Source organism: Talpa europaea (assembly GCF_964194135.1).
Source record: "Talpa europaea genome assembly, chromosome: 14".
Taxonomy (NCBI): domain Eukaryota; kingdom Metazoa; phylum Chordata; class Mammalia; order Eulipotyphla; family Talpidae; genus Talpa; species Talpa europaea.
In genome coordinates this window covers 45,235,439-45,353,570 of record NC_140082.1, presented here as the reverse complement: position 1 = coordinate 45,353,570, position 118,132 = coordinate 45,235,439, and the positions used below count along the sequence as shown (strand labels likewise).

The following is a 118,132-nucleotide window of genomic DNA, read 5'->3' as shown; positions in this document are numbered from 1 at the left end:
AGTTACAATGTTTGATGACCATTAACATTTTTCTTAAAACACTAAGAATCTCTGATGTCAGTTATAAGTGTAGAGCAAAGTGAGAAAAAATAGTAAAACAAATGTTTCTTTAGTACACTGTAATTTAAAAATTAGAAACATGGAAAAATCAAGTGTTATTTCTTTGCAAAAAAATCAATCAAGAGTAGTTTGACTGGTGCTTGCCTTCTCATTGTATAAATTTTCAGCTGTGATGGGCGTCTTTTCTGACACTTGTCAGATTGTCATAGTCCTTTTAAAGTTTGGATTAACTTTCAACCCTTTATCCTTTAAGCTTTCAATAAGGTAAAATGTCTCTTAGAGTTCTTTTAATGTGAAGTTATTTTACCAGCACCAATTCCCCAGGACATCTTCATCCTTCTGGACACCATTACTTTCTTCATTTATGTTGATAAGATTGCTTTCACTAGCTACTGATGGCTACAAATCTAGTTTCTCAAGTGGCTGTGGTGTCACCATTCCCGTGGTGAATGAATTCTTGTAACTTGCACTTATGTGAGATTTGGATTTCATTTCCAGTGTAATCACTTTTCTTCCTCGGTTGTACTTTTATCCTCACTGGACAATTTCCTTTTTGAATTATCCATTTTATAAAATATCATATGGGTTTAACATTGGGAAACAGGAGCAACACAACTACACACTTTGCAGTCTGTACCTGAAAAGAATAACAGAGCCACATTGAATAAGAATCTGAACAGTCCCCAACTCACTTTGAAAGAAGTGACATGATTGGCCACTGATAGTAATGTGCCTTTGTTTTTTTGTTTTGTTTTGTTTTGTTTTTGTGGGATCGAACTGGCGCTGCAGAGGCTCGGGCAGCCTCGCAACCCAGCGCTCAACTGCTGTGCCACCAGGGGAGGCCCAATGTGCCTTTTTTTTTTTTTAATTTATTTTTTTAAATAGAGGCATGTTTTATTTATTTATTCATTTATTTGTTTGTTTGTTTTTGTTTATACATGCACTGGATACAGTCAGAAGCGCGGGAGGGTGAGAGAATTCACCAGAGCCAGAGCGGGGAGCAGAGCAGGCAGAAGGACCGAAGTACACTGCTGAGGGGAGCAGCGAGCGGCAGGAGAGGTCTGCGCGTCATGTGGGACCCTCCTCCGGTGGCCAGGGAGCAGCTGGGGATCAAACTGGCGCCGGAGAGGCCGCGGGCAGCTTCGCAACCCAGCGCTCAACCGCTGCGCCACCGGGGAGGCCCCCCAATGTGCTTTTGTTATTTACTTACTAATGTGAAAACTGAAGATGTAGCAACAAAGTTGGTATTTCATGTGATTAATCAGTTAATCTATTGAATGTTACTGTAACTGAAATTTTTTAAGGATTTATTTATGCATGCATACAAGAGCTGGGGTACAGGCCAGAGATGCAGGAGGTGAGAGGATTCACCAGAGATAGTAGGGAGCAGAACAGGCAGATCTACTGAAATATACTGCTGAGGGGAGCAGCAGGCTAGACAGGAGAGGTCTGCTGCACCATGTGGGTCACCTCCCTGGCCAGGGATCCAACTCATGTGCAGTGGCTGTGGACAGCCTTACTGTGCTGTCTTAACCCCTTCTGCCACCAGGGAGGCCCCTGTAACTGAAATTTGAACCAGGTTGTTGAAGAACTGATGTCATTGAACTAAACTCCATTAACTGAAATTTGGGTATATTGAAATGAGGCAAGGTGAGGACTATCTGTAGTTTAATGAATAAATGAATTAATTAATAACTTATTGATTATAGGGAAATATTTGGTTTATATACAGTAGGACCATTTTACAAAATTTATATTTGCAATGTAGCTGTTCGAATAATATGGTGAGCAAAAGGGACATGATTTTGACTTTTTGGAGGTTACATTTTATGGGAGGATACAGGCAAATAAGTCACCAATCACAAAACAGAATGATAAGCACTACAGTGGGAAAAATATTGAAAATGATGAAGGCACACAATAGGAACACTTAACGTTTCTTGTAATGATCTGAGAAAAAAATCCCAGAGGTAGTAATATTGTCACCGGGGTATGAGAGGAAGCTGAATGAAGAGCAGAGTGAGATGAGAGAGACCTTGGTAATTTCAAGGAACTGAAAGATATTCCTTATGCTTTGGGTGTTGAGGGAGAAGAAGAGGGAGAAAGAGGGGGGAAGGGAGAGAGAGAAGACTATAACAAACACTTCTAGGTGGGAGGATAGGACTTTGATGAAAACTAAGAAATAATCAAGTGCTTAGAATGAATGGAGGTGCTTTACAAATGATGAATCTTATTTCCTCTTACAGAGGTCAGGGCACATGTATTATCTCCAAAATTTCCATTATAACATATAATAGTGAATGACCAATTAATAATTATCCCAGTGGGACTTTACTTATTTGACCTGTAATAGAAAGTGAGTCGCATCTATTGACTGATGTAAACTTAGCAAAAATAATTTACACAGAAAATTGTGGGGTTTTTTTTTCCTATTAGATTTAGAGGTAGAAAGAAACTCTTTTGAGGTCCTCCCTGGTGGCACAGGCGGTTGAGCACAGCGCTGTGAAGCTGTCCACAACCTTTGCAATACCGGTTTGATCCCTGCCGGCCACAGAGCAACCCACATGGTGCGGCAGACCTCTCCTGTCTCACCTGCTGCTCCCCTCAGTAGTGTATTTCTGCCAGTTCTGTTCCCCGCTCTGTCTCTGGTGAATCCCCTCACCTTGCCACACATCTGGCCTGTACCGCGGTTCTTGTATAAATAAATAAATCTTAAAAAAAAAAAAAAAGAGGGCCTCCCTGGTGGCGCAAGCGGTTGAACACAGCTGTAAAGCTGTCTGCAGCCTCTGCAGTGCCAGTTCGATCCTGGTTGGCCGGCAAGAATCCCACATGGCGCAGCAGACCTCTCTGTCTCTCCCGCTGCTCCCCTCAGCAGTGCATTTCAGTCAATCTACCTGTTCTGTTCCCCACTCTTTCTCTGGTGAATCCTCTCACCCTCCCACGCATCTGGCCTGTACCCCAGTTCTTGTGTAAATAAATAAATCTTTTTAAAAAAAAGAGAGAGAAAGAGAGAAAGAAACTCTTTGTGCTAAGACATAAAGTTTTGCAAATAATTTGGCCTTGAGGAAATCAACTAAATGTTCTGGTCATTATTGAAACATAGGAATAGTGATTGCACTTTTGCTATATCATTGCCATCTCATGATTTAAATTCCTTTAATGAAACATGAACTTAATTTTCATTCATGTACAGCTTTACCATAATAATCATCCACTGTTAATAATTACTACATATTTTTATTTCCTCTCCCTCCTTAGTCTCCACAAAAATAAATGTAATAAAATAATTAGTAAATCTATAAGTTCATAGGAATAAAAGGTATAGGAAAGGAGAGGTAGCAGATAACATTTCAAGAACTTTTTGGAGTCTTCAGATTGAATGTAAGAGAGGTATGGTAGAAAAGACACAACTTAAGAGTGTGTGCAGAGGAGGTAGTGAAAAAGCTAAGAGCTGAACCATTCTGCTATTCCACGAAAAGGCTCAGGTTGTAAAAGCAAAAGTAAAAATGAGGTACAGGACTGAAAACAGGAAGATGGCATGAAATGTGTGTGAGAGCTCAGTCAATTCTCTCCTTTTGCTACCTCATGACATGTGTACCAATGTGTAGAATCTCTGGTAGGAACCCAGAAGGTTTAATCCCTGAGGAATTTGAATAGGAATGAATCAAGCCACAGAGAAACCAGATAAAGCAGACAGTAAAATTGCAGTAATTATAGCCTGGATTTCATTCTAGCCAGATTAGATCATGGCGTAGAGTCGGGTTGAATGGAATATAGAGCATGTGCCTACAGTTGTTTCTCTTGTCTAATGGCATTGGCCATTGCCCATGGCTATTGCCAATGGCCAATGTGTCAAAGAGTAATGGAGAGAGTGGGTTTCCAGCTTTGTTACTCACCTTAGTGGAAACATCTCTAGCATTTCCCCATTAAATAAGACACTAACTTATGAATTAGACCATCTGGGGCCTGCCTGATGGTGCATGGGGTGAAGTCTCAGCACTATGAAGCTATCCACAGCCACTGCAACATGAGTTCCTTCCCTGGCCAGGGAGGTGACCCACATGGCGCAGCAGACCTCTCCTGTCTCACCCGCTCCTCCCCTCAGCAGTGTATCTCCGTAGATCTGCCTGTTCTGCTCCCCACTCTGTCTCTAGTGAATCCTCTCACCCTCCGCATCTCTGGCCTGTATCCCAGTTCTTATGTGCATAAATAAATAAATCTTTAAAAAAAAAGAGACCACCTATTATATTTGTGGTAAGAAAGTACCCTCAATTCCTATTTTCTTGAGTGTTTTTATCTTGAATGTCTGTTAAATTTTGTAAAAGTGGTTTTTTTTTAATTAGTAGAGATCATGATGGTTTTTTCCCTTAGATTTATTAACAGAATGTGTAGTACACTAATGTGTTGCTTAACAAGGGAGATATGTTCCGAGCATTACATTGTTAGGTGATTTTGTCATATGTGAACATCATAGAGTGTAATTATACAAACCTAGATGGTATGGCCTATTACATACCTAGGCTGAAAGGAAAGCTTGTTGAGACCAGGATTGTATACGTGGTGGATCATGGACCAATGTGTTAAGTGATTGATCTAGTGGATTTCCTAATGTTGAACCAAATTTGCATTTCTGGAATAAATTTCACTTGACATGATACATTATTTTCATAGAGTGGTGTTAGATTCTATTGCTAATAATTTGTTGAGAATTTTCCACTGATACACATGAGTGATATAGAGCTGTATTTTTCTTTCTTTGTGCTATAGTTATCTGGTTTAGGTATCAGTGCTATTGAAAGAATGAAGGCAGCTTTATGAATGGAGATGTAAAGAAAGGTTGTGGTTACTGATTTATGGAGACAAAGTAAAAATGCACAAACATCAGGGAAAGCAATGAGATAAGCAATTTCATAACAACATGTGGTAGGATTAAGCCCTGAGGAACCATGTGGGGTGAAAGTGATTGCTGACTCAGCTGTGTTTGTGGATTTTCATGCAGCTGCTGTTATGTGATGGCACAGTGTTAAAATTCATGTGGGCCTACATGAATTCTGTACTCACAGATAGCATTTCCTTGTTTACCCATTGTATATGGTTACTTAGCCTTACACAGACATATAGCAAAAAAAAGAGACTGTTTTCAATCCCCTTTTACAGATCCCAAAACAGGGCTTAGAAAGGACACAAAACTTAGCGAAGACCAATTAGTTGATAAGCAGGCAAGGTGACTGGAAGAGAGGATAAGTCGGTCATCAAATATCCTTGCTTCTTTTTCATACTGTAGAACCATTAATTGAGAATTGGCTGCTCGTCCACAAACTGCCTATGCCAGATTCCTTTGTATCTTTCTGGGTCCATGTGACAAGTTCTGAGATAGAGAATGTAGAAGTAATTCACGACTCTGCCAACTTTCATCCGTAAAATAACTCCTTCACCATCCCCCACTCCCCACCCCACGCTCTCTCTTTCATAATCCACTGGCTGAATGGAAATAACACCAAGGATCTGGAAGAGGATGGGACCCATGAAGGTAGGAGTTTGGGACCTGACAACCATGCGGAAAGCAGCCTAGCTGGGAACATGAACTGTGAAATGAGCAAGAAAAAATTTTTACTGTTGTAAAGACTCTGAAAAATTCCAATTCATCTAGAATGGCATCTTAATGTCACTTAAACTAATGTATAGATAGTAGTGAGGGTGGCAAATGGACTTTTACTTTTGTACTGATGGAAGTAGGAAAAATTTTGTGTGCTTAGGCACCTGAATGGAAGCACAAAGACATGAGCGAGGGTTTGGGAGAGACTGTGTGAGATACCCTCAAATGCACAGCAGAGAGCAAACTTAGAGCAGGGCTGTGCACTGTTCTCATGGGCAGGGCTAAAGTAGGACAGCCAAGAGGCAGCTGGAGCTAGCAGAGAGGCCCAGCTAGGCTTGTCTGTGAGCACATGTCAGATATACTTGGATGCAGCCTCTAGAGGTGGGGTGAATGAGTCAGCAAATGTGGATATTATTGTCAATATTGTCTTAGTAAAACCCACAAGACTAGTGAAAGAAGGCTTCTGAGAAGATGATATTTAAACAAAAACCTAAAGGAGGTGAAGGAGCTAGATGGGTATCTGGGAGGAACATTACAGACAGAGCCTAGAGTAAGCAGAAGGCTCTGGTGGTGGAGGGTGGGGAGCATGCGCAGGACAGTTGCCCATTGATCAACATGGGTTTGAACTTCAAGGAATCAGTGTGACCCGGTGAGACTAGGGAAGGTAAGAGCATTAGGAAATGAGATTGAGCAGAGTGAGTTTGGAATGCAGATCACGGTGAGCCTGAGAGATTATGGTAAGTGTTCAGATTTTATTTTTGAATGACATGGGGGTCCACGCATGGATTTCAAGCAATGAAGTCACAAGATCTAACAACATTTCAGAATGGATCATTTTGGCTGTTTTACAGAGCACAGACAATAGAGGGTTAGGGTGGAAATAGAAGGACCAATTAGGATACTATTGTAATGGTCTCAGCAAGAAGTTTAGATGCCGAGCACTATTCTCTTAGGAGTGGAGAGAGTGTTAGATTTGATATACAATTCAAAAGTAAGCTTGACAGAATATAGTTATTGAGTGTAAGTTATGACACCCAGGTTACTAATCTAAACCATTAGAAGAATAAAGCTACATTTTACAAGATGGGCAAGAAAGGAGAGGGTTAAATTTGAGGGAAATGGAATGAAAAATCTTATTTTGAATATGTTCAACATGAAGTGCATACTGGATAGCTATCTGGAAATGAGGAATGAGATATTGGATAAAGGAGGCTGAAGATTTCTAGATTAAAGATACGATTCTGCGAGCTGTCATAGATAGTATTTAAAGTCCAGGACTAGAGGAGATTATAGAGGTATTAAATGTTTGTATAAAAGAGAAGGAATTCCCTTTTAGCCAGAACTGCCATATCCCAGAAAATTGCTAAAATGACCCACACAAAGGGAATGAGGAGAGGCGACCACTGTATGTACTCCAGGCTTTTTAGAAAATGTGGAGTTTGGACCTCCCCGTGGCGCAGCGGTGGAGCGCTGGGCTGCGAAGCCGCCCGCAGCCTCTGCAGCGCCGGTTTGATCCCCGGCCACTAGGTGAGGGTCCCACATGGCGCGGGGACCTCTCCTGCCACCCGCTGCTCCCCTCAGCAGTGTATTTCGTCAGTCTGCCTGTTCTGTTCCCCGCTCTGGCTCTGGTGAATTTTCTCACCCTCCCGTGCTTCTGACTGTACCCAGTGCTTGTATAAATAAATAAAATCTTTAAAAAAAAAATGTGGAGTTTTCCTTTGGCCACAGAAATGAGAATTTACAAGAAAGGTGTTGCTGTAGACATCAAGGGGATGAACACTGTTCAGGAAGGAATGCCCCACACATTACCATGGCAACACTGGAGGTCTCTAATGTTACCAGCATGCACTGTTGTAAACAAGTAAAGGGCAAGATTTCCACCAAGAGAATTCATGTTTGTAGTGAGCATATTAAGCACTGTAAGAGCCAGCAGAGCTTCCTGAAATGCATGGAAGAAAAATGATCAAGTGGAGCAAAAAGGAAGCTAAGAGAAAGCTACCTGAGCTCAACTGTAGCGCCAACCTGCTCCACCTAGAGAAACTCACTGAGCTGCTGGAACCCATTCTGTATGAATTCATGACATGGTTGATGTAGGAAAGAAAAAAAGACCTCTGAGCTATAAAAAATCTTTCTTTTAATTGAGTAGAAGTTGCTTAAAAATATTTATTTATTTATTTTAAAGATTTATTTATTTATTTATACAAGAACCGGGGTATAGGCCAGAGATGCGGGGGGTAAGAGGCTTCATCAGAGACAGTGGGGAACAGAACAGGCAGACTGACTGAAATATACTGCTGAGGAGAGCAGCTGGTGAGTCAGGAGAGATCTACTGCACCATGTGGGTTGCTCCCTGGCTGGCCAGGGATTGAACTCATGCTGCAGAGGCTGCAGATTGCTTCATAGTGTGGTGCTTAACCCCTTGCGCCACCAGGGAGGCCTTCTAAAAAATATTTAAAGGAAAAAAATAAAATAGAGTCAGGCAGTGTGGCTGATGGTTCTTGGTCTAGTAGGCAACTCTCTGTTACAGACACAGATTTCTGTATTTTGAATTTTGTATATATACCAAGCCCCATTCATATATATGGAGAATCATTAAGTTGTTTGTTCCCAAGTCTGTTATACTAGATGATATATTTCTATAACTGTTACATTTAAATGAACATTTAAAAAATTAATACTCATAAAATTTTTAAAAATACCAGTTTCTTGTGCCTCCCTGGTGGTGCAGGGGTTAAGTCTCAGCACTATGAAGCTTTCAGCAGCCACTGAAGCATGAGTTCGATCCCTGGCCAGGAAGCTAACCCACATGGCACAGCAGACCTCTCCTGTCCCGTCCAACACCCCAGCTCTTGTATGCATAAATAAATAAATCTTAAAAAAAAAAAAACTGTTTCTTTGAATACAAATCAGAAAGTTTGAATATACTCAGGAATAGGAGATTACTAAACAATTTTCAAAATTCTTTAAAATTTAGTATGGGTGGGACAAGTATGGGAAAAATTTAAATCTGGATAAATTGTTCACTCAAAATGCTTCACTTCTTTTTTTTTTATTTTATGTTTATATTCCCCATACAATTGCAAACCCCTTATTTTGACCACAATCCCTCCTTTCCCTGCCCCCCACACCCCATAGTGTGTCTCTGGTTCATAATTGTTTGTTGATTTTTATTTTTTCTTTCTTATAGTTATTCTTTTTCCTGGTCCCTTATTTAGGTTTTCTAGATTCCTGCTATGAGTGAGACCATCCGGTATTTTTCTTTTTCTTTCTGGCTTATTTCGCTGAGCATGATCCCTTCCAGCTCCATCCATGTTGCTGCAAACTGCATGTGTTTATCTTTTTTGAATGCTGAGTAATATTCCATGGTGTATATGTACCACATCTTCTTGATCCAGTCATCTATTTTTGGGCATTTGGGTTGTTTCCAAAGCTTAAAATGCTTCACTTCTTAATGTTTTTTGTCTCTTGCTGTATAGTAAGTCCTTAATGGCATCAATAGGTTCTTGGAAGCTGGTTTTATTTTTTTTTTTAAGCAAAATGACACATAATGAAACCAATTTCACCATAGACTAATCACATAAACCAGAATTACATTCCCTGTATAAATTTCTTTTTTAAAAAAAAGATTTATTTATGCATACAAGAGCTGGGGTGCTGGCCAGAGGTGCAGGGGTGAGAGGATTCACCAGAGACAGAGTGGGGAGCAGAACAGGCAGATCCACTGAAATACACTGCTGAGGGGAGCAGTGAGCGAGACAGGAGAGGTCTGCTGGGCCATGTGGGTCAGTTCCCTGGCCGGCTGGGGATCGAACTTGTGCTGCAGTGGCTGGTGATAGCTTGATAGCACTGTCTTTAACCCCTGTACCACAAGGGAGGCCCCCTGTATATATTTCTGATCACAAAATTGTCACCAAACTTCTAAATAAACACCCAAAATACTTCTAATATAAAACTATCATTAGCATTCATGCATTCATTTTCTAACCCAGCTTTTCCAGTTCAGCGTGGGGTGTGTTGAGCCCATCCTAGCACCTCAGGATGCAAGGTAGGACCCAACCTTGAGCAGTACCCTGTTCCATTACACACATGCACACGCGCACACACACACTCACTTAGACTGGGAAATTTAGACATGCCAATAAAACTAACCTGTACATCTTTGGGATGTGGAAGGAAATAGAGAAAACCTGTGCAGACATGGGGAAAACATGCAAAGTACACAAAAATAATTGGATATTTTCTCATTGATCTTACAATGAAATGCTAAGTAAAATGTAGACCTGCTGCAGTTTAAAGACCCAAAATTGGAAATTAAAGATGATGAATTATCTATGTAGTTTGTACAACAAAGATGAGATGAAACTTCAGTCAGTGGACCTATAGTGAAAGACCTTCACCTTTCACCACATCTTAAGTGTTAGTGTAACCTCTGCTTTTCTTGGAAAACAGTGAACTCTTGGTAATTGTCACCCACTCACCTTTACTAATTGTATCAGTTTACAAAACAAGGAAGCATACAATGTTAATTCTGCTTACAAATCCGAAGCTGCAGATACTATTGAACCTGCACTTGAGCACTTATAAAAGAGATATTGCAGCAGATACAAGCTTTGTCATTTACAGTTGGATTTTTTTATCTTTTACTTCGTCTTGCCTTTGAACACGTTCTTTAGTATAATGTAATCACAGGGGATGGGCTTTTTTTTTTTTTTAAATCTAGTTAATCTTGATCTTAGCATTTCTGCAATGTAATTTTAAAAATTCAGAATACTGTATTTAATCATCAGATATAAACAATTTTTCTTAACTTCACTGGAAATCCCCAAGATGTGAATTCACACTCAGGACTTTAATATGAAATCTTACCTATTAGGGGCTATTTGAAGTCAAACTAGTTCAGGTTAATTCCATTCTGAAGCTCCCTGATGTTGTCAGAAACTCAGCTACAGGGAATCCCTGTTCCATCCAAAGTACTTTTATCATTGTTCTTTAGACATGACCTGTGCTGCTTCTACCCCTTAAAATATACCTCTTACCTTACTTATGAGCTCCTTACTCATTTTCATATCCAAATCCTTTCTCCCTTTCAAATTAACATTATCCATAGAGGTTTGTCTCCTCACAGGTGAGGCTCATTTATTCATTCAATAAAATATTCTTTGAGTCTCTACTAACCTAGAGATGCATTTCCTTCTCAGAACCTTATCCTTTTTTTCAATCCATCACATTCCTTTAACAATCATTATATGATGCCTTATAAGTATCTATTTTATTGTTTTATTTTAAAATAGAAATTATTATTGGGTCCTGTATACTATTACATGGAGGTGCCCTACATGTAATACATTCTTGACTTGATGTGAAATAGAAATTCTGGTCCTATTTAATCTCGTCCTCACCCAAAGAATGTCTACAAACCCATTAGTAACGTAAAGAAGTCATAAAACTTCCAAAATTAAAAAATATTTTGCTGTATCTCTGTCTTGTTTTGACAGTTCAGCGATTATTTGTAATGTCTATGGAAATAACTGATGTCTGCTCTTTTCCCAAAGTGAGCAATACATCTTTAGTGTGAAAAAGTCTATCCTTGTCTTTACAGTGCCAGTTTGAAATCCTTGAAGCATGAGTTTTTAGTAACCTACTTTAATTTGTTCCTCTCATGTCTTCTGAGCCCTGTGTTCTAGAAGTCATGTTAAAAAATATTTTGGTTTATTTATTTCAGAGTTTACCTGCTTGCTTAGAAGAAAAGCATGTAAAATTGGGCCTCCCCGGTGGTGCAGTGGTTGAGCGCTGGGTTGTGAAGCTGCCTGCAGCCTCTGCAGCGCCGGTTCGATCCCTGGCCACCAGTGAGAGTCCCACATGGCGCGCAGACCTCTCCTGCTGCCTGCTGCTCCCCTCAGCAGTGTACTTCCTTGTTCTGTTCCCCGCTCTGACTCTGGTGAAATCTCTCACCCTCCCACGCTTCTGACTGTACCCAGTGCTTGTATACATAAATACATAAATACATAAATAAATAAATAAATAAAGCTTAAAAAAAAAAATGTAAAATTTTGCAAGTGTTACTATGCATGTGTAATGCAGGCCTGTACATTTCATTCAAGTGACAACTCAGAAAAAAATTTATTTTTCTCTCTAACTGATTTGGTCTTCCTGACAAACCCCTATTGTTTGTGTAATATGAAATAAAAATTTATTTTTTCCTAATAAGGTCATCTTTGCCTGATGCAGGAACTGAAAGAGTTCCTTTTCATATTCATCTCTTTAACATAAAAATACCAGTCTCAGATTCCCTCTCTACTTTATCCTTGCTTCCCAAGAAAGGAAAAGGAGGAACTTGCTGTGGTCTCAAGGTCATAAGGGAAAAGCTTCCTTAGAAATCAGCGTCCTTTATTGTGTTCTTTCCTCTGGCCTCTGCAGTCTGACCATATCATCCTCATCACATTTGTCTACACAGCACCCTGGGGTGAAGTCTGCAGTCAGCTAAGGGGGAAATGAAGGAATTTGAAAAATCCTCTAGTTTGACAAAGCCTGTCTTGTGTGAAATCTCATCTTAATATTACAGCTGAATATTAACTCAGTTTTCTGTTTACATTCTTTTGTAGCTGTCCTAATTATCACTCCCTGTTTCTACGGTCACCATCTCAGACTAAGGAGAGACCCATGAATGTAGAAACATAGGAGGAAAAAAACACATTAATATATACTCAGTGGTATTGTTCCTACTAGTCAATGGCTGGGGCAGGATAGAAGTGAGAGAGATCAATTTTCAGGTATGCAGGACCTTTCTTAAGTGTAAGGCAGCTTGGGAATGAGGGGTCAGAGAATAAGGGGAATTGACAGAAGTTCAAATTCTGGGAGAGAAGAAAAAGAACTGAGAGATACTTTGCTCAAGCAATCTTGGTCTCCACAGAGTGGGGTGGGGGTGGGGGAGCAGTGTCCTGCAAAAACTAATAGCAAAGAAACTAGAAAAAGATCTCTTCAAGTAGAGAACGCTGAGGCTAGTATTGGAGAATAAAGAGAACTCCTCAATAATTCCAAAGGTTAGCAGCAAAGCTATGAACCAGAAAGAGATCACCCATGGTATAAACAACTGGTAGTCCAGCTGTAAAGTACATGGAGATCTCAGGAAATTTGCCATTGCTCAGATCTTAAAACCTGCATTATAGAAAATACTGATTCCACCATGAGAAAATTTAAAGACAATGGTGAACTAAATCCAAAGATGCAATAAAGCCCAGACCTAGGTCAGTTATTGAACTAAATGGCTCATCTCCTAACTCCAATGCCCAGACACAAAAGGGGCATGCACTTTTCTTGAGGAAAGTGTCACTTATTTCATTCTTACTATATATATTCCAGTATGTAATCAAAAATTACAAGACACATTCAGAAGCCAATGTGACTTATGGAGTGGATTGAAAGGAAACAGTCAATAGAAATGGACCCAGTGATATCCCTGACACTGGAATGTTCAGACAAGAACTTTAAAAATAACTGTTGAAATGCTAAAAGGTCTAATAGAAAAGGTGTCCAATATGCATATAAATATAGAAAACATTAGCATAGACATGGAATCTCTTGCAAAAATGCCAAGGGAAATGTTAGAAATAAAATATATATCAGAAAAGGAAAAATTCTTAGGTAGGCTTAATAGCAACCAGAGATAGCAGAAAAAAAGATCAATGAACTTGAATACAGGACAATAGAAAGTGTCTAAACTAAGAAAAAATCATGGGAAACAGAATATCCAAAGTCCATGAACAATAGCAAATGGTTTAATAAATGTGTAATTGAAGTCTCAGAAGAGGAGTATGAGAGAATGGAGAAGAATTATATGATGAGATAATGACTGAGTATGTTCTGAAATTTTATGAAAACCATCAACTCGTAAACCCCAAGAAGTTGAGCAAACATCCCCACCCTTACATCTAGGCACATCATAATTCAAAAAATAAAAATCAAAAATAAGTAACAAATATAAGAAGGGGGGGAGTATGGTGTGTTAAATAGAAGGAACAATGGTTAACTTTTCACAGAAACAATGGCAAATAGAAGATAAAATGATGACAGAGGAAACTTAATCTACAGTCCTTTATCAAGTGAAAGTATCCTTTAAAAACACAAGATAACAAAGACATTTTCTATTGGCAACAGAGGAAAGATTTTATCTTCAGTAGACCTGTGTTACAAGTTTTTCAGGCTGAAGGGAAATGATGCCAGATGAAACTCAGTATATATGCAAGCATGGAATAGAGTACTAGAAGTGGTAAATATATGGTTTTAAAAATGTTTTTAAATACCTTTATCTTTCAGATGTTTTATTTTTTCCTTAAAAATATTGTTGAGGCTTTAAAACAAAAATTAATATACTGTAGGGTTCATGGTATATATAGAAGGAAAGTATAAGACAATAAAATTGCAAAGGGTAGCCGTGGGTAAATGAGAGTATACAGGGCCTCCCCAGTGGCGCAGTGGTTGAGCGCTGGGTTGCGATGCTGCCCGCAACCTCTGCAGTGCCAGTTCGATCCCCAGCCACCAGGCGAGGGTCCCACATAGCAAGGGTCCCACATGGCACTCAGACCTCTCCTGCCGCCTGCTGCTCCTCTCAGCAGTGTACTTTGTCAGTCTGCCTGCTCTGCTCCCCGCTCTGGCTCTAGTGAATTCTCTCACCCTCCCGTGCTTCTGACTGTACCCAGTGCTTGTATAAATAAATAAATAAAAATCTTAAAAAAAAAAAGAGTATACAATTATAAGGTTCATATACTATCAATAAAATCAGATATTATTTGAAGATAGACTGTGGTAACTGAAATATACTTAATAAAATTTCTTTAGCAACCTCTTTTAAAAATAACATATATAGGATATAACTAAATTTTTTTGGTGAATAGAGGAGGTAAAAGAAAATGCTAAAAATAATACATGAATCACACAAAAGAAAGAAGAATGAAGAAACAAGAAATGGAAAAATAAAACCAAATAACAAGAAAAGATCCTTAAACCCAATCTATCAATAATTACATTAAAGTAAATGGAATAAGCACTTCATTCAAAGGCAGTGGTTATTGGACAAAAAGTAAGACTTAATGATATGTTGTTTCCAAGAAATACACCAAGGATAAAATTACAGAGATTGAAAAGATATGCTATGCAAAACATTAAGTCAAATTTGGTCTATAGTTTAGTCAATATCCTTGTATAAATGTCTTTTTTGTTGTTGTTTTGGTAATTATGCTTCTTTTTACATAATATATCATCAACTGTAGTGATAGATCATGGCTTCTATGGTGGTGGGAGTACTACAGGGAGGACACCTGAGAGGAGAAATCAAATATGGTCCAAAATTAACAATGTAAGAAAATAAATATAAAAATTTTTTTAAGATATGTTATCACTGGGCCTCCCCGGTGGCGCAGCGGTTGAGCGCTGGGTTGTGAAGCTGCCCGCAGCCTCTGCAGCACCGGTTCGATCCCCAGCTGCTCCCCGGCCACCAGAGGAGGGTCCCACATGGCGCGCAGACCTCTCCTGCCGCCCGCTGCTCCCCTCAGCAGTGTACTTTGGTCCTTGTGCCTGCTCTGTTCCCTGCTCTGGCTCTGGTGGATTCTCTCACCCTCCCGCGCTTCTGACTGTACCCAGTGCTTGTATAAATAAATAAATAAATCTTAAAAAAAAAAAATGTTATCACTGAGGAAAGCTGGGTAAGGAACTCTCAGTACTATTTTGCAAATTCTATGTGGATCAGCCTTTCTTTTCTGATAAGAAATAGTTGTTTGCAATGTTTGCAACTGAGTAGGGGGTTTTGTTTTTTGTTTTTTAGATGCTTCCTGCTCTTAGTAGTCAGAGATCCAAAGTTCTTTCATTTAGTTATGTCTCTGTCACTCTTTTTTTTTTTTTAAAGATTTATTTATTTATTCAAGAACTGGGATACAGGCCAGATGTGCAGGAGGGTGAGAGGATTCACCAGAGACAGAGTGGGGAACAGAATAGGCAGACTGATTGAAATACACAGTTGAGGGGAGCAGCGGGTGAGTCAGGAGAGGTCTGCCCGCCATGTGGATATCTCCCCAACCAGCAGGGATTGAACCCACATTGCAGAGGAGGTAGCTACAATAATTTAGGGAGGGCTAGGGCAGGCTGGCTCTGTCCCCAGTCAACCACATCTTTGAAACACTAAAGAGGAAAGGTCCAGTGATGTACATAAGAGTGGCCCAACCTAGAGTGGTAATGAGAAGTAGGGGGAGGCATTGAAAAGAACTGGAAATAGATTCAATTTTTGGAAGCCTGAATATTGACTGACTACCATTCAAGACACCATCTTGCCCAAATTGTCTCTTCCTGACCTTTCTGACTAAGATGGAATCCAACCACCCCCCTCCCCCAATCTCTTGTTTCCAGTTATCAATACTTTTCTGCACTCAATTTCTCCCTCTCTCTCTTTCTGGATTTTGCTTTTTTCCAAACACTTGGCTTTCTGCTTTTGACTTCATTATTCTTTCAGTATCTGTTTTCGTGGGCAGCTTGACCCTCATCCAGCACACATAGGTCCTGAAAAAGTCCTGGCTCTCCAGCATTGGAACCTAGGTTGTTCCCTTTGACTGCACCTGTCTGTCAGTGCTGCAGCTCTGCCTCAGCCCTGTGCCCCACTGAGATGTCCTTAGGCCAGGAACGCCAAGCAGCCTCTATGTTCCATGTTCCATGCCAACTCTGAACAAATAACAGGGGGAGGGGAGAAGTGTCCTGCTTGGAGCCAAGGGTTGAGGGTAGTGAGGCAGGTTGTGTCCAGCTTCCATCATAGAGAATATTATACTCGGTAGCACAAAGGGTTAAGTCTCAGCACTATGAAGCAATCTGCAGTCACTGCAGCACGAGTTTGATCCCCGGCCAGGGAGCTACCCACATGGTGTAGCAGACCTCTCCTGTCTTATTTACTGCTCCCCTCAGCAGTGTATTTCAGTCAATCTGCCTGTTCTACTCCCCATTCTGTCTCTGGTGAATCCTCTCACCCTTCTCCCGCACCTCTGGCCTACATCCCAGTTCTTGTGTGCACAAATAAATAAATCTTTAACAAAAGTTGGACTTAAAAAAAGAATGCTATGCTCAACTGGCAATGTCTAACCATGGCAATACCCACCAGACAATCCCAGGAATGAAAATACTGAGAAACAGGCTGTATGGATTCAGAGAGGAAAAAGACCTACATTCCTTAGGCAGGTTTATTCTTTCTCAGGAGGTGTTTTCTTACTGTCCAGATTATTGAGGTAGCCATTAGACAGCAAGTAGCTTCCCCAGGCCCTGGATGAACAACATATTACTCAAGCTAGAGAGAATTTGGAAGATCTAGCAAGGCTCCTTGGGGTCTGCATGCTTCAGCCCAGCAGAGCAGAGCTCCTTATCTTCAGGAGTCAGCTTGAGCCAGGCAAAGATAGCTGCTTGGGTGTCAGAGTTAGAATTAACTGGGCGGTAAGAAAGTTTTCTATAATAATTACACAGAAATGATCTAAATTTCTAGATAAGCATTCAGAAAATTCCAATCTAAACGACAAAATTTTATCTTCTATGTGCTACTGAGAAACCAAAGTAGAGTGAAGAACAGCCTTACTTTAATTGAGTATTGGAATGAGGGCACACGCTTGCAAAGCACTGTTTCAGCAGAAGATGAAAGGATGTGTGTAAAAAGATATTTACCAAAGGCACCAAGCATAACCCCAGTTTTGCCTTCTACTCCCCCTCAATAGCTATAGTGGATATACTATATATATATTTACATATATATATATATTTACATACATATATGTCTCTATATACACAGAGATAGTTATGCCATATTGAATGTTGCTATGTGTTCAAAACATGTATATGTGTGTGTGTATGTGTATGTGTATGGCACCCACCATAGTAATGTATAATGGCCTCCAATGTAGATGAAGTATAATCCTGTTCTGCTTTGCCTTATATAAGTTATAGTAGTAATAACAGAAGATTAAGCATTATGTAGTGTCCTGGAGCTCTTTAACAAATGGACCGTGATTAATTGTAAGGGAAATCTTAATCACCAACCACAACCACAACCACAGCTTCTTTGTAGTACAAATTGTGGCTACCCTCAGGAGATGACTTGCACTTTAATTCCCTCCCCCTGCTGCTATTGCCATCCTAACATTTCAAGGAAAATCACAGATCAGCATTAAACACTCTTTATAAGAATTCCCTAGATCTTTCCTCTCAGCAAACATGTTTTTTTCTCATCTTTCAAACGCGTCCTTGCTCAAATTCCACTGCCCTATTTCTGTTTGCTATACTCATATTATCTCTAATCCTCTCTTTCCTTTCTTCAGGAAGGTGTGCACGCCCCCACTTCTAAACTGCTCACCTTGGGTCATCAACTATCTCTACTTTTTTCAAAACCACATTCCTCCGTCTTCATCTAAACTCATCAGCACTCTTTGTCATAGTTGGTCACATTCTTCTCCTGGAGTCATTTCATTTCTTGGCTTGCAGGACATTACTCTCTCCTGTTCTTTTCCCTATTTTCCTGTCTGCTCTTCTTCAGTATCTTTTTTCAGATTCCTCTTCATCGCTCTGAAGTGTAGGTGTCAGAGCGTCCCTACCATGCCCCTCAGCCTTCTTCTCTTTCTCACTGTTGATCCTTTTTGAGTCTCATGGCTTTATGTACCATCCCCTTGGAGGTGACTCCCAAATTTATATCCCTAGTATGGGCATCTCCCCCAAATTCCAGACCTGTGTATCCACTCTCTGTTTGACACCACCATTTAGGTAGGTCAAATACATTTCAAATTTACAAGTCTAAAGTTGTTATCTTGATAGGTATCTTCTTCAAACAGCATCTCTACAGTTCTCCCCATCACAGTTAGTGGTAATTCCATTCTGGTAGCTGCCCAGGTATAAATAAATACATACATAAATCAAAATATTGGTGTCTCCTCTCTCTCCTTCTCCCCACAGCTGCTCTGTTCACAAATTCTCCTTCAAAAGCACTGGGCTACCTCTCATTGACACCACTGCACCACCCTGATCCAGACTACCACTGTCTTGCCCAGATGACAGCACTAGCCTTCTGGATCTTTCCTCTGGGTCTTCACCTGCTTCTTCGAAAAGTTAAACATAATTACACAGTTAGCAGGCCAGAAAGCAATTCTTTTTCAGTTTTGGATTCACTTAATAAAACTGCGGTAATTATATTTTATCCTGTTAAAATGTAAGTCCAATTATGTCACGCCTCCCATTGAAAACCCTCTAATGATCTCTCCTGGCTTTAAGAGTGAAAGTCAAAGTTCAGCAGCCACCATGTCCTTTGTGCTCTGTCTGTTACTTACTTCCATGACCTGGTCTCCTGCTACTCTAACCCTTGTTTTCTCTATTCCAGCTACACTGGCTTCCTTGTTATCGTTTGGAACATCAGTCGTTATTTCACCAAAGAACAGGCTTTGGTGTCAGTTTTTCCTTCTACTCACAGATTTGTATGGCAAGCTCCTCTCTGCTTTCCTTTCCATTCAGCAAAGCCTCCTGTAGTCAGTTTATTTTATTCCTTTGCATGCCTTTAAAAAAAAATTTTTTTAATATTTATTTTTATTTATATAGAACTGGGGTACAGGCCAGAGGTGTGGGAGGGTGAGAGGATTCACCAGAGACAGAGCAGGGAGCAGAACAGGTAGATGGACCAAAGATACTGCAGAGGGGAGCAGCGGGTGAGGCAGGAGAAGTCTGCTGCGCCATGTGGGTATCTCCCTGGTTGGCCAGGAATCAAACCCATGCTGCAGAGGCTGCGGACAGCTTCACAGCACTGCGCTCAACCCTCTGCGACACTGGGGAGGCCCATGCATACCTTTTTTAAAAAAAAAAAAAACTGAGGTAACATTGGTCTACAACACTGTCTATCATTTAAGGGAATGAGTTCACACCTCCTCAGATGTAGGTGACCACACCATGTCTACCATCAAAGCACCTATTGTCTTTTACCATGGACCATTGGCTCCCTTCCCCCCAGTCATTCTATTTAGAACATGATGCCATGTCATTATTTTTCTTGCTTAGTATGATAATTTTCTAAGTGATGTAATTATATTTTTCTTTTTGAGTGTCTTTCTCACTCTATGTTACATGCAAGTAAGGATTATTTTTGTTTTGTTCATATTGTATCCCTAGCAACTAGAACAGCATATCACACAAGGTAGGCCCTCAAAAGTATTTGTTGATTAAGTGAAAGAAGGAACTTTTAAAAAATATTTCATGTTTATTCAAAACACATATCCATTACCACATAGTCCCACAAAAGAATGATAAAAATCACTCCAAGCTGTTTGTAAATATATTTATCAAAATAATGACTAGACATAACACTATTTCAGATCTAACTATATTTAAAGAATAAAGTTAAATTATAATTAATGGCTTTATGTCCTGCTTAGAAAGTTTTCAAAATTGGGGTCTCCCCAGTGGCACAGTGGGTTGAGCACAGCGCTGTGAAGCTGTCTGCAGCCTCTGCAGCGCTGGTTCAATTCCCAGCAGGCCAGGGCGATACCCAAATGGCGCAGCAGACCTCTCCTGTCACACCCTCTGCTCCCCTCAGCAGTGCTTTTGGTCTGTCTGCCTGTTCTGCTCCCCACTCTGTCTCTAGTGAATCCTCTCACCCTCCTTGTGCCTCTGGCCTGTGCCCCAGTTCTTGTATAAATAAAAAATAAATCTTTAAAAAAATTTTTTTTCAAAATTATAGCAATAGGATATTAATATTATATTCTAAGCTGTAAAATGATATTTTATTTGCTTCTTCAAAAAGTTAAACATAGGGGGCTTCCTTGGTGGCACAGGGGTTAAAGTTTCAGCACTATCAAGCTATAGCCAGCCACTGTGGCATGAGTTCGGTCCCCAGCCAGGGAGCTGACCCACATGTGGTGCAGCAGACCTCTCCTCTCTCACCCACTGCTCCCCTCAGCAGTGTATTTCTGTAAATCCGCCTTGTCTGTTCCCCACTCTGTCTCTGGCGAATCCTCTTACCACCCTTCACCTAAGGCCTACACACCAGCTCTTGTATGCAAAATTAATTAATCAATTAATTAATTAATTAATTTAATAAATGTCAAACAAATGTGTTACCAAAAAAAGGTAAACATAATTACATAGTTAGCAAGGCCAAAAAGCAATTTTTTAAAAAATATTTAGTTATTTATTTATACAAGAACCAGGGTACAGGCCAGATTCGCGGGAGGGTAAGAGGATTCACCAGAGAAAAAGCGGGGAGCAAAACAGGCAGACTGATGAAATACACTGCTGAGGGGATCAGCGGGCATGACAGGAGACGTCTGTCGCACCATGCGGGACCCTCGCCCGGCCGGCCGGGATCCAACCGGCGCTGCAGAGGCTGCAGACAGCTTCACAGCGCTGTGCTCAATCTCCTGCACCATCAGGGGAGACCCAGAAAGCAATTTTTTTTTTGATGAAGCTGGTCTTTCTCTTTCAATTTTGGATTCACTTAATATAAAATGGCATTGTATTTATGAATCATTTAAATATTATACAGATTATTCTCACAAAATATTTCCAAAACATTTTGTAAATATTTATAAAATATTTATTAAAAATGCTTCTGAAACTCCTTATTTCATTGTTATAGTGTTATTCATGGATTAGTTAAAATTTGCTTGTGGAAGTGGTATGTTTCCACTTCCCTATGAAATATTGAAAGTGTTCATAAAACAACTTAATCAGAGTGCATGGAAAATTTCATACAGAGCTCAACGACAAAAAATATTCCCGAAGAGTATTGGAATATTTTGATGATTTTGAAAATAATTTTCCAAATGCAGTTGATAAAGAATTGATTTTCTAAGATGTGTGCAACATAAGTGGCAAAGGAAACATTTTAGAAATTTCATTTTAAACAGCTTTGGTCAAGAAATAAATCTTCTCTTTAGCAATTAATAATTCATCCAGTGCTATTAGTCATTTATTTAATCCTATCCATAATACTGCTGTGATTTCTACAATACTAATAACTAATATACACATTCAAAATGGTAATGGTGATTGTAGTAAGCACACAAAGAGTAGTTTCTAAAAGGGTGCTGGATTTCACTTTGTAGTCTTTGATTGTACAGCCTTGAGATTACACATTAGCAGACTTCTCACATGATTATAAAAAAATGCAAAAATGAGTGGAAATTCAGCTCAACACAAATTTTTGAAAGTGGTTTTATGGAATTAGTTTGGAAAGCTAGTAGAGCATAAATGTGCTTTGAATTAGTCACCTAAATTATCTTTTAGATAATTTGAGGCAGGTAATATTATTTCCTCTTTACAGATGGATAAACTGAGATTCAAGAAGGTATCTAACTTTCAAATATCACATAAACACTATGGAAGTTTGTATTTCAACATAGTTTTCTCCAAAATCCATCCTCTTTCTATTGGAACATATTGTGTCCAGTAATTGTGTCACGTTTTTTCTGTGGCCAACTACTAAAATTTCTTTTGTTTTTAAGTCTTTTAATTTCTATATCACTAACATTTGTTCTATTATACATAATTCTTTTGTTGTTTGATTCTTTTAAGCCCAAATAAATATATTTAATATTTTACACATTTAATGTAGAGTAATTGCAGAATAAGAGAAAATTGAAGAAAGAAACAAATATTACACGTGCCATGCCATTTAAAGTAATCACTGTTAACATTTTGGAAAATATCTCATACCTGTGAGAATAGAACATATTAAAAGATCCCCAACAAAAAGTGGTGGAGAAGATGCAGAGAAAAAAAACCACATTTGTACTATTGGTGGGAAAACAAACTAGTGTAAGCATCATGCAAAGCAATCTGGATTTACCTTAAAAAACAAAAACTGGGCCTCCCTGGTGGTGCAGCGGGTTGAGTGCAGTGCTGTGAAACTGTCTGCAGCCTCTGTGGCACCAGTTCGATTCCCGGCTGACCAGGGAGATACCCCCATGGCACCGCAGACCTCTCCTGTCTTGCCAGCTGCTCCCCTCACCAGTGCTTTCAGTCCATCTGCCTGTTCTGCTCCCTGCTTTGTCTCTGGTGGATTCTCTCACCCTCCCACACCTCTGAATTATACCCCAGTTCTTGCATAAATAAATAAATCTTAAAAAAAAAACAAACTGGAAATGCCATAATAAAAATATGAACCAGCAATCCCACTCTTGGGCATATGTCCACACAATATGAAACCATCAAGACAAAGCCCCATGCATTTCACAATTATTTACAACAGCTTGGACATGGAAGCAGCCTAAAGTCCCCTTGATGGATGGTTGGATCAATAAGATGTGGTATATCCATACCATGGAGTATTATATAGCTATAAGAAAGGATGAATTGCTGCCATTTTCAACAAAATGGAGAGAACTATGTGCAGCGAAGTAAGTCAGAAGAATAAAAACAAATAATGGATGTTTGCATAGCATACACTTTGATAATATAAAACACTCTTAAAACCCATTTTAAAAGCCAGTGGACATTAAGAAACATCCTGAGGGCTCTGAGCTCAAGAGGGAAGGAAGGAGGAAAAGGACAAGGGGATACAGGGGATGGTGATGGGGAAAAATATCATAAAGATAGTTGCAAAGCTGCCCGCAGCCTACACAGCACTGGTTTGATCCCTGGCCGCCTGGTGAGGGTCCCACATGGCGCGCGGACCTCTCCCGCCGGCCGCTGCGCCCCTCAGCAGTGTGCTTCGGTCCTTCTGCCTGCTCTGCTCCCCCCTCTGGCTCTGGTGAATTCTCTCACCCTCCGGCGCTTCTGACTGTACCCAGTGCTTTTATAAATAAATAAATAAATAAATCTTTAAAAAAAAAAAAAGAAAAATCATTTCAGTAAATATCCCTTCAGTCTCTTCAAGATCACATTACATTACTGTTTTGTAATCAGTTTTTAAAACTTACTCATTCAACAAGACAATTAAATGCTGAATGGTGTTATTATATAACAATATGGCATTTTGCCATCATTAAATATCTTCTATGGTCATACTTGTTGCATCACAACATTCTAAGATAGATCTTTATCTTTTTGCTTTTTAAATGGAGGATACAGGCTTCTATTTTTGTATTAAATGAGAAACTCCACAAAACTTAAATTACTATTTTACCAATAGTGCCTCTGAATTTTCTGCAGACCCACTTGTCATAACATTTTGTAATTACTTTTATCTGCTCTGAAGCCATTTCCTAGGAACTGGTATCTACCAGGGATTGGCAAACTATGGCCTCTGAGCCAAATGTGACCTACTGTCTGTTTTTGCTATAAGATCTATAGGAGCATAGCCATACTTATTTACTTGTCTTTGATTATTTTTGTGCTCCTGCAGCAGAATGGCTGGACCACAGAGGTAGGATGGCCCCAAAGCCTAAAATATTTAAATTTTTTTACAGAAAAAATTTAAAAACCCTTGCTACATGCTGCAATGTTAATTCCTGCTCTAAATGTTCTTGTTGTGAAGCTTCCATAAACTCATTAAATTGGCATATTTTGGTATTAGAGAGGCGATTCCAAATACAGCTTCCAGATCTGGAACATAAAGTCTGAATCAGAACCTGTCTATAAGGCCGCCACCAAATCCATAAAATCAGCAAAGAATACCAATAAAACTATACACCATCCAGGTTTCAGTATTAGTAGGAGACAGGGAATAACTGAAACTTCAAATATAAACTTTAAGCAAGGAAATAAACTCCAAATTCCAAACGCCAGCTACTACAAACCTGTGGGTGCTAGGAGCAGGGGAAGTGTGACTTCAGCTGCTTCACTTGAGAGAAAAGATTGCAGTCAAGGACGTAGGCCAACACAGACAAAAAATCATCCCAGTAAGAAACTGTCAAACACTATGTGTTAAAACACAGGTCTGCGGGAATGGTTTCTGGTACGTAACATGGAAAGGGCTTAAAGATAATTGGGACTGGAGGAAACAGCCTCAAACAAATAAAACAAAACAAAAAGTCCATACATATCTTCTGAGAGAGACTTAGATGAATAAAGAAGGAAGAGTGATCCTTGGAGTCACCACAGAGCTGTGGGAGGAGGGGGGAGGAGGAGGTTAAATTAAGATAAAGTTGGGCCTCCCCTGGTGGCTCAGCAGTTGAGCGCTGGGCTGCAAAGCTGCCTGTAGCCTCTGCAGCACCGGTTTGATCCTTGGCGGCCGGCCAAGGGCACCACATGGCGCAAAGACCTCTCCCCTGCTGCTCCCTCAGCAGTGTATTTCAGTCAGTCTGCCTGTTCTGCTCCCACTCTGGCTCTGGTGAATTCTCTCACCCTCTTGCGCCTCTGAGTACCTAGTGCTTGTCCATATAAATAAATAAATCTTTAAAAAAAATTAAGATAAAGTTATGAAATAAAGATAAGTTAAAGGTATGTTATGAGGTAAAGTTATAAGATAAGGAATCTCCACTTGAGCATGTTGTCTATAGTTAACAATACTTTATTACATATTTGAAAGTTACTAAGAGAGTAGATCTTAGAAGTTACCACACACAAAAATTATAACTATATGTGGTGATGTAACTTAAACCAGGTTTAAGTTAAATAAACTTATTGTGATCATTTCGCAGTACACATATATATCAAATCATTATGTTATACTCTTTTTTTAAATTTTTATTTATTTTTTTAAAGAGGCATGTATTATTTGTTTGTTTGTTTGTTTTGTTTATACATGCACTGGGTACAGTCAGAAGCGCAGGAGGGTGAGAGAATTCACCAGAGCCAGAGCGGGGAGCAGAGCAGGCAGATGGACCGAAGTACACTGCTGAGGGGAGCAGCGGGCGGCAGGAGAGGTCTGCGCGCCATGTGGGACCCTCCTCTGGTGGCCGGGGAGCAGCCAGGGATCGAACCGGCAGCACAGAGCCGCGGGCAGCTTCACAACCCAGTGCTCAACCGCTGCGCCACCAGGGAGGCCTCCATTATGTTATACTCTTAAAGCTCATGCAATGTATTATATCTCAAAAAAATGAAGGTAAAATGTGGGGGGGAAGGAATACTGTGAAAATGTTGATAGTTATTGAAATTGATAATTGTCAAACTAATAAGGGTTAAAGTTAATTATATTACTATCCCTATTTTGTGTAAGTTTATCACAAAAAAAAGGTTACAGAAAAAATTATTTCACTGTCTCCAATCTGAGTTGGTATTAAGTTACTGATTTGGACTGCACTAAAAGTTGGTTCAATGTTAAGGCAAGGCTTATTAGGAAAAAAAGCTTTGTGGAATAATTACATTAATATAATCTAAGTTTATGAGTAAATTTTTTAAACTACTCACGAACCTGGGACATTATGTGTTAATGTAATTATATTTGACTGTAATGTAATAATGTTAATGTGTTATTGTAAATAACACCATGAGAAATGTTCATAGTGTATAGTTCTTAAGCTGAGATGATTAACTTTTAATTGAATTGGTGGGCAAGTTTAAATCCTAAGCTGATAAAGTTGGGTGATATATTTTCCTGAGTATATAGCAGTCATTTAAAAAAATTTTTTTTAAGAATTATTTCTTTATTGTAAGATTTTTATTTTATTTATTTTTGCATAAAAGAACTAGGGTGTAGGCCAGAGACAGAGTGGAGAATACAACAGGCAGATCTACTGAAATACGCTGCTGAGGAGGGCAACGGGTGAGACAGGTGAGGTGTGCTGTGACATGTGGGTCAGCTCCCTCACCTGGGATCTAACTAATGCTGCTTTGCAGCAGGAGGGCCCCTGCGGTGGTACTGTGCTAAGACTTAACCCCTGGGTCACCCATGAGGCCCTAAAAAATCTTTTAAAGGCAACAACTTTAGTAAACAGTAAGGCTGGCTCCACACATGTAGGGAAGCACACAGATCATGCATGCATCTGGCAGAACCCCCAGCAGAGAAGAGCAGGTCTTGTTTCCCGATGACACCTACTTCTGTACGTCCTCACTATGGTTAGAAAAGGACTCAGACTTTTAGTTACTTTTCCCAGAACTCAAAGATCATCTTCCTGTTTATCTTGGTAGAATGCCTGTTATACTTGTGATTTTTTGTTCTCTGTAACATGTTAAAACAAGATAGTCACAGATGGGGAAACAAGAGGTCATTAGTTAAGTATCGTATATTTGATTTCCTGAGCAGAAATGATACCGTCATGTGGATTTTTCACGTATTTGTTTAGAGGAGGAAGAGGATTAGTCCCTTAAAGTAAACTCTGTCCACTGGGCTTGTCTCAAGAGTCATTTAACTTGTCCTGTGAATTTTATCTCAGCTTTGCCTCTGTCACTTAATAAGTCTCTTGTCTCAGCACTATCAAGCTATCACCAGCCACTGCAACATGAGTTCTATCCCTAGGCCAGCGAGCTGACCCACATGGCACAGCAGACCTCTCCTGTTTGGCCCCCTGCTCCCCTCAGCAGTGTATTTCAGTGATTTTGCCTGTTCTGCTCCTCACTCTGTCTCTGGTGAATCCTCTCATCCCCCGCACCTCTGGCCTACACCCCAGTTCTTGTATGCCTAAATAAATAAAAATAAATCTTAAAAAAAATTGTTAAAAAAAAATACTTTGTGGCTCCAGGAGACACAAGCATTTGCTCAACTCAGAGTATCAGGTAACCCACCTAATGCTGCTAATCATATCATCTTAGACTTGGGACACTGTTTTGTTTCACCTTCTGTAAATGGGCATAATAGTGTTGTTGTGAGGATTACATGAGGTTAATATTTGTAAAATGTTTAGGACAGAGATTGGTACATACATAATAGTGAGTATTGCATCAGTGTTTATAAATTCTTGCATGAGAATATGAATCTTCTCCATAATATCTGAATAAGGGATGACTGCTATACTGCCAATAGAGTTCCAAAAACTTGTTGATGAACTATTGGCTATTGCACATACACCAGATGGTTTCATCTGTTCACTAATTTGGTATTCCTTCACAGATTATTGAGTCTGAATAAGGTTAATTCTGAAAACTTGGAGCCTCAGAAATATCTTAAATAGCATTTTATATTTGACTGTTCTATTTATGAAAATTTTGTGTCTTGACTGATTAAGTACGTGTGATTTTATACATTTAAGTTTGTAATTTTGTACATGCAAGTGGAACAAAATGAAAGCTAACAAAGGTTTTATTATAGCTATCTGCTATAGATATCAGTGATAATATATGAAAAGAGCAGATACAGACATAAATACACTTGTTTGCATGCACCAGACTTAACTAGTAATTCTTAAAGAAATTGATGGACTACTTTCAATACCTATAAATAAATCTGTAAGAATTAAGTGTTCATGGAGTGTTCCCTAGCAAAGTTCCTGCCCTTGAATATCAACAGTCTAAGAAGTATTAAGTTTTACTGGTAATTAAATTATATTTTACATAACTTACATATATAAACACTTTTAATTTTTTTTCTGAAGTCATTAAATAGCTCTTTCACACTTTCAAGAATTTCTAAATTAATTTGCTTGGAATCTTGATTAGTGCAAAGGACAGAGCTAGCAATCCTTGCTTGTTTCTTTGTTCCCAATCTTATTCCTCTCTAGGGGAACTGACTCCAAGCTCCCTTTATTTGTTTACCTGCCTGGCCCTGCCCTCGACTGTACATCTCCTGAGTGTGTGCAGTATAATATTCATTTGTGTGCCAAGGGTAGGTAGTATGGCATTTAACATGCTCTTAATACATTTATTGACTAGGCTAGTTAGTAGTATCTAAAACAATGACGTTTTATTGTGTTTCATTAAGCTCTGGGTAAGTTGGATACAAAAGAGATACACCTGATCTGATTCTTTAAAGAATATTGGATTTTTAATTTGGTTTGGTATTTGAAGCTGAGTTTAATACTTATATCAGGCTTCCAAAAGCCAGACCAATTGGAATTGCTGTGTTCCTTCACCAGACTGGATATGCAGGATACTGTTTATCTGTGTGGCAGAATTTAGTTAACAGTTTTAAGTTGTGTACAGTAGATGAAGAACTTTTATGTTTTGGGATTTGGTTAGTGTTTTAAAAATATTCTGCAAAGTTATGTATAACTCCTTATTCTTTTTTTTTTTTTTTTTGGCCTTTGTCCCACACATTTCAGCTCTTATAAGTCTAGAAGGCTTTTTAGTTCAGACTCCTGACGTTACTTGCAGTCTGAGCCAAAGATACACAAACCCACCACAGCATTTACCACATTATGAGGTGTTGAATAAAGATTGTAAAAATCTAAATCCCAGCCATTTTTATTTTTTTAAAGTAAATGTCAGGTAGAAACACCTTGCCTTATTTATGGCAAGGTTTTTACCTTCTAGAGCATTGTATTCATCAGTGCAGCAGTCTATTAAAAAAGAGATTTCTTTCTAAAAGTCGTTAATGTGGTAACGGTTCTTTACCACCAAAATCCCATATTCAGGGGTTCCATCACTTCGCCTGAACGTGAACATTGGAATGAGTGTTGATCACCTTCTTTAACCGGGTGTCCCAAAATTTCTTCACTAAATTTTGCACCTGGCAAGATTTCACAAAGTTTTAAAGTGCTAAAAACACATCAAAATTTCAGCATCATTAATTTCGACTCAAAAGGGGGCTCGGGTGAAAGCTGCCCTAACCCTTTTGGCTTTTAACCATTCCAGGCTTTTTTTAAATAGACGCCGTGTTGGGGGGGCTAGAAAGAGCATCCTGGGAAGCTGACGGAGTCTGATTTCTGGATTCAGTCCCAGGGCTGGGTGATCTCGGACAAGTTACTTCTCTCCATTTCCGTTTTGTCTCGTGCAAAACGAGGCTCTCCAGGACCGACCACCTCGTCTAGAGCGCGCCTAGAGCACACCCGGCCGGCCCCCAACAAACAGCAGCCATATTAAAACACCCCAGCTCCGCGCGGATCTGGCGGGCGGCGCTCGCTCTCCCGAGCAGGTGTAGGCACCGTCCGGGCCCCCCCCCCCTCCGCGGCCGCCGAGCGGCCCCCGCCCCGCCCCCGCTCGCCGGCCGGCCCCCCGGCGTCCCCTCGCCGGCCGAGGCAGGAGGCGGCCGCGCGCCAGCCGCCGGCGTCCGGGGTCCTCCCTGGGCGGAGCCGGCCGGCTGCGGGGGTGGAGGGCGCGGGGGCCCCGGCTCCGAGGCCCAGCCCCGCCCCGAGCAGGCGCGCGGAGGCGGCCCCGCCGCCGCCCTTGCCCGAGCGCGTGTGCGCGCCCCCCGCCCCCTCGGCCCTCCCCTCGGCCCTCCCCCCGCCCCTCCGCCCTTGCGCGCCGCCCGCCAGGGTCGTCGCGGGGCCGTGGCGTACGTGCCGAGCGCGCAGAGCGAGTGGCGCCCGCACGCCCTACGCTCCTCCACAGGCCGGGCCCGGCCGCCCTGGACGCTGAGGCGGCGGCGGCCGAGACGGCGGGGCTCGTCGGCCGCGGCCCTGCGCCCGAGCGGAGGTCGCCGGCGGCCGCGCGGGCCGCTCTCCCTCAGCCCGCGGCGGCGATGAGGCGCTGAGGCGGCCGCCGGCGCGAGCGGCCGGACGCGGAGGACGAGGAAGCCGCCGGGCCGAGGGCGCCGGCCTCCCGGAGGCGAGGGGCGACGTGTGCATGGCGCAGTGACGGCCCCTGCAGCTCCGCCCGCTTCCCGGCCCCGGGCGAGGCCGACAGGCCGCCTCAGCTGCTCGGCCGCTCCGCCGCCGCCGCCATGGCCAATGACAGCGGCGGGCCCGGCGGGCCGAGCCCGAGCGAGCGAGACCGGCAGTACTGCGAGCTGTGCGGGAAGATGGAGAACCTGCTGCGCTGCAGCCGCTGCCGCAGCTCCTTCTACTGCAGCAAGGAGCACCAGCGCCAGGACTGGAAGAAGCACAAGCTCGTGTGCCAGGGCGGCGAGGGCGCCCCCGGCCAGGGAATAGTAGGCCAGCACCCGCCCTCGGGCCCCGCGCCGCCGGCCGCCGCGCCGCCGCCCAGGGGTGGCGGGGCCCGGGAAGCCAGGAAGGCACCGCCGCGCCGGGACGGTGCTGCCGCCGAGGCCGCGGGCCCGCGGGCCGTCGGAGACGCGAGCAAGGCCAAGCCCAAGCCTAAGACCAAGCCCGAGGTCGCGTCCCCGCCGAGCTCGGCTCCCGGCGCTCCGGGGCTGGGGGCGGCGGCCGAGACGGAGCCCGCGAAGGAGGAGCCGCTGGCCCGCCCGTCGCTGTACCAGGAAAAGGCCAACCTGTACCCTCCGAGCAACACGCCGGGCGAGGGTCTGAGCCACGGCGGCGGTCTGCGGCCCAATGGGCAGACGAAGCCGCTGCCCGCGCTGAAGCTGGCGCTGGAGTACATCGTGCCCTGCATGAACAAGCACGGCATCTGCGTGGTGGACGACTTCCTGGGCAAGGAGACCGGCCAGCAGATCGGCGACGAGGTGCGCGCCCTGCACGACACCGGCAAGTTCACCGACGGGCAGCTGGTCAGCCAGAAGAGCGACTCGTCCAAGGACATCCGAGGCGATAAGATCACCTGGATCGAGGGCAAGGAGCCCGGCTGCGAAACCATTGGGCTGCTCATGAGCAGCATGGACGACCTGATCCGCCACTGTAACGGGAAGCTGGGCAACTACAGAATCAATGGCCGGACGAAAGTAAGTGTGCGCTCAGTGAAGGTTTGCGCTGGACATCCCTTTCTGGGCGGGCAGCTCCCCCTTGCCGCGACGGCAGCCTCTTGGGTAGCACCCCGTGAAGGAGTTGGTGGGTGTTGATCTACTTAGCCCGGTTCTCTGAGCCCACTGTTTTCCCATCTACTGCTCTTCCACCAGCTTGTCCGATCTGCTTGGTTTTTCAGGCTCTGCTGAAACTTTCCCTTTAACTCGGCTGTTTTCTCTCTCCCATGGCATCTATTAGCCAATTTGAACCATACTGGAATGGTAGCCGCTCCCGTGGGGTATGTTAGGGTACTATCCAAGAGCAAGTGCCAGTTCTGCCTCTGCCTTGTGTTTGCACACTGGGAAATTCTCTGTGGTGTCTGAGCCAGTCACCAGATCCTAACTTACACAGTCCACTGTTGTGTTTAGTTAAGAGTGTGCCCGTCTTTACAAAAAAAAAAAAGGGGGGGGTAAATTTAAAATGAGCATTTAGTCAAAGCACTCCTTACATTCACGAAGCGCTGGGCTGCTCCCCTCCCCCTCCCCTTTTACTGCTCTCGCCCTCTCCCCGGCCCTTCTGTTTGGAAACCCACTCCCAAATGAGGAAAGAAGTATTTCCGTTTTCAAACCTTTCAGTGTAGGTAGGTTACATTTTTAGCATAGGTTTCCTTTATTTGCTTTGTTAATATAATCCCTCAGTTGAAAAAGAACCGGTTTGTAGCTTCCTGGAAAAAAAAAAAGGCAAGGAATTGAAGCAGAAGGGAAGACTCATTCTGATGTCTCAATTTGGTGAAATCTCTTTGTTTTCTCTTTACTGCTGTAGTTTTTCTCCAGCAGATTCTTCCGTTCTACCTAGTCTAATCCCTAGGCCCTCCTCAGTATAGTAAACAGTACTCTTTTCTCCTTAATACGCTCTTGTAGTTCTTTTTCATTTTACTTCCCAGATCTTAATCTTTTCTTTGTATCCAGCTCCACCCCAAGACACCCTTTTCCTCCCTCTTCCACCATCAGTGTGCCTGATTTTGTGGATTTTGAGGGATTTTCTTAGGAGATGATCACATGTGCGTGTTCTTACACACACTGACTCTTCCCAGTATTTCTTTCATGTATATCAGATCATTTATGTTAACAGTCATTACATGTGACTCTCAGACTGTCTGAATTTTGGGGGGTGAAATGCAATAAAGTCTGATTTACCCAGTTACCATTTCAGAGTTGGATGAAGGCACATGTCCTCATATTATATAGTCTCAAAAATGTGAATGGCTGCTTAATATTAAGCTGGAAGCAAAAGGACCCTGATTAAACCTCAACCTTGATCTTTAAAGAGATTTTCATTTTATGTATTTTTAAAACCTTGTCATGGATCAAATCTGAAATAAAGTCTTGTGCCCTGCAGCAGGAAAGGAACGAGCTGAGTGGCTATTTCTCTAGCACTGTGAAAACTCAGTAAAGTCTATAGTTTGGGCATAAACTTAAGTCATGAAGAGGATAATGTCCTAAATCTTCCTTCATCTGCTTTCCTTAGTTAATTTAACTTCCCAAGTTGTAAGTCATCCTGTCTCTGATCTGCCTGTCTTCACTTGTTCTTCTCAGCGAAGGAAGAGCAGTCAGCCTATTTTTTTTTTTTTAGAGCAGTTGCTGCTTTTTTTTTTTAATAGAGGCATGTTTTATTTATTCATCTATTTATTTATTTATTTGTTTGTTTGTTTGTTTATACATGCACTGGGTACAGTCAGAAGCGCGGGAGGGTGAGAGAATTCACCAGAGCCAGAGCAGGGAGCAGAGCAGGCAGAAGGACCCAAGTACACTGCTGAGGGGAGCAGCGGGCGGCAGGAGAGGTCTGCGCACAATGTGGGACCCTCCTCCGGTGGCCGGGGAGCAGCCGGGGATCGAACCGGCGCCGCAGAGGCCGCGGGCAGCTTCGCAACCCAGCACTCAACCGCTGCGCCACCGGGGAGGCCCTAGAGCAGTTGCTTCTTATGAAGAGGCTCTTGGAAAATAGCCATCTCCTTGTTCAGGTGTTAGTGGCTGAAGGGAACAGTAGTGGAGATTTTACATCACTGAACTACAGTTATCATGTGATAAGGGACTAGCTGAAGCAAGGATGTATTTTAAACTTTTCAGATTTGATCTTAAGTTTGTTATTTTTAGGGAAATAATTTCAGGATCTATGAATGATCTTAGGGAATCCTTTTCATTGTACGTCTTGACTCATAGAGTTACTGGTAATTGTATTTGATCATGTAATTTCAATCAAACAAGCTGGCTTTGGGGCCTCCCTGGTGGTGCAAGGGATTAAGTCTCATCACTATCAAGCCATCCCCAGCCATTGCAGCCAGCGAGCTAATCCACTTGGCTCAGCAGACCTCTCCTGTCTTGCCCCCTGCTCCCCTCAGCAGTATTTCAGTAGATCTGCCTGTTCTGCACCCTACTCTGTCCCTGGTGAATCCTCTCACCATCACCCCCACCTCTGGCCTACACCCCAGTTCTTCTATGCATAAATAAATGAAAATAAATCTTTAAAAATAATAATAAAAGGGCCTCCCCAGTGGCGCAGCGGTTGAGTGCTGGGTTGCGAAGCTGCCCGCGGCCTCTGCGGCGCCGGTTCGATCCCCGGCTGCTCCCCGGCCACCGGAGGAGGGTCCCACATTGTGCGCAGACCTCTCCTGCCGCCCGCTGCTCCCCTCAGCAGTGTACTTGGGTCCTTCTGCCTGCTCTGCTCCCTGCTCTGGCTCTGGTGAATTCTCTCACCCTCCCGCGCTTCTGACTATACCCAGTGCATGTATAAACAAAACAAACAAACAAACCAGCAAACAAATAAAGCATGTCTCTATAAAAAAAAAATAATAATAATAATCAAAAAGTTAACCAAAAAAAAAAAAAAGAAAAAGCTGGCTTCGGGGGACTGGGAAAGCAGTCAAATTACCAGCCACCACATTTTCAGCAACCACAGTGTGCTAGACACTAGATTAGGCTCTGTACCGATACCATCATAATAATCTTAAACCTGTGAGGTAGGTGGTTTGCCTAATTTACATTTCAGGTTTGAGGACTCCCGCAGCTCAGAGTTGGCCAGGACCTAGTGATAACCAAGCTGGGATTCAAATTTAGGTCATCCAGATACCAATCCCCATGCTTTTTCTTATGCATTGGATATAGGTAAGATACTAGCTGAGGAGCTGTAGATTACTTAGTACACTACTGGAACTAAAATTTGATTTACATGTTTTGTTGGTAATGAGGAATAGGATTAGCCGTAATGTAATTGCACTTTATGGTTGGGCTATATTGCTAGTGAGTATTCAATGTTTATTTCAGATAGTGACGGAAAAGCCACTTTACTTATCCACCTGAATCATGCTCATTTCAGTATAACTCTTGAGAGTCTAGTACCCATATTCTATCTGTCTGGAGGATTCTGTTGAAGTGAGCATGATTTGTGATTGCAGAGAAGTTTCTTCAGTTAAGAGTTTTATTATCCTTTGCAACATTAAAGTGATTTGCAAAGTTGTGTGCCTCCAATTGTAACATAGAAACCATAGAAAGGGGAGGTTCCAGAGCCTCCAGGGTGGCTCAGGGGTTAAACTCTCCCTGCTGTCAAGCTGTAGCCTAGCACTGCAGCATGAATTCCATCCCTGACTCACATGGTATGGCAGATCTTTCCTGTCGCCTGCTCCTCCCCTCAGCAGTGTATTTAGGTAGATCTGCCAGTTCTGCTCTCCGCTCTGTCTCTGGTGAATCCTCTCATTCCCCTCCACTCCCCGCACCTCTGGCCTATACCCCAGTTCTTGTGTGCATAGATAAATAAAAAATAAATCTTTTTTAAAAAGGTGGGGGGGGGGAGGTTCCAGGTTCCTTGTCACAACCACCTAAGAAAAGGTGATGCTGAGCAACAAGGGGAAGCTTAAAATGGACTTGGGAGAGAAGGCTGGAGGGAAGAACAACAGGAGGTGAAGACCTGGAGGAGGCACGTGGAACAGAGAGAAATGTGAAGAAAGCAGCCACACTTGCCTCTGGGCCTGCGACTATCACCAAAAACCTGGGAACATGGAAAGAGACACTTAGAAGAGGCATGGGTCAGAGACCTGTGGGGAAGCTGACAATGGCACCCTCATCTTGACTTGTATTTTGATTTTGCTCTTTTTCTTCCAGATTTGCCTGGTCCCTTCTTCCCTGTTACTGTGGTTCCCACCAGAAGGTGCCTTAGACTTGTGGCAAGCTTTCCTGCCTCGGTGGCCCTGTTTTAACTGTATTCTTTTCTCTTCTCTCTGTTGTACACTAATTCTGTTCAAGTTCCTTTCTGTTGAAGGTCTATTGCACTAAGAGTATATGTATTTTTTTATGTGGCAGGTGGCAGAACCCACTTAGAACATGCAGTTTTGGGGATCCTGCAGTGCTCTTCAGTCTGCCCACCAACAAAATGTGTAGTGTTTTTCTCACTTAGGTTTTCATAGCACCTCTGTAAAATAGGTAGATCATTGATGTATTATTTCTGTTTATTGTTTAGAGAAGTGAGGCTCAAGAAAGTTAGTTTACCTATTGGTAATCATGCAGCAGAGCAAGACTTAAATTCACATTTTCTGACTGAAAATATGATGTTCTGTTTCATTTGTTTTATCTATTTTGTATGGTCTTTGTGTGTGTCAGTGCTTTATAATCAGATATTGTATAATTGTGGCTTATTCAGCGTAGGCTTTGATTTCCCACAAGTTTCTACTTCAGACTTGCTTATCTGGCCACTGTTGGTCCATCAACTTTAAAAGAGGAACTACAAAGGAAGGATGAACTAATGCAGGAGAAAAAACAGGAACATGATTGTATCCATTGAGCTCCAGTTTCCACTTTCTCTGGTCCTTTTTGGGGGATTCCCCTTGCACCCCTTTGCCCTTTGGTCCATTATTCTTTCTCACACCCTTTTTCCATCAAAAAATTTGCAGTAATGACCAGTAGGAAGAAATGGTGATCTCCTGATTTGTGAAGAGTCGTGTGTGGACTAAGAAATCATAGGTGCCTTGACTTGGAGGTAGAGAACGATGAGGAATGAAGAGGAATAGGATCTTGGGAAAATATTGAACTATTCAGGTGGAATTTTTAGCCACTGTGAAGGAAAAAATTTACCTACTTAAAGAAAAATACTATGGCATGAGAGCCATGTCTTCAGAATTCAATCCGAAACTTACTCTGTTCAGTTAAAATGTACATAAAGAATAGGAGTAATAATTTTAGGTTTAGACCAATAAGCAGCAGATTATATTCCTAAGATTTTTCACTACTACTGTACTACTACACAGTCAGCTCTGGCTGATGATGACTTTTAGAGGATATAGCATGGGAAAAATCCTGTTGCTTTATGATCACTACAACAGAGATGCGGTGACAGTCCTCTTAGATGTTACAAACAAAACTCAGTCTACTTCAGCCACTTTTTCTCTATACTCTTGGCATCTAGGATGTACAATTGAGGTAGCTTGTTTTATATTTTATTTAATTTTTTTAAAGATTTATTTGTCTATACAAGCACTGGGTATAGTCAGAAACGCGGGAGGGTGAGAGAATTCTCCAGAGCGGGGAACAGAACAGGCAGAGGAACGAAATACACTGCTGAGGGGAGCAGCAGGCATGGCAGGAGAGGTCTTTGTGCCATGTGGGACCCTCACCGGCAGCCGGGGATCAAACTGGCACTGCAGAGGCTGTGGGCAGCTTCGCAGCCCAGCGCTCAACCGCTGTGCCACCAGGGGAGGCTCTGGTTTTATGTTTTAATAGTTATACCAAGATCAGTTATTCTCTATGTAGAAAAGCTGAAAACATTACAACTGCAGTTATATAACAGATTTGCATAGTGCTTTACAATTTAAAAGATGTGGACTGAAAGTCATCTTAATAAGTTGCGACTGAATCAGGTTCAACTTCATAGGAAAACATTGCGTTTGGTGAATTAATGTATGTATAAGTTAAGTCCTTTAATTCTGAAAGAGTTTTATTTTAAATTAAAAGTTTTGTGGCTTTTTTCTGTTTTATAATCCTTCACTTATTTACTACCTATAATAAAGCCACAAAAATACCCTGTAAAGCCTTAGTCACATGAAGGAGAGGACATCTAAATGTAGAAGTGTAATGAATTTTGTACTGCTGTTTGATCTACGTTGGAACCTGGTTCTGCCCTGTTTCTGTGACCTTGAGCCAGTTCCTTAATCGCTATGAATCTCAATTACTACATTAGTAAAATGGTATTAAATGATATTTGTCTTTCTTGCCTCTCAGGCTTCCAGTGAGGAGTACATGTAATTCATGCATGTGAAAGCACTTTTTAAATTATAAAGCAGCAGGCAAAACTTGTTAACTATTACTCTTCTCATTTTTGGAAAATTCTTTTGATTCTGTCTGAAACCTTCTTCAAGAGTTCTATGTGTCCATGTCTTTCCCCCTCTTATAAACTGGACAGAAATGGACTGGAATGAGCACTAATTTTTGCCTCTTTCCCCCCACTCCCTGAAATTTTTTTATGCCAAGGAAGTAAGTACCAGTTAGGTTAAGTAATTTGTTCAAGGACATAGAGCTAGCTGGTTAGTGACAAAACCCACTGACATTTGATTTGGTTCATTCTTTTACCTGCAAGTTCATGCTGCATCTCATGTAAAAAATACATTTTTCTATCTAACTAATTTTGGTATATTCTATACCGTTTTTGAGGATAAGCTTCACTACAAAAGACTTTTTTTTCCTCTCCCTTTTACTCCTATTATTTATACATTGGCTTATCTGGCATTCTAGTTTAAGTTTTCTTCCTTTAGATGCTTTCTGTAGATATTCTATAAATATTTTTCTTCACACTTCAAAGCCATTTTCCCTGAAGCAGGCCTGCCTTCTAGTTTCTTTAATAGAAGCTGTTTTTCCATTTAGTGTATCTGACATACATATTCATCCTCTCTTTTCTTTATCCTTTTCCCCCCTATCCCATTTTAAGAAAGACTTAAAATCTTTCTTCAACTTCTCCCATGCTTTCTGAAGCTTTTGTGCCTGTCTTTAGATTATCATCTTAGTTGTTTAATTTTCAGTCTCCCTTTCATTTGAACACATTCCTGAACAGTTTTCGTGATGCATTTTACTACTGTGCTTGCATTTTGCCTTCTTTGCCACTTTGCCCTTGTTTCTGTACTTGAAACATTGTGAATACGGGATCACATTCAGATAATTTATTGAGCCCTATTCATAGCTTGTTTTTGACTCTCACCCCAGATAAAACCTTTCTGTAAACAAAGCAGAAGAAACAAACTGATAGATGGTTAACCAAAGTCTTCCCTTATAACAGTTTCACACTGAATTTCCTGGTCCAAACTCTGAAGTGTTGGTGCTGCCACCTTTGGGATGTTTTGTACTTGATTATCACATTTTTCTAGAACCAAATTGTAATTTTATTTCTGAAGATTGGATAATATGTGTAACCTCATTTGTTCATTGAGGTCATAAAATCTCCATGAGTTTGAAATTCTCCTTTTCCTTAGTCACTGCCCCAGATCAAACAAACAAAATACATGTACTCGTATGTACTCATGTAGTGGGGTGAATGAAGGAGCATGATAGGATGTGTAATCAGTGAAGTAATAGGGAGGAAATGAAATCATTTCACGTAGGGTTTTGTCTTAAAAGCCATGAGAAGTACTCTGGGTTTTATCCTGAGATATGAGAAACCATTGGAGAGTTTGATTTAGAAGATGTCTGGGTGCAGTGTAGGGCAAGACTGGAAGCAGGAATACCGGTTTGGAAATTTTTGCATCAGTCTAGGCACTAGGTGATAAGTGGCTTAACCTAGATAAGTAACTGCAGTTGTGGTGGGAGTGAGCTGGAGTTTGGATTGTTTTAATTGTATAGTGTGTGATATTTGCTAAAGGATTACATGTGAGGTATGAGAGAAAATGAGGAGTTAAGATTGACCCCAAGGTTTTTGGCTTGAGCAAGAAATAATGATTATTTTATCTTGCCCTAACACTTCTGCTTTTCTTCTCTTGCCCCACTTTTTCAGTTTCCATTTTTAATAGATCATTGGTACTTAGTTTGCCACCATAAAGCCACAGGAATAAAGTTCTACGCTCAACTTATCCACATTCCTTCAAATTGGCTGTGCTTTCTGCTATTGCTATTGATCTTTCAGCTCATCCTTTTTTCATCAAAGGCTTTATGGCTTTTAACAGTATACTCTCATCAGCTCTACCACTGGAACTGCCTACAGAAATTACTGCAGGAAATGTTGCAGCACTTCTGGTGCTATCAAAAAGTATGTGTCTGCTTTCTTGCATGAATGACTTGCTTAAGATGGCTTATAGATACAAATCCCTGTAGAAAGAAGTACACAGGAAAACACTGGGGAAAATGGAATAATTCAACGTGAGAGACAAGCATACATTAGAGCAGGGTCAAAGTCAGGAGTCAAACTTGAAAAATATTGTTGAAAATAAAAATAAAAAGTTAGGCAAAATGATCTTAAAATATCAAAAATAGTTCCATTAACATATGGATACAAATGCCTATGGTAAGTTAGAGTATAATATCCACACATTTAAGGATGGGAAGCTTTGCGTTTGACTCCAGGGTTATTGTGTATGACATGATTTTAAAAACTAAAACCTGAAAGACCATATATGAGCTCTGCAATCCAGGAACCTATAATCTCAGTTCAAACAACTTCCATTTAAGACTGATTTTTGTGTAATAAAACCTAGATAGGAAATATCAAATCTAGCTAGTTTATTCAAAAGGTCTAATCAAGAGTTTGGAGTATTAAAAGATTGACGGTACAGCTGAATTTTTACTCCCCCCTCATCTAAAATGATAGCTAGGATCTTGCTTCTCTAAAATGATAGCTAGGATTTTGTTTCATCATATAATCATGCTGTTTTATCTCTAGGTATTTTTTACCTTCTGTTATGCCTTCACTAACTTTTGTTAATTAGAACTACTGCTCTGATACAGATGTCTTGCAAATTACTTTTTGATTAGCCATTTTTTTTTTTCTCCTTAGACTAGGTCTTCTTGCTGCTTCAGTAGCAGCATTTTGATCACTAGTTTACTAGCCTGGTCTGAACCTTTCAGTTATTTTTCCTCATTATGTTTTTTAGAGTTTTCCTTCTCGTCTCAACTTCTAACTACAGTGTTTTCCTGAATCTTAGTTCTTAGCTTATCTATTGCCCTGTTATAGTAGATAAAAACCTATTGAAGCCCATCTTCACCTCTGTCCTAGAGGATTACAAAAGCCTAATTTCTTGGCTTTTCTCTTTCCAGTCCATTTTTCTCTATTGCCCCTGGTATTATTTTCCAAAACACAGATCATGTCATTTTCCTGCTTGAAAATATTTGGTTTCTCCCAAAGTCTTGTTATGTTACATACAGACATGTTTAAAAGAACCTCACATTTCTCATCATGTATTTTCTACTCCAGCCATAAAACCTACTCGCCGACTCCCTGATGCTGTATTCATTTTCTATCTCTGTGCATTTCCCTGGGTCTTTCCATATGGAAAAGTGGTAGGGAAGTTTCTCTGACTTATTTCTTGCCCCATTGCCTCTAAGCAGAATTATAATTCTGTCTCCTCTATTGCCATGGCACTTCTTATCACTGACAGAACATGCCCCACACGGGTGGGTTTCCTTTTCCAATTATGAACTACTTGGAGATAGGACCCTTCTTTTTCATGTTAGGAGTTAATAAATCTATCTCATGCAGAAAGGTTTGTTTGAGGATAGATGCTCACTCAGCTTCTTCAGTGCGCACTCAGTAAATGTATTTGGATTTCCACTTCACTACCCTAAATGAAATTTTTATCACTATCGACTTGGATTGTTACAAGTACCACCTTTTCTAAGTACCACCTATACACTGAAATGGAGCATACCTGGGGGAAACAGGGTCTCCCAGTGGTGAGTCCTTGCCTGTGGGCTTAAGAACACAAGACCACCCCAAAAGCAGACACACAACACACACACATATACACGTACACGGGGAGAAATAAGAACTTGATTTATTTACACAGGGAGTGAGAAAAGAGAGCTGAGAGAGGAAGTGAATTTACAGGCTGGCCAGTTGCTCTCTATCCTACCTAGGTATTGTCCACTGAGCAAAGACCTAGGTCCAGTCCAAACTTGCATGTCTCAAGCTGGAGACTTCTCCATAGGCACCCCTCCCCACAGTGGTTTAATTGCCAAAACCTCAGTTTTCCCCCTTTTTCCATCAGCCCCTGCTCAGGGCATAGAGCCTGGAGAGCTGCACTTCCTATCATAAAGGTGACATCACATTCCACCATTATGAGTGCCATCCACTGGCTCAGAAATTGTTCTTCACTCTTCCTCTTACATAAATCTACCAACAAGCTATATCTATCCTCAAGATATACAAAAAGGGTCCAATTTGATTCCTATGCATTTAATGCTCACCAACTGCTTCGGCCCATACCATCTGTCCACTTTACTTGCTATTCCTTTTTGAAATATAACCTCTATTTCAGCCAGACCATTTCTCCTTATTGCTCCCATGTTCACTCTTTCCAACACAACTGTGAATCCTTTGACTGGTTTACAATTCCCACGTTCCTTCCCCACAATTCATATCTTATACATCCTTTAGGATCTAGCTTGAGCCCCATTCTCTAAACTGCCATTGATCTCTCTTTTCTCAAAAATTTACATACGGGGCCTATCTGGTGGCCTAAGGTTTAAGTCTCAGTGCTACCACTGCCATGGCCCTCCTGCCACAAAGCAGCCTGGGTTCTGTCCCCAGCCAGAGAGCTAATCTCCCATTTTGCCTGCTGCTCCCCTCAGCAGTGTATTTCAGTGGATCTTCCTGTTCTGCTCCCCACTCTTTCTCTAGTGAATCCTCTCACCCACTGTACTTCTGGCCCAGTTCTTCTATGCAAACATAAATAAAATTTTAAAAAATCTTACAATAAAGGAGTAATTCTTTTTTTAAAAAAATATATACCTTTTTTTTTTTTTTCCCTGAAGTGGAATTGTTTTATACTGTTTTGTCATCTTGTTTCTATTACTTATTATTCATATATTAAGATTTTGTAAATTTCTTTCAACTGACTTTTGGTCCTGTTTGACCACACCTTTGCTTCTGATCTTTCCCTCCAATTTCTAAAACTACAGCAAGACCTTTTGAAAGTCCATGAGGGTTTTCATCCTTGGGGATGCTTACTATGCTGTTTTCCTTTTTCAATCTGGAAAATAGAGACTATTTCTAGTCCCTATTTAACAGATAAAAATAACCCATTCCAACATGGTCTAAACTATTTTTAACTCCAAGCACTGGGAGAAAGGTCTTCTTTGAAGGTGAAATGAAGTTTTATACCATTTCCTAGACCCAAAGTCAGTTGATCTGATTATCGATTGTTTTAGAACCCTGAATATCCATGAATCTCAAGGGGGGAAGGCCTGTACCTTAGTTCCCTAACCCCACTAATGGCATGAGACTCCCTGAAGAGCAAGTGCCACTTTAAAAGAAAGCGACATTGGGCCTCCACAGTGCCGGTTCGATCCCCGGCTGCTCCCAGCCACCGGAGGAGGGTCCCACATGGCACGCAGACCTCTCCTGCCGTCCACTGCTCCCCTCAGCAGTGTGCTTGCGTCCTTCTGCCTGCTCTGCTCCCCACTCTGGCTCTGGTGAATCCTCTCACCCTCCGTCCTTCTGCCTGCTCTGCTCCCCGCTCTGGCTCTGGTGAATCCTCTCACCCTCCCGCGCTTCTGACTGTACCCAGTGCTTGTATGTATGTATGAATCAATCACTCAATCAATCAATAAATCTTTCAAAAAAAAAATAAAAGAAAGCAACATAATAGAAATTATGCTGAAAATGACCTATATGACTTAGAAGAGAGAATCATGTGGCTAGCAAGCTGACACATAGCTCAGCATTGATGCGAAATGACTGATGTGCAAAATAAAATTTTCAGAAGCAGAAATTTTAAGCTTCTAAAGTTATCATGGTTTTAATTTGGCTTTTTGAATGATATGTGTTCATAATTTCAAATAAAACAATTGTTTAAATTTTATATTTAGCAAAGGAGGGCATAGGTTAAACAAGATGAAAAGTAGTTCTTTTATGTCAGAAAGCCTTTCACTTTTACCACATCCCTATATTCAAGCATTTAATCTACTTGGGGGAAAGAGTTGATATAACTGTTATAAATGGGCACTGTTAGTACACCTGATAGAAATCTGACATTGTAAAAATCATTTGAATTTGGTCTTTAAGTTAATTCAAGCATTCTTATGTTTAGAAAGAATATCTCTGCCCAGTTTTTTTAATTTTGAAATTTAAAATGTGTTTTCATGCTCTGACTACACAGCTTTTTAGTTGATAAGGAAAAATAGCACCCCTCCCCCCCAATAGCTTACAAGATTTTTTTCAAGGTAATTGTTTAAGTTAATGGTTCATAACATTGTTTCATGGTTATGGAATCAGTAGAAGCCATGCACCATCTTGTTCTAAAATTGAACGTACACACACACACACACACACACAGGTGTTTGCTTATACTAAAGCCCGTCCACAGAACGTACATTAAGAACAGTTACAGGAAGAGTTCTAAAGAACAAAACAAAATAAAAACACTTTTAAGCTACCCAGTTATGACAGTGAGCATTCTATGTTTATTCAGTTGCTATTCTTGCCCCATATCTATATAACTCTGCTTTGCACTCCCCCACCCCCCCAGGATCGTAGTCAACTTAAGTTATAGAGACAAAGATAAAGTGCTATACATTTTGACTTAAAACTAGTGGTATGTATGTACAGACTTCTGAAAATGTTGCCTTCTACAATCTGGCCGCAACACAGTCAACCAAGATGGGACCTGTGACCTTAAGGGGAATGTTTTCCTGGAGACAATACATCTTCAAGCGCATCTGCTAGGTTAATCCTTGGTTTAGAATTCTAGATGTTCAACTTGAATGTAAAAGACTGAAGACCTTTCACTAGTAGTTAACACTAGACTGTGATTCTTTTCAATAAGTTTAATCTGAATTTTAAAAAATTATAAAAACCTTATCATGTACCCACAGCTGCACAGGGAGAGATGGGAGGGAGTGCCCTTGCTAACAAAAATGAAACTAGAATTCAAGTAGTTGGTTTTGTTTATGTTAAAAATAGTTCCTATAATTGTTAGGTCTGAAGCATCTCATAATAATTTTGGTAGAAACTATCTTTAAATATGTAAGAACAATTTGTTTTTTATGTCTTGTTTTCAGGAACTGTCCTGTGAAGATGCATAATTATGGTGGGGTTTTTGTTTAATGAATATTTCCTCTAAAGATTTTTGCAGGCATTTTTTATCTCAGAATTGTCTATGGAGGGGCCTCCATGATGATACAGGGGTTGGGGACACAGCACTGTTAGGCTGTCACCAGCCACTGCAGCACAAGTTCAATCCCTGGCCAGGGAGCTACCAATTGGCGCAGCAGACCTCTCCTGTCTTGCCCGCTGCTCCCCTCAGCAGTGTATTTCAGTGGATCTGCCTGTTCTGCTCCTCACTCTGTCTCTGGTGAATCCTCTCACCCCCGCACCTCTGGCCTACACCCCAGCTCTTGTATGCATAAATAAATAAATCTTTAAAAAATATATAAGTAAATCTTAAAAAAAAACAATGTCTGTGGAAAGGTAGAACAGTAGGCAGAGAAGATTATTTTGAAAGAAGTCAGGAATGGGAATAGGACCTGCTAGAACTATTTGGATTCTTAGCTCTAAACAGTACACTCAGCATTTCTTCCAGTCTCTTCATGTATGAAGAGAGAATAATACTGACCTCATTAACAGAACAAATGTTGGATAATTGTAAGAAGCTCGTAAGGTGATTGTATATTTAGCTCTTAGCTGTGCTTTTCAAGTTATTTGAACTAGACATTAGCTGCCCTTCACTCTGAAACTTTATTATTTTACTCTCATCATATTGATTAACATTGCAAGTCAAACACTCATTTTTAAATTTAGAATTCTTGACTTTCATTCAATGGGATATCAGAAACTTATTTTTAATTAAGACTAATCTATTGTTGCGTAGATATTTTGACAGACGGCCTTAGCACTAATAAAAGAAACTGGTGAGTTGATGAGGACATCGTGAATTGAATTTCAGAGAGTTTTGTTACATTGTGAGTAATAAAATAACTCAGACTGAGGGATACCATGATCAAAGGATCTTTTCTGTCTGTCCTCTCCCCCTTATTAGAATGAAGTCAAATGGCAACAGGTATGTCATTTGTAATCATTAATTATTTGCGTTACATTAAAAAAAATTGAAACCCGTATTTTAATTTTAAAAGCTAGTTGTGCACACAAATAAGCTAGTGCCTACAAAATGATTGGCTCATACCACAAACGAGCTTATCCTTATTTTATAGTTCTTATTGATGTAAACACAGATAACATTGCTTTGTAATTTGTTACTATTAATATTTCTTTTATTTACCATATATTCTATAATATGAGGCTTTAAAACAAAATCCTGACATAATTATTCCTTCCCTGAAATACTAAGGTGTATTTGGGACTTAGCTATTTTTTAGTTATGCTTTATGACTTTGTTACCCTTTAGTATTGTCACAGAATTATTTTGGTGTCTGTGTGCTGAATTTGACTAGTATAATAATTGTACCATAGTGAAAAATGCATTTGAAGAAGCTTATATTGCCCTTGATTTTAGAAAATATTTGTTGGTTCCACACTTTTTAGCAGTTGAAACATGAGATAATTAAGAAGTGAACTACTCATGCATTATAGGAAGTAGCTTTTTTATGTTGACATTGGATAAAATTATTTTAGTCATTCACAAAGAAAATAAAGCATATTTAAATGTAAGAAATTGGGGGCCTCCCTGGTGGTGCAAGGGGTTAAGACACAACCTATGAAGCAATTTGCAGCCACTGCAATACGAGTTCAATTCCCTGCCAGGGAGCAACCCACATGGCACAGCAGACCTCTCCTGACTCGCCCACTGCTCCCCTCAGCAGTGTGTTTCAGTCATTCTGCCTGTTTTGTTCCCCACTCTGTCTCTGGTGAATCCTCTCACCATCCACACCTCTGGCCTGTGCCCCAGTTCTTGTATGTATAAATAAATAAATCTTTAAAAAAATAAATATAAGGAATTGGGAAACTGAAATTAAACCTGACCATATCTATTATTTCTTATAGAAATTTATGCTGTCTAGATATTATTGGAGAGTAATATTTGGTAATTTTAGCACTTGCTATCTTTGTAGTTTGGTAATTGCATCTGTATCTTTAACTGCATCTATATCTTTTACATTTTGAAAAGAAGTTGCTGCTTTGCGACTTTGTGTCTTCTGATTATGAAAATAACAATGTTTTAAAAATACATTTAAAAAACTAGCGGAATAGAAAGAAGCTGTAGTATAATATATTTACAATATATTTATATTGTAAACAGAAATTTCATGCTTCTTTCTTCGTAATTGTTAGGACAGGTAGAAAAAAGCAATAAGGGTTTAGACTCGAACACTATTAACCATGACCTGACATTTTTTGAACATTCCTCAACAAAATAGTTTAAAGCACATACTTTGCAAGCATACTTGGGACAGTCACCATGATAGATCCAGGCTAAGTCATAAAACAAGTCTTAGTAAACTTGAAAAGAATTAAAATCATTTAGCGTATGCTCTCAGATCACAGTGAAATTAAATTAGAAGAAGTAATTAATAGATGGAAATCTTACAAATCCCATATATTTCAAAATTAAAGAACACATTCCTGAATAACCTATGACTTAAAGAAGTATAGACATATAATTTGGTAGTGGATGGGATTAAAAATCCAGAAATTAACCCACATTCAAAATATTAGTTGGTTTTGTTTGTTTTAAAAAAATGGTAAGGTAATTCAAAGCAGGGATAGTTTTTTGTTTAGTAAGTGGTATTGGAAATGCATGGATATCTGTATGAAAAAATAAACCCAACACTTACCTGAGTTCATACAAAAAATTAATTCAGAATGGATCATTGATAAAAATGTAGCAAGGAAAGCCATATAACTTTTAAAAAACATAAAAGAAAATCTCCATGACTGAGATAGTCAAAGATTTTTTTAAAGATTCATGTTTTTTATTTATGCATACAGTAACTGGGGTGAAGGCCAGAGGTATGGGGGCGTGAGAGGATTCACCAGAGACAGAGTGGGGAGCAGAACAGCATATCTACTGAAATACACCACTGAGGAGAGCAGGTGCTGGACAGGAGAGGTCTGCTACACCATGTGGGTTAGCTCCCTGGCTGGGGATCGAACTCATGCCACAGTGGCAGGCAATAGCTTGATAGTGCTGAGACTTTACCTGTGCGCCATCAGGAAGGTCCATTCAAAGATTTTTTTTAAGAAACAAAAAGATGAACCACAAATGAAAAAGTTGACAAATTAGACTATCAACAAAAAAGCTTTTTGCTTATTGAAAGATACCATTAAAAAAAGACATCCTTTTGGGAAAAAATATTTACAAAACATAGATCTAACAAAAGAGTTGTATCTGGAAAATAAAAAGAATTCTTAAAACTCAATAATGAGAGAAAAAAAACCAACAGAAAAGTAGGCACAAGACTTGAACATAGTTCACCAAAGAACATATATGAATGGCCAAGCACATGAGAAGAGTCAGCATCATTGACTGTAGGTAAATTAAAATGAAAAGCACAACAATATGATATATACACTTAAATGGCTAAAATTTAAGATATTGACAATACCAAATTTTGGCAAGATATGGAGCAGCTGGAATCTTCATACATTGATGTATACATTCATTATTTGTGGGGATGCAGAATGGTTCTCCCATTTTGAAGAAAACCTGGTTGACCATTTCTTATCATAATGACCCAGCAGTTCCATTCCTAAATATCTACCAAGAGAAATAAAAACATGTCCATAAAAAGATTTGAGATTTATTACTAATTATCACCAAAAATAGGGAACAACTTAAGTATCCATAATCTGTTGACTAGATAAACAAAATGTGGTGCATTATAGTGTGATATGAATTAATGAAATTAACTACTCTTTTATGTAATATCGTCAGTGAATCTCAGGAACATGCTAAGTGAAAGATTGTGCCAATCTAGTTAAAAATTATTTAACTAGTTCTTGTGGTAGAAGTTTAGGTTATTTCTAGTTTACTGTTATGACAAATAATTCTGCATTAGATACTCTTGAAGATTTACCTTTACATTTTTGTGCTTTTACAAGAAAATGTAGAAGTTGTATTGCCAACATTTAGTGGTTATTTATTGTGTTCCAAGCCTTATTTCTACCCAGATTTATCTACTTTATAGAGCTACAGAAGTGTAGGTACTGTCATTTTGCTCATTTCACAATTGGGGGAACTGAGGCATGGCGAGATTAAAAAACTTCTTTCTAATGACACAACCAGGAAGTTGCAAAGACAAAGGGCAGAACAAGATAGTCTGATTACAGAGCTTTGACTTCCTTGCTAAGAAAGACATGTGAAGTATGTTTCTATTTGTGCATGTTTTAAGGGGTGTTGTGTCTCTTTCCAGGTCTCCTACTTGATCTTGTTCTACATTACAGAAATTTCTTCATTTTAAAAAGTTTGGGGAGGGCCTCCCGGGTGGCGCAGCAGTTAAGCACTGGGTTGCGAAGCTGCCCGCAGCCTCCGCAGCACCAGTTCGATCCCTGGCTGCCGGGTGAGGGTCCCACATGACGCACAGACCTCTCCTGCCGTCCGCTGCTCCCCTCAGCAGTGTACTTCAGTTTGTCTGCTCTGCTCCCCGCTCTGGCTCTGGTGAATTCTCTCACCCTCCCGCACTTCTGACTGTACCCAGTGCTTGTATAAATAAATAAATAAATCTTTGAAAAAAAAAAAAAAAGTTTGGGGATAAGCCAAGTATTTATCAAACAAGTCTTTCTTTTTCCTTACTAAAATAATTTCAAAAATGCACCCTTGGAATGTTTTTTAATTTCAACACGGACAAACTCTTGCTCAGAAAAAATACCAGCCATTCACTTAAAGGAACATTCTTTTGATATATAGTATATAATTTTGTTTTATTATTTTTTTTAATCAGCATGTCCAGCCAAGCAAGCCTTTGGTTTTATAACAAGAACAAAAATTTCTTAAGATAATCGTGAAGGTGAAGTAACCAGCAAAAGCTCACAGAGCAATTTATTTTTATTTATTTTTCCACACCATCATTCCTTATGTGCCCTTATCCCTTGCCCTCCCCCTTCCTTCTTAACCTCAGAGCCCTCATGGTGTTTATTGATGGCCACTGGTTTTTGTAAGTGCTTTATGTTATGATATTGTCTGGCATGTAAATGCCCAGTGTTTGTTTTTATTGTTCTGACTTACTGTACTACACATAATTCTCTCAAACTCCCTTCATTTTATTGATATGGCTACATTTCATCCCTTCTTATGGCCATGTAATACTCCATGGTATGGATATACCACATCTTTTTGATCCAAGTATCTGTCAGTGGACATTTAGGTGGCTTTCATACCCTAGCTATTATAAATATTGTTGCTGGAAATACTGTGGAACATATGCAAATAGGGATAATTCCCTTGGTGTAGGACTTTGGGAAAATTAGAGATAACATGAAGTATTGGGTCTGACACTAGTTGCTAAGTCAGTGGGATCTGCTGTTCCTTCTGTCTTTTCTAGCTTGTGTCTTCTACTTGCTCTCATCCTGTTCTGTCTCTTCGGGTACCATAACTGAACTGTTGATTCATAATTTTATTTCTCTAGTTGGATTTCCTTTTCATACTCTTAATGTGTATTTTCTGAATAACTTACTGGTATTTTAGAGTTTACATTTCTGGCATGAAACTAATCCTCTGTCACCTTCCCTCTGAAGTTTGCTCTCTATTACGTGTTCCGCTTTTTAAAATTTGTGTTTTCTACATCCTCCCAGTCATGATATCTTAGCCTTGAGTTGATTCATGTTCTTGTTTCAGTCTGTCTCTGGTTCCTCTCTCACTACGAAGTTCTCTTCTTACCTACACAGAGGTCTAAACACCCATCTTTGACTTTCAGGTCTAACTACTGAAGTTTAGATCCTTGTTATCCTTGTTGTTATGTTTCTTCTCAGTAGCTATGGATGTCATCTTGCCTCCATATTCCTCGACCTTTGTAATCTATTTTTTATATTCATTTTTCTCATCAAATTAACCTTCCTAAAGTAGGGGGTCAGTAGATTTTTCTTAAAGGGCTAAATGAATAGTAAATAGTTTTTAGACCATACATCCAACTTTTGTTACAACCACTTAAGTCTGCTGTTTTAACTGGAAAGCAGCCATAAACAATTTGTAAATATGTGAGTGTGGCTATACTCCAGTAAATTTAATTTACAAAAGTAGGTGGTGGGCCACCTGTGGCCCACAGGTTGTAATTTGCTGACTCTTGTCCTAAATGACAGCTGAGATTGTTATCAGTGCTTGCTTAGATGACTTAAGGCATTTTATAGCTTGAAAAATCTAGCCTGAATTCCTTAGCATAGCATTTGAGATCTTTTATGCGACTTCAATTTAGCTTTCTATTTCCTTCTCATCTGGCATTCTTTATTTCAGTAAATGGAACTACTTTTTGTTCTAGGATGTGCCACATTGTTACTAGGGTATTTTATGGTTCTTTTGTTAGTTCAAGTCTTCAAGTAAGTACTCTGTGTTTTTAACTTTCCTTCCTCCTGCCCTCCTTTCCGTTGTTCCATATTACAACTCCATATAATACTTTTTCAAGTAATCCTTTTTTAAAAATATCAACTGCAAGGTAGGATAATCTTCCTAGTCTTAGCTAAAATATTTTGGTTTAAGTGTATTGTTTCTCATCATTTGGTGAAGAAAAAAAAGGTTACAAAGGTTTCAGAAATAATGACTCATAGCAGTTGCTATGAATGCTAGTTCTTAACTCATTTGTAGAGACTATAGATGTTTGTGTTTGTGATACAGTGCTGTACGGAAGTTCTTTGGGAAGGCCTCTTTATTTTTAAAAATGTTTATTGAGATAATGTTAATATACGACTCTATGTTTCACAGTGATAGATTCACAACTCTGCAAATACCATACCACACTTAGCACCAAAACACCAAAAATCTTCCATCATAGTCTGTTGAGGCCTGCGCGTTTCCCACCTTTCTCGTAGCCGGTTCTGCTCTGAGATTTTCAAGGGTTTGTTTTTATCTTTTCCTTTGCTTTGGTTTTTTTTTTTTTTTTTTTTTTAATATTCCACGTATGAGTCATGTAATTCAGTATTCGTCTTTCTCTGACTTATTTTTGCTTAACACAGTCCCTTCTAGCTCCATTCGTGTTGTTGCAAATGACAGGATTTATTTTATTTTTTTAATAGCTAGGTGGCATTCCATTATGTATCTATGCCACATCTTAATCCATTCATCTGTCTCCATCACTTAGCTATTAGGCAGTTTCCATAGCTCGGCTGTTGTACATAGGGGTGCATATATATCTGGGAAGGCTGCTTTAGGTCTGATGGGATTGCTTCTTCAGAACTTGCTTTGCCTCTGTATTGTAGTGGTCTATTTTACCTCTCTGTTAGCATTTCCGTTTTCTCTGTTTGACCCCTGTTGTGTATTTTCCTTAGGACTTAGGACTTTCTATGTCAACTTTTTGAGCCTGTGAAAATCTTACTAGCAACCTTCTAATTCTTTAAGTTAAATAGTTTTCTTTTTTACATTTTTTAAAATCTGTGCTGGAGGCTTAAAAGCAAAACACAGTCATAGCCTTAGCAGTCTTCATAGTTGAATGCATGGCTCCATGGACTTTTCACTAAAGGACCAGATAGTGAAGGCTTTGTGGGCTATATGCGCTTAGTTGCAGCTATTCAGCTCTCCCATTGTAATTTGAAAAGAATCATCAACATAAATGATTGAATTCAGCTGTGTTCCAGTGAAATACTATTTTAAAAAGTGATAGTAGTCCAGATTTGACTGTATTTTGCCAATAACTGGCCTAGTGGCATTATGCCAATTTGGAGCCACCTGTGTATCTTCCTTGATTGTGTCAATTTTACTCAGTTATCACATGGTAAAGATTAAGTAGTTTAATTGGTAACTGTAAACATTCTTTTAATAATTTTAGTGACTACCCATGGAATAATACAATGCAAAATTGAAATGAGGCTTGCAAGAAATGAAACTTGTGTGTAGTGAGCTTTTTATTTTCTAAATTTTTTTTAAAGGTTTTTTTTTTTTTATTTATGCGTGTATGAGCTGGGGTATAGACCGGAGGTTGCGGGGTGGGGGGGGGGGGTGAGAGGACTCACCAGAGACAGAGTGGGGAGCAGAACAGGTAGATCTACTGAAATACACTGCTGAGGGGAGCAGCAGGCAGCCCAGGAGAGGTCTGCTGCACCATGTGGGTTAGCTCCCTGGCCAAAGTTCAGACTCCTGCTGCAGTGGCTGCCCATAGCTTCGAAGTGCTGAGATTTATCCCTTTGTGCCACTAGGGAGGCCTTATAGTGAGCTTTTTAAAAGATTTGTATCTTAGGCCTCTCCTGGTGGCGCAACAGCTGAGTGCTGGCCTGCGAAGCTGCCTGCAGCCTCTACAGCGCCAGTTCAATCCCTGGCCACCACTGGTGAGGGTCCCACATGGCATGACAGACCTCTCCTGCTGCGCCCGCTGCTCCCCTCAGCAGTGTATTTCATCGGTCTGCCTGCTCTGTTCCCCGCTCTGGCTCTGGTGAATTCTCTCACCCTCCCATGCTTCTGACTACCTAGTGCTTGTATAAATAAATAAATAAATCTTTAAATAAATAAATTATAAAAAAAAAAGATTTTTATCTCCAAAGTTTTCTGCCATTTGTTTGAAGAGCACTGCTAGGCATTGGGAACTATTGAAGGATTTAGATGACAGCAGTGACATCAGAATTAATTTTTAAAAGCTAACTTGGGTGGAGCATAGAAAATGTATGCTTTAATGGTTTAGAGCAGGACAGGGGCCCGCAGGTAGAGAGACAAGTTAGGATGCTGTTATAAGAAGCAAAGTAAAAGATAAGGGTCTCTTTAAGATACATAGTAGCAATTTAAGTACAACTTTAAGACAGTAGCAATTAGCATTGGAGATGAAGAAGTCCAAACAGATTTGAGACAAGGCAAAGATATTCGATTTCTTTGAATGTATAAGGCAAAAAAACCACAAAAAAGTATAAGTCAGGGGTGCATTTTTCTAAGTTTTTCCAGGAAAATTGGTTGCCCAAGGATGCCATTTTGATAAAGAAAAAATATATGAGGAAGGGCAACTTAAAAGCTAGGAAAATAAGTTGCTTTGGAATTATTGAGTTTAATATGCCTTTGTACATTGTACAGATTTTTATATTTTATAAACATGAAACTAGGTCTGAAACTACAGAGGACTATAGTGATCAGCTATAGATAGTAGCATTGAATGTATCTTCCTAAGGGAAGAGTATTGTATAGCAAGAGAATTGGCTAGTTACAGAAGCCTTGGGAGAAACAAAAGTGTGGGTTGGGGGAGACAGTGAGGGAGAGAAATAATGTTGGAAGAAAATGAACTGATGAACTGACTTTGGCATTTTAGAAACCAAGAACAGCAGTCCAAATGATCAGTAGTATCAAACACTGCAGAGAAGCTTAATTAGGATTAGAACCGAAAAACATTTACTGTTTTTATTTTAAAAAATGGGAGGAAGGTATTATATGGGGATTTTACATAGTGTAATATCTTTAGAATTGGGAGAGCAAAAGTCTAAAAGCGGTGAGTTGAGTGTGAATGGTGAGACGATGTAGGCAAGGACTATAGACCCACACCTCTCAAACTTTAAGGGTGTCTGTGAGTCACTTGGAGATTTTGTTAGCGATTCTGAATCATTGGGTCTGAAGTTGATTCTGTGATTCTTCATTTCCAGCAGTCTCCCAGGCAATGGGGATGCTGCTATTCTGAGGATTACCTAAACCCACAGTTCTCATATTGGGCACACCAGGACACTGTAGCAAACTCGCAAGGGTGCTGTGGTATCCCAGCAACATCTCTGAGATACCACATTAGACCAATATATTCCTTTTGGTGACCTCAGACCTTTGTGAAACTGGGTTTTCAGTGCTTGTTCTGATAAAGTACCACCTAAAAATCCATGTGGAGGAAGAAATAAGGCTGTCATGTCCAATCTGATTCCAAGATTTGAAAAGTTATTCAGTTCAACAGGTGCTGAATTGTTGAGTGGTTTGACCTGTACTACTTAATAAAGGGGAGTTTTAGATCATTTCTTTTGGCCCAGAAATGCCATTAAAAAATTGCTTGACACTAAGGACTCTCTCTGAACCAAGAAAGTGTGGGAGCCATTAACATGCTTTCATTTTCTTAATAGAAAACTTGCATGAGGAGCCTAGGAACTGAAAAGGTTGAATGTTACCTAAAAAATAAAAGGAGAGTTTATTTTAAAATAGAAAAGACAGTTGTGTTATATGCTGGGGGAACAAGCAGCTGAAAGACAAGTGAGGTTGACGATAAAGTATAGGAGGATTCGGTGTAGATACAGAGTAAAAAGCCTCTGAAGAAGTGAGACAAGATGAAATCTACGCTTTGCTTCTCTAGTGTTACCCCAAACCAGCAGCATTAGTATTTGGAATTTGTTGGAAGAAGTGCAGAAACTCATAGCCTACTCCAGATTTTGTGAATCAGAATACGAGTTTTTAATAAGATCCCCAGGTGATTTGTAAGCATGTTAAAAATTTCAGAAGCAGTATAAGAAGCAGAGTTAACCTACATAGAAGAAAGAATGCCTCTTTTATTTATTCCATCACTGTATTGTGTATATGATACAGACTAGCCATCTGACTGAGGGAAATTAAGTGATAGGGCTCATAGGTTGAGAGATTTAGAAATCTAAGAGCAAGAAGCTGAAGTTTACCTGATTACCCATAACTACCTCAGTTAAATAGGAACCATTTCCATCCAGTGAATTAAGTTGGGACTGAAATAGTGACTAAGAGAGGAAGGTGATAGAGGTTTGGAATAGCTATTTTGAAGAATGCAAACAAATTTGACCAGGGATGTAGAAATTGCTGAGCATTCTCAAATATCCAGTTAAGTTGATGACCACTTTTAGTGATGTCAGTCTGCGTGGTTGTAGCTTTTCCCGCAAGTGCCAAGTAGCTCTGGCCTTGGAGTTATAAAGGTTAGTTTAGTCTAAATTTGTTAGTTTGCAGAGTGAAGTTAGGGGAAAAAATACGAGGACTAGCAAAAAATTTATCCTGACTATTGAAAGAAATGAAAGAGAATAAAATATAGTTAAAGAAAAGAAATACAAGGAGAATGGGATGAGAAAAAGGAGGGGTGAAGGATTGGAGATCTTCTTGAAAGCCAATGAAACTTCATACCCTGAAGTTGGAGTTCTGCCCTTCTTATCCACCAGGAAGAGAAAAATTCTGTCCTGTCAGGCTGTAAGTAATTTCACAGGCCTTAGGGATTGGTTGGCTAACACCACCCTGAAGGTTCATTCTAGGAGGTCTCCAAGATTCTGGTTATTAGAGACTACATAGAACACACTCAGTGAGGAATTGATCTCCAATAAGGGGAGTTTTAGAAGGGGGAGGATGAGATAGATAGGATAAGATGAAATTTGGAAATGTTAAATTTGAGGTTGAATAGGGCACTATAGGTAGAGACAGCCAGGCCACTGGAAATATAGACATGGAACTCGAGAGGTCATGAAAATGGGTTTGGGAGCCAGTGATAGAATAGCTTCTACTAATTGCTCACTCAGTGCTAGGCAGAACATTGAATAGTTTATGTGCTTTATCACATGTACCTTTCATCAATTCTTTGAGGCAAGTATGAATCCACATGACAGTTGGCCATGGTCCAAATTGCCCATGGTCACATAACTAGTAAGTGGTAGGACCAGGATTAGAAATCAGCACATATGTGTGTGTTGTCTCTCTCTCTCTCTCTCTCTCTCTCTCTCTCTCTCTCTCCCTCTCTCCCTCCCTCTCTCTCCCTCTCCCCCTCCCCCCTCCCTCCCTCCCTCTCTCCCCCCTCCCTCCGTCCCCCCTCCCCTCCCCCTCCCTTCCTCCTGCGCCCCCCCCCCCCATACCCTCTATAACTAAGCTCTCTTGCTTGGTCACCGCTTTGGAGAGGTGATAGGTACCCAGGTGTGTTAAATCTTAGGTACAAATAGCAAAAACAGACTGTCTTGTTTAACTCATATTTCTGTGAGATAGATAGTGGTAGTCCTTATTTTTCAAATGAGGAAAAAGTTCTAAAGGTTGGCATTTCTCCATTGGTCACAGCTAACAATAACCTCATCTGTGCATCAGGCAGTGTTTTAAGCACTCTGTTAATCTTTTTTTTTTTTTTTTAGCACAAGCCTGTTCGTTATTTTTACTTGATAGTTTTACCCCATAAAACTAGCAAAAGTATAAGAAGATATGTATAAGAATGTATATAACAGCACAGTTTGTAACAGTCAGAAAATAGAAACGTTTCGATATTTACCTAGAGAAAAATGGATACCTTGTGATATATTTATGTAGTGGAATGCCAGAGAGCAATGAGAATAATAAAAAGATAACATACAATGACAATGTAACAACACAATAATATGGGTGATTCTCATAAAAAAAGATATTGAATAAAAATGCCACATACAATTTTGAAATTTTAAACATATGGAAAGTTGCAGAGAAGGCCATAATAAATACCTTTGTATCAGCACTGAAAATTTCAAAGAACAGGGGTACAGGCCAGAGGTGCAGAGGGTGAGAGGATTCACAGAGACGAGTACTCTATTAATCTTGCTAGTGGTATACTGTTACTATTTCTCCTTTACAAACGAGAAGTCAGGCACAGAAAAGTTAAATATTGATAACTTACCCAGAGTGACCCAGCTAGTAAGGGGCAGAGTTGGGATTCTAGTTCAGACAATCTAATCTCTATATATTCTTCCAGAGTCTATTGTTCTTAATCTCTTTGTTCTTCCTTTATTTTGTGCAGCCTTTTGGGAAGGTAAAAATCATTCTGCAAACTGGAAAGCACCACATAAGATGTAGTGCTATTTTTTTTTTAATTGAACTTGGGCCCTGTACTCCAGAGATTAGAGTTGATTGGGAATGTGTCTTCTCTAGGCTAAACTACTCACTTCCTGCCACTGTTCCGTACTGGACTTTGTCCTCACCATTTTGACCATTTTACTTTTTACTTACTCTGCTTTGTCAGTATCCTTCCTCTGATGTATCCCCAGAAATGATTACAGGCTTCAGGTAGGACCTGACGTGTATAGAATCTAGTAGAGCTCTTTTAATATAGCTTAATGTTGCAGTAGCCTTTTTGGCAACACAGTGGCTTGTTTAAGTTTATGCTCAACCAGAATTCCTACATCTCACTTTTTCCTTTAAAATATCAATTCTGCCAAACTCTTATTCCCATTTTACAGTTTACTCTGTAAAATGACTACTACCTGCCTCCCAGGGATTGTGAGGATTAAATGAAAGAATGAAAGTAAAATGTTTAGCACTGTGATTTGGCAGAGAGTGATACCTTGATAAATGGTGGTGGTTGTTTATTACTGTTGTATGGTATAGTTGGTTTTTGTCATTTCAAAAGTAGGCTTTACTTTTAGTCATAGTAGAATTCATTGTGTTGATTTCAGTTTACATTACATTGAATCTTATTTGGGATATTGTCTTACCTACCCTACATTTGTATAAACTGTACATTTTCCTGTTATGTATATTTAACTAAAATTTTGCCATTCAGAAAAGTTGTATCAGTATATTACTTTGTTGCTGTAGGTTCCTTTATTTCTGTTTCTATTGATAAGAATGTAGACTAGCTAGAAACTAAAGGCAGTATAGGATTTCCTTCTAGACTGTCTTAACAGGATTCATAGAGAAGCAGACTCTTTTTTTTTTAAATTATATTAACTTTATTTTATTTTATTTTTATAGAGGCATGTTTTATTTATTTGTTTGTTTGTTTGTTTTGTTTATACAAGCACTGGGTACAGTCAGAAGCGCGGGAGGGTGAGAGAATTCACCAGAGCCAGAGCAGGGAGCAGAGCAGGGAGCAGAGCAGGCAGAAGGACCGAAGTACACTGCTGAGGGGAGCAGCAGGCGGCAGGAGAGGTCCGCGCGCCATGTAGGACCCTCCTCCGGTGGCTGGGGAGCAGCCGGGGATCGAACCTGCGCTGCAGGGGCCGCGGGCAGCTTCGCAACCCAGCGAGAAGCAGACTCTTAATTTGTCCAGCTCACATTTAACCATCTTTATCAACTATTATATAATCACTCTGAAGAACATTTTAGTAACAAAAAAAAATTAAAACCTTATAATTTCACTTCTAGGAACTTAATTTTAGGAAGATATAAAAAATGTTTCTAGGGCCTCCCCGGTGGCGCAGCGGTTGAGCGCTGGGTTGCGAAGCTGCGCGCGGCCTCTGCGGCGCCGGTTCGATCCCCGGCTGCTCCCCGGCCACCAGAGGAGGGTCCCACATGGTGCGCAGACCTCTCCTGCCGCCCGCTGCTCCCCTCAGCAGTGTACTTCGGTCCTTCTGCCTGCTCTGCTCCCCGCTCTGGCTCTGGTGAATTCTCTCACCCTCCTGCGCTTCTGACTGTACCCAGTGCATGTATAAATAAAACAAACAAACAAACCAGCAAACAAATAAATAAAGCATGCCTCTATAAAAAAAAAAAAAAAAAAAAAAAAAAAAAAAAAAAAAAAAAAAAAAAAAAAAATGTTTCTAAAGCTAGAGTTCCAAAACTCTTGTCAGTCGCCATAGTACGTACACTGTACCTTATTGGCAATAAGGTTTTTTTAATAAATTGTCAGGGAACAACCTAATCCTCCCTTTAAAAAAAAAAGATTTATTTGTTTATACAAGAACTGGGCTGTAGGCCAGAGGCGCGGGAGGGTGAGAGGATTCACCAGAGACAGAGTGAGGACCAGAACAGACAGGCAAACTGAAATACACTGCTGAGGGGAGCAGCAGGCGAGAAAGGAGAGGTCTGCTGCGCCTTGTGGGTATCTCTCCAGCCAGCCGGGAATGAACCGGTGCTTCAGAGGCTGTGGACAGCTTCATAGCACTGAGCTCAACCTGCTGCACCACTGGGGAGGCCACTAAATGCCCTTTTAAGTCCTGTTTTATAACACATGTTTATAATTAGTAAAAAAATTAAAAATTAGTCAAAAATCATCTATATTAAGTCACCTTTTGACCAATTATTTAACCATTTTGCCTATGATCATAATAAAGCAACAAAATGGTTGATATAGTTCTTACTCTAAATAAGTTTATTCAGTATGAATCTGTCCTTTTTCTCTTCTTTTCTCCTTGCTCTCTCTACCTTGGCAATCTCTGACAGCCACATGGCTTCAGCTATTCCATGTGAAGATGGCTTCTAAGTCTACATCTGCCATGACCTATTTTTGGAGCTCCAGTTTTGTATTTCCAACTGCCACTTGAACATCTCCACCAGGATGGCCTACCAGCATGGCAACCTCAGTATGTCCAAAAATCAAACATCTCTCCAAACCAAGTTTCCTTATTTGCACTAATGGTCTGTTAACCTCAGCCAGCCACACAGACCCTCCTAAACTGTCTTTGATTCAACCTCATCCCTTGCTCTGTGAAAGCACTTGCCAGGTCCTTTCACTTCTCATGTTCATGACCCCTCCCCATTCTACTTTGCCCCTGCTGTCTTTTCCCACACCCTTCCCGAAACTCCTCCTTTGTATCAGACTGTCATTTCTTTTCATTGTCCTGTCGTTTCACTTGTGTTCTGACTGGTCTTCTCAGTATTTTTTTTTTCCTGCCCCCTTTTCCTAATCTGTCTGTCATTCTACTTGTCATATTTCTGATGTACAGTTCTGATCGTTTCTCCCTACCCAAAAATGATGGCTTCTTTCTACCCGTGGAATGTAGTCTTCCTCCTTAAGAAGGCTGCAGGTTGGTCCACAGTCCAGTCCCTCCTTTCAATTTGTAAGTTATGTGTAAATTTGAAGTTCTTCCCTCTTCCTAAGAATTCTGTGCTGTAGTAAATGTGAATATTCTTTGTCACCAAGTGTGTTCTGTATTTTCTTGAGTGTTAAACCTCCCTTATATGATTTACTGTTTGAAGTGCTCTCTTGCCAACTTACTATTTCTTTAATACTTAGCTCAGATACTAGTTCTTCCATGGTCCATCATAACACTCTCCATAACTCTTTCTACTTGAAATTAGTTAAGGTTTTGTCTATTACAGTCATGTGCTGCATCTACATATACAGTGGGGGTTCCCGTAATTTGCCATGAAATAGATTAGAAAATTCTACCTCCCAAAACATGAAGTCTAAGTTTATTTATGGTGAGATATGTTATTTATAACACTAAAGTTTAGCAAATAAGTCAAGAGATTTAAATTTTTTAATGCAGAGATTGCCCTTCCCCATTTAATTTGCTAATGAATTCAATGAACAAAATTCAAATTTTTTTTTAAAGATTTATTTATTTTTATACAAGAACCGGGGTACAGGCCAGAGGCACAGGAGGGTGAGAGGATTCACCAGAGACAGAGCAGGGAGCAGAACAGGCAGACGGACGAAATACACTGCTGAGGGGAGCAGCGGGCGAGACAGGAGAGGTCTGCCATGCCATGTGGGACCCTCACCGGCTGGCTGGATCGAACCAATCGAACCGGCGCTGCAGAGGCTGTGGACAGCTTCACAGCACGGTGCTCAACCGCCTGCGCCACCAGGGGAGGCCCAAAATTCAAAAATTTTAATAAAGTTTTTAATTATCTCTTTTAGGAAATGAGATTTACCTAAAATAAGCAGGTATCTTTGATATCTGCAGTTTGAAAATTAGCTTATTCTAGTAGTAAACACAAATCTCTCTTTATTCTATTGATGACCTGTTGTTGCCTGTATTTGAGAATGGGAAAAAACCTCATGCATCTTAGCATGGAAGGACTGCCCGAGATACATGAGTATATGTCAGTCTAGCAGGTAGAGGAGTCACTGGGAGCCTGTGTTATCAGTTTCATCTGGTTTTTCTTTCCAGACCTCCTTGCTACCACTTAGAGTCTCTTGGCTTTTGGCAAGTTTTTATTCTCATTGTAGTTTAGTTTTCTAATATCGAAAATTAAGAGATTAATAGTTCCTACTCATGATTTTGTTGTGAAGACCAACTGAGATATCTGTGCTAAGATAACTCCTTAGTACAGGTTAGCTGTCAAAATCTACAAAGGGCATATCTGTGTTATGTACCCTAGGGCAATGTATTTTTAAGAGGATAAATTTTCAAATAGTAAAGCATTTTCCCCTAATTCAGGGTAAAAAGAGTATTTTAATAGACCATACAATTTTAGTTCTTTTAGCTTTAAAAAGACTTCAAGAGGAGGAAAAGTTTCCTAGTTCAACTTCATATTGAATACAAGCCTTCCAGTGCCAGAAATAATTGTTTTCAAAGGAACCTCTTTCTTCTTTTTATCCCCATGAGTAAAAAGCAAATTTATGGTGTTTCAGTCTTAAGAACATTCTCCATCATGTGTATTTTCATATTAAAAAGGAAAAAAGTAGTATTTAACTTTTTGCTTATATTTAGGCTTTTCCCAGTGGGAAATTGAAATATTTAAAGTTGGTGTCTCTCAGAAATTGCAGATTAGGAACATTTCTCAGAATTATAAGTAGACAATTTCATTGTTTCTTTTCCAGGCAAGTGTCAAGATTCTTCTGCTGTCCTTCACACCAAACCTTATAGGAGTATACAATCATGTCTAGTCCTGCTCCTCCTTAGGAAGAACCAAAAGACAATAAGGGAGCGTCACTTCAGTCCCTAACAAATCTCTCAAGATACTTTCATTTTTCTTAATAGATTTTAATGTATTTCCTTATCCTTAGTACAAGTACCTTTAATGTTAATCCCTTGGAATTATTCTATCCTTTGTAAGTGTAGCTTATAAACAGCAAAAATTTATTCCTCATAGTTTCGGAGACCCAGATCAAGGTAATCATGCTGATTATCTTCCAGCGGAGACCACTTCCTGGTTCATAACTGGCAGCTTCTTGCTTTGCCCTCACCTGATAGAAGGGGCAGAATCTCTCAAAGCCTCTTTTATAAGACATTAATCCTATACATGAGAGATCTACGCTTATAACCTAAGCACCTATCAAAGGCACCACCTTCTAACACCTCATCTTTGAGGGTAAGGATTTCAACATATAAATTTAGGGGAGATGCACACATTCAGACCATAGCAGCCTACTTTATCTTATAATAATCTTTCATATAAGTCCTAGAAGAAGGAAGCTGCCTTCTTAAAAGCTTCCATGGTAGCCATTCTGCTAACGCCCACAGTGGCTCACCTTTGCTTGCCTTTCATGTCCTACTTCACTTCCTCTGCTTAATTTTCAAAATTTCATCCTATTTCTACCCAATTAACTTCACCTATTTAAGAAGGTAAGTAACAGCAGAGCATTATAAAAGTACTCCCCTGTCACTTAATGTTTCCTATGTTTGTTATGCTCGTTTTGTTTGCCTTGGCCTTCTTCATCTTCCTAAACCACAGATAAAGTTAGCTCTCCTGTGTAGCTATGTAGCTGACACCTTCCCTATTATTTAATCTCACAGGAATAGTTCTTTTTTCCAGAACTCTTTCTGTTGCTCTTTTCTCTGTCCAGTTTATCATTTGTGTACGCCAGGTGGTTGTTGTGGGTTTTTTTCTTTCCAATTATGTCCTTTCAGACAAATATCATATTGACCCTTTTTGTAGTGTGATATGATGGTAGGTAGTCCATGAACATTTTAAAATATTATTAATGACTTCTTGACTAATAAGATATTCAAGAGGGTAAAGTCAGGTATAGAATGAAATATTAATTGTTTCACCAAGAGATTAAGAGAAAATAAATTGAATTTACTAAAAGTATTGTGAATAGAGTATTTCAAAGTATTCTGCATATTTAAAGCAAAACAAGAACAGCAATATCAGAATCTTTTTATACACATATATATATCATGAAAAAATTACTAATTAACTAGAGTGTGAATATTATTTCAAAACTGCAAAAGCTATTATATTTAAGAAACTTTAAATTTTGCTAATACAAAACCGTAGTTAATGATAACTATTAAAATACAAATACTGTTTTAAAACATAGTAACTGCCAGATTTCATGAGACTTAAACAAATACCTTTTTATATTTTCTAAAATCCAAATGGGGAGGAGTCTCAGTGCAGCATGAATCAGTAAATGCAGTTTCACTCTTTTCATTATTAGGCCACACAGTTGTATGAATGAAACTATGACCCTTCCAAATCTTTACAAGTTTCCTTTAAAAAATTTTCTTACCCTAGAACTCTAGCAGTTTGGATCTTTCAGGGCTCAGATTTTCCATGACAATCTGTTTTTTTCTAGGTAGGCTTTTAGACCCTTCTTCCCCCGAAGTCTCTAGTTTAAGGGACAGAGGAGCATGTCTGTGTTCTGCGACTCTTCCTGCCAGAGCTATATTGCCTTGCTTCCTCTCACATATGTAATATAGCCACCAGCTTTTAGCTATAATTAATGAGCTTTCTTGTTTTCTGGATTACATTGATGTGTTTTATTTTATCCTTCTCATAATAATAGTGACATACTGCTGTCTTTTCTAGAGCTCATATTGACAAGTTGAATTGACACATGAAATGCAGGCCCTATTTAGTGCTCACCCAACTCTGCTTTCTTCCTTTCTCTTAATTTTGCTGTATCCTGTCACTAGAGCAGAGCTAATGCCAGATAAGGCTAAAGTGGTAAGGTCATCTCAAATAATACCTTTATTTTTTATTTTTTTTATATATTTCTTATATCATTTTTCATTTTTACACAATGTATGCATTTTCATCTTGGTTATAGTCCCCATACAATTGTGTCCTCCTTATTTTGACCCCAATCCTTCCTCTCCTCCCCCCACCCCACAGTGTGTCTCTGGTTTACAGTTGCTTGTTGATTTTGATTTTTTTCTTTATTACAGTTATTCTTTTACCTGGTCCCTTATTTAGGTTTTCTAAACTCTTGCTATGAGTGAGACCATCCGGTATTTTTCTTTTTCTTTCTGGCTTCTTTCGCTGAGCATGATCCCTTCCAGCTCTATCCATGTTGCTGCAAATTGCATGAATTTATCTTTTTAGATTGCTGAGTAATACTCCATGGTGTATATGTACCACAGCTTCTTGATCCAGTCATCTATTTGTGGGCATTTGGGTTGTTTCCATAGCTTAGCTATTGTAAATAGTGCTGCTATAAACATAGGGGTGCAGGTGCCCTTTGGAATGAATGTTTCTGTGTCCTTTGGGTAAATACCTAGGAGTGGAATTGCTGGATCATATGGAAACTCTATATTTAGTAGGTTGAGGAATCTCCATACAGCTTTCTATAGTGGTTGGACCAGTTTGCACTCCCACCAGCAGTGCAGGAGAGTTCTTTTTTCTCCACAACCTCGCCAACATTTGTTGTTGCTAGTTTTTTTACTATGTGCCATTCTCACTGGTGTAAGATGGTATCTCATTATAGTTTTGATCTGCATTTCCCTGATTACAAATGAAGTTGTACATTTTTTCGTATGCCTATTGGCCATTTGCATTTCCTCTTTGGAGAAATTTCTTTTTAGTTCTTCTGCCCATTTTTTGACTGGATTATTTTCTTTGTTATTGTTGAGTCTCATCAGCTCATTGTAGATTTTTGTAATCAGTCCTTTATCATTAGTGTTGTGTGCAAAAATGTTCTCCCAGTTGCTGGGGTTTCTCTTTGTTTTTGTTATCGTCTCTTTTGCTGTGCAGAAGCTCTTTAATTTGATGTAGTCCCAGCTGTTTATCTTTGCCTTCACTATCACTGCTTTGGGTGATGTGTCTGTAAAGATGTCTTTGATGTGCATGTCATGTAGTGTTTCGCCTATATTTTCTTCTATGTATTTTATGGTTTCAGGTCTTATGTCTAGTTCTTTAGCCCATTTTGAGTTGGTTTTTGTGTATGGTGTGAGGCAGTAGTCAAGTTTCATTCTTGTGCATGTAGCGACCCAGTTTTCCTAGCACCATTTGTTGAACAAACTTTCTTTGCTCCAATGCATATTCTTTGCTCCTTTGTCAAAGATTAGTTGACTGTAAATCTGTGGGTTTATTTCTGGGTTTTCTATCACATAATACCTTTAGATGGTGACAACTGAACCATAATAGGGATTGTAAATTTTAAATAGCACGGTTGTTTATAGCTACTCTTTCTTTCGTATCTTTTATTTTTTCATAAAACCTTACTTTGAATCCCAATAAAGAGATAAATGTTGAATTTTTTAATTACTTTGAGTTCAAATAAAGAAAAGCAATAAAACTTGCCCACTTCTGAAGGTTGAAGCAAAACCTGCTAGTTTTTTTAAAAGATTTGTTTATTTATTTATTTATGCATACATTCATACATACAAGCACTGGGTACAGTCAGAAGTGCAGGAGGGTGAGAAGATTCACCAGAGCGAGAGCAGGGAGCAGAACAGGAAGACTGATGAAATACACTGCTGAGGGGAGCAGCGGATGTGGCAGGAGAGGTCTGTCTTGCCATGTGGGACCCTTGCCCGGTGGCTGGGAATCGAACCGGTGCTGTAGAGGTTGCGGGCAGCTTCGCAGCCCAGTGCTCAACCGCTGCGCCACCAGGGGAGGCCCACAAAAACTGCTAGTTTGACCTGTTTTCTTTTTACTACATCCCCCTCCAGTTGCCGCTCCCAGGTAGCCCCATGTATCTCTAGGGCTCTATAAAGAGAGCAGTTTAGAAATGACTAAGACTGACGGACTCCATATGGGGGCATAGTCCTGGTGTCTCCAATTTCATTCTATTCTGGGATGTTTGGTTTATCATGACCATGGCTAAGAAATTCCTTCCCTACCTATCCTTCACTTAATATTTCCATTTTAGTAAATAGTTAACTCCATTTATTCCAGAACATAAACTGAAAACCTCAGTCACTTTTTGCTCTCCAGTTCCAATCCATTAGCACGTTATGTTGGTTTTTTTGCCTTTGAAATGCATCCCACTTTGCTACACTAGTCACCTTGTCTTTATTTTTTTCCTGGAAACTGCAGTAGCTACTGAGTCTTGTCTCCCTCCTCAAATAGTACAATCGTGGTTAATTACATGGATTCTGAAAATGGATGGCCTTCATTCAGTTAAAAAAGTTAAATGAAGATGAGGATGATGATAATCAATACGACTTATGTCATATAGTGTGTCAGATGAATTACAATGCGTAAATTACTTAATGCTGGCATAGATCAAAACATATTAGGTAATGGGTGATATTTTTTCCATTAGATTCCTTTCACTTTTAAAACAATGTCAAAAATCCTTACCTGGCTTGCTGGAACCCAGGTACCGGGTCCTTTCTCAGATCATTATTTGCCCTTGCGCTTTCTGTTGCAGCTGGTCTGCTGCTGTTCTCTGCCCTGTCCAGTCATTTCTGCCTTTGCACTTGCAAGATAAGCTCACCCTGCAGATACAGCAGGTCCTTGAATAATAGTCCTTTCTTTCAATGTCTTTCATTTTAACATTAGTGACAAAAAAAGCAGTCCTAGCCAACCAAAGTTGAAAGAAACATTATACATTATTCAAGGACCTGCTTTCCTTATAGTTGGTTTGCTTAATGTCAGTTTCCAAGAACCTACTGAAGATGTTAAGTGAGGACTCATAGTTCGCTATTCCCTTCATTTAAGTCTCTGCTCAAAGCTCAGCTCCTCAGAGAGTTTTCCCTGGCCACTGTTCTAGAGTATCATTCTTTCAGTTTCTGTGATTCTTTCTTTTTTCAGCTTAATTTTGTTTAATGTTTTATGACAAGATAACATCACTACCTAACATTACATTATATATCAAACTAACTATACAGTATGTAGTTAACCCATTAGGTTCATAGTAAATGAAAGCAAGAGACTTTCATTCCGCCATTTTAGTCACAGGACTTTGCAGATGCATAGTAGGTGCTCAAGAGTAGGTTGCCACAACAGTAGATGGGAGAGACAAGATTTTCCCGTTTTTTCTTTGCACAGAGATGCTGAGATTACCAGGTAGTTGGAGAGACCTAGAACTATCTTTTTTAAGATGAAAACACTCTGGGAAGAGTTGGGCTTGGTTAGGTTTTTTTCTTCATTCTTTTCTGTGGATAAGATTGTATCATATAATTCGTAATTGTCTCAATCACAAATGGATTAATTGAACTTTTTAAATGGTGTCTTATAGTGACTGTTCAAGGTCTGCTACATAAGCCTTTCCTTAGTACTAAAAATAAGAAAATTGTTTGGGTTTATCTTTTATTGACCATTATTAAGCCCATACCATTCTCCTTGTTATTTCCAACCTCAAGTCCCAGCAGGAGGCATTTATCTTTCTAGAATCAAGAAAAGAAGAGATATGTAATATTGTCCAAAAATTCTTCTGATAAAGAGTAAACACTGATAAAGATCGGTGTCTACAAAAAAGTGATTCTCCCCTTCCCCCCAGCATTCAGATGTAAAATGCTTCCTAGTCTCTTAGAAATGGAACACTATTGGGCCTCCCTGGTGGCGCAGCGGTTGAGCGCTGGGTTGCGAAACTGCCCGCGGCCTCTGCGGCGCCGGTTCGATCCCCGGCTGCTCCCCGGCCTCTGGAGGAGGGTCCCGCATGGCGCGCAGACCTCTCCTGCCGCCCGCTGCTCCCCTCAGCAGTGTACTTCGGTCCTTCTGCCTGCTCTGCTCCCCGCTCTTGCTCTGGTGAATTCTCTCACCCTCCCGCGCTTCTGACTGTACCCAGTGCATGTATAAACAAAACAAATAACTAAATAAATAAACATGCCTCTCTTAAAAAAAAAAAAAAAAAAGAAATGGAACACTATTCACAAATCTGTTGTACATGCATTTAAAAATTAACTTTTGCCATTGGCCTTAAATGATGAGGTAACTTAATTATGGTTTGATAACTTTATACTAATTCATTAAACTTAATATTGACCCATTGGCTTTTTAATACATGAGGAAATTGGAGAAATAAAAAATTTCAAGAATAACTGATAGCCTTGAGCATTTTTGTTTTTTATAATCACCCTTAGTAATTTCAGTTGCTTATTACTTAACTACATTCCTAGAGCATGTAAGTTATTTGGTGTTTTTTATTTTGTTCTTCCACCTTTGTGTTAACATCCTTCAGTCTTCTGAACTGTATCTTATAATTTGAATGAAAACATTACTTTCTAATTTGAACAGGTGTTAGTGTACATACTAAATTGTCATTTCAGCCTTTTTTAAATTACTGACATTAAATGAGTTAATGTTTAGAGTTGACCTTCTAAATTTTGCCTGCCCAAATTGGTTTCCTTTCAGAGATAGTATCAGATGATATGTTTGTCAGACAAGTAATACAGGTGTTCTGGAGTGAGCTCAGGGAGGATAGAAATCTCCATGGTGCGGGACCAAAACACTTGATAAGATGATCATTATGATTAAAGATCCTGAAAGTGGGTATTGCAATCATTCTGGCCTTTGGGGTTTTGGTCAGGGACTAGTGGCTCTGGCAGTCAGGCCATCATTGCAGTGTTGCTTTCTGGTCCTTCAGTGTTGGCTCTTTTCATCACTGTGAAGCCGACCTTATCAGACCGTGAATAGTTTACCAGCCTACTACCCGTGTATTCTTTATAAGCATCAACATAGAAAGTCTCTCTTTTTATCCACAAAATATGACCTTTATTAGGGAGAAGAATTTAGGACTAATTCATAGTAACCAAGTATCAAAGATCTTTTTTATATGCTGTTTTCCCTTTTTATTCATATATGAACTTTTAAAATTATTGTTATTATTACAGGCCATGGTTGCTTGTTATCCAGGCAATGGAACAGGTTATGTACGTCATGTTGATAATCCAAATGGAGACGGAAGATGTGTGACATGTATATATTATCTTAATAAAGACTGGGATGCAAAGGTAAGCAACTTAATTGAGCATTTATTTTTTTTCTCACAGGCTGGTTTTTTTTCCCCCACAAGTATTAAGATTGATGCTCCTCACAGTGAAATTGTTTTTAGCACACAGAACAGTTAAAAAATTCTCTCCTAGATTTGTTTCATTCTCAGGTATTAGGAGCAGATTTTTGTAAAATGAAACAGGTATTATTAAATCCCAAAAAGCAGATTTCCTTCTTCATATATTGAAGCTTCACCCCAAATTTAACTTTTACAAAAATACCTTACAAAAATACCTTACTCAGCTATCTTCCTTTAAATATTTTTTTATAAAGACTTCTGAAAATGATTGTTTTATAACGACTTGGGTGAGATTCTGTATTAAGTAATTATTAGGGATTACTTACCACTTTCCTTTTACTCTTTACATTGTTGTAAAGATGTTATATGTCATTGGGTTGTTGAATATTGGAAACAGGATTCCTTCTTATCCTGATTGTGGAAAAACTAGACGTTTGTCAATATTAACAAAGCCTTAAAGTCAACCAGAATGTGTACTGCTTTTAATCTCTCCTGTTTTAAATATATTTCATCTTAAAACTTCTCTGAGTTTCACTCAGTTTAAATGATTTAAACTTTAGAGGTATGTTATGTGTTACTGCATTGGGTGTTACATAATTTTGGTTGATTTCTTTTTTTAAAGCTTTTAAAATTTACTGTCATTGGAGCAAAATACTCAAATACAAAAGTGAACACAGTGTATATAGCTCAGTGGACTTTTAATTAAATAACCTTTGAAATACCTCCCATTTCCCCATAACATACACACAAATGGACAACCACCATGTCCTAAGTGTACAAACAACCTTGTCCTGTCCAGAAAAAGCATATCCTAAGGTTTAGGAGCTATTTTCAGTGCTCCAGTAATCTTTCTATACCATACTAATAATTTAAAGAGTTTTCACAGGGAAGTTTTACTGCCACTAGATTTTGAGGCAGTATGTCAACAAGTATGGTTTTTCCCTTATGGTTTTCAGAGTCTGAAATAGAGAAATAAATTTGGTAATTCACTTTGCGCCAAGGCACATAAAAGATTGTTATCTGGTTAAAACTTAAAATTTTATTTATTTTTTTAGATTTTGTGATTGTCTAGAAAGCTAGAAACACATTTGATCAATCCTGACTTCTATATTTCATTAGAATCTAGGCTACTCTCTTTAATTTAATAAGAGCCAGGGGCATTAATACACAGGGTTTAAATTAATACGTAAACTGGAAGAAAGTCCTTAGTATTTCTATATGTAGAACTGAAAACTTCCATTGCAACATTGTACTGAATATATGCAGTATGCCAAACAATGTTCTCAGTGCTGGCTATGGTGCAAAAATAGCATAGCTCTCATAGAGCTTACCATCTGATCAAGGATACAGATTGGTAGACTGATAATTACAATTGGTTATGCAAAATGCAGAACAGAGTGTTCTGGGACCATGTAGAAGGACCATCTAACACAGAGGTCAGGGTTTCCCACAGGAAGATTGAAACCTATCTTTAAACATTTTCTGCAGATCGCCTTGTGATCTTCCCAGTTACTCTGGCCAAAGGGAAGGGGGCTGGGGAAGGAAAAAGAAGACATGTTTAGTCACAATCTAGAGGTTCTTTAATGTTTACATATGTGTCTTGGGCTTCACTCTGAACAACCCTGGAGGAGAAGGTAGGCAAGGGTCCCAAGTAACTTGAACTTAACCTACATAGGATATACCTGGTAAACAACTTCTGTAACTGTAGAATTATAGGAATAGGTTCAATCTCTGTGGTGTCTTGATCAGGTGTTAAAGTTCCTTTCATTTTAAGAGTTTACATGCTTAGGGGTTTAGTTTATTCAAGGGTAAAGAGCTACTCAGTTTGGTCGGGTTTGCCTCACTTTAATTCCCCTTAGATTATAAATACCATGAAGACGAGATCTGTACTCAGGGACCGTCACAGGACTCAGGACAATAGACAGTCAGTGTTGGAATGAATAGGTGAGTTTTATCACAAATACAGGAGGACATATATTTGGGTTAATAGTAATCCTTTATGAATAGAATCCATTTTACAAGCAGGTAGTTATCACTGTATCAGGTCCAGTCTGGAAAGAAAGAACTAAAGGTTCTAATAATGACTGTGATTATAATATAAAAGTGATAAATGATGTTACTTTCTATTGATACATTAAGTTCTCTAAATAAGAGATATTACATTTGTGACATTCCTATTATCTATTGAACATTAAAGTATGACACTATTTGACATACTTAACCATTTGTCGTAATTTAGTCAAATGATTTGAAATGGCTACATTTGATGACTAGGTTATGCAGATCATTAGTATCCATAAATAAGCGATGTTTACCAGTTTTTAAAACTTTCAAGCATCATTTTAAGCTGAATTCAGATCATGCGTATGTCTCATTAAGTATTTAAGAATCCCTAAACCAAGAAATGAATTCTTTTTTATATTAACAGGTATGCTTAGAATCTCAGCTTGCCTTCATACTTTTTGATTCAGATGTATTTGTGAATAGTTCAACTAAGAATTTTAAGTCATTGAAATGTCCTTTCCCTCCTCCCCTCCCCCAAGTTTAATTTTGTAGCTTTCTCAGTTACCCGTGCTCACATATTTGGCTCTTTTCTAGGTAAGTGGAGGTATACTGCGAATTTTTCCAGAAGGCAAGGCCCAGTTTGCTGACATTGAACCCAAATTTGATAGACTGCTGTTTTTCTGGTCTGACCGTCGCAACCCTCATGAAGTACAACCAGCATATGCTACAAGGTATTATTCCTTTTTTTTTTTTAAAGATTTATTTATTTATGCATACAAGAACTGGGGTACAGGCCAGAGGTGTAGTGGGGTGAGCGAATTCACCAGAGATAGAGTGGGGAACAGAACAGGCAGATTGACCGAAGCACACTGCTGAGGGGAGTAGCGGGGCAAGTCAGGAGAGATCTGCTGTGCCATGTGGGTTGCTCTCGGGCTGGCTGGGAATCGAACTCGTGCTGCAGTGGCTGTGGTTAGCTTCATAGGTTGCATCTTAACCCCTGCGCCACCAGGAATGTCCAAGGTATTATCCCTGTTAAGAAAAAATTGGTATATAGTAGGGTGTTCGGGGGATACATAGGCTGAACATCATAGTTTTTTAATAATACCTTCCTGTTTTTCAGGTACCTTTATTATAATGCTCCAGTCCTAACTATTTTGAGTAACTTTATGAGCTTTATTTGCAGTTAGCACTAAATGTTGTGACTTCTTTTTCACAGCCACTCCTTGTTGGGGTGAAATATCAAAGCACAGGCCCTCTCATCTTTCCAGCCCCTCCTTCTTGTTTTATGTTTCTCTTTATTATCCATTCTCATTTTGTGAGGGATGGAAAGATTAGATAGAAAATGAAAAGCACAACTTTTTAAGGGATGGTGAGGGGGAAAAAGAGAGGAATGATGTAGAAAAATAGAGTAGCAAAATATGAAGTAAAAAACAAAAATGAAGCAATCAGTATAAGAGAAAATATGAACAGAGGAAAGAAAAGTAGAGAAGATTGTCTTTTATGGGATTTAATGTTATAAAAATAACCTGTTGGCTTTAATATCAAGCATCTGCTAGGCTTATTATACTCTTTTTCTGTAAGTTTCAGTATTCTAAGCCTATCATATTTAAATGTAAACTTTAAATTTTTTTCTTTTTACCATTACATAATTGACATATTAAGACTATATGGAAGATGTTATAAACATTGCTATAAAGGTAAATATTTGTAGAAAAACTATTATTTAGATACCAGTTTTTCATGATAGAAAGGACTTTGAACATTAGTGAACCACTGGCGTCAGCTGTGTCGACCTGGTGAGACCGGCACACCTGTCAGTGACTCCTCGCCACCCGACCCCCATGAGAGTTGGGGTAATAGAATTCTAAAGACTTTGTTGTCACCTCTCCCTCTTTTCTTGCTTCTCCCTGAGCCTTGTTGCCTTCATCCTTAATCCCATAGTGAGTACAAGCCAAGCAGTTTGGGCTAGAGATCATGAGAAGCCAAGATTGGAAACCAGGGAGGACCCACCTCCTGAGACCCTGACTCCTTCAACACCCTGCTCTTGGCGTTGCCGCTAAGCACTTTAGGACCTTTTCTGGCCTAGAAATGACTTCATAGGCCTTCCTTTATGTGGAATCTTGAGTATGGTTTAGTTGTGCCCTTTTTCACAGAAGTGGTAACACATTTTTAAGAATAAGTGCCAAATGATTATGGAAGAAAAGTGCTGTAGGAATTTGAGGGGAGAAAGTGGTATGAGATTAGAATATCAGAGTAAGATGTCACAGTAAAGAGAGGTGCTCAGCTGGGCCTAACATGACAAGAAGCAAGGAGTACAGAGTGTTAGTAAAGCCCTGGGAGTGAAGAGCAAGGTTGTTTAAATTACTGCAGAGATTAATGTGAGAAGAATTCCTGAAAGATCAGTGGGAGGTAAGCTAGGAAAAATAAAAAGACATACGGTAGCTTCCATTTGTTTTCTGATAAAGATTTATGGCTATAGAGAAAGGTTGATCGAGATAATAGAACTTTGATTCCTGAGTATCTAAAACGTTGGGGCATGGGCAAAAGAGATGGGAAATTATATATCCCTAGTATCTATCTATATATAGATATAGATATAAAATATCTATGTATTTCCCATATGTGGGAAAAATAGAGGAGCTTATGTAGTAAGAAAGGCACTGGAGCTCTGGAGAGCCAGGCCTGGAAGTCAGGAGGCTGGACTATGACTCAGAATTTTCTCTTGCCACTGAATGATATAGGACCTCAGTTTCTCAACTGTTCAAACTCCCAGACTCTTTTTTTTTTTTTTTAAGATTTATTTATTTATACGTGGAGAACTAGGGTACAGGCAAGAGGTGCAGTGCTGGAGTGGATAGTGAGAGGATTCACCAGAGACAGAGTGGGGAGCAGAACAGGCAGATCTACTGAAATACCCTGCTGAGGGGAGCAGTGGGCAAGACAAGAGAGGTCTGCTGTGCCATATGTGGGTTAACTCCCTGGCCGAGGATCCAACTCAGGCTGTCATTTGAACTCAGACTGTTGCAGTGAGCCTTTCCGGTGACAGCGCTGAGACTTAACCCCTAGGCCACCAGGAAGGCCCGAACTCCCAGACTCTTGATTCTCCTCTGCATTCGACTCTTTACTTTAAAAATGTTACATGGTTTAATTCTGTCACATTTGCCAACTCTTCACTTGGTCAAAGTTGTCTCCCTACCCTCACCCTATGAATACCAGACAGAATATGAACAATGTTTTAACTAATAACTATGTTCTGGATTTGATCATTTGTAGCATACTTCCATTTCCTGTAGTATGTATACATTTCCTCCATTATTGATACCAAAAGATGTGGCTATGGGCTTTGTGGTATCTAATAAACCAGATTCCTCATTTATTTGTGGATGAAATATTCCAAGTAATGAAATTTTCAGGGTAATAAAGTTCAGCTAAACTTTAAATGTTGAAACATAGTATGATTATTTTGATAAAATCCTTTCAAAAAATCTTAGCATAATTTGATGACTCCAGGTTATAAAATTATAAACATCTGTCAATACTCTTTGCAATAATATAGTGAGGTCCTCAGAAGCTATTCAGCTATTAACCCTCCCTTTCACTAAAGGATCCCTGTCTTTGAGTCCTTTTCTGTTTCTCTTTTCTTCTTTTATGCTATTGACAGTGTGCTTTTATTTGTAATAGCCATTCTTTTGCCTTCTTGTTGCTGTTTCTGATCTGCTGTGGGCTTACAAATAATGAAGTAGGTTAAGTAGGTACTAATAAAATCATAAAAATGCATCAACTTTGACACATCAGTTTTAGCCACTCCTGATTCTCTGCTGTACTCTTAATCATGAGGTTACTAGATGAGTGGATTGTCAACTGCGCTCATTTGTCCTCTGATAGCATTCCAATTTTGGCATTACAAATTTTAATAGACCGTTGCAACAGCATACCACTTTTTTCCCCTAATGTGATCATTCTTACCCTATTATAATTTTCTTTTAGGTACGCAATAACTGTTTGGTATTTTGATGCAGATGAGAGAGCACGAGCTAAAGTAAAATATCTAACAGGTAAACATTATTTGGGGCCAGGGTATACTGGAAGGAAAACACCCCTCAGTCAGGTGGTGCTTTCACTGAGCGCAGACACAGCCTTTATTCACACCATGAAGACTTGCTCCTGTTTTTGTCCAACTCCTAATTCCCTTATTTGAAAGAACTTTTCAAAAGAAATCTTTGTTATTTTTAACAAATGAAATTGTTCAAAGTTCAGGAAAGTTTGAAGCAAAGAAGTCAGAAAATTATTTAAATATAAGCAGTTTTTCTGTGATTATCCTTTTTGATCACAGGCTGCCACATTCTTGCTAATTACCACGTGACTTCCTGTCCTTCTTCCCTTAGAAGGAAGTTAACATCTTTTCCTTTCTAAATACAGATGCTCTAAGTGTACTCCAGGTCTTCCATGTTGAGTGTGGACATAAAGAAAACTAATAAAAAGGAGATGAATTGAATTCAGTAAATCTGATGGGCATGTAGAGTTTCTGTCAGTGGTGTCCATCACTGGCCAACACCCTTATACTAAATCTGAAGGTCTTGCAGTGTGCCAGTTCCTGCCCCACTTATGAATTGTCTCCTGACACAATGGGTCTTGTTTTTCCCTTGAATGGACCACTTAACCTGTCTTTTATTTTATCCTACTGTGTATCTCCAAAAGTCTGTTCAGTGTTTGATGATTTATTAACTAGCTTTATTTTCATGAGCCATTGACCATCTCACATCAAGCTTTTATAAAACTATAAAAACTGAATGTTCAAGCCTTTTCTATGTATTTTTAAAGTATTCTTTGTGGCAGAAGCCCAATGGTGTGCTTTCAGTGATACCGAACTCTGCTACTTTATAGCAATCCATATTGCTTTTAAAACAAAAGGAAAAAAATCTCTGTGTAAAGAGGATGGGTTTTCCCTTGAAGGTTTACTAGTTCAGAGTAACACATTCTTTATGATGTAATGCTGAGGGTAGGTTAAAATGCAAGAGTGATAGTTTTCAGTGGTATATGTTTGCAAAGTTGAAATATGGTGCCTAATGTTAGGATCAGGTGGGAAGTAGTAATAGAAGCTCTGGCACTTAATGGTCTTTGTTTTATTTTGTTTTTTTTACCTTGCAGGTGAAAAAGGTGTGAGGGTTGAACTCAATAAACCTTCTGATACAATCAGTAAAGACATCTTGTAGAGCCTTTGATCCAGCAATACCCCACTTCACCTACAATAATTGTTGAGGCTATTTGTTTAACTTGTGAATACGAATAAACGAGATAAAGACAAAATAGACAACCAGTTGGCATTTTAATAAGGAAGCAGAAACAACTTTTGTGTTGCATCAAACAGAAGATTTTGACTGTGTCGCTTTGTACTGCATGATTGACTCCAAACCTGTGATTGCTTATGGGAAGAATATAAGCTATCAACTGAAAATGTTATCTACGTCTAGACATGAATAAGCGCTCTAGGTAGAATTTTTTCATTCTTATATTTTGCCAGATCTGTCATCTAGCTGACTTCATTTCATCTCTCCCTTTTTTATATAGTCAAGTTTGAATTTGAAATAATTTTTGTATGATCAGGTACAATTTATCAAAACTGAATTGAGAAAAAAATTACAGTATTATTTCCCAAAATAGCATCAATCTATTTTTGTAAATCTCTTTGAACTATTAAATTTTGCCCTAAAAGACATCTTACAATGATTGTTGCCAGTGACTGATAATGATTAATTTTCTTTTTACTTCAGATAAGAATAGGAGCACTTTAATTACCAGCTGAAAAGTCAGATTGTTTTGTATTCCTGTTTCACACTAATTTGAAATCTTAAAGATTGCTGCTGTTGTTTTTTTGACATTGTTAATAATGGAACATAACAGTAAAATCATCACTACTTACTACCAATAACTTTTCGCTCATGTTTTATAAGGAAAAAAATACATACTAAGAAGGTTTTATCTTTTAAGTTAAATTTAAAAAAAAAAAGTGACTGGCACTAAATGAACTTGAGGTTATCCTCAACATCAAGTTTCCAAGAAAAGGGCTTTCTTATACTTTTCAGGTGTGTCCTATAGATGTAGGAGATAATATTTTCTTCCTAAGTCTTTTTCCTTTGCTTCCCTTCAAGTTGATTGTACTTCTAATTCTAACTTATGTTTCCTACCTACTCCTGTGACCCATCTGACCTGCAGATCACAACCTTGTATCTGTGGGACCTCATCAGGGGGAGACTGAACTGTATTTTGACACACTGTTACAGTGACTCCTCAGACCACTGTTGAAGCGTTCATTTCCCAAATGTGATGCTGACCTCTTATCAGTGCTGGAAGATGTATGTTTATCTTTAAAAAAAAAAAAAAAGGCAAAAAATCAGACACTATTTTTATGTTTTATGGGTTTTCCTTTTTTACTTTTCAGAAAAAGAATATTAGAAAATCACACAAGACCTCCCAGATATCTTGTTATTTAATGTATTGATTGGGGTGGATATCTTAGACTTTAGTTTCTTCCCTGAAGACCCTACCCAAACAGTGGTATCAATATTTTGCATGAATTATGGGTGTAAGACCTTGCTCACTTTGGTTTTCTCTCTCTGTCCTTGGTCATCTTTGCCAAAATAATGTGAGTGTACAGAAATATTTCTGTATATTTCAACTTATGACCGTTTTAGCATCTGTATAGTTTGTATTCAATTAGAGACCTTTTCTATGGAAAGCTCAGTAATTTTTATTAAAAGATTGCTATTGTTCATGTAAAACATGAAAAAAATTGTTTAGTGAAACTGACAGTTTGGATTTAGGGTGGGATTAAATATTCAGTATTGTGATCTCACTTAGGAAAACTTGCAGGAGCAAATTATAGTTTATTGTTGTTTTTCCGTGCTCTTATTCAGTTTTGTTCCACTTCCTCTCCTTGTTCCCGATAATACAATGTAACATCTCTACAGTAAGTGCCTCTGCCAGCCCAACCTGGAGTGCAAGTTCTTTGCCATCTGGTCTGCAGTGTAGGGTACTCCAGTGGGCCACAACTCAAAAAAGCACTATATCATTTTTAAGACTAGCAGAAATTGTTATGTTAATGGGAGGTTGAATTGTCAAAGTGGACAGCAACAGCCTTTTAATCTGGGAGCCCCTCTGGCATTCAAATATGTATTCTGCTGTTGTGCAAAATATCAGATTCTACTATCTGTGGGTTGTACTCGCCAGACAGGTCTTAAATTTTGTATTTGGGGGAAAGTTTTTAAAATTTCTTGGAGATCATTGTGAAAGAATCAAAAAGTCAGCATAGTCATTTCTTTAATGACCTTTTAAAATCTGTTCATTTCGTGTTAGTGGGACCATTAACACGTCACCAAGCTGGACTCTATTTAAAACAAAACTTAAAACTCTGTGGCCTACGTGTGTATAAACCTGGTTCAAGTCAAGTTTCATAATGCTGTTTTTTGATCAATGCATTAACCAGCTGTAAAACACAGATCTTTATCAACAGCAGGCAAAGAATTTCAGGATTCTAATACAGACTGTAAAGTCATGTGACTTGAAAAGCAGTGTTCCGTTATGAAAGAGCTCTCAAGTTGCTTGTAAAGCTAATCTAATTAAAAAGTTGTATAAATGTTTTTGAAAAAATGATGGTTATTATTTCCAGCTGTCTTTTTTCTGGTTTTTGTTTGTAACCCTTGTATCATACACTGACTTTCCTAGTGGGCCTTCCATTAGATATTGTGCTTTTCTGTCACACATCTCTGGCTTCGTCCAGAACATTTGATATTCCTTTATAAACAATAACACTCAACATAGGAGCTCATCAATTTTAGAAACATCCTGGGGTAATTGGACTGTCTGTGGATCCATGAGCCCTGTGTTTGGATTCTTGCCTTTGTAAGAGGATTTTTTTTAAATTAACATTCATAGAGTGTGGCTGCTGCAAAAAGGATTGGGCACGAGGCTATCTCTAATTGTCACAAGTGTCCTATTGTGTGTATACAATAAAGTTTCATTTGTGTGGTTGTTGATTAAAATATAAGAGCTCATAATGTGAGATCAATATCAAAGCACATCTTCATTTATCTTATTTTTAAAAAGTCTTTGTGTGGTGTTTCTCTTATTGTCCAGCATTTATGGCACTTGGAGAGTTACACTAAAATATAATTGGGTGGGCTAAAGGAGAGGCTGAGAGCAAACAAGTTAGAGATGAAGATTAATTAAATTAGTATGTAAAAAAGCCCAATAGATGGTGACAAACAAGAGTGACAAATCTGTTTAGTTCTGAACTTAGCCACTTAATTTTTTGACCTTCTAAGCATTTTTCATCTGAAAATAAGCACAATAGCTCCAAACTTAAAGAGCATTGTACGAGACCTAAATGAAATATTGATTGCTTTCATGTTGTGCATGGTCCAACAGTGAGAGCTGTATTTAGGGTATGGACTGCAATGATATATATTAAATCACATATTTAATAATATAAATACACAGTGGGTGTTTTTATTTTTTCAATTAGTTTATAAAGTCTCAGAAATAAATATCCAGCCTCCATTTCTTCTTTTTAAATATTTACTTATGCATATAAGAGCTGGGGTGCAGGCCAGCGATGCAGGCGTGAGAGGATTCACCAGAGACAGAGTGGGGAGCAGAATAGGCAGATCTATTGAAATACACTGCTGGGGGGAGCAGCAGGCGGGACAGGAGAGGTCTGCTGCGCCATGTGGGTCACCTCCCTGGCCAGGGATCCAACTCCTGCTGCAGTGGCTGCAGGTAGTTTAATATTGTCCAGCCTCCATTTCTAAAAGGATAGATTTTTAGACATTTACGATCAGGAGTACATTCCCTAGATTCTGCTTTTGAATATAGTGCATACTCTTAATGATCGCCAGCAAGTAAATCTCACCTGAAATATGGTGAAATTCAAAGGTATAATTTAGACCATGATATGTGTGAAGGGCATGCCAAAAAAATTTCGTAAATTAAAAAGCAAAGATAAGGCATTCACAAAATAGGGAGAGCCTACAAAACTACAGGCAGGGCCTCCCTGGTGGCGCAAGGCTCTGCAGCACGAGTTCCATCCCCGGCTGTCCAGGTTGGTGACCCGCATGGCGCAGCAGACCTCTCCTGTCTGGCCTGCTGCTCCCCTCTGCAGTGTATTTCAGTCAATCTGCCTGTTCTGTTCCCTGCTTTGTCTCTGGTGAATCCTCTCACCACCACCCCCCAACACACACACCTGTGGCCTGTATCCCAGTTCTTGTATGCATAAATAAATCTTTAAAAAGCTACAGGCAGTGCTAAAAGCTTATCGAAAGGATGATTTTTGAACTCTGAACAAGATATCAATGATTATTGGATAAGGAATTACTGGATTCTAATTGGAAATAGAAGTATTCTCCAATTTTCTTCTTTTCGGAACTTAAAAAAGCAAAGCAGGGCCTCCCCGGTGGTGCAGCGGTTGAGCGCTGGGTTGCGAAGCTGCCCGCGGCCTCTGCGGCACCAGTTCGATCCCCAGCTGCTCCCCGGCCATGGGGGGAGGGTCCCACATGGTGCGCAGACCTCTCCTGCCGCCCGCTGCTCCCCTGGGCAGTGTACTTCGGTCCTTCTGCCTGCTCTGCTTCCTGCTCTGGCTCTGGTGAATTCTCTCACCCTCCTGCGCTTCTGACTGTACCCAGTGCTTGTATAAACAAAAACAAACAAACAAATAAATAAATAAAACATGCCTCTATTAAAAAAAAAAAAAAAAGCAAAGCAAACTTTATCTCCATTTACAATTTAAACAGGCTCAGAAAAAGGACTTGTTCACAGTTAAGTAGCTAGTTAGTAGAGAGCCAGGACTTGAACACAGGCTTTCTGTTCCAGAGCTATACATGCAGCTGAGTCAACTTGTTCTATAAGGGTTGTTAAGGAAAACAGTAGCCTTTCTTGGTCTTCCTCTGAGAACAAATTTTGATTGGTTTAAGTGATTGATTCTTTGGGTGTTTGCCTGATTCTTTTAATAGCATAATTACCTTGCCACACAGTGACTTTCAGTGTTAGTTGTGTACTAACTTCCTCACATGGAAGAACATAGGTCTTTCCAGCCCTCTTCTTATACCCTTCCCTTACAGAGCTCTGCATCCATGCAGCTCAGGTTGTCTCTGGCACAGCTGTTTGTGCTATTCAAAGCTGAGACAGAGAAAACCATGGTGACTTTTCTCCCCGTTTACTTTTTCCCTTATGTCTTTATTTTTTCTTTTTCCTTGTGGCATCCAGCCTGCAGCAATCTGGAGTGGTTGTCCTTTCTGCCTGGCACATAGCTGTCTGCCTTAGATCTTTCTCCATCGTTCTGGAGAGCCCCTCTACCACTCTGTGTTGGATCTCCTGCTTCCTGGATCCCCTGTCTTCCTCTTTCTGGACTTATTTCCTTATTCTGGTGGAGCATATCCTCTAATAGCTCCTGTGAAAAAATGTATGAATGGTGTATTTCATGAGCTCAGAGGCTTGGTTTTACTCTCAAACTTCATCAGTAACTTGCCTGAGTTTAGAATTCTAGTGTGGGGATCATTTCCTTGGAATTTTGAAGGCATTACCTCACTGGTTCTAGGTTGCAGTGAGGAAGTTGAGAAATCTGAAATCATTCTTATTCCCATATCATTTCATGTAATCTTTTTCTCTGTGGATTTATAGTGTTTTTGAGCCCATGCTGACTCTGAGCCAGTTTGCTGGGCATACAAGCTATAAATGCATGCCCTATTTTGGGGAACATTTTCTTAAGTTATTACATTCATTATCCCCCCCCCCCCAGTTCTTCTCTGTTCTTTGTGGAACTCCTGGCATTCTGACCCTGCATCTCATGTTTTGAATTTGTCACTCTCTTCTAGTTACTAAGTGTCTTTGTCTTTCAACTTACTTCGGGGACATCTATTTTCCAGTTCTTTCACCAAGGGCTTCATGAAAGTCTGCTATCTAATCTTTTCAAGAGCTCTTTTGTTCTCTAAATTATAAAAATAGCCTGTTCTGTGTAGTGGATACAGCATTTAACTTTTGTAAAAACATCTTTTCCTGTTAGAAGTCTTCCTCACATATCTTCCTTGCAATGCTGTGTGTTAATATTTAAGGGGAGGCACTTGGGCCTCTGATTTTCAAAAAAAAGATTGACAGCTAAATCTGAATATGTCTTCCCAAGGAAAATATTTCTTTCCAAGAAATACTCAGCTAAATATGAGTTTCTTTTATAATCATCTCAATACCACACAGACAAGAAGAATAAAGTCACCTGTCACCCATACCTGCAGTATAACAGAAACAGAGGAAAGGTCAACTTACGTGAAAGCAAGGAAATAAGCATTTGAAACTGGAGCAGCATCAGAACTCACATGGAAGCAGACTTGGGTGGAAACTCAAAAGGCAAAGGATCAAGAGCAATGAGGGCCGACTGGTGGCAGTACATAGGGCCCTGCCACAAGTCATGGAAATTCTGATAAATTTGACACCAGGACATCAGTTTGAAAGTTCCTGGGATTGAAAGTACCGTTTCTGGGAGAGGGAGAGATGTCTCCTGATGCCTTGCTGGTAACGTGAAAGAAGGAAGCAAGTGTTCTTCAGAAAGAAAAAAAAATACAGATCAGAAGAGCCTCCAACCACACCCACCTCACAAAAAATGCTCTTTTTAAGAAATACTGCCTTTTGCTGCATCAACAGAGCACTCTCAAATCAGAAACCCAGCAAGCCCCACACACACTTTAACCTTCCTACGCAGACCAACTTTTTGCAAGTCAAGGAAAATAATTTCAAAACAAACAGAAAAAGGATGACATCTATAAACGCTGTTATAAGGTGAAAATAAAATGAGAATTACAACTGATGGAAATTCCTCAGCCATTGGCAGAAGAAAATGATCCGGTCTGAAGTAAGTATGTTTAAACAGGACTTGGCAGAAATACAAATTAATACCTGAAATTAGAGATTCAAAATCTCAGAACAAAAATGGACCAAAAGAAAAACCCTAGGAAGATGAAACAAGTTGATGAACATCAGGAAAGAAATTGAAAAAGTGATCACAAGATTAAGTTTTAAGGTGTCCAAGGGACAATAAATTCATCAAAAATACAATTAAGGGCATTGGGGGCAAAGTAGTAAAGTGATCAAGAGAACACAACAAAACAGGTACAGAGAAAGAATGGACACACACGTATTTGCATTGTGGTACACTTACAAAGTGAAATACTGTACAGTGATGAGAGCAGAAAATGACAAATACACAGCAATATGGATGACTTCCCAACACCGTGTCAGAAGCTAGATTCTCTTGTGAATTCATACAGGTTATTATTTATGTGGTGGTAAGAATACACTGAACAGGAGTGGGTGAGTATAAATGAGTTTCTGGAAACCAGTGTGTGTGTGTATATGCATACATTTATATTTATTGGATTATAGCAAATGTATAAACATTTTTAAAAATCCTGAGGAATCTTTTAAAAGTTACCCTCCCAGTTTCATTGTAAATGCAGATTTTCATGTATTTTGCAAGGAATGCTTATAACCTGGAATGATTTGGGTCCTAAGATTATTCTAGCTCAAAAATACACAAATTTTGATTATCCAGGGAAATGTGGGAGTCTGTGTTCATTGATGTGTTTTTGCAAAAGGAGTGTTGCTTCAGAAGTGCCTACCCATTTCACTTACCACCAAGAATCTAAGAGGTTCATCATTGTTCTTTTTTGAACTCTGATGTGGGAAAAAGGACGTTGTGGCCTAGGATGCTTTCAAACTAATCTAGACTGTATAGTGATAAATGTTAGACATATTCAAAGGAAAAGTTCCGTATCAGAATTAGTAGAAAAACATAGGTCTTGCCTTGTCTTTAAGACTCCCTGTTGGGAATTAGCATGTTTTGTCATATCTGGGTACTGGTGACTGGCTTTTCTCTTATCGTAGAAGACTGGAGTATATGTTAGAGTTCAGAATGAAAAGGTGAAATGAAGACATGTAGAACGATTAAAGTGCCCCAGAGATATCCTTGTTAGTTGAAACAAGCACATTCTTGGCCTGTGTCCCCTCCCCCAGAACTTGATTGTAACCTATCTTTTCCTGTCTATGAATTACAATGAGCAATTATTGTTCTAGTTGTTAGCTAGTATGTCATCCATTGGGATTCTCTTTGCTTTCAGGTTTTTAGAAAAATTTAGTTTACCACGAGCGCCTCCTGGTGTTCAACAAGAGAACATTTTGATAGGTTCCACACTAGTAATGAAAAAAAATTTGCCCCTACAGTATACAACATTGGTAAACTATGGTATGGTTCTAGTCACTTAATATCAAGTATTTTACTTTTCATTTCAGAAGATGTGATAATGAAGTATATAATTATATAATTTAACATTCTAGTGGAATGTTAGAAAAAATAAAGCCAGAGCTAATTTGCATCCTCTCCAGATTTCAACTTCCAAAGCAATTGAATCTGTAGTAATAATTGTCTTATTCGAATTTCACTTCACTTGGGTAGATACAGCTTTTATCAACAATCACAACTTAAGGCTAAGAAGGCAAACATAACCCTTATTGGTTAAAGATCCAAAACAAAGAATAGGAAATGGTTGCCCCTTAATTCCCAGGATTAACAAACTACAAAGAGCTCAGCTTTGTTCTCTGAGTAGCCCAAAGGGATGAAATACCACTTGTGCCAGAGGTACAGAATCCCAGATTGGTACTAAATTTGCAGGAAGGTACACCACCATTTTTTTGACATTCTAATTTATTTTAAGATTTATTTTTATTTTTTATTTATGCATACAAGAACTGGGGTGTAGGCCAGAGGTGTAGGGAGGTGAGTGGATTCACCTCCTCTCAGACAGAGTAGGGAGCAGAACAGGCAGATCTACTGAGATACACTGCTGAGGGGAGCAAGCAGTCAAGACAGGAGAGGTCTGCTGCACCATGTGGGTCAGCTCCCTGGCCGGGGATTGAATTCATGCCACCGTGGCTGCCGATAGCTTGATAGTGGAGAGACTAAACCCCTGTGCCACCAAGGAGGTCCCCTCTAATTTAAACTCCTATAGCCTCTGGAAAAAAAAAATACAATCTCAAAACTTTTAAGACATTACCAGTTGGGGGCCTCCCTGGTGGCACAAGGGCTTAAGATGCAGCCTATGAAGCTATCCACAGCCACTGCAGCACAAGTTCAATCCCCAGGGAGCTACCCACATGGCACAGCAGACCTCTCCTGACTCGCCCACTGCTCCCCTCAACAGTGTGTTTCAATCTGCCTGTTCTGTTCCCCACGCTGTGTCTGGTGAATCCTCTGACCTCCCTGCACCTCTGGCCTATATATACCCCAGGTCTTGTATGCATAAATAAATCATTAAAAAAAAAAGACATTATCAGTTGTCATATTTTCCCACCCACTTTAAAATGTCCAGTTAGGAAATGTATAGTCTGCAAAAGCAAAACAAAATTTTCTAAAATTATCTTTGAAAACATTATAACCTTGACTTTTAAGAGTTTTTATATAGAAAGTACTCTCATTCACTCTGGGCCAACACCGCAATATATAGGGCAATAGCACTTAAAGGTTGACCCAGAATGACCAGCAGTTATTGGGATAAACATTTCACTTGAAAGGGGAACATCTAAGCCAACAGAAAACTGTTTTTTTTTTTTTAATGTAAATGACTCCAGTACAAATTCTCAGAGTTTGTTTCCTCAAAAGATTTTAACATGGATTGAAGGAAAGGTTTTAATTCCAAATTTAAAATTAACTTCAATTTTCTTGCCTAATATTTCCATCATCCCTTAAGCCTGACCAACATCTGACTTTACCTTTTCATCCAACTACCTTTTCATCCAACTGCACATCTTATTTTTCTTAGCATTTACAGAACTATATAATCTTGGCAAGAACAACTTCACAACTCCCTATGTGCTCATGCTTCACTCGCCGTCCACCAGAGCTCCAGTGCCAGCTCCCTGTCACATTCCCCTCCCAAGGCTTTCCACCCTCATCCCTTTTCTTGATTTTGCTGCCTACATATTTCCCACAGCCATCCTTTTCTCTCCCCTCCTGCCACTGTCCTTCACATCTATGCTGCCTGCTGAGAAGCCATCAAGACATTTCTCGAATGTTCTTCTACAAACCTTTCCAATCCCCATTCACCGGCCCAAACTCCACCTGAATCAACAGATATTATTAGGGACTCCATAAAGTGAAGGACGTGATTCTGTCCTGTGCACTTTTTTTTTAAAGATTTACTTATTTATGCATACAAGAGCTGGGGTACAGGCCAGAGATGCGGCGGGTGAGAGGATTCACCAGAGTGGGGAACAGAACAGGCAGACTGACTGAAATACACTGCCGAGGGAGCAGTGGGAGAGACAAGAGAGGTCTTGCTGCACCATGTGTGTTGCTCCCTGGCCGGCCGGGGATTGAAATCATGCTGCAGCGGCTGTGGATTGCTTCATAGTGCGGTGCTTAACCCCTTGAGCCACCCGGGAGGCCCTGTCCTGTGCAGTCTATCTACCACTTTACACATCACATTTTATTTTGTAATGTTCATTTGGAATAGCTTAAGAGTTCTCCCAGTAGCATGTGGTGATCTATTTACATGCCTTTTCTCGAGTTCTCTTTTGCAAGACCTTTTCCACCCTTCTTTACCAGACTAACTTAACTTACCCTAGTAAACTCAAAACTCCTCTCCAAAAAACATCTCCTGAAGCCCTCAGCTATAGTGATCAATCCTGAAATTCCCACAGCACCTAGCAGAACCCATCATAGCACTTACCATACTGAAATTAACCTGCTTTGGTCTCACTCCCCAAATAGGCTGGAAAGCTGCCTGAAGATACAAACTGTCTTAGTTACCTCATGGCCCCAGAACCTTGTGCAATTTTGACTCAAAAAGTGAACACAATTTGCTCCAATCACTTAGAGAAAATGATCCTCTGAAAGTGTAGTTGCATATATTCAACAATACACATTTAAAACATTTTAAAATATTTATTAAATACTATCTTTTAAAACTTGTAAGAAATATCAAATTTGTAAACATTCAATCAGCAGGTTAAAATCAGAAGGACTGATAAAACTGTTAAGACAGTTGAACAATTGTTACCTCTCATACATTGCTGGTAGGCGTGCAAACTGGCAGTATTTATAAACTAAAGCTAAACAAACATAAATATATCCTGTGGACCCATCAATTCCAATCCTGAGCATATGCCCAATAGAAATGAAAAAGAATCTTCTTAGCTGCATTATTCTTAATAAACAGTACCAAATAGGAAATAAATGTTCATTAATATTAGAATTACTAAATTCTGGTATATTCATACAAATAATACAGAGCAATTAAAAAGAAACGTCTACACATAGAACAAAGATACTACTTTATGAAGTTCAAAAACAAGTCATCTGTGGTAAGAAGTAAAAATAATTTGTTCCTGAGGATTGTAGGCATTAACTGGGGAGAGGTATGAGGAAAAGTGTGCACTAACCTAAGTATTCTCCAATTTGGTGGTCACACACAGGTGAACACTAAGGCAAGGTTTATCCTGTTGAGCTCCTAAAATCCATGCACCTTATTTATAAGTAAGTCATGCTACACAAAGTAAAAAAACAAACCATGTGCATTACATTACGATTTGGGAAATACGCCAGCATACTGGAGGTACAGCCATGAGACTAAGTCAATTGATAAAAGTAGTTTTGTTTCTTTGCTATAATATAGAAAATAAGATTTTTAAAACTTTGTTTTAATGCACAAGTGGTATTCCTTTTATGACGGTGGTTACAACTCTGGCTTAAGGTTCCCAATACTGTTTTCTGTTGTTACAGAAGCTAGACAACTTTGTTGTTATACAAATCAGTTGAATTGCACCAAGTTTTAACCATCCATTTTGCTAACTTCTGAGAGAACAGTTTAACTTTAGCCTACAGAATCACAGGGCTATTTGTTACTAGTAAAATTCTGCAAATTTAGTGTCGTACTATATTCCCTATCAACTTTAATCTGAAATCTGCTGCCACCCTTTAGTGAAATGCAGAAATGTAAATATTTTAACATAGAAAATATATGTCCTGTTAAGATTTAAAAAAAAAAAACCCTGAAATCCTACCCTAAAACAACTAATGTATTTTGTATTCCAGATTGTGGTTTTGGTCAATATTTCTGAGAATATGAATGTTAACATCAGTTCTGAGAATGAATTAGTATCAATAAAGATATCAATTTAATCAATATAATCAATTTAACTAGCTGACAGGATTCCTCATTGGATATTTTCAGGAAAATATAAAGTACACACAAAAAAAAGATTAACAAACCGAAACACCTTTCAGTGAAAGAATAAGTCTTTAAAAATTATACATGGATATGCAGAACCATCTCTGGGCAACAGTACATGTAAGACAAGAGTGAATATAGTACCTTTGGACATAAAAATTTTAATTATAATTTCACATGTAATATATAAAGACAATACTTTGTATTGGTTGCATGAACTACACTATAACCCAAAAATCTTGGTATTAACCAGAATTTCCTGAGTGGCTGACACATTACACTAGTGAGGTAAGACTCATTTGTTTTTCAAGGATTTTTCAGCTTTTGACTTTGATGCTATCACCTGCAAGGCACCAGTCCAAGTGCTCATTAATTTGAGACTCCACAACTCCATTCTGACAAACAGGACAAGCGACCATTCTGCTCTGACTGGATGAGCTGCTAGAATTCTGAGCTGTGGCTACAGGATGCGAACTACACTTTGGGTCATTGCCACCACTTTGTATTTGCTCTTTCTTGATAAAAAAATTGTCAAACACACTCTTGTTGTCTAGCCTGGGTCGTTTACTCGGGAATCTCTCTTCAGGCCTATTCACATCGTGGGATGCAGTCACAGATGTTGATTCCACTGCTTTTAAAGAATTTCGCAGGGCTATCTTAGAAGATGTAACCCTTCTTTGAGAACTCGCAGAGATGGTGTTCGTGATGTCAGCAACTGTTACGTTGTTTGTAGGTGATCCATTCGCATTTCGGAAAGCCTTTTGATTGGCAACTGATACTCTAGGAAAGTAGCTGCTTAACACATTTTGGTGATTGTTATTAAGAATAGGGGAGACTAGATGAGAAGTTTTTTTACCTGAACCACTCTGTTCAAATTTCCCCTCCATTTTAGAATTAAGTCTTATGGCATTTGCTGAGTGATCTTGACTTAAAAGATCTGGGGTTTTATTAATGGCATGTGAAGTGGTAAATTTCCCAGATGACAAGGAATTGCTTGTTTCTCCTAAAACATATCCTTTTCCACTAAAAGGGATTAATGGCTGCGTGTCACCTCTTTTGGACTTATCTGCAAAAGAAGCAAATGAAACGTTTCCTCAACTCAAAATTAAGACAACAACAAATGTTAAGATAATGAATTTTTTTCAACAATACTAGTTCATCTAACTTAGATGCATATAATCATTACCTAGTAATGGGAGGATGGTCTTCAGAAGTTAGAGTTCTGGTATTAAAAGGGCATAAAGGGCAAAACAAATCCTCTCATATTGAGATAAGGAGTCCTAGCATGCAAAGATGCTAGTCCTAGCATGCAAACAGCAAAATAACTTTTAGTTGAACATTTCTTAGTATCCCTGAAGTTTAGTCCCAGGCAGGAAAAAGCTACTATCATATTCTTATCCTACTCACAAAAAATGAGGAGATATAATCTCATATAAATTCTTTCATTGCTCAACTTACTTAACATTTCAGATCTGGAAAACTAGCTTATGTTCCTGGGTCTTATCACATCAGCTCAATAATTGCTCTAGGGAAGAAATAGTAATTTAGTAACTTGGTTACTACTCTTCCAAAGGTGGTAACTCAAAATTTCATAGGAGAGGGACAAACCTTAAAGATGAAGTAAGTAGCATATGCATGTCATATCCTTTCCCATTCTTCTTCCAATGAAATACATACATCAATAGGAGAAGTCACTTGGACAGAATCCAACTGATAGGAAGGGGTGTAGTTAGAACTTACATTCCGGGCATTGTCTCTCCAATTACAGTTTATTTTGGCAATCTTTTTGCCTTCTGTTTCCTAATGACTCGAGAGTCAAGACAGAGAAAGGGACTAATCCTCAAATACTATTAGTGGAAATTATTTCTTCTTTTATTCATGTCTATATAGAGCAAAATGTATTTTTTCCATCATCATTTCATAAAAAATGGATTTTTTTTCTTACGTCCTCACTTGAAAATTTTACTAGAAGCAATCCTCAAGTCTGTATTAACAGTTTGCTAACAGACAGTGCTGTCTTCACATCGCAGCTGTAGTCATGACCTTGTTAAAAAAATATACAGTTACCTTTAGTCTCTGGTGTGGATACTGGGTCATTCCCTAGTTTTGTTTTTCCTTTGCCTTTTTTCGAGTAGTTCTCTGGTTCTTTGATTTTTATGTAAGTGCCCCCACAGGTTTTCTGGTGCTCAGCCCACCAATAGTCGTTAGCAGAGGGTGCCCTGTTGGTAGCACGTTTGACATAACCATAGTAGGGCTTTTTGTACTGACAGGGCCCATTGCAGCGCCACCAGTGTCGCCGGTACTCATCCACCTCATCGTGGAAAGTATGGTACACCTGGTTGAGAGAAAAGATTTTAGCATTAAGGTAAATTAACAATTTTAAGAAAATAGATCTGCAAAATTTCCCAGAGCTTTCTGAAGTTTTATTTTGTGAGAAACAGCAACTATGTTTGGTTGCTGCTTTAAAGTTCATTTTAGGGCCTCCCTGGTGGCGTAAGGGGTTAAGACGCAACCTATGAAGCTGTCCTGTGGAGCTGTCCGCAACTGCTGCAACACCAGTTCAATCCCTGGCCAGGGAGCAACCTACAGACCTCTCCTGGCTCACCCACTGCTCCCCTCAGCAGTGTATTTCAGTAGGATCTGCCTGTTCTGCTCCCCACTCTGTCTTTGGTGAATCCTCTCACTCCCCACTCTTCTAGCCTTTACCCAAGTTCTTGTATACATAAAAAAAATCTTTAAAAAAGATAAAAGTTCATTTTAATGCAAAACATCAGCAGTCAATTTAATACTTTATAAACCGTATAAGGACAGAAAAATGTTATTAGAAGATAAAATTTTAAAAGCCACACAAAAAGTGTCTACAAATGCTAAAAGTTTCAGAAACTAAATTTTAAAATGATGAAAAATTTGGATGAGGGCAAGATTTTTATATAATACCATAATGAAATAGAATCATTCCCACTGCTCAACTGAAAATTTCTCCTATAAGTAACAGTAGCAAAGGGTTCTTGAAGGACAATTTTCTGTATATCCTAGACTCTACCACCACCAGCATCTTGTCTGATACCAACTCGGCCAAACCTGCTCTCCCATCCTCACAGCTCTGTTCTCAAGTGTTTTTGTAATAAGCCTTATGGACGTCATTTTATCTGTTTTGAGATTAAAATTTCTTCAGGATTCAAATGTTTTCATTTGTATATCCCTAGTGGTTAATACAGGCGTGGTACAGGAAAGATTCTCTCAGAATTTGCTGAGTAAATAAGAAGTTTCATTCATTGAGTCACATAAAATTTTCTGTAAATGTGATTTTCAATCCTTAAATTATATCCTTTTCTTTTAACCTCTAGATTGCAATCTTACTCGAGGCCTAAGCAGAAGACTTAAAAAGAAGAGCTCTGACTGAAAAGGTTAACTCCTACCTCAGTGCCACTGAGGATGGCAGGGTACCACTTAAAAATACTCCTACAGGACTGAATACTTTTTTCTCCTGCCTTCTCAGTGAAACATTACTATTTATCTCAGATAAGGAACACCTGTATATGAGACTGTTTTGGGGTTTTTGTAAAGATTTATTTATGCATACAAAAACTGGGGTACAGGCCAGATATGCAGAGGGTGAGAGGATTCACCAGAGACAGAGTGGGGAGAACAGGCAGATGGACTGAAATACACTGCTGAGGGGAGAAGGGGCGTGACAGAAGAGGTCTGCTGCGCCATATGGCCCTATATGAGACCTTTTTAACCAATGATTTTACTTTCTAATTCCTCTTGTGGAGAAGAACATTCAGCTTTCCTAACTCTACAGATAGTTTCAGGCACACTATCTCTCCATCATAAGCAGAGTTTCTATTATTTGGCAAGCATGCAGACCAATATACATTATATTATGTGCATTTGAGACTAGAGGACAAAGATTTTGAAGTGAACAGGTATGTCATATCAAACCATATCACTCAGGGTAAGAGAGGTTCCCTTAATAATTCACTGACAAAAAAGACAGGGAATTAACTGTTTTCTTTTCAACTCCTGTAATCCTTACAGCCTGGGAATGTGACCGTTAATATATAGTCAGTAAAATAAAATTGTTCCACAGTGTGGAACTGGATACTCGAAGGAGTTTACTGTAATAGGATGTAACCTGTAAAAGGGGTATCTACTAAGTAAAACCTCTCTGCTAAGTAAAATACACAGCCACCCAGAATAAAAGAATACATCCTTTCCCAACAGAAAAATACAAAATAGACCAGGCTTTGTTTAAAGTGTAAATTCTTTTTTTTTTTTTTAATTTATTTTTGCATACAAGAGCTGGGGTGTAGGCCAGAGGTGCAGAGTGGTGAGAGGATTCACCAGAGACAGAGTGGGAAGCAGAACAGGGGGATTTACCGAAATACACTGCTGAGGGGAGCTGCTGAGGGTGAGACAGGAGAGATTTGCTGTGCCATGTGGGTTAGCTCCCTGGCTTGTGCCAGTGGCTGCGATAGCTTCATAGTGCTGGGACTAAACCGTCTGCACCACCAGGCAAGCCCCCTAAAGTATAAATTCTAATCAAGGCACTAAAAGCCTTTCATACTAGCAACTCTATGATGATTCTGCTAACATGGATTTTATGTGATTGTTTTTAATCCAAGTCACTTTCACTTTCCTGATGTTGAAGTAACTATTCAATAATTGAAAAATAGAAACTAATAGCTAAAAGAGATTAGAGGGTGAGCACTTTTCATTTTCCATCACATTGACCTTCACTGTCTTTAGGAAGGAAATATCCAAACATCAAAGAATTTAACCTGTACAGATATCAATATCTTGTATGGTTCAATTCGATTTGATGTTTATTAAGTCCTTAGAGGGCCTCTACATTGTATATCTGAAACATATGTAGACAGTGGTAAGAGGCACCTTGTGTTTAGAGGTGTGAAAATAAAATATTATAAAAGGTTAAGTTATCCACTGAGGAGATTCAAATAAGGAGAATGTTATATCCCATTGGAAAGGCAAAGAGCATTTTGACAGAGAACAGAGGAAGTGGCACTTTTTAGGGACAGGATATATAAACAAAGGCCCGGAGATGAAAAGTTAGAAACACGAGCAAGGTTGCTGTGAGAGGTAAGAAAAAAGGAACAGTAAAGTTACTCAATAAAACAAATAATAATAAAAATAATACTTAGTGTTCAAACTCCTAAAATATGCTGCATGTACTTTGCCTTTAATCCTCACAAGGATCCAATCGATAAATAGTCATTATCGTCATTTTCCACGTGAGTAAACTGAGGTGTAGAAGAGTTAAGAAGGTTCCATGGTTCATAATCAGTGGAGCCAACAGCATCTGAACCCCAGCAGTCCGACTCCTCATGCTTTTCTGACCCCAGATTCTACCACCTCCTATAACATTACACAGAAATGTGAATCAAAAAAGACTTGATGAAGGAAATGACATATAAAATGGTAGTAGAATGGTAGCAGGTATAGAATGAGGAGATTAGAATAAGTAAACAAAAGGTAATTCTAATAGTCTAGAAGAGAGGTTTTGCAGCCCAAAGCAACTTGGCATGAAATGTTACCCTAGCAGTAGTGGTCAGAGCCTCAGGGATTTCCATGGCTCTGCTGCCATTTACCATGCAGTCTTGGACAGGTAAATCAGCTTCAGGAATCTAACTTACTATAGGAACTCTCAAAGATAGTATTTGTTTATAAAAAGTTCTCTATTTTCACTTAAATCCCCAAAATTACTGAATATATGCCTACCAAGTAGCATATATGTATGTGGCTTTACGTACTGTTATATTGGCTCCCGTCAGGCGATTGATGCGATGCATATGTTTACAAAACTCAGGACCATGTCCTTCCCGGTCTTTATCGTTATTAGTGACAAATAAATAGGCATGTATCATTTCATGCAAGAGGGTCTGAAACAGAAAGCAAATTAATTTGTTATGGCGCTTTTGAAACTAGTATGTATTTTCTTATGCTACCTGGGGTCTCAACTTTCTTTGGATCACAGGCTTCTTTCAGAAATTGATACAAGTAAAAAAAAAAAAAAAAAAAAAAAAACTTTCTGGAAAAATTACCTAAGCATAATTCACAAAACTTTGCAAGTAATATCTGAAGTGCTGCAGATCCCAAGGTAAGACCTCCCTGTTTTAGGAAAGATTTTTTAACTATTAATCATAATCCAGAAGAACAAAGATCAGTGAATTCAACTACAAAACACTTAAAAATTCTGTAGGGAGAAAAACCACCAGAAATAAAGTAAAAAGACAAACTCAGAAAAATTTATATGCAATTTTTATCACAAGTTATTACTTTCCAGTATCAAAAGAGTTCCTACAGTCAAGAGAGAAATGACCAAAAACCCAGTTTTCAAATGGGCAAAGGTCATGATGAACTGAGAAAGAAATATAAATGATCCAAAAAATATGAAAAATTGTTCAAATTCATTTATAAAAACAAATACAAATTTAAACTATACCAGTTACCACTTCTAATAAAGAATAACAATCTTTATAAATCTTATAAAGCTTAATAAAACTTCTAAACACCTTAGTAAAATTTAAGGGAAAATAATCATTGCCAAATGTTAATGGTCAGAGTACAAAACGGCACAACTCCTGTGAAGGAGAATTTTAACATCTAACAGCATTACAAACGCATTTATCCTTTGACCCAGCAATATCTATACAATTATTTTATTGTGGTGTTCTCTACAATGGCAAAAGACTGGGAACTGTTTGGCAACTTCCAAAATGTATGAATGAACATACAATTAACATAGATCCTCATAATGGAATTCTTTGAAACCAAAAAAAAAAAAAAGGAAAAAAGAACAAAGAAGATCTTTGTGAAAGGACTTGGAGAAAACTACATAGTGTATTGTTTTAATGAAAAAGGCAAAAGTCAGAGAGTACACACTATTCTATGTCAGAAGTTACGTTATATGGGGAGAGGGGTCATAAGAACAGATAGGACAATTTGCAAAACAGAACAGTTAGAGAAAAAAGAAACCAGTAAATATCCTATAGTAGATATGGAGTTCAGGATAACAGAGAAATGGGATGGAACAAGATTTCTCCCAGCACGCTTTCTAAAGTTTGGAGATATTGAATCACGTGGCATTTTAGAACTAATAAGAAAAGCTTCTGCTCATTCCACACCAAAGATACAGACATTTAGGTGCAAAATTAACAAAGGCTTTAAGCCTGCTGCTTCATAATTTGTTCTAAAAAATACGAATACAGAGACCGGGCGTGCAGGGGAGCTCGTTCCTGCATCGCCATTTTGCAGCAGGACCTTTCTTGCTGGAGACTGTGTGAACCAGCAGAAGGCTCACCAAGGAGACAGAGGTAAGCTGGGAGGCTTGCCCATGCTGGGCGCCTTCTAGCCTGCAGTTCCAGCCCAGAGGGGAGCAGCACCCACCGCTGGGGCAGACCGGGCGTGCAGGGGAGCGCGTCGCCTGCACCGGCATTTTGCAGCAGGGACCCTTCTTGCTGGAGACTGTATGAACCAGCAGAAGGCTCACCAAGGAGACAGAGGTAAGCTGGGAGGCTTGCCCATGCTGGGCGCCTTCTAGCCTGCAGTTCCAGCCCAGAGGGGAGCAGCACCCACCGCTGGGGCAGACCGGGCGTGCAGGGGAGCGCGTCGCCGGCACCGGCATTTTGCAGCAGGGACCCTTCTTGCTGGAGACTGTGTGAACCCAGCAGAAGGCTCACCGAGGAGACAGAGGTTAAGCTGGGAGGCTTGCCCACACCGGGCACCTTCTAGCCTGCAGTTCCAGCCCAGAGGGGAGCAGCACCCACCGCTGGGGCAGACCGGGCGTGCAGGGGAGCGCGTCCCCGGCACTGGCATTTTGCAGCAGGGACCCTTCTTGCTGGAGACTGTGTGAACCCAGCAGAAGGCTCACCGAGGAGACAGAGCAGGGACCTGTCTTTGCTGGAGACTTGTGAACCCAGCAGAAGTTCCCCAGAGGAGCCAGTGGTGAGCTGGGAAGGTCGCCCAAGATGCCGGCCAGTACCAGCAACACAGTGTCACAAGGAATACGGCAAATTAGAAAACAGGCAGTAGGGAGTAGAAAAACAACATGCAACCCAGCAACTCCTCAGCAAAATAGCACACCACAAAAAGAAAACCATCTACCAGATTGCAACGACAGTAACTTGGAAGAACTTCTGAGCCTTCCAGATAGAGAATTTAAAATTGCTGTGATTAAAAAACTGAGAGAAGTAATAAAGGAAAACAATGATAAGGGGAAAATAATTAATGACCAGAAGAATGAAATTGAGTCCCTAAAGAGGGAAGTAAAAGAAATGCAGGAGATCAAAGAATTAATGGAGACGCTAAAGAACTCTGGGAAAAGCAGTGAAAGCAGAATAGATGAAATGGAAGAACGAATAAGTACTCTTGAAGACACAGAAATAAAAAGAACAAAAACAGAAAAGGAAGGAGAAGTACGAAGGAAAAAGACCGAAGAAAGACTTCGGGAACTATCTGACTCCATGAGGAAAGGAAATATAAGAGTTATAGGAATCCCAGAAGGAGAGGAGAGAGATGTAGGAACAGAGAAAATATTCATGGATATAATTGAAGAGAACTTCCCAAACGCTAAGAAGGATCTGAAAATTGATATACAAGAAGCAAGAAGAACACCAAACTTCCATGACAAAAGGAAAAATACAGCAAGACACATAATAGTAAAGCTCCCAAGAATCCAAGACAAAGAAAAAATAATGAAACTAACAAGAGGGAAGAAACAGATAACATTCAAAGGGAAACCGATCAGACTGACATCAGACTTCTCTGAAGAAACACTACGGGCAAGGAGAGAGCGGAGGGACATAGTCAACAGACTCCAAGAAAACAGATGCCAACCAAGAATACTCTATCCCGCAAAGCTCTCCTTCCTCTTTGAAGAAAGAATATGGACCTTCCCAGACAAACAGAAACTCCGGAATTTCATTGCAACTAAACCCCCACTCCAAAAAATACTACAAGGGGTCCTAAAGCCAGAACCTCAGAGGGACGAATAACAACAAAAGAAGGCCAAAGAAAGTTATTAAAAGAATAAATAAATAAAATCAAAGGAAAGACAAACACAATGGCAAATACAGATGCTAACATATCAATACTAACTCTAAATGTAAATGGACTAAACTCTCCAATAAAAAGACACAGAGTTGCAGGCTGGATTAAGAAACAAAACCCAACCTTTTGCTGTCTCCAGGAAACACATTTAGCTGCAAAAGATAAAAATAGACTCAAAGTTAAAGGATGGAAAACAATTCTACAAGCAAATGGACCAAAAAAGAAGGCAGGAACAGCTATACTCATATCAGATAAAACAGATTTCAAACTTAAAAAGATAAAAAGAGACCCCAGTGGTCATTACATTATGATCAAGGGGATAATACTTCAAGAAGAAATAACACTCATTAACATATATTCACCAAACGAAGGAGCACCAAAATATATCAGACAACTATTGGCATCTCTGAAAACAGACATCAGAGAAAACACATACGTAGTGGGAGACTTCAACACACCACTATCAACAATGGATAGATCAACAAGACAAAAAATAAATAAAGACACTAAAGCTCTAAATAAGGATCTAGAGTGCTTAGGCTTAACAGACATATATAGAACACTAAACCCAAAAAAATCTGAGTATACATTTTTCTCAAGCGCACACGGATCATTCTCTAGGATCGATCATATACTGGGGCACAAGACAAACATCAACAGATACACCAAGATTGAAATCATACCAACCATCTTTTCTGACCATGAAGGCATCAAACTAGAAATAAACCATAAAGAGAAGGCAAGGTATTCTCCTACCTCGTGGAGATTGAAACCCACACTACTGGAAGTCCACTGGACTAACGAGGAGATAAAAGAAGAAATTAAAAAATTCTTTGAATTGAATGACAAGGAGGACACAAATTTCCTAAATGTATGGGATGCAGCAAAAGCAGTAATAAGAGGAAAATATATAGCAATAGATGCTCACATCAAGAAACAAGAAAGAACTCAAAGAAACAACCTAATCTCGAAACTCAAAGATCTAGAAAAAGAACAACAAAAAAGCCCCAAAACCAGTAGAAGAAAAGAAATAATAAAAACCAAAGCAGAAATAAATGAAATCGAAACTAAAAAAACAATCCAAAAGATCAATGAAACCAAGAGCTGGTTCTTCGAAAAAATAAATAAAATAGATAAACCCCTTGCCAGGCTCACAAGGGCAAAAAGGGAGAAAGCACAAATAAATAGGATAATAAATGAAAGAGGAGAAATCACAACGGACACAGCAGAAATCAAAAGAATTATTAATAACTACTATGAACAGTTATATGGAAACAAGTTTAACAATCTAGAGGAGATGGACAAATTCTTACAACTCTACAATCACCCAAAGCTAGATAAAGAAGAAATAGAACACCTAAACAGACCAATTACAATTAGCGAAATTGAAATGGTAATCAAAAACCTCCCCAAAAACAAAAGCCCAGGACCTGATGGATTTACAAATGAATTCTACCAAACATTCAGAGATGAATTGGTACCTATCCTTCACAAACTCTTCCAAAAAATTGAGAAGGAAGGTATAATACCTAACACGTTCTATGAAGCCAACATTACACTAATACCAAAACCGAACAAGGACAACACAAAAAAAGAAAACTATAGGCCAATCTCCCTAATGAACACTGATGCAAAAATCCTCAATAAAATTTTAGCTATCAGAATCCAACAGTGCATCCATAAGGTAATTCACCACGACCAAGTAGGATTCATTCCAGGGACACAAGGATGGTTTAACATCCGAAAATCAATCAACGTTATCCAACACATCAACAAAAAGAAATATAAAAACCATATGATAATATCAATAGATGCTGAGAAAGCTTTCGACAAAGTGCAACACCCATTCATGATAAAAGCCCTTGAAATTCTTGGGATACAAGGAACGTACCTCAACATCATAAAGGCCATATATGACAAGCCAACAGCCAGTATCATTCTCAATGGTGAAAAGCTGAAAGCAATTCCATTAAGATCTGGAACAAGACAAGGATGTCCACTTTCACCACTGCTTTTCAATATAATACTGGAAGTCCTAGCCAGAGCAATAAGACAAGAGAAAGACATCCAAGGAATACAAATAGGAAAAGAAGAAGTCAAAATATCACTCTTTGCAGATGATATGATAATATACATAGAGAACCCCAAAAACTCCACAGAAAAACTAATTCAACTCATCAATCAGTTCAGTAAAGTGGCAGGATACAAAATCAACACGCAAAAGTCAGTAGCCTTCCTATATACAAACAATAAATCTGAAGAAGAAGAAATCAAAAAAACCATCCCTTTTATTATTGAAACAAAAAAAATCAAATATTTGGGAATAAATCTAACAAAAGAGGTAAAGGACCTATACAAAGAAAACTATAAAACACTGTTAAAAGAAATAGAAGAAGACACAAAGAAATGGAAAGACATCCCCTGCTCATGGATTGGGAGAATAAACATTATTAAAATGGCCATCCTACCAAAAGCAATATACAGATTCAATGCTATTCCAATCAAAATTTCAATGTTTTCTTCAAAGAAATAGAACAATTATTGATGAAATTCATATGGAATCACAAAAAACCCCGAATAGCCAAAGCTCTCCTGAAAAAAAAAGAAGGGAATGGAGGCATCACACTCCCAGACTTCAAACTCTACTACAAAGCCATAATCATCAAAACTGCATGGTATTGGAACAAGAACAGACATACAGACCAATGGAATCGAATAGAAAATCCAGAAATAAACCCACAGATTTATGGTCAACTAATCTTTGACAAAGGAGCAAAGACTATGCATTGGAGCAAAGAAAGTTTGTTCAATAAATGGTGCTGGGAAAACTGGGTCGCTACATGCAAAAGAATGAAGCTTGACCACTACCTCACACCATATACAAAAATCAACTCAAAATGGATTAAAGAACTAGACATAAGACCTGAAACCATAAAATACATAGAAGGAAATATAGGCGAAACACTACGTGATTTGCATATCAAAGACATCTTTACAGACACATCACCCAAAGCAGTGATAGTGAAGGCAAAGATAAACAGCTGGGACTACATCAAATTAAAGAGCTTCTGCACAGCAAAAGAGACAATAACAAAAACAAAGAGAAACCCCACCAACTGGGAGAACATTTTTGCACACAACACTAATGATAAAGGACTGATCACAAAAATCTGCAAAGAGCTGATGAGACTCAACAACAACAAAGAAAATAATCCAGTCAAAAAATGGACAGAGGAACTAAAAAGAAACTTCTCTGAAGAGGAAATGCGAATGGCCAACAGGCATATGAAAAAATGTTCAACATCACTTGCAATCAGGGAAATGCAAATCAAAACTACCATGAGATACCATCTTACACCAGTGAGAATGGCACATATTAAAAAAACTAGCAACAACAAATGTTGGCGAGGTTGTGGAGAAAAAGGAACTCTCCTGCACTGTTGGTGGGAGTGCAAACTGGTCCAACCACTATGGAGAGCTGTGTGGAGATTTCTGGACCTACTAAACATAGAGCTTCCACAGGATCCAGCAATTCCACTCCTAGGTATTTACCCAAAGAACACAGAAACATCAATTCCAAAGAACACCTGCACCCCTATGTTTATAGCAGCACTGTTTACAATAGCTAAGCTTTGGAAACAGCCCAAATGCCCAAAAATAGATGACTGGATCAAGAAGATGTGGTACATATATACCATGGAATATTACTCAGCATTCAAAAAAGATAAACACATGCAATTTGCAGCAACATGGATGATGCTGGAAGGGATCATGCTCAGTGAAATAAGCCAAAAAGAAAAAGAAAAATACCGGATGGTCTCACTCATAGCAGGGATCTAGAAAACTTAAATAAGGGACCAGGAAAATGAATAACTATAAGAAAGTGAAAATCAAAATCAACAAAAACTATGAACCAGAGACACTTTTTGGGGGGTGGGGGGCGGGAGGGGAGGGATTGGGGTCAGAATGGGGGGATTGCAATTGTATGGGGAATATAAAAATAAAATTTACTAATTAAAAAAATAAAAAAAAAAAAGAAACCTATAAAAAAAAAAAAATACGAATACATTTTTAAAAAACCAAAAATCCTAGAGGTCTTCCCAATCATACCTTTTTCATATGCCTTCAAAAATTAAAAAAAAAAATTTATCAGAAGAAAGATAATTAATTAATCTTACTTTCATCAAATTATGCGGAACAGAAAATGGGAGTCTCAAACATTTTAACTTGTTTTATGAAAACACCCCTTGTAAATACCATTTACAATTCAAAAGTTCCTCAAGTATTTTTATAAAGGGAAAAACAAATTTATTCTTGATTTTGGCTCCATTTAAATGCATACTGAAAATGGTACATGACATCATACCAGATATTCCTATTTTTATTTTATCTACTATCTTCCAGTTAGGCTAGACTCAAGCGCTAGACAACATGCTCCCAAAACACCTTTTTTCCCCACACTGTTCTATACCTGACCCAAAGCAACTAGTTCTGGTCCTAAGTAAATAAACTGTTCTGGATGCACGTTTTTTGGACAGCATTCACATTCCTTCTGATGAAAGTAGTCTCCCTTACTATCCCAACTTGTCAGACAGAATCCAATCTGTCCTGTAAGGTTCACCTGTTTTCATCAACAGTACTTAATAGTTACAAGCCAGTAGTGATGAGGCCATGTAGTACAGCAGGACAGGCGAAATCATTACAATGTTCTGGTATTTATCATACATGATGCCTTGGACCAGTAACTACTTGCTCCTTATTCCTAAAATGTATCCTAATCGTGGAGGATTGTGGTAAAGGCATATACTAGATTAACTAGACTAACACTAGTTAATACAGTCCTAACTCTGGCACACAAGTGGTGCTCAATAAAGAGTGATAGGAATGGTGATATTCGTAGTACTAAAATCCACATATATGGGCTTTTCTTGACTTCCTCTGCCAGATAACCTTTTCCAAACCCCATTGGTAGCTAGGTAGTCAATTTCAATATAGTCTTACTGTTTCCGCTTCTCCTTCTTATCTCTGAACTTGGTAACTTTTTGCCTACAAGTAATGCTCACTTGATATCATTAATGTGCATTCCCCAGACTGTTCTAATTAGGGCTTGTGGTAAGAATGATTGCTAATTTTTCAATTTTTATTTGTTTTATGTGTCCTATTTTTCCTGCTTATTCATTGAGTTACCAAGAGAACTGTTAACATCTGAAACTATGACTGAATTTTCCTTTTGCTTCTACTAATTGATGCTTCATATAGTTTAAATTTGTTACTACTTTTGTTTAATACATTTTGCTTTATCATTACAAAATGTCCCCATTTTTTCCTCTTAAAAATCTTCATTTCAGTCTGGTACTAATAGATACACACATTTCTATTATTGTGTTTGGATGATAAACTTTTTTCCATGCTTTGAAATGTAGCATGTGTCTTTTTTAAAGCATGTCTTTTAATCTAATCTGTCTCTCCATGTCTTTAAATGGACTCCATGTCAGTCCACTTACATTTAATATAATTGTGTAATTTTTTATGCCTACTTCCTCTTTATTGTATCTGGGATTTCTTCCATTATTCCTCCTTTCTTTTTATTTATCAAGTATTTTGGTACCGTTCTATATTTTGTAGCTATATGCCCATGTTTCAAGTAATATAACTGGGACAAGAAAAGTGACATTGTATATCTTTGTGTCTTAGGGAATTTCAGGCATCTGCCACAGCACTTAGGAATTCCTATATGCCCCAGTTTTCTACCAGGAGTGACCACCAGATCTAAATATGAAGTGTACCTCACACTGGTTCATTCTGCCAGCTCAGTTTTATGTCCTGGGAGGAAAGCTGCATGATGGCTCCACAGGAGAGAAACAAAAAATTTATGTTTCAATAGAAAAATGTGGATCCTAAATTCTTCTCTGCTTCTAAAGAAGTACCTTAAGCCATTTACCTAATCTCTCTGAACCTTAATTTCCTCATTTAGTAGAAAATGAAAGTATAACAGTGGTTGTCCTAAAAATCAAGTTACACAATATACCTGAAAGCCAAACTGTGAAGTGTTATATAAAAATATAGTCATTGTTTTTTGACACACAATTAAAATTTGCACTGAAGGAAAACAAATTTTTTTTTAAGAGGTACAGGTTATCCACAGCAGTCTAAATCAGTTACAATCATGTCTAAATAAGTAAGTTAAGAATTAATTTATGTGAAGAATACCTCTACAAGATCCTTTCGTGGTCTCAACTTTAAAAGGGGTTCACTGAGACGGATAGAACACATTCCACCCCTCCCTTCATAGCTGCATACCCCAGCACACCTGGAAAACAATCACCACAAAAACATATTATTTACTAAATATACATAAAATGGCAATAGAGAGGAAAGAGCAAATCCTTAAATATTCTTGGGCTGCTCACATTCAGAGAACTTCATGGCAGATGGCGCTCCTGCAAGTATACCCTCTTAGTTAGGAGATACTTGCCTCTCACCCCAGTTAGGGAGAGGGTGTACAGTAGTGGCTTCCCTCACCCTAGCCGGGCTGCAAGAGTTCAAAGAGCATCCTATAATCTGCTGCTCCCAGTCTCCTCCCTACAAGCTATTATCAGTTTGTGTTGGTAACAGGCAGAGCAACAACAGCACAGCTCCAAAATTATAATAGAATCCTACATGAATGAGATTTGTACTTTAAACACCATTTTATGTCATCTCTTAATCTTTCTTTAGGTTATTTTCTATCAATTCAAAACAACCATAGTAGTATAAAACTTCCATTTCATACTTGCTAACTCCCTTCAAGTATAGGAACAGATTACTTCACAATCAGCGTTTCTCAAATAGCCTGTAACAAAGGGGATTCGTTGAGAGACATCACTGAAATCAATGACGATCCCTTGAGTCCAGAAATATGGAAACGTCAACCCCTTCCCCATTCTAACACAGGAACCCACTACCGAGTGGAAGTATCCTAACAAGCATAGGAAAAAGCAACACCCATCTTTCCAGATTGCACAGTACCCTCAGATCTTTCTTACGCCAGAATCTGCTTTCTTCTCTCTCCTGGGCCCTGAATCACTACCATAAGACAAACCAGCAGTGGGATGATTTACTTTCAAGTGCGAGAAGGGCCCCCAAAAGTCCTTATCTGTCCCTTATCAGTCAAATCGTAATCCGGGTGCGTCTCACAGCTTTCTTAAAGTTGTCAGTGCGGAAGATGAGGGGGAGATAAACCGACAGGAAGCACCGCGGCCGCTTTCAACGCCCCGAGGGCCACGGGGGGAGGGAGGGAGGGCGGAGAAAGGAGGAGAGAAGCCCCGAGCGAGGGGCTGCAGGCGAGATCCCAGCCAGCCTCTCTTCCCGGGCGGGGATCGGGACTCACAGGGTCATTCGCGCGCTCCACTTCACCTCGACGGCCTCCAGCTGGCCCCAGAAGAACTGGTCGTTGAACTGCATAAACAGGGCCTGCAAATCCGGGGTGGGGTCCACCAACTCCCAGGACGCGTCCACCAGCGACAGGGGCTCCTGGGCCAGAGCACGCTCAGACATCTGCATGTCCCACTCCTCCTGAAGCCGCAGCGCAAAAACCAGATCGTCATCCATCGCTGTCAGGAGCCCAGACGGGATCCGCCCGGCCCAGCTCGATCGTCGGTGAAGCCGCGCAGCACTTCCGAGAGGCTTTCAGGGCCGGGTCGAACTCCTCGGAGAAACCGGCTCTCGGGCTGCTCTCGCGCCTGCGCGCAGATCTCGCGAGAAGTCAATGGAGACCGACTCGAGACCGAGAACACCGCTGGGCCCAAAAGCCGACGGCAAAACTCTGGGCCTTGAGAAAAGAAATCAACACGACACCTCCAAATGGGCTCAAAATTGAGCTTCGAAGTCTTCGGCTGAAGGTTTCAAGAAGCCATTACTGTCTTGACTCTTCGCCAGGCACTCAGCGTCACACCCCACGCAATCTCAATATCGCCGTCTGGCTGCCCCGCCCTCCACTCACTTCCGCTACCGCGCCTCCTGCGCGTGCGTACTAGAACCCTGGCGTTCTTGCGCAGGCGCAGTCCCTGCGTCACGGCTCCTTGCGCAGGCGCGGTGGGTGACGCTCAGACCCGGGCGCAGGCGTCCTCGTCTCCCTTCCATCCTGCTTCCTCAACTCTGGAGCTCGGTGGGGCTCGGGCGGGTCTGGGCTGTGGCGGCGCTGGCGGCGGCGATAGTGACAGTGACGGCCTGAGACCCGGCCGGAAATGGCGATGGCGATGTCGGACAGTGGGGCGAGTCGCCTGCGGCGGCAGCTGGAATCCGGGGGCTTTGAGGCGCGGCTGTACGTGAAGCAGCTCTCGCAGCAGTCGGACGGGGACCGGGACCTGCAGGAGCACCGGCAGCGCATCCAGGCGTTGGCGGAGGAGACGGCGCAGAACCTGAAGCGCAACGTCTACCAGAACTACCGGCAGTTCATAGAGACCGCCCGCGAGATCTCTTACCTGGAGAGCGAGATGTACCAGCTCAGCCATCTGCTGACGGAGCAGAAGAGCAGCCTCGAGAGCATCCCGCTTACCCTGCTGCCGGCTGCCGCCGCCGCCGCCGGGGCTGCCGCGGCCTCCGGAGGGGAGGAAGGAGGCGGGGGCGCGGGGGGCCGAGACCATCTCCGGGGCCAGGCCGGTTTCTTCCCCCTCCCGGGGGTCGCCTCCCGCGACGGTGCCGGTCCGGGCGAGGAAGGGAAGCAGCGCACGCTCACCACCCTGCTTGAGAAGGTGGAAGGCTGCAGGCACCTGCTCGAGACGCCGGGGCAGTACCTAGTGTACAACGGGGACCTGGTGGAATACGAGGCAGACCACATGGCCCAGCTGCAGCGGGTGCACGGCTTCCTCATGAACGACTGTTTGCTCGTAGCCACTTGGCTGCCACAGCGGCGGGGGATGTATCGCTACAATGCCCTTTATCCTCTAGATGGCTTGGCCGTGGTCAATGTCAAGGACAACCCGCCCATGAAGGACATGTTCAAGCTGCTCATGTTCCCCGAGAGCCGTATTTTTCAGGCGGAAAATGCTAAAATCAAGCGAGAGTGGCTGGAAGTGCTGGAGGAAACCAAGAGGGCCCTCAGTGAAAAAAGGCGGAGGGAGCAGGAGGAAGCAGCGGCCCCTCGAGGGCCACCCCAGGTGACCTGCAAGGGTAGTAACCCGTTTGAGGATGAAGAAGATGACACACCAGCTGCTCCGGAGGTAGAAGAAGAGAAGGTGGACCTCTCAATGGAATGGATCCAGGAGTTACCTGAAGACCTGGATGTCTGCATTGCCCAGAGGGACTTTGAGGGGGCCGTCGACCTGCTGGATAAGTTGAACCATTATCTAGAGGATAAGCCCAGTCCACCTCCAGTAAAAGAACTAAGGGCCAAAGTGGATGAGCGTGTCCGACAGCTCACTGAAGTGCTAGTGTTTGAACTCTCTCCAGATCGGTCCCTGAGAGGTGGTCCCAAGGCCACCCGCAGGGCAGTTTCTCAACTAATTCGACTTGGCCAGTGCACAAAGGCTTGTGAGCTGTTTTTGAGAAATAGGGCAGCAGCTGTGCATACTGCGATAAGGCAACTTCGCATTGAAGGTGCCACTTTGCTTTACATTCATAAGCTCTGCCATGTCTTCTTTACCAGCCTTCTCGAGACTGCCAGGGAATTTGAGACCGATTTTGCAGGCACCGACAGTGGATGCTACTCTGCCTTTGTGGTCTGGGCAAGATCAGCTATGGGCATGTTTGTGGATGCTTTCAGCAAGCAAGTGTTTGACAGTAAGGAGAGTCTCTCTACAGCAGCGGAATGTGTAAAGGTGGCAAAAGAGCATTGTCAGCAACTGGGCGACATTGGACTAGACCTCACTTTCATCATCCATGCCCTGCTGGTGAAAGACATCCAAGGGGCTTTGCACAGTTACAAGGAGATCATTATTGAAGCCACAAAACATCGCAATTCAGAGGAGATGTGGAGGAGGATGAACTTGATGACTCCAGAGGCCTTGGGTAAACTCAAAGAGGAGATGAAGAGTTGTGGGGTGAGTAACTTTGAGCAGTATACGGGGGATGACTGTTGGGTGAACCTGAGTTACACAGTGGTTGCTTTCACCAAACAGACTATGGGCTTCTTGGAAGAGGCACTGAAGCTGTATTTCCCGGAGCTGCACATGGTACTTTTGGAGAGTCTGGTGGAAATCATTTTGGTTGCTGTTCAGCATGTGGATTATAGTCTTCGGTGTGAGCAGGATCCAGAGAAGAAGGCTTTTATCAGACAGAACGCATCCTTTCTGTATGAAACAGTCCTCCCTGTAGTGGAAAAAAGGTTTGAAGAAGGTGTGGGGAAACCGGCAAAGCAACTTCAAGACCTGAGAAATGCATCTAGACTTATTCGTGTGAATCCGGAGAGTACAACGTCCGTGGTCTGATGCTTGGACCTGTTGATGTGTATACATATGTATTGCTCATGTATTATTTATATTTATATTTCATTAGCATATTCTTCAGAGCCTCAAGCACAACTTTAAAATAAAAGATGCCCATTGAGAAAGGCAAAGTCGAAAAGAGAAAAAAGAAGTGTTGTATAAAGCCCAAATAACAAAAACATTGGAACTATTAAAACATGTACTATGCTTTCCTTTTAAATTATGCCAACTCTAATGAATCTGTTGTCACAATATAGCATTTCAACTTATCTTTTGAGTCAGAACTCACTTTCTCACAATATATATTATGCAGCACAGAGAAATGTTAGTATCTATAAAAACATAGTGTTTGTGTGGTGTGAAATTTCCTGATTGACTAAATCATTAGGTTTTTAAATGTTTCATTGCCATGTGAAACACCCTGCCTCATGTACTTGCCCACCTTAAAACATAATGGAACAATTTAGGGAAGAAAAGGGAGTTAGGAAAATTGACTTCAGGGTAAGTCTTGGTGGAAAGCATTCCTGTTTGAAACTGGCTAGTGTGCAGCCTCAAATATTCTATCCTTATACAAGAGGAAGCAACAGTTCTGCAAATGTTTCCAACATAGTTTGAATGGCTAATTTTCAGTGGTTAATTTGTGGTTTTAGGATATTTGATTTGGAACATTTCCTTGAAAATCTTAAGGATTGTGATAATTGTTTAGATCCTCTCCCACTTTCAATGTAGATTAGTGACTCAGACCTCCTGCAAGTGAGAGAACAGTTTTCTTTAAAATACTTTTTAGATTTCAGATTTTGGCTACATATTGTTCTGAAGGATGGTTGTTTTGAGCAGATTTGTTTTTTGGTTTTTTTTTTTTTTTGCAACAAAGTGGAGAAAATTTAGACATTGTACCCCCAGCAAAGGGAGGGAAAGAGCCTTTGGAGACTCTTATTAAATGCTTCATGCTGCATTTTTCTTTATTTTTCTTGCTTTGTTTTTAAGGTGACCATGTGCTTACTTCAGATTGTTTAGTAAAACAAAAATTACTAAAGAAATTTAAGCTTCCCGAGGCTTCTAAACTATTGTTTCTATTGTATCTCGATACAACATTCCACTACTTTAAGAAAAATCATCTTAGCTAAGATCCATTTTTCCCCTAGTTTATAGTTGTGTTTCTTGTCCATAAGTGCCATTTCTAATGCAATGACTTCAAAAGATCATTCCCTTTATTTGAACAGAAGTAGTGGTGTTAAGATTGGGAATTATGCAAAACCTAAAATAGCTTCCAAATAGTGGCTAAAGGTTGTAAAGCTCCATGACTTAATTACCTTCCAGATAAAACCTTATTTTAAGCAGTGCATATTTAGAAGATTGAAAATTATCAAAATTATAGATTTTCTTTGACTATTTTTTTTCATACAACTTAACGATTTTCTAGATAACAACCATAACTGGGTATCACTGCTAATCAAAAACAATTATAATTTGTCTTTTTTAAGATCACTGGAAACTTGAATTTTGATCAAAATTTTCTGACTATTTTGTGCTTCTTATAGTTTCTGAAATTACATTGTATTTGAAACAGGTGTTGTGTATATATTTGATGCTGGGTCCATGAACTGATACTTCTGAAATCAAAGCTTCTCTTAAGGCATGAAGTTGTAAAAACTTAAATGTGTGTACTCAAATATTTAAACGGTTGCTTCTTCATAGTATTATCTGCTTTTGAAAACTGGAAGTACAAAATGTTCTTCTGTTAAAATTTGTGTGGTCTTTAAAGTTGTCGCTGAAGGATATGCTTTTGATGAATCAGTTAGTGTGGGGAATTGATTAACAACCACCTATGTTATTAATGTACCTCTGTGCGAAGACAGAGCAATTACATTGCCTTCCTCAAAGTGCAGTTGAGCGCTTCTCTAATTCTTGTTTAATTAGACTCCAAGTTCTAAAACTTGAATGCAGTTAGAAATTGTCCAAATATAGTACATATGCTAATAAACCACTTGAAGGTTGATTTGTTGTTTGCTTGAAACATAACACTATCACTTGAGCTTGGAATCACAGACTTGATTGGATTAATTGCTGTTGTAAAAAGACACCCTGTGGAATTACGTCTGTTTTTGATTAAAGCCTTATTTTATGTAAGTGCTGAAAACTCACTAATTTTTATTTAAAATACTACCTGTCGTTAAATTATCACCAGTTTTATTTTGCAACTTGCTTACCTAGGATTGGGAAGGTGGCATTTGACATGTAGTATAAAATCAGTATATGTACATTTCTCTTATTGTTCCACTGTGATATGAGGGAATCTAAAATGTTTTATCAAAATAAAGCTTAAAACTTTTTTACACTGGATAAAATTGATTGATATTACAGTGTTTTATTTCTATTAAGAGTTTAATGTTCTATTCTTATTATTGAAATATGTTTTGAAAAGCTTTAGGCTTGGGCCTCCCTGGTGGTGCAGCGGTTGAGCGCTGGGTTGCGAAGCTGCCTGCAGCCTCTGCAGCACCGGTTCGATCCCCGGCTGCTCCCTGGCCACCAGAGGAGGGTCCCACATGGCGCGCAGACCTCTCCTGCCGCCCGCTGCTCCCCTCAGCAGTGTACTTCGTCAGTCTGCCTGTTCTGCTCTTCGCTCTGGCTCTGGTGAATTCTCTCACCCTCCCATGCTTCTGACTGTACCCAGTGCTGGTATATATAAATAAATAAATAAATAAATCTTTAAAAAAAAAAAAAAACATGAATTAAAAAAAAAAGAAAAGCTTTAGGCTTTTTTGTTTTTTTCATATTGGAGTGGTAAATAGGGAGCTGCTAGTGTTGTGCTACTATCAGAACTGTGATTAAATCAGATCTCAGGATTTTTTTGTTTTTTTAAGGATTCCCTGGAATGGGAAATTCCAAATATATAAAATACCATTTTACGCTAAAAAGGTGGAGTTTATACCATCTGCACTTCTCGAAATGAAAAAAATATTATGTAGGCCATATGACCTAGGAACTGCCACCATAAATGATTTCATCATTTGTTTTTAGGTGAGTAAATAAAATATTAAGGGAATATAGTTGATTTTAAATTATTACATACTACACCTCACATTCACTATAATGTGGGGTGGGATGGATAAAATTCAGCTTTGCTTTCTTTTTAGTATGCTTAAAAGTAAATTGAATGCAGGGCCTCCCCGGTGGCGCAGCGGTAGAGCGCTGGGTTGCGAAGCTGCCCGCGGCCTCTGCGGCGCCGGTTCAATCCCCGGCTGCTCCCCGGCCACCAAAGGAGGGTCCCACATGGCGCGCAGACCTCTCCTGCCGCCCGCTGCTCCCCTCAGCAGTGTACTTCGGTCCTTCTGCCTGCTCTGCTTCCCGCTCTGGCTCTGGTGAATTCTCTCACCCTCCCGCGCTTCTGACTGTACCCAGTGCTTGTATAAACAAAACAAACAAACAAACAAATAAATAAATGAAAACATGCCTCTATTAAAAAAAAAAAAAGATAGTTTTAAAAAAAAAAGTAAATTGAATGCAAATGTGTTACAAAAAAGAATATTGCAGATTCAGTTCTGTGGGAATACTGAGAAGAAAGAGCAGTGTTATTTTGCATTGTTTGGAATTCCTCATGGAATTGTTGGCATTGGAGCTGCTCCTTGAAAAACAAGATGGGGCCTCCCCTGGTGCCGCAGGCGGTTGAGCACAGCTCTGTGAAGCTGTCTGCAGCCTCTGCGGCGCCAGTTCGATCCTGGCTGACCAGCACAGGTCCTACATGGCGCTGCGGACCACTCCTGTTGCGCCCGCTGCTCCCCGCAGCAGTGTATTTTGTCAGTCTGCCTGTTCTGTTCCCCACTCTATCTCTGGTGAATCCTCTCACCCTGCGGCGCATCTGGCCTGTACCCCAGTTCTTGTATGCATAAGTAAATAAATCTTTAAAAAGAAAAACCAGATGCACAAAGATCATGACCAGCAGAAGACACAGAAGTGGGAATAGGTGAGGCTCTTATGGAGTTAAGTGCTGACAAGGTTGTGGAGTGGGACAAACAGGGAATAGGCTGCTATCACAGCCCCAATGCCAATGATTTCAATATTGGAGGAAAGAAAAGTTTGGTAAGTGATGCATGTTGTCTTTTTTTTTTTTTTAAAAAAAAAAAAAGATTTATTTATACAAGAGCTGGGGTATAGGCCAGATGTGCGGGAGGATGAGAGGATTCACCAGAGACAGAGCAGAAAGCAACAGGTAGACTGACTGAAATGCACTGCCGAGGGGAGCAGCGGGCGAGACAGGAGAGGTCTACCACGCCATGTGGGATTCTCGCTGGGATCGAACACGTGCTGCAGAGGCTACGGACAGCTTTACAGTGCGGTGGTCAACCACCTGCGCCACCAGAGAGGCCCGGTAAGTGATGCATGTTGTGTTAATAAAGCTTGAATCCATGCAGAGCATATGAAGTAAAAAAGTCAAGGTATCCCACCCAAACTCCCATTACCTCCCCCCACCAGAGGTAATACTGGTAAGTTTCTTGTACATCTTTTTCCAGAAATTGGATCGTACTCTACATACTGTTGGGCGTCTTGCTTTCATTGACTTGCCAATTCTTTTTTTTTGAAGATTTACTTATTTATGCATACAAGAGCTGGGGTGAAGGCCAGAGATAGAGTGGGAGAACACAGGCAGATTGACTGAAATACACTGCTGAGGGGAACAGAGGATGAGATAGGAGAGGCCATGTGGGTTAAGTCCCTGGCTGGGGATGGAATTCGTGCTGCAGTGACTGCCCATAGTTTTGGAGTGCTGAGACTTTACCCCTTGAGCCAGCAGGGAAGCCCTTTATTCATTTCTTTTTTTTTTTTTTTATAGAGGCATGCTTTACTTATTTATTTGTTTGTTTTGTTTATACATGCACTGGGTACAGTCAGAAGCTCGGGAGGGTGAGAGAATTCACCAGAGCCAGAGTGGGGAACAGAGCAGGCAGAAGGACCGAAGTACACTGCTGAGGGGAGCAGCAGGCGGCAGGAGAGGTCTGCGCGCCATGTGGGACCCTCCTCCGGTGGCCGGGGAGCAGCCGGGGATCGAACCCGAGCCGCAGAGGCTGCGGGCAGCTTCGCAACCCAGCGCTCAACCGCTGCGCCACCGGGGAGGCCCTCTTTATTCATTTCTTAAAAACAGTATTTTTTAATCCATTTTTGCTAATTTTATCTGCAAAAAAAATAGTAGGTTTGTAATCTTAATGAGCGAGGTTGACAATTTTGTATTTGTTTATGTCCTTTGCCATTTTATTCTTTGATTATCTGTATATTATGTAGGAACTGATGATATATTTAGGAAATTAATCCTTCATGGGTGCTCAGTGTTGTAGACTTTGTCATTCATTCATTTCATGTATTTTTGTAGGTAGTATATTTTAACTTGTTATGAATCGCCAGGTGTGATCCTGTACCTCTGATTCATGCATAGTGTTGTAAGCCAATGTTATATCAATTAAAAAAAATTACAGTGTGAACCCTTTCTCATCCCACAGAATTCTTTGGAAACAAAAATAATAGTTACTTTAGCCAGTCTCAAAACAAAATGAAAAATAAAAACATTGGGCCTCCCCGGTGGCACAAGGGGTTAAGCACAGCACTGTGAAGCTGTCTGCAGCCATTGCAGTGAGTTCAATCCCTGGCCAGCCAGAGAGCTACTCACATGGTGTAGCACCTCTCCTGTCTTGCCCGCTGCTCCCCTCAGCAGTGTACTTTGGTCAATCTGCCTGTTCTGTTCCCCGCTCTGTCTCTGGTGAATCCTCTCAAACCCTCCCCCCCCCCCCACACACACACCTCTGGCCTGTACCCCAGTTCTTGTATGCATAAATAAATAAATCTTTAAAAAAATTAAAACATTTATTCATGTTTCTTTGTACTACCTTGTGAAGCTAGAGACAGTGCCCCAGTTCCAGGACTCCCCTCTTACACCTCCACTCAATATGGGGCTCCTGATGCAGCTGTCAGTGCCTCCCCCTGGACTGGGCTTAGACTGCATCAATGGCTGCCTTCCCCCAGCAGGGTGCCTCCTTTCCCTGGATTTGGCCAGAGGAGAGCAGGAGGGGCCACTCACAGGGAGAGCCTGTCAGCCTAGTAATTGCTGGAGTGGCTACCCACACGCTCATTCATGTTTTTCTTCTAGTAATTTTTTTTTAATATCTGAAATTTTCCTTCACCTAATTTATTTTCAAGTAAAGACTATCATAAGAACCACTTGCACCACAAATAATGATCAAGTTGTTGCAACAATTTGAATTGTCCTTTTCCCCACTGACTTAAAAAATCATTTTAATAACTTATTACTTTTATGTTATGTTGGGTCGCGCAACAGCACCCTGACAAAAACACAGGAGGCGTGGAGCAGGCTACATAATGCAGGCTGCTGCTGAGAGCAAGATCCTGGCCATTTTTGTTGATAGAGTAATCGTACAGCATCAGCTACACGCGCTAGGAGGACAAGGAGAAAAGGATTGGTTAAAACTCAGGAATGTCATTTAGGGCTTGGGGGGACATGAGGCTGCTGACCATATTATCAGCTTGATGACCAAGCGTTGTAATTGAAAACGGATCACAGACCCCTGGCCACGGTCCTAATCTTATCAACAAGGCATTCCACTGGTCAGCTTCTGGGGTCCCTTGTCATACGTTGGTCCTCGGCCCCCCGGGCATTTCCGGTAATACCTCATGATGTATGGGTCGGGAGTAAGTTTATGCATCTGTCCTCAGCCCCCCGGATGTTCCCGGTCATACCTCTTGATGCATACCCTTCCCAGAATGATCGAGCTTTCTGCTCTTGATTGATATGAAAGGCACCTTGTAAGGTTTGGCTCAGATGACTGTGACTGGACAGTTCTGACCTTTGTGTAGGAATGCAGAACTGCAGGTAACTATAATGGTGGCTGAACGGGCCACTTAAGTCTAGCAGCCCCACAATGTTACATTTGTATCTGGGTAGATTGTTAGGCTCTATATTTTATTTCACTGATATTCCTATTTCTGTGCCCATATGAAGTAGTTTTCATTAACTTGAGACTTATAATTTAGTAACTGTCAGGACTGGTCGCCTGCTGTTTCCGGATTTCCCTAAGTATTATCACGTATTCATAACTCAAGTTTTATTGTGAATAAGTTTATGGCATTTTCTACCATTCCACAAAGAGTTGGCATTTTTATTGAAATCATATCAAGTCTATCGATTAATTTAAGGAAAACTGACATCTTTGTAATTTTGAATTTTCATATGCAAGTAGCCTTTTGTATTTATTTCCATAGTATTTTGAAATTTTCTGGGGGTAGATTTTGCATGTTTTTTTGGTGAGTTTCTGCCTGGTATTCATTTGCTTGTGCTGTTGTAAATGAAGTCTACCTCCATTATGGTTTCTGATTGTTAGGACTGGAGGCAAAGTACTGTTTAGTTACAAATGCTGCAGCCAGGACTTTCCTGGTGGCATAGGGGTCAAGTCTCAGAGCTACCACTTCTATCCCCTGAGCTCGATCCCAGGCCCTGGAACTAACCCAGATATGGTGCAGCAGACCTCTCCTGGCTCTAGATCTGCCTGTTCTGCTCCCCATGCTGTCTCTGGTGAGTCCTCTCACCCCCCTGCACTTCCAGCCTATATCCTGGGGTGTAGAAAACACACACACAAACAATAAAACAAAGAAAGAAAAAGTAACTGGCCCAGGTGGCTTCGGGTGACATCTCAAATAGCTAAAACTGAAGGGCTTTTCTGGAAAGAGAAGGGAGGTCAGGTAGGAACCTTCAGAGAAGACACAAAGGTGTGTAGTTTTCTGCCTTCTCCATGGAAGAGGGATAAGGAGATTAGGTCTTCCAGGTACACCCCCTTTAAATGTCTTTTATAAAAGCATCCTCCCACAACCTTCAAAACCACTCCCATGAAATCAATCTTTGACCAAAAAGACCTATTTTACGGTAGCAGATATTTGCTCCCCCACATTACAGCCCTGGCACTCATGAACCATGTTTGAGGCTGTTCCTTTTAGGGTCTGGCCATCTCCTCCAGTGGGCCTATGAGATATTTTGTGGGGTTTGTGATTTTTTTTTTGAAAGATTTATTTATTTATGCATACAAGAACTGGGGTACAGGCCAGAGGTGTGTGTGGGGTGGTGAGAGGATTCACCAGAGACAGAGTGGGGAGCAGAACAGGCAGATCTACTGAAATACACTGCTGAGGGGAGCAGCGGGTGAGACAGGAGAGGTCTGCTGCGCCATGTGTGTTGCTCCCTGGCCGGGGATCGAACTCCTGCTGCAGTGGCTGGTGGTAACTTGAAAGCACCATGTCTTTAACCCCTGTGCCACCCCTAGGATATATTTTATAGACCAAAAAGCCACCCTCCCCTCTCTTATTTGTGTGTGTTTGCTCCTTTGATGGAACTCTGCTTCTTCCAGCAAATCCTGTTTTCATCCTTGGGTTTATTAAATCACTAAAAACAAGGCTAAGTGGTAATATTTTGTTGGCAATACTTTGCTTTCTACTTTGCTGCTAATTTTCATCAAGACAAGGAGAATGAAGCTTAATTTTTTTGTTTGAATGGTGAAAAAGGATGAGAAAAAGAACAAGCAAAGTTATTCAGCCACATACTTAACAGGTATATATACTGAGTCACCAGCTCACCACGATGATGATTTTAAAAGGATAGTGGGAGAGAGAGAGAGAGAAAGAAAGGAAGTAATGACAAAACTAACCTCAGTTTGCCAGAAGGGGTTCCAAGGCAGCTGAAATGACACCCTCCCACTCCTTACCCCAAAGGGAGCAGCTCTGGCCTTTGCAATTCAGTCATTAGCCCTCAGGCATGAGATTTGTTTTTAAGGAAATGAGAGTTGGGCTTATTATTATTTTTTTAAAGATTTATTTATTTGTTTATACAAGCACTGGGTACAGTCAGAAGTATGGGAGGGTGAGAGAATTCACCAGAGCCAGAGCAGGGAACAGAACAGGCAGACTGACGAAGAACACTGCTGAGGGGAGCAGCGGGCGGCAGGAGAGGTCTGCGCGCCATGTGGGACCCTCGCCTGGCGGCTGGGGATCGAACCGGCGCTGCAGAGGCTGCGGGCAGTTTCGCAGCCCAGCGTTCAACCACTGCGCCACTGGGGAGGCCCCGAGAGTTGGGCTTATTAACCCAAGATTTTTTGACAAAAAGTATGTGTGAAATGCAAAACAATTGCCTTCATCCTGTGACTGAACTTTCTTGCTGCTCATTTTCCTTGTTAATAGGAGGATAATACTAACAGTATCTACCTCACAGTAGTGTGAGGATTAAGTGAACTAATATTTATAAAGCACTTACTTCTAAAGGTTCCTGGCACACAGTAAGCACCCATAAGTGTTAGTCTTAAGTTTTACCTCCGCCAGGGACTGAGCCAAGCCAGTGAGGGCTCCAGGTAGGACCAAGGCCCCCACAGACTTCCCTTCACTTCAGTTCTTCACTTGACATGACAAAGAGTACCCTAGTTAAAATAAGTTTAATTTTTTTTTTTGAGCAAATCACGACCTTCCATTTTAATTCATGAATTTTGGAGTATAATTTCCATCTCACAAACATGTTTATCTGAAACTAAGAATAGTGTCAAAAAAAAAAAAAGAAAAAGAGAATGGTTATTTATGCCAAATCCCAACATTTTATACCTAAGGAAAGACACCTAGAGAAAAATCCTGGGTGAGAGCCATGTGGGGAGTGCCCCTGGTCCTTTGCACTGCCAACGGCTGCCATTAACTTGACTTTGCGCTGGATTATTTGGTACATTTTGAATTTTGTGTCTCTCCTTCTGTCCCAGTTCTCTGGGGCCTAACTTCTGTCTTGTGGTTCGTGCTGCTATGTGCCTTGGATTTGTTCTGGTGTTTTTGGGCCTCAGCTTCCCCACTTTTAGCTGAGTCTGTTTGACTGGGTGTTCGCTCACAAGGAGGTGGGTAGTTTTGGAGTTTGATTGGGAACTGTAATTTTAAATCTTTTCTTTTCTTTCTTTGGCTATGCCCTTTCAGACCAATTAAAGACCTTTGAGCACGCTGAGTCTGCTCACCTTCCCTTTGTGTGTGCAGGTGGTCAAACACTTGGAATAGGTATAATGGGATTTTCCCCTTATCCACTTGGGGTCCTTGGATTGCCCTCAGCCATGTGGCTACATTATGATGGCTGTGTTCAGCAGAGGGGCAGGCTGTAGGAGCCTGCACAGCTGCCCAGACAAGCCCATCTACCCAA

General features: G+C 39.9%; 3 protein-coding genes across 5 annotated transcripts; 2 read left to right on the top strand and 1 right to left on the bottom strand.

Moving 5' to 3' along the window:
- Nucleotides 1–30,167: 30,167 nt before the first annotated feature.
- Nucleotides 30,168–76,445, top strand: EGLN1 (egl-9 family hypoxia inducible factor 1; the record flags this gene model as incomplete). 3 transcript variants are annotated; one of them, XM_084253709.1, is made up of 5 exons in its annotated part: nucleotides 30,168–31,199; nucleotides 69,001–69,120; nucleotides 71,778–71,914; nucleotides 75,171–75,238; nucleotides 76,332–76,445. In XM_084253709.1, exons 1-5 carry the CDS (start codon nucleotides 30,285–30,287, stop codon nucleotides 76,394–76,396), a joined length of 1,305 nt encoding a protein of 434 aa, XP_084109835.1. In that variant the 5' UTR covers nucleotides 30,168–30,284. The 3 variants fall into 3 exon arrangements, with proteins under 3 accessions (XP_084109835.1, XP_084109836.1, XP_084109834.1); XM_084253710.1 differs by lacking the exons at nucleotides 71,778–71,914; nucleotides 76,332–76,445 and having other exon boundaries at nucleotides 75,171–75,197; XM_084253708.1 differs by lacking the exons at nucleotides 75,171–75,238; nucleotides 76,332–76,445 and having other exon boundaries at nucleotides 71,778–72,169.
- A 12,319-nt stretch (nucleotides 76,446–88,764) lies between these two features.
- On the bottom strand, nucleotides 88,765–105,109 carry SPRTN (SprT-like N-terminal domain; the record flags this gene model as incomplete). Its single annotated transcript, XM_084253564.1, has 5 exons — nucleotides 88,765–89,513; nucleotides 90,515–90,782; nucleotides 94,222–94,350; nucleotides 103,730–103,829; nucleotides 104,889–105,109. 5 exons carry the CDS (start codon nucleotides 105,107–105,109, stop codon nucleotides 88,765–88,767), a joined length of 1,467 nt encoding a protein of 488 aa, XP_084109690.1.
- Nucleotides 105,110–105,675: 566 nt separating this feature from the next.
- EXOC8 (exocyst complex component 8) lies at nucleotides 105,676–107,925 on the top strand (the record flags this gene model as incomplete). Its single annotated transcript, XM_084253984.1, has 1 exon — nucleotides 105,676–107,925. The coding sequence occupies exon 1, from the start codon at nucleotides 105,745–105,747 to the stop codon at nucleotides 107,923–107,925; it is 2,181 nt and encodes a 726-aa protein (XP_084110110.1). The 5' UTR covers nucleotides 105,676–105,744.
- Between the last annotated feature and the right edge of the window lie 10,207 nt (nucleotides 107,926–118,132).